This window comes from Rhipicephalus sanguineus, chromosome 6 (assembly GCF_013339695.2).
Source record: "Rhipicephalus sanguineus isolate Rsan-2018 chromosome 6, BIME_Rsan_1.4, whole genome shotgun sequence".
NCBI lineage: Eukaryota > Metazoa > Arthropoda > Arachnida > Ixodida > Ixodidae > Rhipicephalus > Rhipicephalus sanguineus.
In genome coordinates this window covers 53,812,050-53,956,228 of record NC_051181.1, presented here as the reverse complement: position 1 = coordinate 53,956,228, position 144,179 = coordinate 53,812,050, and the positions used below count along the sequence as shown (strand labels likewise).

At 47.7% G+C, this 144,179-nt stretch overlaps 1 long non-coding RNA gene and 1 pseudogene across 1 annotated transcript; both read left to right on the top strand.

Annotated features, from left to right (window-relative positions):
• The first annotated feature begins 28,408 nt into the window (after positions 1 to 28,408).
• LOC119395789 (uncharacterized) lies at positions 28,409 to 107,218 on the top strand. Its single transcript, XR_005184323.2, has 4 exons — positions 28,409 to 28,509; positions 30,442 to 30,545; positions 37,927 to 38,088; positions 106,563 to 107,218. It is a non-coding gene; the product is annotated as an uncharacterized LOC119395789 (long non-coding RNA).
• A 21,720-nt stretch (positions 107,219 to 128,938) lies between these two features.
• On the top strand, positions 128,939 to 130,027 carry LOC125758847 (uncharacterized; annotated as a pseudogene).
• The last annotated feature ends 14,152 nt before the right edge of the window (positions 130,028 to 144,179 follow it).

Below are 144,179 nucleotides of genomic sequence, written 5' to 3'. Positions count from 1 at the left end.
AGAAAGGTGAATATCCGGTAGTTCGTTGGACAGCGGTGTTGTGTGCAAACGTCACGAACGGTAAGATTGTGTCCCAGTTATCGTGGTGTGGTCCGGTGTACATTGATATCATGTCGGTTAGCGTACGATGGAATCGCTCCGTTAGGCCATTTGTTTGAGGGTGGTAGGCTGATGTCGTCTTATGAACTGTGCCACACGTTTTCAGCACTTCTTCAAGAATTGTCGACAAAAAGTCTTGCCGCGGTCACTCAACAGCACGCGAGGTGCACCATGACGCAACACTATGGCTTCCAAAAAGAAGGCGGCCACGTCGGATGCAGAACTAGCGCATATATATATATATATATATATATAATATATATATATATATATATATATATATATATATATATATATATATATATATATATATATATATATATATATATATATTAACAGCACTAACAATGGGCCAGATCACGGTTGTTCCCATGAGAAGATTTCGGTCTTTTATTCTAGGTTGACACATACGGTACATTTCATTTATATTCCTTGGTATTACGTGCCAAAACCACGATATGATTACGAGGCACGCCGTAGTGGCACCGGATTAATTTCGACCACCTTGAGTTCTCTAACGTGCACCTAAAGATAAGTATATAGACGGGTGTTCTTGCATTTCGCCCCCATCAAATTGCGGCCGCCGTGGCCGCGGGAATCGCACCCACGTCCTCTAGGACTTAACAGCGAAACAGATTAACCGCTGAGCTACCACCGCAGGCAAAGCAACATTTCGATGCATGTACACACGGGATTTTCCGTCCGATCGCCCGCTACGAAGCGCACGGCATTATTAATAATCATCATCAACAACTAATATCCTCTAGCGGGCCCGGGTCGGGTCTGGTCATGAACAAGCGCGCCCTGGATTAGTTTAGTAATGAACGCCCGGGCCCGGGCCCGGGCTTGGAACGATGGGCCGGGCCGGGCTCGGGCTAGGTACGGTCAAGTACGCCCGGGCGCGGAATCACGGGCCGGGGCCGGGCTCGGGCTGGGTTCGGTCATGTACGCCCGGGCCCGGGGCGGGCCCGCGCTTGGAACCACGGGTCCGGGCTGGGCTCGGGCTTCATAAAGCGGGCCCGGGCCGGGCCCGGGCAGTAAAATCCTGCCCGTGCAGTGCTCTAGTATAAACTGCACAATTAGGTATGATTGCCTGCGATCGCGCTTTTAAAAGTACAATGCACATTGAAACACTCGTAAAAATAAGAACATAGACGCGGTGTTGAATGTCACATGCTTCCTTTCATGGCTTCCCGATGAGGCGTTAAGAGTCCTTCCAAAAGCGTTATTTCCTGCGCCTAAACATTTCTTTAATGATCATATATGGTGTGGAAGTAGTTATCTGCAGCTGAGCTAACATTTCATTTGAAACCAACTGGTGAGTGTGCTTGAAATGCGAGCTCACGCCATAAGTAATATTATTATATTATTTTATTTTACCCTCAGTGTACACAGTAAGTTACTGAGGGGAGGGGCTATCGTACATGAATATGTGAGTGTATTAATAGGCAATAGATAATTGAGAACTTAAGATGGGTTACACAACATAGCAGCAATACGTAGCCTAATAAGGACATAAGTAGTTCACATACACAGTAAATATATAACCCTACTCGCAATAGCAACAAAGAGATAAAGTTACACAATGGCTCAATATGGGTGAATAATTAGCTAACAAGGCATTTGTAAAATGTGTATGGCCATGGATGCTTGTTATTGACCCAGGAAGCTGATTCCACTCTCTAGCCTTCTTGGGTAAAAATGGCAATGAATGGGTAATTTTGTTGCTCTTGGGAACCTGAACTTTCCGACGATGTTCGAGACGCGCTGATATGGAAGGTGCGTCATGTATCAACAATGGAGATATATATGGGTTACAGGGGCGTAGCCAGGGGGGGCGGGGCTTATGGGTCTTCAGCCCCCCCTCCCCCCCCCCCCCCCCCCGAAACTTTTCGTGCTCTCATACACCACCAGCCAGCGGCGTCACCCGGGTGGTGGGATTTATTGGGCTTCAGCCTGATTATCATTTATTTATTATTTATCTTTTTCTGACCCTCAAAATGCTAGCAGAAGCAAGTTTGATATCGGGCTCTACACAGATGGCTCAAAAGTGGATGATGACACAAAACATCAACTGCTAGCTTCTCCTTGGATTCCTCCGCTATGCTATATGTTAAAGTCTATGAACGATTTTAAGCAGAAACGAAGGTTTACGTGGCTTGGCTGGACAGGTAACGATGGCTTAGCTACTCAGCGCTTCAAGAGGGTGCGTTTTGCCGAGTGTGTGTCCTTTTTAGCAGAAGTGAGATTGGCAAGGGCCAACACGCGCACTAAGGCCCTCGTATCCAAGCCATTTCAAAAGTGGAAGCACGCCCTCGAAGTCTTCGGTGCACATGAAGTCACTAAATATCACACTGACGCTCATCTGGTAGCCGATAGTTTTCTTCAAACCTCTCAGGATGTGTGCCCAGTCTTGTTGATCAACTGGACCATGGCAGGCAAATTCAAATAAGAGAGACCCGAAGGAAGTTACAGCCTATTGTTCAGACAGTTCTCTTTGTGGGCGGCAAGGTGTGCTCTCCGTGGACATAGAGACAGTGGTCCCATGGATTCGACACAGCCTCCTCTACAAATACAGGCAACTTCAGAGCGCTGCTTCGCATGCGCGCGGATTGTGGCGACACAGATCTAAAAAAGCATTTGGAAAATTGCCCAAGTAAGGCCTCATATTTTAGCCCAGATGTACAACACCACGTTATAGAAATCTCTGCTGCAATCATCAAGGAAAGCCTAGTCGCAAAAGTAAACGCTGCAGGCTGCTTCTCCGTACTTGCTGATGAAACGACGGATGTTGTTGGTATCGAGCAGCTTACTGTTTGTGCAAGGTACCTTAATAAGGATGCGAACGGAATCGAAGAAGTGTTCTTATAGGCTTTGTGCCAATTCACGACCAAATAGCCGGGCTCTCGCCGACACCATCATAAGGCTCCTTATAGGAATGGGAATTAACATGCAGCATCTCTGTGGTCAAGGCTACGATGGTGCAAGTTCGATGGCCTGCAAAACGAATGGTGTTCAAGCTGCTGTTCGTGAGAAATATCCAGCCGCACTCTATGTACTCACTGCGCGTGTCACTCCCTTAATCTAGTTGTCTGTGCGGCATGCTCCATCACAGACATGCGAAACTGTTTTGGGACTCTGAAGGCGACATCAGTCTTTTTCCGTAAATCTTCCAGCCGCTCACACGTTTTGCGAAAAATGATAAGTTTGAGCTGTCCTGAGTCTACAAGGCAGCGCCTTTTGGGACTACGCGAAACACGCTGGGCCGCGAAGCACGATGCAGTGCTTTCATTTGTGAGCCTCTTTGAGCCGTTGATCGCAGCACTAGAGGAGATTAAGTTTAACAGAAATGGCGAAAGTGCTGTGCAGGCAAACAGTCCAATGTTGGCACTCTTTTCACCAGCGTTCCTTATAAGCCTGCATGTGACGGAGCACGTGTTAGCACTGACTTTGCCATTGTCAAAGAAGCTGCAGACGAGGAGTATCGACATGAGCGCTGCCATTGACGACATAGAAGTGGTACAGCAGACAATTGAAAGTGACCGCAAGAACACGAATGCTTCATTCTCAAAAATGTTTGCACAACTGCAGACATTGGCAGAAAAACTTAATGTGGAGATCACCAGCCATCGAGCCGGTGTCCGGAAGCAAAACCTTGTCAGCAATGCATTCGAAAGCGCGGAAGAATATTTTCGCAGACCCCGGTTCATTCCATTCATGGACCACGTACTAGCCCAGTTAAACCAACGGTTCGAAAAGCACAGGGCGCTTCTAAAGGACTTTTCAATAATTGCACCATCCGCAATACCACCAATGCAAGAGGATCGGGAGAAAGGAGCAGAAAATCTCCTGACCGTTTTTGCGCATGACGTCGAAACGAGGGCTGGTTTTGGAGAACTGGGACTATGGTGGACAAAGTGGGCGAACAAAGCAGCAAACCAGCGCCCCGGTACTGGAACTGATGCCCTCTCTCATTGCAACAGCAGGTTCTATGCGAATGTGTACAAGCTACTCCGGATTCTAGTCAGCCTTTCAGTGACCACTGCCAGCGCAGAGAGAACGTTTTCAAGCATGATGTTACTTAAGCACTACTTACGCTCCACGATGTCTGAGGAACGCATGGTTGGCCAGGCACTTCTGCACGCCCACAGAAATGTCGACATCAGCGTGTCGGAAGTCATTGACCGCTTCGCTAAGCTTCCTCGCCGGGTCAACGTTGTCCTTTGATACCGAGCAGGACAAAAATCAGCGCAAACGAAAGGAAAAGACACTGCTGTCATGGGCGTCCGGAGGGAGGTGCAAGGGGGGGCAGCTGCCCCCAGCTGCCCCTCCCTGGAATTTCGGATATTTTTCTGTGCGGTAGCAATGGGTTACACAGCTTGATTTGCATACTCAGGTCCCGGCCTTCTCCATTTCTAACCAATTTCACACGTTGCACACTACTGACTATTCTTGCAGGTAATGTCACGGCAGTGAAAGCTGTCAGTTCTGGATCTCTCCCTCCACCCCCCCCTCGCACCCCCCTGCAATAAGTTCTGCGGACGCCCTTGACTGCTGTTCCAGAGTTCAGGTCAATGAGCCCGTAATTCTGATGCAATATTTTTGTTCACCACCTTTTAAAGCCGTGAGGTTTTTGTACCTTTTAGCAGTTAACACCTGATGCCTGTATTCTTATAAACATAAGAATACAGGCATCAGGTGGACATTACCAGCCAATCGACAGCCTCACCTTGTTCACTGAGAGGTCGGCATAGGCGGCGTTACCAAACAAATTCAACTATTGCGAAGCCGTACTAGCAGCATTGTTTGTTACTCTCATTTGTCGTTTTTGTTCTTCATTGCTTTTTGAACTAGAAGCGGCAACCTTCCTTTTATATTGAGTGCACAATAGTGGTTCGCACTTTTAAAACAGTTTTGAAATAGTTTCTTTCGTTATTTCTGCGCTCTTCCTTTATAGTTCTGTCCACATGGTGCGTCCGAGACAGCAGCCTGGCCCAAGGACATATCAGTTGGGCATTATGTATAGTGATCATTGCTTAGTTCCGTTTATTGATTGCATATTTAAATGTACATTTGTGAAGTTTTGCGTAAGCATACTGCGCACTGTTTCCGGTCACATGTTTTGCCCGTATTCGAGGCGTACTTTCCCATTCTTTCTTTTCCCTGGCCGCATCATTTGTGCAAAAAGACGAACATTTTGCGTAAACAATCTACATTAAAATATTTGATCTTGTCCTGGTTATTTTGTGGACTTCATTTTTTTTTTGTTATCAGGCGCTTCTTCAGTTCAAAACTGATGCAGTTCCGAAGTTTACGTGATATTTGCCGTACCTGTTACACACACACACACACACACACACACACACACACACACACACACACACACACACACACACACACACACACACACACACACACACACACACGCACACACACACACACGCACACAAATATTGAAAATATTGAAGACAGTTATTCCTGGAAAGATTTTGTGGCCATGCCAACATTATATTTTTACGAAAAAAACACATTTCTTATCGTTCTTAACAGAGGGCAGCATTCAAGAAGTGATCTGCAACATCTAATACAAATTGTCACTGGTATAACATGTTAATGGTAATACCAGTGACAATGTATGTACGTGGTAATACATGTACATACTCACACGCCTTTTTGGGAAAATTATGAAACCGGACGACAAAACCGCAGTCTCTCTTTGTGACACTTCTGGATCCCCCGTTGCCGATTGCGACGTTCCATCCGTCAACTCTGCATTTTGTTCCGTCTTTACTAACGAACCTAACAACGAACTTCCTGATTTTCCGCATTTTGCTTTTCCGACAATGCCAAAGATTGCATTCATTTCAGAGGGAATTGTAAAAGTTATTAACCAATTAAAGAACTCTTCGTCATGCGGTATAGATGGCATAAACGCCAAAATTCTGAAAAATACTAATCATGTATGCAGTTCCATATTGTCAATCATTTTTCAGCAGTCACTCGACACAGGTGAAGTCCCATTAGACTGGAGAGTTTGGAAGGTCATTCCGGTCTTCAAGAAAGGTGACCGCTCATTTGCAGGTAATTACCGACCAATCTCGCTCAATAGTGTTTGTTCAAAGATCATGGAACACGTCATCTTTTCTCATGTTGCGACATTTTTATCATCCGTAAACTTCTTTCACCGAAACCAACACGGCTTTCGTAAAGATCACTCATGCGAGACCCAACTAACATTTTCCTGCACGACATTCACCTTCATATGGACCGTAACATCCCAATGGACACACTGTTCTTAGATTTTGAAAAAACCTTCGATAAGGTACCTCACTCCCGTCTCCTTCTAAAAACCTCGCGTCTAAACCTTCATCGGCATGTTTTTAACTGTATTGAAGCATTCCCAACAAACCGTAAACAATTCGTGCATGTTAATGATCAGTCCTCCGACCTCTCCCATGTCTTGTCCGGCGTGCCCCAGGGTACCGTCCTAGGGCGTCTTATATTCCTAATATACATTAACGATATTCCGCTTTCCGTTGAATCTAACATCCGTCTTTTTGCTGATGATTTTGTCCTCTACCACCCTATAAATAACCCCACCGATGTCGCCCCTCTACAGCATGACCTCTCACGTATTCAGCAGTGGTGTGCCACCTGGTTGATGTCCCTTAATGCGAAAAAGACATTACTAATTTCTTTCCATCGTCGCCGAAACCACACGCCGGCTACTTACACAATCAACAACTGTCATATAGCTGCTACTGACTCGATTGAATACCTGGGTGTCCATCTTTCGAGTGGCCTATCTTGGGGTGACCATATAAATCACATAATTCACTCCGCTAACCGCGCTCTCGGGTACATATGCCGTAACATTTCCATGGCACCACCTTCCGTTAAACTACTCGCTTATAAAACCATTGTCAGACCAAAACTTGAGTATGCATCTGCTGTCTTTGACCCCCACCAAACTAATCATATCGAAATACTTCAGTCAGTACAGAACCGAGCAACCAGATTCATTGTTTCAGATTATTCCCGCTACTCGAGCGTCTCCGCCCTCAAATCCCAGTTAAATCTTTCTACCCTCGCTCTTCGTGGTCGTATTGCACGTCTCTGCCTTTTTCACAGATTCTTTTATTCAACCCCACGTGACAACCACCTCATTCAGCCGGTCCATCGAGGTCATCGCACAAGTCATCAAAATGCTGCGATTCCGCCACGTGCCCACACCACCTCATTTCAGCAGTCCTTCTTTTTGCGCACCGCCCGAGACTGGAATGACCTTCCGAGCGAAGCAGCAGTCATCCGCGATTTTGCGCGCTTCGAAAATGTCATCCAGGAAGCAGACTCAACCACATCCTAACATACACCTTGATCGATACCGCCATTTTATGACGTCCACCCCTCATGTAAAGTCCCATACGGGACCTTTGAGGATATAATAAATAAATGAACAAATAAATAAATAAATAAATAAATAAATAAATAAATAAATAAATCTATAAATTAATTGTTTAAATAATTAATTAGTAATTAATTAATTAATTAATTAATTGTCGTTATTCATATACTTAGTCGTTCTAAAAATTCAATGAGGAGGTCGCGCTGCAACGTGAGCCCCCCCCCCCCCCGAACAAAATTCCTGGCTACGCCACTGATGTGTTATGATAGTAAATCTTGAGATAAATACTTAGACGAGAATATTTCCTGCGAACAGCAAGTAAATGAAGTTGTGACGATGCTTTCATGGAGGTTACGCTGGATGCCATGTGACAATTAGATAACATAAAACGGGCAGCGCGGTTTTGTATTGCCTCAATGTTTTGAATTAAAGCAATACGGTGGGGGTTCCACAACGCTGACGCATACTCAGGTGTGCGCAGGGTTTCCAGTTAGGGGGGAGGGGCAAAGCTTCATCGCAGCCCCCCCCCCCCTTTCCCTCCTGCATCATTTGTCGAGTCCAAAGGACAAACTGTTGCACAACCGATGAAAAAAAAAGATCGGCCAATCCCACTGTACCGTGGGAATCGGTGGTATGCGAAGCATGCGCGGAATGGTGACCGTGGCGTAATTTTTCACATTGAGCGAAACGTTACGGAATGGCGCTAGAGAAATGTGCAGGTGGTATACACATAATCATACGTTGAAGAGTCGCATATGAATTATATAACCACTTGTTTACAGTTACGAAACGATGCCAACAGCAACATGGGTGTTACGAACACCGGACTCGGAAAGCTGCTATGAAGTGCTTATATTCTTCAACACTGGATAGCGCGAATCCGAACAACACAAAGATGAAACACGTATGCACGGGACAGGCGTTACTCGTAACGAACCTTCATTCACGAAAGTTTTCCTGGATATACACACAGCCGAGTGGCACGCGCAGGCGCACTGCACGTACGTTACAGTCACAGTTGCAGTTCTTACAGGCGTTACAGTTGTTAACTTGTCCGAACGCATGCACGTTTAACGAACCCGCGTGTATGTGTAGAAGGGGTTCTGGACAGTTCTTGAACAAGGTCATCATCACCGTGATCAGTGAGCACCAGCAGCTGGACCGGACTTCTTAATCGGATCCGTTTGTGACCGCGGCTACGTGGGTCTAAGCGCAGTGAAGTGCGAGGTATAGCACAGCTGGTGGAAATCCTGGATGCCTCTTACGATGAAATGATCTATGCCTCCTGTCCTGGACGTGGCAGCAAGGTTTGGTGATGATCTGTCCACATGCAAGCGGTCTTTCACGCAGTATAAAGACCAGGCGTTGTTTGGTCTTGATAAATCAGCGTTGAAGTCACCGGTAATGATGAGAGGCCTGGTTCTCTCGGCAGATTCATTGTAGGAAGGATTGACCCCTGTTTTTGCGTAACCAACGTGGTCCACGTTGTAGACCACGTGAACGAGTGCATGATAGTTGAGCGTCTTCCAGAGTTGTTATGTCTTCAGGTTCCTCACTTTCCTTGCGTCCGCCGCGGTGGTGTAGCGGTTACGGTGCTCGGCTGCTGACCTGAAGGTCGTGGGTTCGATCCCGGCCGCGACGGTCGTATTTCGATGGAGGCAAAATGCTAGATGCCCGTGTACTGTGTGATCTCGGTGCACGTTATAGAATACCAGATAGGCAAAACTTCCGGAGCCCTTCGTCACGGCGTCTCTCATAATCATATCGTGGTTTTGGGACACAAAAACCCAAAAATTATTATTATCACTTTCCTTGCATGTCAACGTGTGTGTTCGCGGTTACTGTCTTGGTTGAGACTTTGTATCACCTGTGGCCCATACCCGCATAACATGAACTCTGGTATGCGGGTATGTGCCACACGTGACTGAGAGAAAGGGTTTCATGACGTACGCGACAGGTATTTTGCGTTGTTCATGTCATGACCAGTGAATCGTGTTCGTCATACACTGATCCCCTGCTGTGCCAATTTTGGTACATTACAAGTTATGGAGACGACCAGGAGAGCGCCCAGACGTAGGCGGCTAGATAGATGGATAGATAGATAGATAGATAGATAGATAGATAGATAGATAGATAGATAGATAGATAGATAGATACGTAGATAGAAACGCCCAAATTGCCTGAGGTTCGCTAAGAAATGCTTCGCATTTAAAATTAAATGAAGCAATGGCGCTCTTCTCACAATGGCCTGCCTTTGGTCCCTGGCATTCCTAACGTAAAGATGGGAAGTAAACACTTGTTGGAATGCTACATCAGTGGTCTTCAGCCGCCGTTATCGTCAAAAACCTTTTTGGTCGTAACTGAGTAAACGTATGGAGCAGACTTTGCGCCCCCTTCCTACGTGATTTTAAGGGGGGGGGGGGGCTGCCCCCCTCGTGTACATGGCTCGTGTGCAAGCTGAATATTAAACCAAGGAGCTGAGGTGGTACTGCATACACGCCGTAAGGGAATATAACGAATAATATTTTCCTGAATTTTGTCCTTAAATATGCACCAGCTCTTTTCAGCGGTGCGTTCGAAATAGTGAGATAAGAAATCTTCCATGAAAATAAGTAGTTCGGCGTTTAGAGCTGAGTAGTTGTCTTTCTTATCATCTCTGATGATTTTAGAGCTTTTACGTTGGAAACGTCGAGTTATTCTTAGCGTGGAGTGCAAGGTGTCATGATCACCTAAACCCGGTAAGTGCGTTATCGACGAAGTGATGTCAACTGATGATGTTAGTACTAGGTCTAGAAGCGATGAATTATTATGAGTTACACGTGTTGGTAAAGCAACTGCCTGGAAGAGACCAAAGTTTAAACATAAGCTGATAAAGTGTTAGGATCGTGCGCGAGAGGGCTGTGGAAATGGAGATGCGCAAGTCCAGGTAACTTGCGGTGAGTTGAAATCACCCATTATTATGATTTCTGCTTCGGGAACACGAATTTTAATTTGGTTCAAACAATCTTGCAGGCTGTCACAGAACAAATTCGGGCAAGTAAGAGAACGGTAACACCGATAGTCAGTTTCTTGTGGTGGATAGTAATGCAACACAACAACAATTCTAAATTTGTAATTAGAGGAACACAAAATGAATTTATATTTTAATATAATGGAAACAACGCACTGCCGCTAGTTCTGCTTGTTCGATCATTGCGGTAAATAATATATTTGCGATTAGAATAAATAAGCTCCGAGTTACCTATTTTGTTTGTTTACCACGTCTCAGTTAGTGCAGTTCGCGTTTGTATCGCTATCACGCCACTCATTTCATCTCTCTTTAGTACAACGCTACGCATGTTGGCGTATGGAATCGAGACGGTTGATGTGTGGCCACTACTCCTCTCGTTTACCTATTTCTTTGCCATGGGACGAATGCGACCTGCGCGCAGTGAACGAGGCAAGAGGCTTCGTTCTCTAATTGCGCTCGTTGACGGAAGAACTCCATAAACACTGTCTTCAACCTCGCTATATTGGTAGCATTTCCCGTCGACCAGCTATACCTCTGTTTGAATGGTTTCTTCAGGTTCTTGCCAAAGTCATTCATTTTTTCCGTAAGTGCGATGGAGAGCCAATGCATGGTGAGAAGGGACCATCATAAATCGAAACAAATCTTTGGCAGAGCTATAGAGCACAAGAGAACACACGAAACTAAAAGGAAGTTACTCACGCTACAAGCGCTACTAACGAGTCACCGGAACTAAATGCGAGTGAATGCGAGCCAGTTGGTGCGTATCTATAGTTAAAAACAGCGCGAAGTAAGTACGGTCAAGAAAGTACACAGGACAAGAAAGTAGCGCTAGTCCTGTGTACTTTCTTGACCGTGTCTACTTTGCGCTGTTTTACAGCGAAAGCTGTTATGAGATAACAACAAGGGCCGTTTTTGGCGCCGTAATTGTCCGCCGCCGCCGCCGGTGTCCGTAACCACTATCGCTCGAAATAAGAAAAAAAATCGAGTATGAAAAAATTTCCAGGATGGAACGAGGTTCGATCCTGGGCCCTCTGGCGTGGGAGCCCAGTATTCTACCTCAGAGCAATGTCGGTTTTTTTTTTTTCTTTAATTCCAGGCATTAGGAAACACTTTCGCACCGCAGCGCTTTTAGCATGCGGTTGAGATTACAAAACTTCCATTTTGACCAGAGCATCCATAAACACCAACACTTCTTCGCCATATTCCAATTTTCGAAACACTTCGCGTAGTCTGCTCACCAACTCGGTAAAGTAGGAATTCACCGGTCTCGCATTTATGTCACAGTGCCTTACAGCCATGCGGTTTCTCCAAATACTGTGAAGACCGAGTAGAAAAAACATGTCATAGGGCACAGTGTCTTGAACTGTAGCTAAATAACGAATATCGTGTGGCGTGAGCGGCAATTCTTTTTTAAGGGTTCCTTGCATAATATCCCAAAAGAAGACCGCACACCAACAGTCTACGAATACATGTTCTATAGATTCAGGTTTCCTACAAAGTAAACAATCGGTACCCCATGATAAATACTCCCCTTTTTCTTCTAGCCAAGTTAGAAAGGGCAAGGTATTAGCATGCAGTTTAAAAAAGAATGTTTTCACTCCTCCTGGCACCATCATTCGTTTCACACGTTTTAGAACAAGTCCTTAGCTGCTCCAGGTTTAACTTCAAGAAATTTCATAGAGTATTTTCTGTTTTTGTGTGGCAGTCAAAATATGAGAGGACAAGCAGAAACAACTTGTTTCGCAAGTTAAGTCGGGGGGATTAAAACTGCCGAACTTATTCTTAAGGCAACTCCTCTTTAGATTTTTGTTCTTGCGTGACACGACAAATCCTTTCTTGAGAACAGTTATCCAACTACGACTAAGCCATGTCTTGCCCAACTTTGTTGTCTCGATGAGGGAGCGTGGGTGTTACGCAACGAGTACATTTTTACGCGAAGTAGTTGTGGCATTTAGATTTTTAAACTACCACTTTTCCATCGAATATTTGGGTACTGTAACACGCAAGCGTTTGAACTCGGATTTGATAAATATTATGTTCCGAGAACTTTTGTACCGAATATTGTGCAGCGAAGGCCAGGGCAAAGATGTTCTAAAACCTCAGAGCAATGCCGGTGCTTGAGACTGCTTTGCAAAGAGACCCAATACAGGCTTCATGTCGAGAAGGAACCACTTTAAAATATGTAATGTAGCGTGGTTGCAGAGTAAAATAGCAACCAAGTGTCACACAACGCGAAATCTGTAATCAGGCGTCACACAATGCGAATTGCGCAACGAGTTGGTTGTTGAATGCTTCCAGCCCATTACAAAGGGCTCTGCCATAATTCGTCATCGTCATTAGCCACAGCATCAACAAAGTGCACATAATGCCTTACAGGTGTTTAGCAGGTACCACGGTTCTGCGCATGGATGGATGGAAGAACTTTATTGTTTGTCCGGCAGATTAATGGCCCAGGCTCAGGTCTCCCATGTCGGGTCGTCAAGGCCTTGCCTCTCCGCCGCTTCACGGGCCTGCTGGTCTTCCCTACTTCACAAAAATTATGATTTATAGCGTAGTGGGTTCCTCGCAAGTGCACTTCTATTGGTTGCAAAGGAAGCCCATAAGGCTTCCTTGTCTCAGTAAAGTTACTTCCCTCTCTCTATCTCTTTCTCACGTTAGCGTATGTTATAAAGCGTGGTGGGAGAGTGAAATGACGACCGGGTGTCACACAGTGCGAATTACGTAACTAGTGGGTCCTTTAAAGCTTCCAACCCATTACAAGAGGCTCAGTCATAATTCTTCATCGTCATCAGCCGTCGCATCAAGAAACTGCACATAATGCCTTACAGATGGTACCTCGCTTCTCCGCATAATGACGAGTAATGTCGTGGTGGGTGCTTTCCAAGTTCACAAAAATTCTGATTTGCGGCTTAGTGGGTACGTTGCTAGTGTAGTTGTATTAGTAGCCACAAGATAGTTCATAACGGGGTCTAGAAATGCCGCTCTTCGAGCTTTCGCTGTGACTGTGCTGCGCTTTCCGCGCAGGCCGAGTGTTCTTTTTTTTACTACGGAACTAAATATTCAATTTGTGAGTTTTTGCTTGAAATAATACTTGCAATGTTCTTACAGAACATTTGCTGATTCTCCTTGCCAATCGAATGAGGTTAAGTTATTTGTAGGGGTGTGCGAGTAGTGAAATTTCATCTGAAATCGAATTCGAATCGAATAGTGCCAAATAGTGACCAAAAATATCGAATATCGAATAGTATATTTACACGAAACGTGTACCGCCATTTACGGCAAGACAAAGGAAAAATCACTGACGCTACGGCGTGGCGGCAGCTGTAACGCGCTTGTTCGAGAGTTTTTTTTTTTTTTTTCTTCTTCAGCTTTTGTAGGCGCGCAAGTATACGTTTATAGAGGAGGCGCCATCCCAGTAAGCAGCGCCAATCCTAACCTCCTAACGGCTAAGAAAAGGGGGTACGGTCGCTAGTTATTTTTTTTTCCCTATGGTAGCGTAATACGGCTTATCTTGCAGTAGTGATGTTGTGCTCCATCGCAATGGGTGCTGTGGGCCTAAAAATCTTCGGGCGCCAATTTGCAGCAGCGTTTTAATTGAGCGCAAGAATGATGGGAGTTTCTGAATGAGCGGTGCGGTGCGGCAGTGGCGACTGCACAGCGTGAACAAATTTTCACATGTGAAGCCAATCAGCAAGGGTTTTGCGGGCTAAAGTCCTGACGTATTACGGTTCTTGCGGCATACGCCACCGAACTGCGCAAGAAGCCCGTGGATTAGTTTCGGAAGCGAAGTTGTGAAGTGCTTGACTCATGTGTTCTTTTTTTGTCTTTTTAACGTACGAAAATGCGATAATCTGCTTTAATATAAACATGCGGTCGCTTTTGACCCGGATATTGATGCAAGTTTTAACAAAAGGCCTACTGCCACGACGTTAGCGTTAGTTGTAGCCACCCCACCATAACCCTAATTATTCGAAACTTTTAATATCTGGGGTTTAACGTCCCAAAACCACCATATGATTATAAGAGACGCCGTAGTGGAAGGCTCCGGAAATTTCGACCACCTGGGGTTCTTTAACGTGCACCTAAATCTAAGTACACGGTCCTCAAACATTTTCGCCTCCATCGAAAATGCAGCCGCCGCGGCCGGGATTCGATCCCGCGACCTTCGGGTCAGCAGTCGAGCGCCATAACCACTAGACTTAAGAGTATACGTTGTTGGGCTAGTTGGTTCATAAAAATCGACAAGGACTAAGAAGGAACACTGATGTACAGGACAGGCGCTACTCGCAACTAAACTTTATTCAGAAACGTCTTCCTACATATATACACAGCCGAGTGGCGCGCGCAGGCGCAATGCACATGACAGTCGACATGCTAATCAGGACCGGGATACCAAAACATATTCGCATTATAACCAAGTGTCTAAGAACAGTCTTTCCTTACTGCGCAGAACAACAGAAGTGTCACTGATACATTCACGGTCTTTCTTTTTAATATGATAAGCCTCCATTAGTTCTCTGGCCAGCGCATTCCCACTTCTGCCCAGAATTCGAATGCTAGACAGCACTGGCTCACAGGCACAGGTCCTACAATGCGTAGGCAGATGAAAAGTCAAATTATTCTTAACAGAGCGCTCGTGTTCCCGTGCTCGATCGTTGACGCAACGACCAGTTTGTCCGATATAAACCTTGCCACAAGTGAGTGGGATTTCGTACACGACGCCTACGGCGCAAGTGACGTAGGGCCGGACGTGCTTTTTTCCGCACGTCGGTTTTTTAAGTGGTCCCGAAATGCGAGGGCATAGCCCAGCCAGTTTATGCGGCGCTGAAAAAACTATAGGTACATTGTACCTATTTGCCACATTTTTTAAATTGTGTGCCACTTTGTGCACATACGGGACCACTTCCGGCCTTTATTCTGCACGAGCAGAGCCAGGCCTCTTCTTCCCCTTCAGTTTCTGAAGGAGGGTTTCGGACACAGCAGTCAAGTTCGAGCAGGGGAACCCAGCCGCCTGTAGGCGCTCAATCTGGCTATTAAAACTATCCTGAGCCAAGTGAACGCAGGACTTTGCCAGCACCGATTCAAGGCATTGTGAGGCAATAGCTCGTTTTACAATTTAGCTCGCACACAATTTAAAAAATGTGGCAAATAGGTACAATGTACCTATAGTTTTTTCAGCGCCGCATAAACTGGCTGGGCTATGCCGTCGCATTTCGGGACCACTTAAAAAACCGACGTGCGGAAAAAAGCACGTCCGGCCCTACGTCACTTGCGCCGTAGGCGTCGTGTACGAAATCCCACTCACTTGTGGCAAGGTTTATATCGGACAAACTGGTCGTTGCGTCAACGATCGAGCACGGGAACACGAGCGCTCTGTTAAGAATAATTTGACTTTTCATCTGCCTACGCATTGTAGGACCTGTGCCTATGAGCCAGTGCTGTCTAGCATTCGAATTCTGGGCAGAAGTGGGAATGCGCTGGCCAGAGAACTAATGGAGGCTTATCATATTAAAAAGAAAGACCGTGAATGTATCAGTGACACTTCTGTTGTTCTGCGCAGTAAGGAAAGACTGTTCTTAGACACTTGGTTATAATGCGAATATGTTTTGGTATCCCGGTCCTGATTAGCATGTCGACTGTCATGTGCATTGCGCCTGCGCGCGCCACTCGGCTGTGTATATATGTAGGAAGACGTTTCTGAATAAAGTTTAGTTGCGAGTAGCGCCTGTCCTGTACATCAGTGTTCCTTCTTAGTCCTTGTCGATTTTCGCGCCAGCCAATTTTGAAGATAACCACTAGACCACCGTGGCGGGGCAATTATTCGAAACTTCGAACACTAGCTATTCAAAAGTCAAATCGAATTATTCGGTTAGCTATTATTCGATTCGAATTCGAAACTCGAATATTCGCACACCCCTAGTTATTTGCACAAACGCTTGAAATCCTTCTTACCGCGTGTTGATTTGACACTGATTTCCCTGAAGTGCTGACGAATGAGTTCTGAGGCCTTATTTTTAAACTCAATGCTGGTAAAGAAACCTTTGCCATATATATTAGTAAATGGCGCTATTCATTACTGCCCAGAAAGGTTGTATGAAAATTTTAAAGGACGCTTCAGCTTCACCTTCAAGAGTAGAACGCCATAGCGTAATCTGGCCCCGTTCACATCGCCTTCCCAATCGTTACCCTGGCTTCGCTTCTCGGGAGACACCTCAACCGTTCCGCAAGGAAAGAAATGCCTGAGTGCGTAACGTTGGCCGTTTCAAGCTATCCCAGAATGCCTCCTGCAAGCACAGTTGTGAAGTGTCCGCATACGTTAAGACTCATCCACTACATGACACTCGCATAGGGTTTTTTTCCGAAACATTTTCACGAGACATCTTCCAGGAACAAGTAATTAAAATACACGGGACATATGAACGTTCCAATGACACTCTGGACTGGCTTCCTGTGTTAGATTTGTGTTTAAATATGTCTGATTGTTAATACGACGCAGCGAGCGATGGAAAGGAAAATTATAGGTGTAACCTTAAGAGACAGGAAGAGAGCAGAGTGGGTCAGGGAACAAACGGGGGTTAAGGACATCATAGTTGAAATCAAGAAGAAGAAATGGATATGGGCCGGGCACGTAGCACGTCGGCAGGATAACCGGTGGTCATTAAGGGTAACTGACTGGATTCCAAGAGATGGCAAACGCGTGAGGGGGAGACAGAAAATTAGGTGGGTAGATGAGATTAAGAAGTTTGCAGGTACAACGTGGCAGCAGAAAGCACAGGACCGGGTTGATTGGCGGAACATGGGAGAGGCCTTTGCCCTGCAGTGGGCGTAGACAGGCTGATAATGATGATGATGATGATGATTGTTAATATTTGAAATGTCAATCTAAGTGCCATATGGTTTCCTTCCGTGTAATAGAGAAAAAATTCTGGCGTATCTCTGTAGTAGAACACTTGCTTGCCACGCAGAAGGCCTGTGTTCGACTCCGACTCGAACCGTAGATCTTTGTCAATTTCATTATTTGCAACTGTCTCGATTTTTCGCTCACAACCAACGACACCAACACTGACGCCCGCGCCGACACCGGAATTTCTGCGAAACGAGCTCCTTAACGCTATTCCGTTAAAATTACATCTCACCTAAAGGTAAAGGCAAGGAAAAACTTCGGCGTAGCCCCGTTCACTGCTCCATTCAACTGCACCGTGGCATTTCCGTGTACTTACTGCCGTTCTTGAGCAGCTTGATGCCACCAGGTCTGCCACGTCACACTCTCGCTCGCCGCTTTTATCTTCGCCGTATTCTGCCCTGATTCACAAGAAATTGTTGCATCTGCGCGGGCTTTCTGTGCAGTTGGATTCTGTATGCACGCTGCTCACTTCAACGGGACACACTGATCATGAGAAGGCAAGGGCCGTATACAGGGTAGCAGTATGATCTTTAACGCATCTGATATTTAACGTCGGTTCAGTGGACTTCTGTAGAGATTCTTCGGGCACCACACGTTTTGTGTGCACTTTTATCGAACGAAGAAAGACCTTTGGCTGTTATTTTGTTCAGTGCAAGTATATAGAAGTCGTTGGCCTGGCTTTACATGAAATCTGCACTCCATATATACTGTCTAGAGCTAATGCGATACTGGTTTGATTACGAGGTGGGCCGCTTTTTGATAGCTGGCTTTCTGGCGTTGGCTGTTGTTGCTCTGAGCAAGTGCCTCTTGGAAAGGGTGCATACTTGTGCACAAACATAGAGGATGTTGGTTGTGGTGCCTATTATCATGACAAATACCCTGAAGAAGTAGCACGCCAAGCACGGTCAACACAGACAGAGAAGACATTACCGCATACGAATTTTCTATAACTTTAAAGAAAACGAGACATGATCAGTGTCCTTTCAGTAAATCTTTCAGTGGCATTATTTATTCAGCACACATAAAGCGCGCAAGGGTCACCACTAGCTGGCCAGGTGCATTCTATGTGTCTTAAGCCAGAATTACAACTCAAATATCGAAACTAATAACATCTGTTCCCAAGCGACTGCTCATATTACTACTGTACATCAAGCCACCGATGGATAAGCGAGGCTTCAGATCTATATGCTAAAACGAACATCTAAAGTGAACAACTTTATTTGTCAAGGTACCCACAACCCCTGTCTGGCATTGCAATGAGAGACAGGGGGAGTATAAGACATCGCAAATGAGGTACAATGCTCGATCAGTAAATAAAAACGAAAAGGAAAATGTTGCAGTGGCTTAGCTCGGCTATGCCAGGATATACGTAGCGTTAGCAAAGGTTCAGGTGATTATTCTTGGCTTTCCGTGTCTTAGCAGCACGTTTAGCCTTCTTCTGTTCATTCTTCCTACGCTGAACCGCTAATTGCCAGGCAACTACTTCGGGATCCGATGAGTTAAGCTTCTCCGCTCTTCTGCGCCGTTGAGCAGCATTCGCACTCTCCTTCTCCATGGCTATACCACACTGGCAAGCACCAGTCAGAGGCGCTATCAAGCGGCTCCAGCGCAGTGTCAGACGGCGACTGCACAGCGAAGGCGAAAAGCTGCGCGCGCGTCGGCGCCAGTGCGTTTGCCACGGCTACGACCTAACTGTCCCTAGAATGCGCAGACCGGCGGCGGCGGCGGAGTGCGCGGAAGATGCCGGCTCCGGTGCGCCAGCTGCGTGACATCACTGATCCTCGCGCATGCGCAGCACTGCTCTTGAGGAGGCGCGCGAAACTGGCTCGGCTAGGCCAGTGTTGCTAACGCTACAAAAGAATGTAGCATGTCCAATGCAACCAAAAATATTAGGTGGCAAAAGTATTCCTAAAAATTAATTAACTCCTTCCTCCTTACTTTTCTAGAATGTTTAATGTAAATATATTGCATTCAAATTACAGCTGGTAACAGCTAATCACAATACCTTACTAATACTTTTCAAATATAATGAAATTACTTTGAAATTACATTAACAAATGTTTACTATTCATGCACTAATTCATGTACTTACACCTTATTTATGGAGCATATGCTATAAAATCTGAGATCTCTGTTGCATCGCAGAATGAGCTGGGGCTCAGAAGCCCAAAGGTGTTGTTATTAAGTACAGAAAGAGGCACGAAAGGAAAGATGCACAGGTAGAGCAGTAGAGCTAGTATAGCGGAAGCTTTGTCTCCTTCGTTTCCGTAGATTTCAAGGCCGAGAGAGAGAGAGAGAGAGAAGCGGGCGTTCTTGTCTTGTCCACTAGAGTCATGGCCATGACTCATGAGAAGTTCTGTCACGTTCCAAATTAGTGACTGTGACTGGAGTCTGACCTACGCGATTAGAGCCCTTGTTCGCGTCTTTCCAGGGGTTGCCAAGCGCCTTGCATCCTGGTCATTTTCTCTATTCGCCCCAAATACTCTCTTGGATGTCATATAGCCCCAACAGAGACTTTGCACAATTCTTCGATTAGCGGGGCAGAAGCACCCGCCGTCATCACCTAAAGGGGGTGCCATGTCTGCCCCATACTTTTACTCAGTTCTGCCCTGTCATTTATTAAAGTGCAGAGTTAGGCCATGCAGGTTTCAGACGATAATGGCGGCTTAGGGCCCCTGATGTTGCATTCCAAAAACTGCTTACTTCCTGCCTTTACACCCCGCAAAACCAGGCACCGAAGTCGGGCCATTGATAGAAGCGTGTTATGGATGCATTTCCACCGTTTTAGGGGCTTAGGGCCGAGGCTTGTCCGTCCATCCGCGTCCGAGTAGGATGGGCGTTTGCGCAGCCCAAACCTACAGGACCAAATCCTGGCTGTCCAGTGCGCCCGCGACAGGGCCGTTAGGCTAGACCTGCCGGTCCCAACGTGGGAGAAACCGGGTGGCGCGGGGCAACCTCTGCGTCTGCACTGGACTCTTAAAAGTTGTACTCTCTCTCTCTCTCTCACGCTACACGAAACCGAAACCGACAGCGCTCGCGCCAAGGAGAAGTCTTCTTCGTCTTGCTCTTCGAGCGCCTTGATGATGATAAGTGAGCGTGCGCTCGCGCAATGGAGAAGTCTTCTTCCTCTTGTTGGCCGAGGCTTGTCCATCCATCCCCGTCCGGCCGTCACGGTACACGAAACTGAAACCGACAGCGCTCGCGCCAAAGAGAAGTCTTCTTCCTCTTGCTCTTCGAGCGTCTGGATGATGATAAGTGAGCACGCGCTCGCGCCATAGAGAAGTCTTCTTCCTCTTGTTGGCCGAGGCTTGTCCATCGATCCGCGTCCGGCCGTCACGGTGCACGAAACTGAAACCGACAGCACCGTGTACAATCGAAACGGAAAACATCTGCAAAAAAGGTTAACAGCCCTGTGTGCAATAGAAACCGAAAACATTTGTGAATAAAGCTTAACAAAAGGTGAACAAGCACAAAAGTAAAATGACAAGATACTGTAAAAACAAAACATCTAAAGGGTAACAAAAGGTGAATAAGCACAAATATAAAATGACAAAACACCGTTAAAACACCAGCATTAAGCGCCCATCAATCAATCATGTGACAGCACAATGCACGCTGCAGTGAAAAACACACGAGAGTCACGGGTTGTTTACGGTAACACCGAACGATCCCCACGTGTTTCGCCCACTCATCATCATTCACTTCGTCGAGATGCGCTGATTTTTTTTTTATCCATTCTGAAGCTGTTTTTCTGTCGGACTCACCAATTTGGGGTAGGCTTCCGATACCAAAAGTTCCCATTGTGGGTCGCTGTAGTCGGGGCACAGGGTGGTTTGTCTGCTCGAACCAATTTATAACTCCCTTATTTTCGCCGTTATCGCTTTCTCAGCGATATCGTCACAATAAGCAGTACAAAAAGATCGATGAAAGCGAGATGTTTAATTTGTGCCGCAGGGCCAAATTGACGACAAGGCACAAGAATAAATTGCCTGTTCCTTCGCTCGCGAAGTGCATATGAGCGCCTGTTCTTATATTTATGCGCCACCCTATGGAAATATCAAAATGTCAGCAACTGACATTATCTCTCATCAAACATTTTCAAAGGGCGATCACCTCGGCATCTGCAAAGAGACCAAAAGGTGTGTGATGAGTAGCAAACCTATCTCAATTAGCAAAATATGATGACCTCAATAGAATCGCGTAAAAGAAAAGTGGTGGAAAAAAGAATCATCCTGCCAGTTTGCTCTGCAGACGAGAAGTGTGACATATGCAGAAACGGCGTGCATTTTCTTCATCTCCAAGCGCGAGTCATTGGTGCCCGACTTTCTCTGTTCGATGCTGTTTTATTCAAGGCAATGTATACGCTTATAAGATCCCCAAGCATCGCTTAGTGGTGCTGCTGCTCTTGACAGGCAGAGCCATCTCTGGCATAAAAATACAAACTGGGTGCAAGCAACGCGCGTTTTCCCTTCTCTCCAACGCGCTGCCGCTCGCTTCCGTGCACGTGCAGAGCCCTCGCGGTGCACTCGCGGCGCCTCACAATGTACCGCTTGCAGTGCGGATTCAAAAGGATCTTCAAGCTTGACTGGCACTTCCGTAGAGAGAACTTGATCAAAGGAGAAAGGCTCGTCAATCACGTCTACTGTGATTAATGAGAACTAACAGACAATAACGCCAAGGAAAGTATAGGGGGTGTTATCTAGTATTTAGAATATAAACGTGAAGAAAGTAAAGTGGACTGAAAGATAAATTGCCGCCGGCTGCAAGTTATCTTTTCGCCCACTTTACTTTCTTCACATTTATATTTATACTTTCCTTGGCGTTATTGTCGATTAGTTCTCAATAATACTGTGTCTAACAAAGAAAAATGAGCCCTTAAGAGTCACCTCCTTTCTTACGTTTACGGCGAAGAGCAGACGATCGACGACAATGACACCCGACTCAAAGCGAAATGCATTTCCCAAGTCGTGATTACACCGTGTAGGACGTATACACCTCAAGGTAAGTCTCATTATGTCGTGTTAAAGATGGATAATGGTCTACATGCACTCCGAAATGAAGCCGTACACGCTATCGATGTTCTGAGGTGTGGACTCCGAATCATATGATTGTTTTGATATGGCATGCTTACACTAGCAACAAACGTTGCTAGTGTCCTCTGAGCGTAGTTTGGCGCCCAAGCGGAGCTCATCCGCAGTCGAAGTGGCACTCATATAATATGAGTGCCCGCAGCATCGAGCGGCCGCTGCTGCGGGCTTCTCAAGCGGCTGATCGCAAGGCAAAGCTTGCTGAACCATGACACCTGGCTGCGCATTTGCTGGTGTGGAGCTGCTGATTTGTGATTATGTCACGTACAAGTATTTTTAGCAACTTATGTCCGAGTTTCAGCCCATAACGAACGACGCGGCCGCTAGGCTGGCATGGTCACATTCGACGCACTATAACTTGTTAGCAACCAAAATAATGCAATGTTTTTTTTTTTTCTGCAGAACGGTAGATGACGTCCTTGACTTCAAACAGAGGGATTTAAAAAAAAATTAAAAATGGCCTTTTTGAGAAAACCATTTTCAAAGTTCGGCGTTTTTGGTAAATCACTAACGTTTCAGCCCGCTTATCGAGTAAAACGGAGCGCGATAAAACCACGCAAATTAATTTAAAAGAGAGCGAAAGTATCAAAGTTAATATGTACCGTTTTTTATTATCCTCACTTTAACTTGCTTGCAGCAATAAATTCCCGAAATACAGGTATTTTGTGCGATTTGCCAGGTTTGTGATTTTTTTCTTCAAAAGTGCTTCGACAAGTAAGGGAAATAAAAGATTCATAAGATTGTATTTCACTTGTTCTTTAAGGGGGATAAATATTGTGACGAAGAAGTGCACCGTTTTTTCCCTAGGTGCGCTCAAAATTCAGAAATCGCGAAATTGGCGGAAAAGTGTTTCTGCGGCCAGAATTTGTATTTTTTTTTTCAGGCGAACAAAATTTTTTTTCGCAAAACTAACTGCGAAACCATTGTTCCGGGTGTAATGCCTAGACCTACAGTAAATTTCATCAAAATCGGGAATGGTCACCGGGACCTCGTGTTCGATCTTATCTGGACACACCCTTCTGCTAACAAAACATGTGCAAATTTTATAGCGAAAAAGAAATTCTTAAATGGTTAGTTAAAGAAAAAAATATTTCAGCACATAAAATAATTTTCCTTCAGCCCGTAAAATTCCCGCGAACAATTGAGTGTTTACATGAGTGTTTAAGGTCAGTCTAGCTTGCTCAGGAACTCAATAACCGCAAAAGGATCCCCACATTTGCCATTTTAGCACATCTCAAAGACGCTGTGTGCAGTAAAAGACCTGCTGAGAGTGTTGTGCAATTAGTACTAAAGATGTTTCAGCAACAGTATTGTTTACTCTCAAACACACCTCATATGTTAAAGGGGCCCTGAAACACTTTTCCAAACAGCCATGGAACGGTTTCACTAAGGAAGCTGATCGCCTCACAAATCAACCGCCGCAAAAATTAAAATTTGTCGCACGCTCTATTTGCTTTCTCTCTTTCCTCGACGCGACGAAAGCGATGGAAGCTAAGCAGGGAGGGATGGCACGGGGGAAGGAAGTACGTCATGCGCGCCTTGAGCACTTTTCCTTTTTTTTTTTTTCGAACGCGTGGCTCTCCATTGCGTTCAAGCACGCGCGCGCTCGGACACGTCGCGGCTCTTGTGGCGGCTGCAGTAAACAAAAAGGGCGCCATGCTCAAATGAGCCAATGATGGAACTGTGAATAACCACGCAATAACTTGCGGACTACATCAGTTGGCGAGAGAAGAGTGAGCGATTTTCAGCTGGCTTTGAGAATTTATTGTAAATTCCAGGCCACGTGCTTCGCTATATTTGGCACGCGTGTTCTCGGAAGCCTCGACTACCGATCGAAAGCGCTTTTTGACCATGCTGAAAAAGTGTTGCAGGGCCCCTTTAAAGCCTAGCTTTCTCCTGAGTCCATTTGTAGAAAAAATTTGCACCCAGTCACAATATGAAATATTTCCAAACAAACTGTTTTATTGAAAAGTTCTGGCACGCTTGTAAATATGAATAAATGTTTGTGATCACAGCATGGCATAGTTTTTTTTTAATGTTTGGCACAACATTGCAATTGTGTCCGAGACTAGTATAAACAATTGAATGTGCTACATGCACGAAGCAGAGGTAGTCCAGCCAGTTTCAGATTTCAAGCAAAAGGGCTAAATTTTGCAGCAGACAAAAGAGGGTTTGGTTTTCCTTGCAGCGATAAAATAGTGCCTCCAACATTTCATTGCATATTCCAACTAATGTGTGAACAAGACGTGCTGCTGTAACGTAAACAGGTGACAAGACCAACAATTAAAAGAGCAGCCATCAATCGCAAGGCACTACACGCGAAAGAATATCATATGCTGGCTTCACAGAAACATGTCCACTGAGGTGAAGCATTGACAACACAGCAAGCATTGCTAAATGGTTCTTAAATGTGAAGCATTTTTTTGCTAACTGTAGGTACGTATCTATCAAGCAACCTACTTCTGGGTGCTCTCGTGATCGCCTCTTTTAGCTTAGTGTAGACCACAACTGGTAGGAGAGGGTTTGAGGAATATGACTGTCTGGTCACGACATGAATAACGTGAATATCCTGTCGCATACGTCGTCAAACCCTTTCCACCAGACACGTGTGGCACACCCTGGGCCGTGGTATGCTCCACACGTGTTTTACACCTTATATCAACCCAGGAACGGCGAGGACAGACATTAGCAACTAAATGTGACAGCATTAACAGAAAGTGACATCATCAGCATTTACCCGACTAATGCAAATAAAAAAAAACAGGATCTCAGCAGGAATCGAACCCAAGCGTTCTGCGTGGTAAGGACAAGCACTGTCAACACAGAGGGATGAAGAGATACTCATGGAAAGAAGCCCGCTTGACTAGAAATATAACTTAAATAGCTGCCTTAACAAAGTCGTTGGTTATGCATACTTAAGATAAACAGCTAAAAAACGGACGGCCACGGAAAGGAAACACAAAGGACCAGCGCTTGTCCTGTGTTTCCTTTCCATGGCCGTCCGTTTTTTACGCGGTTAATCTTAAGTATGCTTAACGAACTAGCCCAGTCAGCTACTTTGAGAGAGCTGTTGAAACATCATTCAAAGCAGAAAAATTTACCTAACAAGAAAATTTGCAACTAACTCACTTTGGCAAAGAAAAAAAAAACACAGCCATGAATGAAAACGCAACCTGACTGTTCGAACAGACAAGACAATTTACAGAAAGTAAAGTATTATCACACATTGTAGATCGATGCTATCGGTGTTCTTGCCTTATGAGTGCACCGATGACTTCTTGCAGGATTCACAAAACCACTTTACACTTTTTGGCGCTTTCTTTAGACCAACACATTTGAAGTGAAACCACGTTATGGCACAATTGGGAGCATCACAGGCAATCATGTTACCCAGGGGCGTAGCCAAGGGGGGGGGGGGGTTCAATCCCCCCCCCCTAAAATTTTCAGTTTTGCTTGCGTATATATACACGCACACATGCAAACGCACACACGAACATACACAAAGTATGGCTGAACCCCCCCCCCCACCCTCCGAAAAAAATTTCTGGCTACGCCCCTGATGTTACCTTCTTCTGGACCTTTGCAGATACAGCACTTGATATCAGTATTGTCTGCAGAGCTTGTGATCTTTTTGGTACACTGGCCTGCTAGTTGAGACATGTTCAATGCAACACCTTGGCCACCAACTGGAGGCTGGTTGCTACTTGGATGGCTTGTGGCATTTGATGACGTACATTGGCCAGCTTGTGGAAGTGTTGACGCAGCAGCATTTGAAGTCTGGGGTTGATTTTCCTTGTTCATGCTGAACCAGTGGCCGACAAGTTCAGGCATCAAAACTCTACAGAAAAAAGTCTTGGCAATTTGTGTTAAAGGATAAATGAACTTCTCATCTGCTCTTATTCTCTCTACATTAATTTCGTTGTAGTTCCACAACACAAAGTCGCAGTATTCTCGCTGCCAGACGAACAGCTGCAGCTGTATTTGGTAGTAGTAGCGGTGAGTAGTTTACAGTTGAAGGTCACCGTTGTGCTCGACTACGTAACTATCAGATTTGCTCAGGAGGTCGGCCAGGCTTCCATCTTTTACTGTCCACGCTCTCGATCAAATAGCCGCGAAAGACACATGCCTTCGAAATGGGCTGGTTGCCCAGAACGACAAGTGCTTCATGATTCCAGTTTACACGTCTTCATTATACTTTAAGCAACGCGAATACAGCCGAAAACTGAACCATACAGCAGCTTCAAATGCAGCCACGGCATTCGTTTCCGCGAGCGACGACGCGACGGCTGGCCTACTACGGTGGCGGCGCCCAGCGGCTAAAAGCCGCACTAACGCCGACGGTCGGTTCCCATTGCGCTCCGCTCCTTCGCCCAGGCACAGAAAAATAGAGGAGGCACTGTGCCTCATCACGAAATTTCAAGCGTGAACCTGGTAGCATGTACAAAAGCGGCAACACAGCGGTAAATGACACCATAGGCTGAGAGTCACAGAAACGCAGACCACATAACGTACCAGATAACCGCCGCACCTGACGCGAGGCGGCACTAACCTGCGATATCGAAATAAATCTTCCCCTCACAACATCACGGTAACATCCCTAGCTCGTGCTCAGAACACACGATAAATTACGTAAACGCAACACATCACGCTTGACACTTATAGCGTGATCGCTGAAAATTTTCAGTCTGCAATGTGAAAAGAGGCACCAGAAGTTTGTTGAATGCAGCGGGGGGGGGGGGGGGGGGGGGGGGGCGCTGTGTGAATGAGCGCCTTAAAGGGGTCATGAACCACTTTTCCAAGTAATGATCTAATGGCCTCAGTATCGGAGTGTACTGCCTCCAGAATCGATTGCCGCAAAAATTTCTCGAATCCGTCAAGAATCAGCGGAGTTACGGGGGTTTGGCGCACGCTCCCAGCGCTTTCTCTCTTTTCTCGTGCCGGCGAGCGCACTGGAAGCTAGACAGGGAGGGATGGCATGGGGGAAAGAAGTTACGCCAGCGCGCGTCATGAAACGCGATCGCTCTCCCGCTGTGATTCGCTTGCGCGAGTGCGGCTACCGTGTACTGAGGAGTGCGGCGCCGGCAAGTGGCGGCACCCCGCGGCAAGAAGCGCATCTGATCCGAACGCCGCTCTCGATTTACGTCGGCTATCGGCCAATAAGCATGCTATGTCTCTTGCGACGTACAGCGGACAGACGCCCCGCCCACCGACGAGAGTGAGAACCGGCCTCTGTTTGAAAAGAGGGTGTCTGGGGAAACGGCAACTTCGCGCTCCGCTTGTGGCCATTACGCGGCGCGCAGGACTGTAATATTTGGCAGAGCAGTTCATAGCCGTGTCAGCTTTCCGCAGGATGTGTTTTTTCAATCAGCCCAAGGGGTGCTTCATGACCCCTTTAAAGAACATGCGAGCGATCCCTGCCGACTGGTACAGGCTCCTATTTAGCTCAACACTGCAAAAAGTGCAATTGTCAAGCTTTGTTTAGACTGACTACTATCGTAAAGAAGAGTCGTGACACCACCGCCCGAGAATTATCAGAAGCGTTTTACATTCAGTCATTGGGTTCGCAGTGCATTAGAGTGCCTTCCATAACATTGTTTACCACTGAATTTTGTTCTTTGGATTCGCTGTCATATGAGTGCGCTCAGGAGACCAAGTTGAGGTTGTTTTGCGCTTAGGGTGCACGACGCATGTCCTACCGGTACCAGGTTGGTATAAAAAGTGCAGTGACGCAATAAACCATGTCAGTTGAGAGTAGCGCTGTGTTGTGTCTTCTTTCTTGTGGTGTCGTTTTTTGCGCTAAAATACGACTTCGAAACCAGCGCTTTCATTAAATGGCAGCAGAGCCATCAACATCACGTGAATACACGAAGCCATTAGTAGCCACAGGCAGTGCCAAGCCGGAATTTTTTTTTTGCTTTTTGTCTTTTGCCGCGCACAAACCCGTTCGAGTATGGTTCGAGCCCTGTCCATGCACAGCTAGTGAGAGCCTATTCCCTTTTGTGAGGTAAGCGTCAACATTCCTTCGAAGACAATGCTTTCTTGCTCCTGTGGTACAAGAATACTACGAGGACTGCAAAGCTCGCGTGCACGTTTTCTTCTTTTGCTAAATGAGGCGATGTAATGTTGTTTGACAACAATAACGTCACGTTCAGCTGCACGGTCTTGTGCTGTGTGTACAGTAGTGTCACGTCTCACTAATAATAATAATGAAAAAGAAAGAAACTGAACATCACGCGCGTACCTTTTTTTCGGCTTTAAATTGAGGAAATTCTGGTACAGTGAGCCTGTCGCAAGCAGTGACGGAAAAGCCTATCGAGACATAGCTTTCTTTCTTTGTGTTGACAACACTTTTGGTACACCAGTTTGGGCCCTTTAAAAGGTAACTCGCTGCACGTTACAGGAATTTCCGCGTAGTGAATATCGGAAGCAGAAAGCATTGTGCCTCGCAGCCGCTTTTCTTTAAATAGCCTTGTTTTTCGTCGACTACATTTTACTGCGCCGGCTGAAAGCCACGTGCATTGTTCGCCGCTGTTCTAGTTTCAGGGATTCGCGAATATGAAAACCAATTACGTAACGTGTCTTGTATTCTTCTTTTTTTTCCGGCGTCGCTCGGTCTGATCCGCAAGAAGGAAGGTAATGCGCAGTTGTAGCTCAACAGCCGCGCCAGTATGAGCAGCAGCTACGATGAGAGAGACTGCAGGGGGGCGATGGCACCCCTGAAAGAACCGCGATGGGTGGAGGCGACGCGGGGGCAGGTTAAAATTTCTGCGGAGCAGCTGCCTTTCTACTTCATGCACCGCCCCTGAGCCGCAGTGGGAGGCAAGTGATTTGAATGCGATTTGCAGGTGGCTGCAGGTTATTCATTGCAGCGGGCTCCTGGCAGTGGCAACACCATTTAGCGAGATTAAGTGGTATGCTTGGCTGAAAAAATGCATGACACAAAGCCAATTTGACCTCAGTCACGCGGCAGTAGATGGAAGTGTATGGTTCTGCTATGCTTTAGGTAGGTTTTCTTTGCAAAGGCGAATTTGCAGAGGTTGAGGAAAAACCGCAAAGTAAGATATGATCTTCAAAAGGTCAGACTGATGGACTTGTTAGCAGTGCATAATTCAGAGCAGTAGTGCAAAAAATAACATGGGCAGCGACACATCGAGACAGATAGTGCTGTGACCGGTATTTATCTGTCGCAGTCCGTGTGATTCTTTGCACTACGGTTCTGAATTAGGATATGATGATGTCGGAGAGTTTTAGTTGCACAATTAGGTGAGAACAAATACATAAGGAAAAACCCATGGAGGCCAAGATTGTAAAAAAATTGCACCAAATTACGGCTATCAAGTATTGTGTGATAACTGTGAGCTGGCAAGCAGTGTAGTGAACATATAGTAGCAGTGTCACTTGCATGAGGGAGTCGTGCAGAGCTTGGAGTCTCGGGTATATGACTTAACATTTAACCGCAGAAAAAAAAAAAAACACCAAAGACCACACATGTTAGAAAGTAATCAAGGAGATGAACTTTACAATGCCACACAAGATCAGTCAGGGTAAACATCAGGAATGCAGGAGAGGCTGTTGACTCCCCAAAGAGTGATGCACCTGCAATCACTGTCTCTGCAAATTGGAAAGTAGTGCCCCTGCACTTGCAGGCAGAGTGAGAAACACAGTCCCAATGTTCTCTTTGTTGTTGGCATCGCCCCTGTGACGTATATGATATAAGTGTCAGCCTTCTCAGAAACTGGTGTCATGATAATCACTAAACCACTTGCATAAAGTTTCGTGTGCATGAAACAGGAAGTCCAAGTTGAATATGTTGTTACATAACAGCTTCATAATGTTTCAATAGCATTTAAAGCCGCAGGGGATATCATGCGTAAGGGATCTTATTGGTACTGAAATGTGTAGTGGGTAAAAACTAACTATACTGATCTTTTCACAGGCATCAGCATACCGGTCTTCATGAAAGCAAAGCTCGTCCAGTGAGGCGCAAGAAGTTGACGACGGTATAGAAGATGATAAAGGAAAAGTTATTTGCTGGCTTTGGTATGTTTCCTTTTGGGGCCTCTACTTCGATGTGTGAATGACTGTCATATTAATGTCAGGCCGGTGCTTGGTACGCACTAATGTGATTGCTGTACCGAATTCCTCCAGTCTGCACCAAGAGGCAAGACCTGCTACATTTGGGCAAAAATTGCATAGTAATTGGCACCTAGCCTGCATGAAAATTTTCTTTTTAGGATAATTCGAAGAAATGCTGAATTCCATTGGCGGATTCGGAGTGGCCGACGAACTCTGCGCCGGAGCACTCCACTCTGGCGGAGAGCAACTGAGCGAAATCTGCCAATGGAACATAAACGCCCTCGCCAGAGCAAATGGTAGAGGGCGCTAGCGTACAGGGTCATCCACTCTTGGTACGAACACGGCGCCGCGTGGCTGGGCTCCGCGGGGCGCCAGCGCTAACGGTGCGGCCGCGCATCGAAGCTGATCGGCACAGGCGCACAAGAGCTTGGAGGCGGGGTTTCGTTTCGATTGAAAAGCGCGGGAGCGCGTCGTGCATGTTTTGCCGTGAAGCAAACTTAAAGCACCTGAGGAACCACGACGCGTTGCAGGAAAGCGCGCTTCGCTCAGAGCAACGTGTTATGTAGTCACGGTATTTGAGAATTGAGCGGCCCCTCTTTTTAGGAGGGAAGCTCCTTATTCTCTCACGATGTCCGTTGTCGCCGTCGTCGGCGTACGTCCCTGTCGGACCGAAACACAGGTGTTACCAGGCCCGAAGACAAGGGGGGGGGGGGGCAGGGGCCCGGGCACCCCCCCCCCCCCCGCAATTTTGGTGAAGTAGGTGTTTTTACCGTAAATAATGAGAATATGTGTTTTTCTGAAATAGTCAACGTTTTCAGCAAGTGCCCCCCCCCCCCAAAAAAAATTCCTGGCTACGGGCCTGGGTGTTACATATACCGTAGATAGAGCATTCATAGCGCGAATATGGCTTAAAAATAAACCGTACTATGTCCGTCCATCTGTCCGTCCGACTGTCCGCGCATCTGTCCGTCCGTTCGTCAATCTGTCCATCCGTGCTTCGATGTATACATTAAAATGGTACTATGGTATTGAAAAAAGAGGGACCACTCAATTCTCAAATACCGTAACTACACAACACGTTGCGCTGAGCGAAGCGGGCTTTCCTGCAACGCTTCGTGGTTTCTCAGGCGCTTTCAGTTTCCTTCACGACAAAACATGCATGGCGTGCTCCCGCGCTTTTCAATCGAAACGAAGCCCTGCCTCCAAGCTCTTGTGTGCCTGTGCCGATCAGCTTCGATGCGCGGCCGCACCGTTAGCGCTGGCGCCCTGCGGAGCCCAGCCACGCGGCGCCGTGTTCGTACCAAGAGTGGACGACCCTGTACATCTGTTTCGCAAGCGCCCAGCATTCCTTGCGTTTCACGTCGTTTTCGCCTTCACGGGCGCGAGCGGAGAGAATGGGCGCGATGGCACAGCACATTGCATCGCGCACACGGTACGCCACACTCTGTGCACGCACAGGAACTCGCGACTTCCAGTTGAATCCGCCGCTTTTCGCAGAGTAGAGAGAGCTGCTCCGTGGAGTGAATCTGGCGGCGGAGCTGCTCCATATCTGCCAATGAAACATACAGGGAGCATTCTCAATCCGCAAATGGAACAGAATTGTTCCGAATGGAGCAGAAAACTGCTGCCAGAAGTGCTCTGAATCTGCTAATGGAATTCACCAAAAGAGAGGACGGCAGTTGTTTGAAATCAGTCATCAAATCTTGTACAACTACACTGAAACCTCGATGTAACGAATTGTAAAGTAGTAAATGAAGAATAGTCTTTTCACAAATACAGTGTTACAAATATATGTTTATAACAAATTTTTGGATATAATGAACTTATTTTCGTGTCAGATGCGACTTTGTTTGGAGGTTTGAGTGTATAGCACTATTATTGAATGGCCGGGGCCCGGGAGAGCAAACAGGCGAGTGCTATGGAGCTTAAAGAAAGGTATAAAGCCCAGTAACTACGCACCACACAGATATTTTTGGATTACTAGCTCAATGGCAATGAGCAAGTAAGCTGCTGTTGTCGCTGGCAATCAGTTGTAAAAGCAGGTAGAGTTCCTCACACAATTACCACACCTAGCTCACACTAAAGGCATGAAAATTATCACTGCTGTTTTTCTTTTTTATAGTTAAAATGCCTCAAATAATTAAGCTGTATTTTTAGTGTTAAACCGTACGCCTCACCTTGCATCTTGTCTCACATTGCAACTAAAGCATTAGCAAAAGCTTTTTTTGATTAATGTGTCAATGTGAAGTTTATTGGGAAAATGATTTATACAGTAAAAGCTCGTTAATTCGACACCCGTTAATTCGGAAATTCGGATAATTCGGACGGTTCTATTAGTCCCGACCAAAGTGCATGTTAATCTATGGGACCAAACCTTCGTTAATTCGTCAGAATTGGGCTCCGCACCGCTTAATTCGGACAAATTCTGACAGCTGCCGCTACACAAATGTGTGGTAAAGCAGCGCTGGCACCACTGGGGCGAAAACGAAACTTGAGTGACATCGCCATCGTCATCAACTAGTGGGGGCGATCGCAGCGTCACCGAACGTCGGCGTCATCTTTCTTCGCTCCACTCCGACGCCATTTTCCCTTGTGTTGAGTCGGCACCATCTCTTCTTGCGGAGTTCTTGTTTTTTCCTGTTGTGACCGTGTTTACATGTGAGGCCCGAGCATGCGGCAGTAGCTGACGGTGGCATCGACGAGGTGTCAGCCGAGTCCACCGACGGTGACTGCCCGACCTTCGATGCTGTCCTTCCCACAGATATGACCCTTCAGGACTACATCGCGATTGACGATTGTGTCGCCACGACTGGTCTCCTGCCCGATCAAAAAATTATTAATGATGTCGCGACCTCATCGCACCTCATGGGAAGTCTCGGAGGCGCTTTTGATATTAGAGGGCGTTTGCCTGAGCACTTCCGACAGTTTGCGTGCTGCTGGCCATTTGGAAAAGTTAAGAAAAATTGTAATATAAGCCGAAATCTGCGTGAAAACGCAGACGACCATTACAAAATACTTCAGCAAATAAAGGTATGCTTCTCCAACTTGATTTTAATGTTGTTTTTCCTGTTCATTCGTTAATTCGGCATTCAATTAATTCGGACATTTTTTCCGGTCCCGTGAAATCCGAATTAACGAGCTTTTACTGTACTGCAAAAGGACTAACTTGGGGCCCTCCATAGGAAAGCAAAGACCAATAAGTGACTTTCATTATTATAGCAAGTTCTAAAGAAGCGTATGCAGGCATGTGTGAATGTATCGATTTTCGTTAAACAGCATCACATCAACAGCAAGGCTTAAATGAGTGCTGACACAATTTTGAAGGCAAGTTAACTTGTAAGATGGATTTATGTAGACACAGAATCATCTACAAATTATCAACGACCAGTGTAGCCTAGAACATATTTAAACTCAATTTTAAAGTGTGTGCTGCACAGCTGCATGCGAAATGGAGCACCTCGTGACATTGACATCAACTTAGCTTGAACGTAAACAACCAACAGTGAGCTACATCAAGTTTGGGTTGGCTGCCATGCTCCTTGTGTGCGCTGTCCTCCACAGCTGTCAAAACAGTGTTCACGGCCCCGCCGCGGTGGTCTAGTGGTTATGGCGCTATGCTTCCTAAAAAAAATCTCGCTGGGGCCCACCTCTTGGCGCTCTCTGAAACTGAAACTGCATTCTACGAAATCATCTACAAATAATTAACCCCCATGCACTTGAGTGAACAAGGTTTCCAGTCGTGATAATCGGGTCGTTGGCTACTGATTGCAACAGAAAAAAAAGAAACAGGATGTAAAATTGTGTCAATACTCCTTCAAGTATATATGTGTTTGTGTATACTATACACACGGTGCTTCTTTTTTCTTTTTTTTTTAGACAATACAGGTTTTTTATAAATATCCTATGACAGTAAGGCTCCTGCCGCTTTCGCACACGAACTCCACGTTGAGGCGAAAATACTTTGCCGCAGTTAAAATGACACTGTTGCAACTAATTAACAAAAACTTTTAATTAACTTTCTAATTATTGACTTGAGGGCAGGTGTTTGTTTTACATAGTTATAGTGCGTGCCAATTTATGGCATACCTATTTTTTAGAAATCACGAAAGTTGCACGTAGTTCGAGATGTTTATAATCGAATTTCAAGGTCGAAATCGAAACTGATCGCGCCCGGCCCACACGAAGCGTGACTGTTCTGCTACGTCAAACCGGAACTACCCGTCACATGGGAGTGACGAAATTTGAATGACAGTGCGCCACCATCATGTTTCCATGAAACGCTGCTAGTCATCTCACTTGTGCCCGTGCATTGCCTTTCTTTTGCACTTAGTGTTTGGTGCTTATCTCTTTCTTTCGAACTGTGCACAAGAAAACCGCAAGATCAACCTTTCCTTTCTCTGGAAAGCATAAAACTTGGAAGTGGCCACTGTGGCGCTTCTTCTTGCAGACAGGCAAAATAGTTTTTCGCGCCTCTTTATAGTTGAAGAAAGAAACAGACATGCACCACTCATCGCACGCAAACATTAAGCTGTCTACTGTAGTCGGATACAGGAGAGGCCCCGTACAGACGACCGAAGCGCGGCAGCCGATCGCCTCCGCGACTAAACAAACTGTCCCGCTCGTGCACACGTCGATGTTCTCCGAAGGCGGAGCCACCGCCCATCCCGCTCATGACGTTAGTCCCGAGTGCGCGCCCATTGGTGCAGGCTTGTGTTCATCCGCCTTTGAGGAGGAAATGCCGCTGCCTTCTAAAGTTGTATCCCACTATAGTGCATTTCAGAATGCTTGCCAATTTTTCTGACCAGATTTTGCTTTGGCGCGCCTTCACTCAAATTTCATCAGTTCCCTGTCACGTGTCATTCCGGTGTTCCAACGTGCTTTGTGCGTGCCGGGCGCGATCAGTTTCGATTTCGTCCTTGAAATTCGATGATGAATATCTCGAACTATGTGCAGCATTGCGATTTCTAAAAAAAATAGGTATGCCACAATTTGGCACGCACCACAACTTTGTAATACAAACACCTGCCCTCAAGTCAATAATTAGAAAGTTAATTGAAAAAAATTTGATAATTAGTTGCAACAGTGTCATTTTAACTGCGGCAAAGTATTTCCGCCTCGATGTGGAGTTGGTGTGTGAAAGCAGCAGGAGCCTTACTGTCATGTGATTTTTATAAAAAATCTGTATTGTCTAAAAAAAAAAACTTCCTGTATGTGCATGTATGATTGGCAACTGGTCTGTTGTAAAGTTTTGTACCTAAAGCTGTCCTTACATCGTCTGGGCCAGTCACATTACTAGATTAATGCTAGCATCAATCCAACATGGAATAGAGCAGTCGATGGATGCCTGGTTTCTTCCCACATGACCTTGTGGACCAACTTTGAAGCACATCCATGCAGCACTCCTTTTCAATACTGTACATACAGTAACTACTATTCTTCAGGTATGGAAGTGCAGCACTGAGCCCATTTGGTTGTAATGAGATTGTTGCTGTTCGGCGTCTGAAATTATGTGAAGAAATGGCCACAAAGTATCTTTCTTCTTATCCGTGACAGGCTTTGTTCTTCTGTAATGGAAGTATTGGCATTCACTTGCCACTTTTGGTGGAACTTGCTTGAGTCGGAACTTTTGCTCATTGTGCAGAGTGTTCTTGGCCTGAGTGCCAGAGTTCTTTGTTTCTGTTCTGCTTCGTTCTGTGTAGCAAAAATTGTTATGCTGTCTACGTCCGAGTACCTGAATCTCAAGTGCTCTCGGGAGTGCTTAAATCAGATGAATTGAAGCACTACCCTAGCCCAAATTAACATTGAAGCCTAATCTGTCACGTTGAAGCATCCATTAAAACGGTAACTCTAATTCCACAACATATTTAGAGCAAGAAAAGATGGCGTGAGCTTACGTAACGCTGCCCAAACACATTGTAAACCATTGTGTTGCTTCTACCTTTGCATATTCTGAATTGGAGGAACAAAATATATGACGTTATGTAAGAGATCAATGTCAGCTAGCAGCTGATGGCCAAGAGGCAGGTCAAACAAAGGTGTTATAAAAGACGGTTGATGCAGTATCTTGCAAGAACACTAGTTATAAACTCTGGTTATTAGATGCGAAGTATCTTAAGGTGGAGCTCAATCCGGTGGTGGTGGTGGTGTGCGGCGTGACCGCCCTTACTGCGCATGTGCATACCCTCTCCACTCACCCTCTCCCCTTCCCCTCTCCCATACCCCTCTCCACTTCCCCCTCTCCACTCCCCCTTTCCACTTTTCCTCTGAAACGCGGGCTAGACATGCCGAAATTCTCTCCTGCGCAACGCCGCGATGAGCTCGAGCGCGTCCCCGCCCCTTCTCTCTCTCCTCTCCTACGCTGCCCCCCTCTCGCCCGCCTGTCGACCGCGTTCCCCGCTCGCCCTGTGAGAATTAACGGCCAGGCTAGATGGAAGATACGACGCGTGTAGCGTCCCTCTTCGCATTCCACGCCACGAGGTCGGTAGCATGCCCAATGAACGCCAACGGAACGCGATTGTGCAAGTGCTCCGGCTTCACATCACCTCATGGTCCCCTTTAGCGGGAGATGGTGTAATTTTTTAACTGTGACACCAAGAAAAAGAAATCTCCTTCGCTTACTTTAAGGATCTCTTGCATTGAAATTCGATCCCGAAGCTGGTGCCCCTACACGAAAATCGATGCCCTGTGGCCTCCTCTACCTTGAGATAAGCGAGAGGTCAGTAGATCCACTGCCTGCTCTCTGAGCTGGAACATGTTCATTTGATTTTTTCACCCTCTGGGGTGGTTGTTTGAACTTGAGTTTCTACAGCCTGGGGACACCTCCAGCAATAACAATGGCGATGAGTCCACCCCAGCGTTATGGCTTTCTGGGCAGCAGAAACAGATCTCAAAGGCCATAATTTTTCTGGCAGTGCCGTGAAGCACATCATGCTTATCTCTTCATGCGGCTTATCGTTTTGCAAAGCCAGGACAAGCCGCACTAAAAGTTGGCATGGCTGGTCTTTTCCATGGCTTCAGGAGTCTTCTCGCAGTGCCAGTTTGTGATGTATCGTGTGGGAACGGTTCAACAGTCTTGAGATAACGGCAGAGTTCCCAATGCCTTTGATCTAACCATTGGGAGCAGTCGGGACTGGCTGAAAACAAAGATGTAGCAGCTGGGAAGACGCAGCATGTGGGAACGTGGCAGCATGTTTCTACTGTATTTGCTTGGAGGCAATGTATATGACAGGAGGACAGTTGTGTAGGCAGTCATTCTGGTCTGTGCACAACTTTGTAGACCATTCTTGTGCATTTTGGTGACCACAGAGATACCACTGTGACAACCCAGTTTCTTCGAATGTTGCAGCGGCTGCGTAAGGTGGGAGGTTATTGACTGTGCCAGGCCTGCAGCTGTGGTCGCCGACAGAACGGCTGCTGGAAATCTGCAACATCGTCTAAAGCTTGCCTGACCAGAGCTCGACATCGCACTCCAGGGAAAGAGCAGTGACGCGTGGCTGACTCGAAAAATGTAGGTTTGTTTTCATTGCCCAATGTTTCTGTGCATCTTGCTCTCTCGCATTTGGTACAAGCAAGCAGTGTTGCATAAGCAAACCTGTTTGTGCAAGAACCCTTAATGTAGCTGAAAAAAATGTTGATACTGAAGGGTAATGAGCAACATCATCAGGAAACAGTGAAATATATGACGTGAGTGATTGACACTATAATTGATGCTCCGACACACTCGGAGGTCGTAATGTAATGGTTTCTATAATGAAGTAATGAATATAGTAGTTATTTATTACACTTTCACCTAATATATGTATAGGCATCTATGAAAGTAAGCTCGTCCGGCCGATAAGTATAACAACGTAGAAACCGAAAAAATACCCAAGCATTGTGTGCTAAGGAAGTCTCCACAACGTTCAGCACTCTTTTGGTGCTGCCAATCAAGACTCTTGCAACATATGCGCCTTTAATGGTGTATCCACACGACAGTCTACTCCGTGCCAGACTGCTCTTCGGATGCATAATTCCGCCACCCGTTCATCACGAGCTTCACTCAGACGATGGACAAGGCAAGGACACGACCAGTCTGGAACAGTGGACATGACGGCACCGCCCACAGTGACTGCCATCTGCTTGAATTTATCAAGTCATTGGAGTGCACTCGCTTGCCCCTAAATTCTGCCTGATGCTTGTATTTACTTTAGATTTGCATCCTGGAGTTCTGGCAGCAAGGTGTTCGATACAATTGGGCACCGTTCTCAAGGAGCCACACTCAAAATATAGGATTATCGAGAGTGGCTGTATGGAAGGGGGGGGGGGGGGGGCTTGAAAGCTGTGTTCTTTGACCGTTTAAAGTTGTACACTTTTTGGTAATTTATTACTGTAGAGGGCAGTAACAAACAGAATGGAAGTAAGTTCTGATTCCCCTTTGACTTCAGTATAGTAAGGTTTGAGTGTATTGCTTTGTTGCTCTGTCAGTATGAATTACAACAGTGTTAGAAGAAAAAACTTGAGCTAATTCCACACCTGCATTGCGATCATGACACTGCCAAAGTAATGCATTTGTGTGGACGTTGTTGCCCTACGGTGTTGCCCGATGTCACTTATGGCATAGTGCTGACATTTTCTTTTACCTTCAGATCTTCCAAGATCTGCCAAGGTTTGGCAGTGTGCTTTTGTTTACACCAGATTTATTGAAGGTTACCTGCAAGCCTTACCACTCGTGTGTCGCTAGGTGTGATTTGTTGATGACAGAGTGCGTAGTGTGTGACTTGCATTGTATTCCTGGTGTACACATTGTGAGCGCTTCATTTTGTGTGACTCATGCTTTAATGCTTCATTTTTATTTCTGTAGAGTATTCACTGTGTGCGTGAAATGTCGGATGTGAGACATCCACGTGAGCTCGCTGCAGTGTATTGAATGCATACTACAGAACTACCAAGCAAATTTGGTAGAGTAGTCACTGATCGAATTTTTGGATCTGGTGGGGACTGAAAGAGAGTATGAAAAATGAAACTGTCCAAAACATTTGTTGGCCCTGAAAATCAAGTTTATTAGGCTTTCAGCGGCTTAAAAATGTCAGGCCCTGTGTCATGCTCCGCTTGGAAGCGAGCAAATTTGCATGTGCAGTAGAATCTCGATGATACGAATTCGTAGGGAGCATGCAAAATATTCGTATCATGCTGAATTCGTACAGGCCATAACAAGTTAAAGCTGATCATGAAGATGAACAAGAACTTTATGGGGGTCAACTACTTCTTGCTGAAAAAGTCCATGATGTTCTTTTGAACTTCTCTGCCTTTGCTGTCTCTCAAGAAAGTTGCCTGAAAGGAATAAAATCGTGCCGCGGTTTCCTCACTCGCGCTGCCGGCCCTTACGGTGTGCACAGGACATCGAGGGCGTGGTGCTTTTCCGACGTCAACCGCAGGAGGTCACACACGTCGGCGTCTTCACCATCACTGTAGGACTCGGTCTCCTTTGCCTCGTCAACCAAGTGCTCAATAGATCTCGGCCCACAGGTCGCGACGTTGTTGTCTGCGGCGACAAAGTCTCGAGTTGAAGCTTGATTACCAAGGTTCTCCCTGCCCTCAATCTTTCTTCCGTCGGAGCCGCGTGCTGTCCCGCGAAAAATCCACACTTGCGAAAACAGTTCGCGATCGTGTCCTGGGTCACATTGTCCTAGGACATGGCCAGGAAATGTAACACATCAAGTAGACTAACCCGCAAGTTTTCATCCTTGCGCTCAATTTTCGCTAGGAGACGCCGTACAAGCAATCCTTTGAAACGATGCTTTACATTTCGAATTATCCCTGCGTCTAGCATCTGTAGTCTGTTCGTAGTGTTTGCGGGCAAGAACCTCACGGCGACATTTTGGAAGTCTGTCTTTCGGATGGGCCAAACACTGGTTGACGAAGACCAAAATTTTTTTGTTTTTTGCTGCCAGTTTCCAGTCTAAATTCGTAAGCAACTCATGGAAAAAAATCTGCGGTCATCCATGCTTTTTTGTTTCCTTTGTACAAACAAGGCAAACGTCCTGCCAATCTGAAACACCTCGGTTCTTTTGACTTACCTATGATGGTAAGCTGAATTTTCTCGGAAGCCAGCAGCATTTGCGCAAAAAAGTAGGGATGGGTGAATATTCAGGCATTTCGAATATTCGAACGAATATTACAGTATTCGAATTCGCTTCGATACGAATTTAGATTACAGTATAACCTCATTACAACAGACCTTCAGAGTGAAAATGATTTTGGTCTGTTGTAAAATGAGTATGTAAAATACAAGTACTGTTACAACAGACTTTTATGTAAACACGTACAGTCTACTCTTGTTACAACGGACCATCATAATCTGGCAAAATGAGTCCGTTTTATTCGAAGTCCGTAGTATCCAAACTTCGGGGGGGGGGGGGGGGGGGATTGCGTTGTCGTGTGACGATGGTTCCTATTTCGCTTAGCAGTATGGGGCAGGTTCTGCTGGTGAACGCTGAATGCATTCGCCAGCATGTTTACAAAAGACTTAGTCATTAGTAGCGGTTATTAACAAAATTGCAGTGCAGTGCTGTTACAGTAGATGCAGGGATGCCATGTGGCTCCTGCACAGCAGCAAAGCTTAGCCCGATAATAAAACGTTTCTAGTAGGCTTTTTCATACGCTCCTGTTGATCGGCTTTGAATAAATTCTTTGTGAGGACGGGAAGGCATATCTGCTGAAGTGGGGCCAGGTATTGCCGAGAGCGCAGCCCCCCCCCCCCCGTTTCCAAGGATCGCCGGACGGCCCCAAGTTCGTCTGAGAGTTCTGAACTGAGCTGCACCAAGGCACCTCTCACATTAATATTCTAATTTGATAGCAGAACTCACCTGCTCGAAGCACTGGAACGTCTTGCTTTCAAAACATAGGTCGCGATGTCTAACAGCGTTACTGCAATGAGTGACGAACATCTAATACAAAACACAAACTTTTTATTTACAGTTACTTTGAAAAGAAATTAGTGAGCAGCGGTTGGCGAGCACCCTTGAGCGATGCTGTTATCACTTTGCGCCACATTTCACTCAGCTGCAACACTTCAACACTGCAGTTGTCTTGCTGCAGCTGGAAGTATTCCTTCACTTCATCAATGTGGTCAATCACCTGCTGTGAAGTCAGCCTGACTGCAGGGAACTCGTCTTCGTGCTCGCTGTCTGATGACAGCTCAGAACGGCCTTCGATTGTAGCTCCCGCCTCCTCGTCAGTCAGCTCCTAATTATCGACGACGCCGTTGTCAAATGTGACGAAGTCGGGGAAGCTGCCCCAAAAGCCTCCCTGACTTGAGGCCACACAGACGGGTCTGATGTTTCGTCATCTGGGACGGACGACTCTTCGTTGGAACTGCCATCATTTTGCTAAAAACCAGCTTTCCTGAAGCAATATTTAATTACTTCCCCTTTCACTTGCTGCCAAACGCTCGCCAACACTTTGACAGGAAATGTGACATCTATACAGTAAAACCTCGATAATTCGAAGGCCGCCGGACCACGAAAATTCTTCGAATTAAGTGAATTTTCAAACTAACCGAAATGAAGAAAAAGAATTCACTGCCATATCCACGAAGTGAATGATGTTAGAGGAGCTTGCTCGGAGATGATAGGGTAACCCGCGAATGCTCCGTGCACATTCCTCTACCATCATATATAGACGTGACAGCGTTGTTATACGTACATTACATCCACGCTGTTTATTAATGTAAGGCTGGATGCACTATATACATTTTGATGAAGTATATATACATTTCGATGAACTATAAACATTATATGCAGTCGAACCCGGGTATATCGAACTCGCCAAAAAACGTTTATTAGTTCGATATATGGCATAATTCGATATAGGCGCGCTATAGGATTTTGACACAAAGGCACATAACAATAAGAAAAGTACTTTATTAATATGGTGGCTTACTTGCGTGCCCTACTTTGGAACAAAATAGTCCTGGATTTTCTTCTGTGTCAACGACTTCGCTGCCTGCGACAGCACACACACCTCTACGTGGTCCAACGAGTCGGAGCAGCTGAGGCCGCAACCTTCCACATTCACGCAATAGCGCTGGACCAACGCAAGTGCACTAATCACTTCGGAGGATGTAGGCAATGGGCCATCGTCAATTTCCTTATTGCTGTCGCCTTGGCTCGTGGTCGGCACGACGTCTGCAACGTAGTCCTCCTCATGTAGCTCACCCATGATGGCGACATCATCGTCCGCACTGACGAACTCGTCGAACGTCGATAGCTCCCGGGAACTCTGCCAGCTCGCTCCAAACTTCGGCGGAAACACCTGCGGTGTCTTCAGTGCTGTCATCGGAATTTGGGGTGTCATCACCAGGCATGCGGAAGCCGGCATGCCTAAAGCAGTTCTGGATCGTCTCCTTCGTGACATCTGCCCACGATCTACTCAACATAGAAAGAGCTCCGAGCAAGTCGATCTTAAGCTCCCTGCCGACACGAAGGTTCTGCAGCAGCCTCTCCACCAGGCGCTTCCGATAGCCGGCTTTCAGTGCGCGTATAACGCCTTGATCCAGTGGTTGCAGTACAGACGTAGTGTTTGGGGGCAAAAAACGCAGCTCGATGTTGCTGAAGGTCGTACTGCAGTGGTGCGATGAACAATTGTCCACGAGCAGGCACACCTTGCGATTTTCGCCTACCAAATCATCATTCCACGACGATAGCCACCTGCCGAAAAGCTCCCCGGTCATCCACGCTTTTGAGTTTGCTCGGTAAGTGACTGGAAGCGACAGCGCATTTCGAAAACACCGCGGTGCCGTGCTTTTCCCGATAACCAGAGGTCGAAGCTTTTTCGATCCGTCTAAATTAGCTGCCGACAGCACGGACACATGAACTTTGTTTGCCTTGCCGTCGCAAGTCTTGTCGCCACGACACGCAAGTGTCTTGTTTGGCAACATTTGCCAAAATAGAGCGGCTTCATCCGCATTGAAGATATCTTGGGCTTGATATCTTGCTGCGATATCTCGCCAGTTTTCCTCGAGCCATTTGTCTACGCTGTCCAGGTCCGCCGCTCTGCTTTCACCTGTAACAGCTTTGCCAACGATGTCGTGTCGTTCTTTGAACCGTTGGAGCCAGGCTGAACCGCCTTGGAAATCGTTCCTGCCAAGCAGGAAAGCAAGGTCCTTGGCTTTCTGCTCGATCATAGGGCTGGACACCGGGATGTTTCGCGACCGAACGTCCACAAACCATTTGTAAACGGCCGCTTCAACATCTTCGTACACAGCAGTGCGCACACGTCGGGCGCCACGGGCACCTGGCCTTTTGTCCGACTTGGCCCTGATGTCTGCCTTGTTCTTCAGGATAGTACTCAAGGTGCTCCTTGGAATTTTGTACGCGGCGGCGACGTCGGACTTCTTTTCACCGCGCTCGACCCGATTAATGATTTCGAGTTTCGCGGCGAACGGCAAATTCTGCCTCTTTGCACAAGCCATGACGACAGCGCGCCAATAAAGTTCACAGAGCACTAACAGGCAACACCACCAGCACGGACCACGCTGAATGAGGACTCGAGGAAAACAGGCAGCAGCAGGCACACAAGCATAAAGAAAGAAAAAACGGCGCTCACTTCTACCGCCTCCGCGCCTCGGAGAAAGCATGACGGCCTCTGATTGGCTGTAAGCGCTGCGAGCGGGTCAGGATCATTTCTTGCAGGGGGGTGTTCGCCCATGCACAACCGGGTCTAAACCACTTTTTCTGGGGTGGCGCCGGCAGTTTTCCCCGACACCGCGAGGGAAAGCCAACTTGCTGGGGCACTTTTGAGGCACATGGAGTTTGATATATCGGTTGTCATTGCTATTTTCGTTCGATGTAACAGTAACTTTTGCTATATATTCTCAATGTAAATTTACCGTGTTTAGAAATTGTTCGATATACGGGATAATTTGATATAAACGGGTTCGATATAGTCGGGCTCGACTGTATACACAAGAGATGTTCTTTTACCAAGTTCAGGAAAAGGCGTTCCTCGATGAGTTCGCGGACTGGTTTCCCTTTAAAGATGATTGCTTTAAGGTCAGTAAAGTATGTTGCCAAGGGATCATCGATGATGGGACGCACTGGAAAGTTCGAGAAGGCAACATCGATACAGGTGCCCCTGATGGTGTTGGGACGTTTTCAGTCGTACGATACGCATCGGAGAGCGTAACGTGACATCATGTGTTGGCTGGTTATTGGCAAGGCGAGATCTTCCCGAGCTGCTGCTGCGTTGCGAGCCTGTCGCACTGCTGCCGTTCATGCTGCGGAGCGGCAACGAAAAGCGTTCACTTAGTGAGTCCCTGGCGAAGAGAAAGGAAGTGAGCCAAACGAGAGGTGCGGCTCTCAAGCAGTCACCTAACTAGCGCTTGGGCCGAGCGTGGTGTGTGCCGCCTTGAGCGGCGGCGCCATCTAGTGAGCATTCTTGAAATCACCGGAGAGAGCGCAGCTGCGCCAAGCGTGGTGTGTGCTGCCGACGGTCACGCGTGTGAGGACAAGGCGCGAGCATAAGAAGCTTGGCGAGCAAGCTCCTAAAAGCAAACAAGCGCTACAAGATGAAATCACATTTATTTTCTTTGCGAGAAAAAGGTTATTTGAAATAATTGGTGATATTGGACTGCTTGTTGCGGTAGTTCGCCGCCCCAAGTGCCATGTTCTCAAACCTGCTCACAATACTCAGCATTTCACTGTCACCACCGCTGCACTCGACAAAGCTCCGGAAGGTGTTCACAGCATCGACAACTGAAACCAAAGCGGGCGCGCGGGCGGGCTCGTTATCGTCACCATCATCGCCGTCTAGCCCAGTGTCGACGACGTCCTTGTGTACATCAGCGTACGATGTTTGGACCCCCGCCTCAACACTGGAATACTCCACGAAGCCTAGTCCTTCGCCGTCGCCGGAGTCGGTGATCCGGGCGCACATCGAGTCTCCCTCGTCGTCTAGGCCGGACGAGCTGCAATCTTCATCAAGATCTTCGCCACCTTGTTTGTGGAACCCGGCATGTTCAAAGCAGCGCCTGATCACCTTTGACTCCAACTCCTTCCAGGCAAAGGCAATTAAACAGATCGCACCAAGCAGATCGATGTGGTATTGCTTTCCACTGTCGTAGCAAAGCAGAACCCGCTTCATCAGGTGGTGGCGGTAAACCTTCCTCGTTTGCAGGATCACCCCTTGGTCAATCGGCTGCGATATGGCCGTAGTATTTGCAGGGAGGAAGACGATCTTGACGTCTTCCAGGTTTCTGATGTCCCCGTGGGCCGGACAATTATCGATAACAAAGAGCACTTTCCACCCTTTGGCGGCAAACTTCCGGTCAAGGAACCGCACATATTCCTCGAATATCGCCGCCGTCATCCAGGCCTTCTTGTTGTGTCTGTACATGACGACATCCCTCGGAGGAAGGCGCGCATTCTTAAAGCACCTAGGCTTACCCGCTCGGCCGATTACGAGCAGTGGAAGCTTGTCGTTCCTGGACATGTTCGCGCCGAACAAAATGGATATTCTCTCCTTGGGCTGCTTTCTCCCCGAGACAGTGGTGTCCTTGGCAGCAAATGTTTTCGTGGGAAGCATCTTGTAGAACAAGGCTGCCTCATCCAAGTTGTAGACGTCGTCCTCTCCAAACTCCTGAAGCAGCGGTGCCAGCGTACGCATCTGCCAGTCGTCAACGACGTTCGTGTCGGCGCTACCGCTTTCCCCGCACACGGTCAAGTATGTAAGGTTATTTCGCTCTTTAAATCGGGCGAACCAACCATTACTGCACTTGAAGCCTTCGTGGCCAAGGCGCAGTGCCAGGGCATCGGCCTTCTCTCGAATGATGGTGCCGTTCATGGGAAGATGAGCTGCGTTTGCATGCTGCAGCCACTTCATCAATGCGACCTCAACGTCCGGGTACGTTGGGAAGCAAATCCTTGATCTCTTTGACGAATGCGTTTTCCCATATGCCTCGAGCAACTTTTCTTTGTTCTTCAAGATGGTCGAGAGCGTCGACAGGGGCATCTTGTGCTCTTCGGCGAGTTGGGTCTTAGTGCACGTCGACTTCTCAGCCTCCTCGATTAAGGACACCTTCTCCCGCAGCGTCAGCGTCTTGTACTTCGGCATCGTGAGTCCAACAAGCGGTCAGGACTTCGCACTCGGCAAATGCAGGCGTAGGTGGCGAAGTAAACAAGACTAATGCAAGACGGCGAATGGTCCAAGCACGCGAGCTACGTGAAAAACGCGAAACGGAATGCGTGAAAAACGGGAAAACGCGAACGTGGAAAACGCGAAACGGAAAACGCATTTTAACCCGTTTCCGGTACTCCAACTACTATGACCTCCGAGATAAGCGTCGCCGGAAGGCTGTTTCACGTCCGTTGCTGCCGGCGGGAATTACGAATTATCCGGATGAAACCCCGCGGGCTGTTCAAATAATCCGGTAAAATTTGCATTGAAAAGCACGAGACCGCAGAAGTTCTTCGAATTAACCAAAATTTCTAATTATCTGAGTTTGAATTAGCGAGGTTTTACTGTATTTGATGCCCGATTATTTTGCATGTCGAAGAGCAGGCGTTCGACAAGGCGGGTACGGTAGGCAGCCTTCACGGAATGTCTCCTTGGTCAATCGGCTGCAGTACCGAGGTCGCATTTGGTGGAAAGTATGCCAGCTCAATTGCTGCGAGCTGGGGTGGCTTCATGTGGCTGGAGCAGTTATCCAGGAAGAGTAGCACCTTCCTCTTCTGCTTTATCATCTCCCGGTCGAACTGCAATAACCAGGCGTTGAAGATGTCCTTTGTCATTCATGCCTTTGTATTCACAGTCCATTCGACTGGCATGTTCTTTATGGGTCGCAAGGCGCGTGCTGTTTGGCTTTCCCAATCACCAACAGTTTTCATTTCTTGGTGCCACTCATGTTGCAACAAAATAACATGGACAAACGCTCCTTGGAGCGCTTACCACTATGACACTGGCTGCCGGAAACTGTGTACGTCCTATTCGGCTTGGCCTTATAAAATAAACCACTTTCGTCGGCATTAAATACGTCCTTCTCGTTGTACCTTGCAAGAAGCGCTGGCGGCTCATTGGTCTGCCATTCGGTGACGGCGTCGACACTCACGCTGTTGCATTCACCGCAAACTTGCATGAATGTGACGCCGTGCCTTGCCTTGAAGCGCCCCAGCCATCCTTCGCTGAAAGTGACGCCGTCGTCATGTCCGAGGACCAGAGCTAGCTGCTCAGCCCGCTTCCTCAGCAATAGTCCGTTGACCGGAATATCACGAAATCGCGAATCACGCAGCCACATTAAAAGTGCGGACTCAACGTCCGGATACGTCGCCTCGCGGAGTCTGAAGCGCTTGGGATTTATTTCCCCCGCAACTTGCTTGCCAGTGATACTCTTGTTGTTCACAATTGAATTCACGGTCTGCTTGGACAGCCCCATTGCTTTTGCGATGTCCGCTTGCTTCTCACCATGAGCGACTGCGTTCACTATCTTGAGCTTCTCGCTCATCGAAATTTGCTTCCGCTTTCTGGAGGCCAATTCCTCAAAATTTGCGAACAGACAGAAAGTCAAGCACGGGAACACGACAAAATGGCGTCAACTAGCTACGTCCGTGCATGACCAACGTCGCCAATGTGCTGTCGGACTGGCTTGGCTGGAGGCAGGCTTGACCGGAAGCCACCAACGTTGCCAGCTGCCATTTAAAATTACCGTGGCTTTAGCTCGCAGTGAGCGGCATGGTGAAGTCTGTTATCGGCCCGCACCAACACGGCAAAAGTCCGCATTATGCGCCCAATTTTGACAAAAAGTGCTGCTAATTTTGTCCACTGTAGCCGTTGTATCGCGGTCCGTTAAAACCGAACTTCGCTCCATTAATTTAATACACAGACCAAACTTAGGCTGAATAATGGTCCGTTGTATCCGATAGTCCGTTGTATGCGGGTCCGTTATAACGATCGTAGACTGTAATGGGTCTTGATTAAAGTAGGTACTCCGACTTAACACAACAAAATATAACAAAAACTACACAGTCGTTTCGCCACCTATGCGGGTGGCATCTTCAGTATGAACTGGCACCGAATGAGCGAAGGCAACCCAGTCTATTTCTAGTCTCATATGTCTCTGTACACATCCGGTAGGGGGCCACGGTTGCTGTTGCACGCCGACCTGTCACGGCGGATGAACCGGATGTGTACAGAGACATACGAGACTAGAAATAGACTGGGTTGCCTTCGCTCATTCGGTGCCAGTTCATACTGAAGATGCCACCCGCATAGGTGGCGAAACATCTGTGTAGTTTTTGTTATATTTTGTTGTGTTAAGTCGGAGTACCTATTTTAATCATGAACTCTCCGGTTTTTGGAACATTTTTGCATTTTTGTAATGGGTCTGTTATAACAGGAGAGAATTGCAAGTCACAAACACGGTCGAAGAACGGATTTATTCTTAAATATTTTGAAAAAAGCTTGTCTGCTTCGCCTGCACTGTGTGGCAGACAGCTTTAGGCACTATACGTGTCTCCATCGTCACAAGCGTGTTCATTTCATCTGCAGCTGTGGCCTGTTGTTCAAAATAGTTTTTCAGGCCTTGAATGTAATTCAAGGCCTGAGAAGTTGTCGCTGTCTCGGTTGCAATCCCTGCGTTGCCTTCTTCATTTTCATCGTCTGCTTGTTGTTCTTCATTGGGCACTTTGCGATGCGAATTTAGGCGACAATCTCTTCATCTGTCAGCTGCTCTGCACTGACAAGGTCATTGTCCACAGTTACATAATCAGAAAACTGCTGGCTTCCAAAGGCCTCCTTGACAGCTGACCAGACACCGGGATCTATTTGGTCTTCCATTGGCAAGGGGTCTGTGTAGTTGCTATCACCGACTGGAAAGCCAGCTTTCCTGAAGCAGTTTTCTATTATTCTTCACCGAGTGCACGATACCTTGATCGATAGGTGGCGCTTTTGATGTTGTGCCCAATGGAAAATACACGACTTTTGTGGCATGAAGCTGGGGAAGGTGCATGTGGCTCGAGCAATTGTCGAGGAAAAGTAGCACATTCCTTTTCTTTTTATGCATATTGCTGTTCAAGTCCAACAACCATCTGTTGAAAATATCCTTTGTCATCCAGGCACCTTTGTTTGCGTTCCACCCCACGGGAACGTGCATATTGCGCATGCACCGTGCTCTTTTAGACTTACCTATAACCAGGAGTTTTGTTTTCTCGCTCCCGTCCATATTGCAACAGAATAGAACGCTAACGCGCTCCTTCTATTTCTTGCCGCCATGGCACGCGTCTTCGGCAAAACAAAAGGTCTTTCCTGGTTTCAGCTTGTAAAATATACCGCTTTCATCGGCATTGAAAACATCCCGCGGTGCGTAGCCTTCAAGGTGCAGAGGCAGAACATCTTTCCATTCGGCTACAGCAGTGCCGTCGACGCTGGCCGACTCTCCGGAAAAGCACTTAAAGGTGATTCCATGCCTCCATATCGGTTGAGCCAACCTTCACTGCACTGAAACTGTTCTTGGTTAAGAACAACGGCAAATTGCTCCGCGTGTTTTCGTAGCAGCAGTCCATTAATGGGGATATTTTGCGAACGGGCATCACGGAGCCACATCAGCAGGGCCTCTTCAATGTCAGGGTATAGAGCTTCGCGGAGTCGAAACCTCTTGGGCTGCAAGTCACCTGAGACTTTCTTTGCCAAGATCGCCTCCTTGGCATTGATGATTGTGTTAACCGTCTGCTTCGACAAGTCGTAGGCCACGGCAATGTCCGCCTGCTTCTTTCCCTTCTCAACTTGCTCGATGATATCCAGCTTGTCTTTAAGGGGGAGGTGGGGATTGAAGCTGAAATTTTTTATTTTTTTAGTAGAACAATGAAATTTGGCATGCTTATTGGGAAGTGCACTGAATGACTATTTACAAAGTTTCGTTAAGATATCTCCAGCAGTTTGGACATTATAAATTTTTACTTGCATCATTTTTGTACCAAACTTGGAGAAAGCCTGGCGTGACAACAAAACACGGTAAAAGCCCAAAGTACCCCTTATATTTTAGCCATAGGAATGGTTCATGCTATGACATTCTCCAAATGTTTTTATTTCCCAGATTTTTTTTACACGGAACATTACATCTATGTTTGCATAATGCATTCGTTATCGTCATGTCAAATTAGCTAAAGAGTAAAAAACATGGCTGATCCCTCTGTCATAGGAATCGGTATAACACGAAAGTGAAAAGTGTCTTCACAGACGTAGTTGAGCGTTTGTTGTGCATTCTTTTGCCCCAAGCGCAAAGGAATGAATGCTACAGCATCAAATTGTAATGTTACGCAAAGAACGGCAAGCCGCTCAAAACTTGCAATGCGCTGCTCAAGCAGAAAGGATGCGTGAAACGAACATACACAGGATGAGCGCGAACTGTCACAGGATGAGTGCTTATTTCCCCGCGAAGTGCTCGGCCGCAGGTTTAGGGAAGTCTGTGCCCAATATGCTGGGTGGCGGCATTTGGTGGCGATGCGCAATATGCCTAGCCGCGGCGATGAAACATTGGCGTGCAATATGCTTGGCCTCGCATTTTGGGGCGCCGACGCTCGAAATTTTCGCGGTGCTTCGAGCGATCGCTGTGCAACGAACTTGGGGAGATCGAGCGGCCGTGGCCGTGGGGTCCGCGGCGCAGCTGCCGATGCGTCAGATGCCGATCAGCAATTCCGAGCTGCCAGAGGGCAATATCATTAGTTGCTTGCAACAAAGCGCATTGCGGATTGTTTGCTTTCGCATGTCTGCTAGCACGATGTTCTTCTCCGCAAAGTTCGAATTCGTCGGCGCCTAGCCTTGACTCCGAGCAGTAAGCATGGTCGTGGTGTGCGCCGCCGCGATGCCCGATGTTTCGAAGTTAGTCATGTTCGATCACGAGCTCAAAAAGTCGTCCCACAGCGGTCTTCGTCACGAGGTCCGAGATGCTGACGGGCAGAACTTCTAACCGCGGGTCCCATGAGTGAATGCAATACAGGTCCGAGACGTGCTTCTGTGATGTTCGCGAAGAGTGCGTCCGCTATCGCAGTCTGATGCACGGTCTGATGAATGAGCTTCCGGGTGCAGCTGCTAACGCGTAATTATCGTCGACCAGCGAACAAAACTAGTGCAGTGGCGTACCAACTCTTTCGCGAGGGGGGGGGGCTCATGTACATAATATATATTTGTGTATATGCCTGTGGGAGGTGCAGTCGCTATAAAATGCGGGTGTTCATCAATCACACAGTGTGAATCACCACAGACATGTAAATTAAGCGGCTTAATCCAGACTTGTCTCCTCTCCCACGATGTTAACGTAGCCAAGTTATTTTTGTCTTTTTCAGGACAGATATACTGTTACAAGTAACTTGCTATCGCAAGGAATAGATCCCGGTGTTATCCTGTTCTTTAAACAAAAAGCATATGACTCCAAGAGTCACCCAGTCGCTTCACCACACATGTCGTCGGGCCGCATCTCCCTTGTAGGTGGTTTATAAAGCCAGTGCTATCTCTCCCATTTATGGAGAATAAGCCAACAAACTTTGTTTTCTGTTCCCTCAGGAATCACAACAACACAGCTTAGGTTATAAGTCCGTTTATTCGTCGCTTAGAATGCTACTTGAACAAAACAAGTGCACAACAGTATATATATCTTGCCCACGGGGCGTTGCAGCCATTCTTAAGCTTTTTGAACCAGCTCGGCATTTGAGGAATTATCTTGTCTGTATGTTCAGGATTTCAAAGGTTGCCAAAAGTTAGTTTTCTTTCAGCTTTCCTAGACACGAACGCCTTCATGACTTGGTCCAAATCAAGCGCAGCAGTTCTCTCCCGATGAACATGAAGAAGAAGAAGAATGGGTTAGCCTAGACTGGGACATTGTGCATCTTAGGTATGTCTTCAGGCGCCGAAGACCACTAAAAGACCTTTCTAAACTGGCTGCAGACGCTGGCACCATGAGAATTAGGATGATAAGTCTGACCACTTGATTCATGGGGTCACGTACAACTGAGGATTCCACGCTAATTCGCCTGGCTATGGACTGCGCGTTGCACGGTTGAAGGTCTCCTGCAATAGATGACAGCATCAGAAGCTGCGCATGAAGCCGGTCGACGTCAAAATCTGAAGCATGAACACCTAATGGCTTTCAAATTCGCCCATAATGGTGGACTTCCTGCTGCTGAAGTGCTCAGTATCACTTCGAGTCTGATCAGCGTGTCAAAGCCGCCCTGCGTAAACCTCCTCTGCACTTAATTGATCAACCGGTCTATTATTACGTAAAAATCCTGCCTGAGTTTTTCGTCAGAGGTAAGCTGGGCTGGAGCTGCGGCATTATCAGTTGCCTCGAACCTGCGAGGTGGTTTCCTCACTCTCTCTGGCGGGCCCGACATTTCAATATGCATTCCCTGGACGCAACATTCGGTCTCTTTGAGAATCCGATCGAAAGAGTCCTGCGTCCGGAGGTCTGAAAGGGTCTTCTCCAACATTTGTGCAGCCTTTTTGGCACTTCCTGCACTGTACTGTGGGCTTTGTAATGCCCTTGCCAGCAGCTCACATGGTCCAAACACTTTAATCGCGGCATTAAGAAAAAAACACTGTGTCGGACCTTTTCATGCGCTTGGCAAAACCGCTCAAAGCCGCTCGCCTGCTGTCAGCGAAAGCGCCTGTTGTTCCTAGAATATCTTCCAAGATTCTATACATGCGCTCATAATTTTCCCGGAAGCGCGAAGACTTCACCTTTACTGCCCAGCGCGTCGGACAGAGTGGTAGTAAGCGCTGAACCTTCGGGTTTGACCCGCCATCACAATGCTCGAGCACGATGTCCATGTACATGCCTTTTCTCTTGGCTGACTCTAAGATGGCATTGACGCATCCTTCACTATAGTCAGCACCTCACACATAGCGTCCGGTTTTTGACATACTTCCTGGAGAGCGAGATCCAAAGCATGGTTGTTGCAGTGAATGTAACTGCTTTTAGGTTGTTCATTGCGCAGTATTTTTTGCGCACCATGCATGCGGCCAGACGTGTTAGTGGCGCTGTCAAAACAGTGCCCGCAAAGGTCTTGCAAGGTAAGCGTTAGCCTGTGCAACACATCCTTGATACAAGTAGCCAACGTTGCTGCTGTAGAGTCCTGTGGGCTGTACGCACCGATGAAAAACTCCTCCACAGACAATGATTCTGGTTTCACAATACAGACACAAACAGCTAACTGTTCGGTGCCAGCCATGTCAGTAGTCGAATCAGCAATTATTGCATAGAACAGGGATCTTTTGATTTCTGCAACAATGCCTCGTTGTACCATATGTGCCTGTATCTCCAGGATTTCATTTTGCATAGATGGCGCTAACCAACTGTCTCGACGCTACAGCCACGATTTTAACTCAGAAACATCATTAGCCCTCTCTTCCAGCAATGACATAAGGTTCCCATCATCTGCATCGTGACCACGTACAGTGGAACTTCGATTATACGTCCCCCGGTCCTGCGACGACCCGCGTTTTACGACGAATTGGCTTGGTCCCGGCAAAACCCCCATAGAAATAATGTATTAAAAACCTCAATTGTACGACGCAATTTTACGCCGGCCCCGCCTCGTACGACGCTTCGCTGGACTGTCCGAGAAAAAAAAAGACCTACGATGACGCGGGCTGGCACGCAAACACACTGCGGCCGGGCGAAAAAAGTCGGGAAACCGAGGAACAGAGTTCTTATCCGCGCTGCCACCACAGGGCCTCTTCAATTTTTCGACACGCGGTCGGCCATAGCTAGCCAGAGCCAACGTTGGCTGGAGCCAGCCGGAGCACATTCGTTTTGTCGCATTGCACTGCGCACTTCCGTTGTCGCCTTTTTTTTTCCCTCTCTCTCTTCTTTTGGGTGGTTTTGTAGTGACCGTTGTGAGCAAATAACATGGCAGATAATTTCGAGCTCGCTTTCTAGTATGCGATAACTTTCACTAGATTTCGTGTCGTTATACCGGACGTGTTGAACGGCGATTGTTGAGCCAATGTTTGCGACAGCCGCGGGAACCGGAACTCGCCGCTGTCTAGCTACCAGAGGGCTGGGGCGTTTTAGCCGCTCGCGATTGGTCGAAGCTTGCAAATCGAATAGGCCTACTGCCGTGCTGCCATTCGGCCATTCCTTCACATGTTTGCCTCATCGGTTGGTTGTGCTGCGCCGCAGCTGCTGTGTCCACGTGCAAAATTTTCTGTGTTCGGACATCGGTGTGCGAGGAAGCTTTCGAATTCTTGGTTGCGAGTGCTGCGTCTCGCAATGTCGCGGAACTGAAAACCGCTGACGCTCGGAGGAAAAGCTTCGCATAATCGATAATCGAGGAGGCGGAGAAGCGGAACGGAGCAACAAAGGCCAGCATTGCCCGCGACCTGAACATTCCGAGTCGTCGCTGAAAACGATCCTCGCGAAGAAGGACAGCATCCTACTAAATGCGGCAAAGTTCAGCCTGAACAGGAAGGCCGCGAAAGATGGCAAATATGCTGCCATGGAGAAGGCCCTCGTTGAGTGGTTCCGTCAGGCCCGCAGTTCAGGAATTGCCGGTGGATGGCGCAATTTTGAAGGAGAAGGCTGAGACAGTTGCATTGCGCTGCGGCATTGACGACTTTAAAGCCTCAATGGCTGGTTGGATTGCTTTAAAAACACAGTGGAGTTGTGTACAGCCGCTGCTGTGGATGAGAGCGCGTCAGTCAGCTCCGACACTGTAGAAAAGTGGACTGCATTGCTGCCGGAATTGATAGGGAAATACAAGCCGTCCGACGTGTTCAACGCGGACGAAACTTGGATTATTTTATAATATGCAGCCAGAACAGACATTGGCATTCAAAGGAGAGAGCTGTCATGGGGGTGATGCGAAGCAAAGAGCGTCCTTACCGTATTGCTTTGCGCTAATGAAGACGGCTCTGAAAAGCTTCCTGCCCTCGTGATCGGCAAGTTTGAGAAGCCGCGATGCTTCAAGAATTTGAAAAGGCTGCCGTGCCAGTACACGTTCAACCGGAAAGCCTGGATGACTGCTGCTATGTTTTCTACATATCTGCAGCAGCTGGACTCCAAAATGGGGGCTAAGAACAGAAAGATTCTTCTTCTGCTTGACAATGCGCCATGCCATCCATCAGGATATGTCGCATTTGAGAAATGTGAAAGTTGTATTTCTGCCCTCCAATTGCACTAGCCAGCTGCAGCCACTTGACGCTGGCGTGATCAAGTGCATGAAACAGAAATATCGGAAGTTTCTGGTGCAGCGTCAGCTGGCGGGCATGGAACGCAAGCAGTTGGATAAGAAGCTTTCTGTGCTTGATGCAATGCACTACATTGCTAGTGCATGGGCGCAGTCACGCCAGAAACCATCGCCAACTCCTTCAGGCACTGCGGCTTTAATAGAAGTGGTGCTTGTTCTACCAGTGAAGCTGCAGTGCCTGTTGACAACGAACCAGAGTTCGGCAGCCTGGAGCTGCCTGGATCTTTTTGCGGACTATGTTGGTGCCGACGACGACGTTGCAGTGTGCAGTGAAGGTGTCGCTGGATGACATTATCGAAACTGTGCGTCCCGACACTGCAGGAATTTCCGACGAGGGAAGAGATGGACGACGCTGCAGAGGCTAGCGCGTCCGTTCCGACTTACGTGGACGTGTTGTGCTACGTCGACCACATTTGGCGGTTTGCTTGCGCATGCGACGAGATCGGCGACTTGCTGCCAGATGTTTGCAGCTATCGAAAGAAAGCTGATGCGTCGTGGCTGGGCAAACTCTCAGAAGAAATCGCAGATTTTTTTAAAGGTGAGAAATGAAGGTTCGTTCACACCTCCGATACAATGCGTGGTTGTCATTTTTTTCAATTAATTTAATCTATGGTTCCTCGGAGCAGTGTAGGTTTGTGCCGCGGACTTTCTTAGGCATTATGTGCCCGCTGTTGTGGGGCAACAATGACCGTCACTGCCTATATTCTCGGTTTTTTGATTATATGACGCCCGGATTATACGATGATTTTGCGCGGTCCCCTGAAAGTCGTATAATCGAAGTTCCACTGTATGCCATTACCTGTACACGCCAGATACCTTAGAGAACTCAAGATTACTGATAGAGCTGCCCGGCTTTTTTTCTGTTGTGCTATATTATGCTCAACCAATTGCGAACTGACGGGATTGTTTTGCTGCCGTTCGATAATTATTTCTGTTGACCTCCAGTGAAAGTCACTCTTCTGATGAGATCCTCATGAGATCTAAACTTCTCAAGCGCTTTTTTCCATTTACGAAACCCTCTGGTTAAAAAAGCCATTTCCTGGCACTCGAGGGACCGACCTTTTGCCATATTGACTGCACTTATGCAGTGAAAGCAGAGTACACAGTCACGTTCCTGGTCGTAATGTAGCCAGCTGAAAGTGTTGAACCAGTCGTACTGGCAACTTCGGCCATTGGTCTGCGGAAACTTTGTCGTCTCAGCTGGTCGATGTTGCTCAATTAAAGGAATATCTTGGCGTCCTTTAGAATTCGGTGGCCCGGCCGATGCAGTAATTCCTTGAACTGCGGCACTGCCTGGAGAGGTCCAATCAAACAACACGCTAATTTATGTAATCGGTGTTGCGATTTTCATAAGAGCCCGTTCGTGCACGAGCGTGAAAAGCAACTATAACTAATGGAACAAACGATGATTTTTGTAGATTCAGTCGCCAAAGTCGCTGCGAAGCGCCAATATTTCACGTAGTTATTCTTTAAGCGTGCAGTCAACGTGAAAGCTCGCCATCGTTAAAGTTGTGTGATGAACAGCGCATACAAAGCTGATCAAACAAATGGTGTTCCTCCAACCATCATCTCTGAAACCAAGGTAACGCGACATCTAGTACTTGCCACTCGGGTAAGCAAAGCATATGAAGCCATCGTTAGTTCGCTTAGCTTTTGCAACCACCACAGATACCTGCCATATAAGTTTCGCTTATCACCTCTTATTTAGCCCGGCTAGACTGACTAGAAATGCAGACGCACGTACACCTGCCCCTGTCATCCTATGCACGCGTTCGAATAACGAAAGCGGTGGAGGATATTACATGCACAAAAAGTAAATATACATAGCGAAAATTAACGAAAATTAGCTTGATAGCTTTTAACTCTTCACTTTGTCGTAAAGTACCGTATTTTACCTTGCGTCATTAACGCCCACTTTTTTTTTCCGGAAAACCAGAGCAAAGTTGGCGGGTGCGTTTATTATGCGAGGGTAAATTTTCTTAAACACATTTTTGGGTGTGAGCCGAAAATACGATAATGCAAAAAAAAGTTGGGTTAGCCTTACCTTTTACAATGAACATTGGCGTGCTACACTATTTGAAAACAGCCCATTTTTATTGCACTTCAATTGCTTCAATCTTACGTCAATCGCTGGTACCGTCGTCCAGGTCACTGGCCACTTCAATTGTCTTGGTCCCACACGTGGTCGTCTTCGCTGCCGTCCCAGCGCATTTGCGATTCCCTGTCTTCTTTTTAAACTCTTTGTTATCAGATCACCTGGCAGCGAGCCCCATGAGTCCAAGATCAGGAGCACACAGCTCGACGGACGGCCTCTTAATCTTGCCAGTCGGCGTCAGGGCGTGCCCTCATGGGCAACCATTCCGTTGTACAAGCGGCGCACACAGTCTTTGAAAGGTTTATTGATGCAAACATCAAGGGGGCTGAAGCACGAAGTGAGTCCACCCGGAATGATGGCGATCTCGGTGCGCAGCTCCTTGAGTTTCCGACGTACTCTCCCAGGTGGCCGCGAAAACTATCGAGAACAAGGAGAGACGGGAGAAGCAGGGCGCCAGGGCGTCGTCCCAGACAGTCTGCACCCAGTCGACCATCAGATCGGCCGACCATCCACCCTTTCTCCTGAGCCCGCACGTGTATTCCGGCTGGGAAGTTGGCCTTCGGCACGGTTTTTCGCTTGAAATAACGTACGGTGGCAACTTCCGGCCGTCGCCGTGACAGCCAGCATGACCCGTTGAAGCGCTGCTTTTCGGCGCCTGTCGTTTTAACGAGCACGCTACGTGCTCCCCTGTCATTGACAGTCCTACTCATCGGCATGTCGAAATTGATGGGTGTTTGGTCGGCCGTTCCCGATTTGTGAGAGAACGAATTCTCGGTCCCGCCGCAGGCGTATAACGAACTTGTGAAAATCCACTACCCTATTTTCGTAGCAAGGAGGAAGCGCTGGCAAAGTGATGTGCGCCTCCTCAAGCACAGTCCGTTGCGCCGCATAAAGCGCGTCGTCCACCCATTGCTCGCTTTAAACGCCGGGGGAGCGATGCCATGCTTCCTGGCTGTGGCTCGCGCTTGCGTGTGGATCATTTCGTGCGAAACGACACAGCGGTCGTTTCGTAGGTCCCGGACATATTTTAAGACCTCCTCTTCCACAGCAGGAAACTTCCCGGTCTTTGGTCCCCTGAAGGAACGTCGCTCCCTATTTGTAGCGCGGAGCTTGTCATGCTGCTTCCGCCAGTAGCGCACACATACTTCATCAATTCCGAAATGCCTACCGCAGCACGATTCCCGTGTTCAAGTGCGTACTCCACAGCCTGTAGATTGAAACCGGCCGTGTAGCTCACATTTCGGGCCCATCGTCCACGACAAAACGCAACACAGGCTTAGAAAGAACTTCCAACGAGGTGAGAATGGGCAAGTGGGCAGCATGGCATGACTTCTGAGGCGAAAAAAAAAGTAGGGCTATGATGCTATGATGACAACCATGACAACAATGCTAAAACTCGCGTCACCGTCTTGCATCGTTTTGATTGGCTGTCCTACCCGGCCTCGGAAATTCCGCCGCTTCGGTGGTAGATGGCGTATCTTCTGCAAGCTGCAAGGCTTGCGACCACCCGATGCAAAAGGGAAAGCCACAGTTTCACCATCATCATCATCATATCCCCGCGCGCTCCCGCACCGCCGCATTAGACATTTAGATGCCGCTGGCTCCGCAAAGCTTCGTATTTGTGTGACCGTGGGATGGCTTCGTGGCAGTTTTTGCTGTTAGGTAGGCCTACACGACCGGTCGTGTAGGCTCCCTACGCTGTGTGCTTGTGAGCCGCGATGTCTCTACACTCGAACCGTTCGTGAATACTTCTGCGGCGTGCGGGATACTACTTCAAAAACAATACAAAAAAGAGAGGGACCGCGCCGCGCACAGATAGAAAAACTAACAAAACGGTGCACTACCGGGGCGGAAGGAGGGGGGAAGCAAACCGAGTGGGGTCGGCGTAATAAAGGAAAAAAAAGGAAGGAAGAAAGATAGGATCAACGGACGAGGAAGCGCAGCGCGTTGGTTCGTGGGACTGCAGTGGATGAAAGTTAGGGGTGCGTTTATACGCGGGGAAAAAAAAAATCCCAATTTTGACGACTAAAGTTGAGGGTGCGTTATATTATGCGAGTGCATTCATTACGCGAGTAAATACGGTATTAGATTTAAAGGAGCACTGACACCAAAATTTTGCATCTTGTTTTTTCTGTTGCGATAAGTAGTAATGACCCACTTATCATGGCTGGAAAGCTCGTTTTGCTCGATGCGCGCAGCCGTTAATTATCTGGAGACTGTTTTATAGCACCCAGTCGCAGTTTCGGTTTCAGAGAGCGCCGAGGGAGGCAGGACCCAGAGTGGGGGCTACAAAAACATAGCTGGCTACGTGAGCACACAAAACCGCGTGCACACGAGCACCGGGTCAACTCTTTTCAACGAAGACTTCCTGGGTGCTGCTAGAATGCCCTCTGAGGCGTTGTAAATATATGCGTGACCCCCCCCCCCTAGATGCACTGCCGAGGCGAGGGCATCAGCCTTTGTACTCCCGTGCAAGTCTCCCCTTCTTTCCGTTGAAAAGGTCAGCTAGGAGACAGCGGGAGAGAGAGCGCCCGCACCAATCGTGGCAACCAACACAAACTCGTGACGCAGCTGGCAGTTGGTTGTTTACAAGGACACCCAAGGCGCGTTTCACGTGGAGTGGCGCGACGCGCACTTTAAACGTGATTTTAAATATGTTCTAGGCTATATTTCGTAGATGATGCGTGTGTGTCCACACAAATCCATCACACGGGTGATCTCGCCTTTGAAATTTTGTGTCAGTGCCTCCTTTAACGAATGGTAGTCTATGGCCACGGCCGTCGCATTTCGATGGAGGTGAAATGCTAGGGGCCCGTGTACTGTGCGATGTCAGTGCACGTCAAGGAACACCAGATGGTCGAAATTTCCGGAGGCTTCCACTACGGCGTCTCTCATAATGATATCTAGGCTAGGGGCCCGTGTACTGTGCGATGTCAGTGCACGTCAAGGAACACCAGATGGTCGAAATTTCCGGAGGCTTCCACTACGGCGTCTCTCATAATGATATCGTGGTTTTGGGACGTTAAACCCCAGATATTATTTAAATTCTAGTGTACGAGTTCGCAAGTCATGTCAGCTGGTAATAAAATCTGAGCGTAGCGCTGCGTTTGATATGGGTCACCAATGTTACACTAAAGGTCTACTATGTTCTCTTACTGGTTTAACGAGGCGCCGTTTTGTGCAATTTGTGTATAAAGCACTAAGTAACTGGGACGCCCACGTGTTTCGTCGCACGCAGCATACATGAATATATCGACAGTAACTTTGACATCACACTGAAAATTCTCTCAAAGGAGATACGTGCTGAGAACTCACGGCTTCAACTGAAGACTTGTGATAAGCACCGTAAGTGATTCGTGTAAATTTAGGCAGTATTCCTTCGTAAATTAGCTGTTTAGGTATTTGGATCTCTCGAGCAGGTGATGTCCACCACTTGGAAAGAGCTGAAAACTACAATTACGATATCCATGACAGGAAATATTCAACAATTCTGTACTGTCTAATATATGCCCCAGTACAGTAGCACATATCAATGCGCACAAATCCAGTAGTGAAACACAACATACTTATCCGTAAGGAAAGAATTGTATTGCAGCGCAAAGCTACAAAGTAAACCATCTTATTGAAGAAATCTCATCAACGAAACATCGTACCCTTGAGAAATCTTTAACTGGAACGTTTCTTTGTTTTGGCTACACCCGCATGGGTTTCCTCCGTAGTTTTCTTCTAAAAACGGGCGAATGAACTTTTTTTCTTTTCATGAATGCCGTTGTCGGCGTTTGCGTAAATGATTGGCATATACGTACATGCCATGGGGACAGGTGTTGCAGCGAAAGGCACTGTAGCACAAGCAACAGCGTTGACGGTGCTATAGCAACAGACATCCGCGGCCTCTTCACCACAAATTTATCCACTTTAACCTGCGGAAAAGGAAATGTAGCTGACTTGTGTGACCTTGCAGAATTGCGTTTAAAGTGAAGCTATTTCTTTGTAAGCGTTAGCATTATTAGTTCTAGGTGTCCGTGATTTCTAGAGCATTTCGTGCGACGGACATGGCAGGAATCAGTGACACATGGATTACCGCGTGAAATGTAACATGCGATTTACGTCACGTACTGCTGCTAGCACAAAGGCATATTTTTAACCACTTGAAGTGTCACAATGCCACAGCCGGATGAACTTCCTGTTGGCGTCGCTTGTGCTGTAGGGCTGCATCCTGACTAGCTTTTGGTCGGTGAGCTCGATGCATGTTCGACGTGTGTGCACAGACCCAAGTCGCCATTAGGGTGGGTGAAGACATTAATGTTGTTCAGCAGAGACGGCTTCATTTTCGTTTGACTCTCCATGAAACCTTCAGGAACAGGTTTATGGTGAATCAACTGGGCGATTTCTTCCGCTGATGGTAGTGGGGGCACTTCAAATGTCACTGTTGTCTTCGCATCAATGCTCCACACACTTCGATGACGTCCGTTGAGTGAACTTCTGGTTGGCTGGAAATTTCTTTCGAAGTACTGATGCTTTCGTTCTTTGCGAGGTTGTCTGTGCTCAGGAGTTCTGTCACGAAGTTGGACAGAGACGGTTGTGTGTCCGAGGCTGTGTTTGTTGACGCACACACGTCTTTTTCAGCTTCGGTATCTACTTGATAGTGTGAATGCCGTTATTGTAGCGTTCAATATAGTCAAACGGAATGGCTTGTCTCCAGTCAAGGCCTACCATGACTTCGTATGGAAGGTTCTTGATCACTTTAGCTTCCACTGTAGCACAAGCATCACCAATAATGATCCTCACTTGAGTCACACCGGTTGGTTTGCACAAGTTGCCAAACGGACCACCCAATAAACAGTCCACATCTGTAGCAACCTCGAGATTGTGCTTTCGTGCAAACTGCTCGTCAGCGAGCGTTACTGCAGAGCCTGTGTCCCAAAGTGCATGTGACGTGATGTCGTTTACACTGGCCTAGTATTATCTTTCGCCCACTTGTCTCTGCAATGGGAACCTTGTTGATGCCTTGTGGTGAGCTTTTCGCTTGGCGACGTCGTGCAGCTGCTGCTTTTTCATCTTCCGTACGTGTGTCTGGATCAGTGCAGTCTATCGCTTTGTGTCCTTTCCTTTTGCAACATGCACACGTGTCAGCCGGTAAGCGTGCTTACTTTGGTGCTGTTGTGGCCATTCATTCAGCTGCATTTCTCTCGCTCGGCTTTTAAGTTTTGCTGACTGCCGGAGGTCTTTTATCGTCTTTCAGTCCCACATCTCGTCAATCCAGCTGTTGCGCATAATGCAGGAACTCGATGATGGTTCCGCGTCGCAGATCGTGAAAAGCTGCTAACATTGCCTTTACACTTGGCGAATGTACTCTCTGTAGAGCCAGTCGACTACATCGTCGTCGGACAGTTTATACGAAGCACGTCTGATGCGTTGGAGGCGTGCGTACATGTAGTCGGTCATACTTTCGTTGTCTCGTTGAGCTCTTACGTCGACGTAGGCGACCCATTGGCAAAATAGGAGAGGCTTGTCAACTTCCGTTTTCAAGGCCGTCACCCATGATGTCCAGTCGATGTGCTGGTTGCCGGTAGTTTGGTGCCAAGCAGCTGCGCGGCCCCTAAGTCGTGAGATGCCTGCGTTCAGCGTTGCTGCCTCCGTCCATGCGCAACGCTCGCGCATTGATTCTATGGCAGTTTTCCACTAAGCGAAATTGTCCGATTCAGTTCCCGAGTAGGTTGGCAGTGTTCCCGTTAAATCTGGTGTTGTAGTGATCTGGAGCGGAGCACTGGTACCGTTGCCGATCGATGTGCCTGTCGGTGTTCCCAACTGCCTTTCGAGAAGTCGCTCCATCTTCTGCAACGTAGTGGTGAGCATCGCGAGCTCCGTTGTTCCGTTTGCGTTTTCGTTCAGCGTAGTTCAGTTTTCGATGGCGTTCGTGCGTGTCAAGCGAGTTGGAGAGCTGCTGTCTTCGAAAATACCTTGAGGCGTTGTAAGCTGCAGCTTGTTCGTGCCGAAAGCCGCTTCGTCCGCGATCAGCATGGAGTTTTGCACTTCGGTGTGGTCGGTCGCCATGCTGGTCGTTGTTGCTGGCTGCACTCGCTGCTGCTAAGCCTCGGCGTGGACAGCGTTACGTTCTCGCTTCATCTTGTGTTCTACATCGGCCGTAGGTTTGTTGCTAAGTCCTCGTCGCCATGTAAGGGGTTGATGCGCATGATGACACGACTGATTGAATGGAAAACAACAGGTTTAATAAGGATTCAAACAGATTTACATGACTGGTTCTTCGTGAGCGCGGCGTCCCTCCTCGAACGCTCGACGTTCTCTCCTGTCGCCTCCTTGCGGCCGCTGTCATGAACCGCTAATAGTTCCACAACATCACGATAGGTGGCGCTAGCTGTCCGCAGTGGATGTAATTGCCTAACAATACAAAGATTCAAGGAGCGGCACGGCATTTTCTACAAGAACGTGGTGGGAGAAGCGGCCTCTCTCGATTCAGAGGCGAAGCAGCAGTGGGTCCAGACCAACCTGCCTGTATTGATGGACCGCTTCACATTCACAACTGTGATGAGACTGCCCTTTTCTTTTAAATGACACCATCGAAGACACGTGCTTTGAAACGCGATCTATGTCCCGGCGGTAAGCACTCCAAGGTTAGGGTAACCGTGTTACTTTGTGTGAATATGGACGGGAGCCATCAGCTCAAGCCCTTCGTGATCAGGCGATCCAAGAAGCCTGTGTGCTTTAGGAATCAAGACATCCCTGTCCGCTATAGGAGCAACAAGAAGGCCTGGATGACTCGTGTCTTGTTCGAGGAGTGGCTGCTCAAGATGGACAGTGTCATCGAAAGTCAGGGGCGGAAGGTGGTGTTGCTGCTGGATAACTGTAGCGCACTCAACGTGAGCCTGAAGCTGACATCAATCGAATTGATGTTCCTGCCGCCGAATACGACGGCAGGCTTGCAACCGCTAGATGCCGGCGTGATTGCTAAAAAAAGCGTTATACTGGCGACGCATGCTCGAGTGGCTCGTGTTGACGATTGACCGCTCGGCTCCCGGTACGTCGGGGAATGCAGACGGGCCCTCTGATGCTCCTGATCTGAAGATTAGCCTTCTAAAGGCCGTGCGCTTCGTTTACGGCGCGTGGTACGAGGTGAGGCAGACCACCATTCAAAACTGCTTCAGGAAGGCAGGCTTTGTGCGCCAGGACCAGCCTCCCTCGCCTAGTGGCAGCGAGACCGGCACGGAAACTGCGGATCTGACGGAGCTCTGGGAGCACGTTGCTACTGGTGACGCAAATAGCGGGTGTGTCGCGTCGGTTGAGGACTTCCTGACGGCAGACAGTGCTGCTTCGTTCTGTGATGAACTCACCGACAAGGCAATCGTCGCGGATGTGTTGTCGCGACAGAAGGTGGCATTGTGCGACGGCAGCGACAGTAGTAATGAGGCGGTTGACAGCGCCTCTACGACCCCGTCGATTACGACGCAAGGTGCACTGACGTCTATCGACTCGCTGATTGACTTCATGCACATCAAAGGAATGCCGCCAGAGTTTTCGCAGCAGCTGGAAGCTATGCGCACTGCGGTTGTGAAGCTCAAGCTTCCGCGGAAGCATCTGCATATTTCGGACTACTTCAGCGTGCGGAATCTGTGATGCGCTCTTCGGAGGAAGAATAAAGTCTTGTTTTTGACATCCTACTATCTACAATATTTATTCATTGGTGCAAATAGTGAGTTCAAGCCTGGAGCTACAAAAGGTATGTCCGGCGACGACTTTTTGGCGGCAGTCCAGATATAACGATCACCGGTTATAACGATCAAATTTTAAGTTTTCTCGATATCGTTATAAGTGGACTGCACTGTAAATGCATAACCCCAATGCTGAAGATTTGCTGTAAGGGGTGATGCTATTTTTTTTCCACTTGAAGCTATTTTATAGGCAAGAAAATGGGCAAACACTTCTAATGAATATTTTACTCTAATTTCCTCTCATTATCTTGAATTGTAATTCTTAAAGTGGTTCTAGAGAAATGGAAATAGCATCACCCCCTGGATCATTTGAAGGCAAATAAAATGATACCAACTTTGTCACTCACTCAAGTATAACATAGGAAAAACCCCCGTAAGGCTGAGTGAAAATGTACAAAAGCAACGAACTGAGCAAAATACATTTGGAGTTTCCAGCAACTGTAACTTTTGCTAAAGTGAAGCTAAGGCAATATAAATGACACCGTTTTGTAGCTCTGTATTATATTATAATGGCCATGCTGACTGTGTGACTGTAGCCTCCCAAAATATTTGTCACAGCTTGTTCCAAAACTCTGACATGGTCATTGACGCAGCAGGAGAAGAATATTTTTTTACTTGTTGGTCGGTCTAGTGAGTTGCAAGTGAAAGGAATGCACAAAAATTCAACAATAATGTTGCCCTTGCATATACAATAATACACCTGCACATTGTTCAGGTTGAAAACGCACAACATTTATTTTACAACAAATTGTCACCGTCTGCATGAGGACAGTTCTACAGCAGACCGGGGCTGTAAGCAGGGTCCCCTGCTGGCCTGTGACGCTGCGCAAGTCTTGTCTTGGTTGTGTTGCTGTCGAGATGCTCTCTCTGCGATTTTTGCAGCCTGTTTTAGTCTTTTTTTGGGGCTGCAACAAACCAGGTTGTAGCCCGCTCTATAGCCCAGCTTCTCGGCAATTTCTACATTGCTCTTCGTTATGCCTTGGTTGAAGCGGTTAATGGCTTCTGCAAAAGCCTCCTCAATGCTCTGCAAGGATGCATGGTGGGTGGCCTGCTGCCAAATCAGAGTGCATGCTTTCACTTTGGTTCTGAGTGGTCCCATCACTGCACCTTTCCAGGAGCGCTGTGTCACTCGGCCACCTGAACACGGGCTCCAGTGCCTCGCTCACAAAGTCAGGCAAGCTGTCCTTGCGTGGTGGGGGCTTCTCATTCTTTGCCACAGCTCTCTTCTACTTGCACCATGAGTCTGGGCCTTCCGGGCAAAGGTCATATTTCGGTGCTTTATCAGTAGATGACATGTGCTTCAGAGTTTGCAAGCACAGCTCTCTGCAGGCCTGGAACGTCGTTCCTGTGGCTTCTCGAAGCGTAATTGTAGTAAGAATTGATCTTCTTGATTTTTTGTTGTGTGAGCCTGCCCATACCACCTAGCGAGCCACCTTGAGCTTTTTTTCTTTTCTACAAGTGTACATAAGGCAGCTCCCATACGCTTCTGCACATGATTAATGCAGTCCGTTCTGGCTACCTTGGCGTAACCGTAGACTTCATTTTCTGTAAGTGCATGAAATGTTCTGCTGTCACCATCCGACAGCATGGTCGTGTATCGAAGCTTATGCTTCTCAAGTGACCGCCCAAACAGGCGTAGCGCTGCCTCCACTTCCATCTGGCCAGCGTTGCAGTCGACATTCTTCTGGCACACAGGGGCGTGCTGGACGAGCCAGGCAGAACGTCCTGCCTCTCCTTCCTTCGGTCCGGTGGTGCAAGCCAGGCAAGAGTTCGACAGTACGATATGGTCTATAACGAGTCCACTGTACATTTCAATAATGCAGCCAACGCATATATGTGACCTATGTCCGCACGTGAGCCAAGTGCCATCATATATAACATGCTGGGCGCGTTGCAGAACTCCGCATAGAGCTCTTTGACGTGAGCAACGCTCGCTACTTCGCACTCGGCAGCTGTCGCACTGCAGGCTTCCTTCATTAACGTCACGTGGCTTTGATAGGTCTTGTGGTGGAGCCCTCGATGCTAAATGTTCATCACGGCGAAGAAGTCCGACAGAACTGTTGCCGCCTTGCCGATGCTATTGATGGCTTTCATGGCACGCAGATTCACTTCGAATGGCCTTATTTTGGTGTCGGTCTCGTCGGCTACACGTGGGGACGAAAACCGCTCTTCACGAAAGTCGCAACTGCTGCACGTGACAACAAGCTTCGGACACAGCCCGTACTCTTTCTTGGCCTTTGAAAAAGTAATGCTTTTTTCACCGCACTCGGGGCAGTCGACAAGCTGAATTAATGAGTCTATCACCGCCAGGTCAACAATGACAAATTCTGTGCCGTTTTCTTTTCCGTCATCCTCCAGATAGATCAACATATAGCAGCTTGAACTTGCGTTCCGTCGCACACTGCAATGCGAGGAATGCCTTCAAGCTCGCAACATTCCTGGCGCACTGAGCAGACTTATCCATGGAATCAAATGCCGTGTCCGTGCGGCCTTGGATGTTGCTGGAAGTGCCAGATGATCCGACGACATCACAATCCGAGGAGGTGCTGCAGCTGAGCTCCGGAGAGTGCACAGTTTCAGACGCAACAGGTGCCCCCGGCTGCGCGCCGTTGTCGGAATGCATCGCTTCGGCCGCATAGGGCAAACTCAGCTGCACGTCCGCTTTCTTCTGCGGCGCGTCTCTTCTTTAGACGAGCGTCTCCAGTCATGCGGGTTTATCACTTTGTGGTTGGCCATCTGTTCTCATCAGGCCGGCCTTCTTCCAGCAGTTTTGAATGGTGATGGATGTGACGCTCCACCATGCGCCTGTAAGCATTTCCGCAGCCTCTGGCCCCCCCTGGCTACGGGTCTGCTCTGCTCTAACATGACTGCCACTGTTACGTCAGACAATAAGCTACCTTTTACATAACAGTGTATTCGCCACACCTGTTGAGCCCATATGTGCACACAACTATTCAGTTTGCACAAAAATGTCTATACACCCTGTAACGCTTGGCTCGGCATTGGCTGCTACTAACTGATTGCTTCAAATGAAATTGAATCCAACAATTCCTGGATATTCACATTTGAGTGCCCGGATTGTCTCATCCCAATAATGCTGCTGGATGTTGGCTAAGCTCACTAATGGCAGGAGCTAAAAGCATTTTATGCTTGATACCAACTCGACTGAATGAAATTTTAGGACTTCAACAGAGCATACCTTGCGGTTAATTCTTACGCAATCGGCGGTCTACTAACGGCTCATTGAGGAAGTTATATGTAAGACCACAAGTTTTCCACACGGCATTCAGCTGCCTTGACATGGTGTTAGAAAAAACCTGTCTTAACATCCTAAATGTCTTAAGCTGGCCAATCACACGTTCAACGTGGATTCGTACTTTCACAATTTTCTTAGTTTCCTGCTCTTCTGACAAGGATAGCTGAGATTTTCCTCTTAGAAAAGGTGGAATATTAAGAGAGACTCCTATTTTCGCAAGATCTTCTTCAATCAAGAAACCGCGGTCCGCCATTACCGAATCCCCTTCTTCAAGCAGTTTGTACAGGCTACTGCGCCGTGTAATTTCTTTGTTAGACAGCCTTCCTGGTGCAAGGTCAGCGACAAATGTGACCATTCCATTTGGCGATATGCCAATCAGCGCCTTTGCAGTATTGTGGCTTTTGTACGATGAGTATGTCGGACTTTGCACAGCATAGTCGCTTGGCATTCCTATGTATATCTCTGTGCAGTCTAGGATGACCCTGGTCCTCGGGTATATGTCTTTAAATACCTGTGGCATAAAATTGTTTACCCTTTTCCGTGTGGGCCAGCATGGAATTTGATCTAAGCAGGCCGCCATGTAGTCAATCCAGAACATGCAAATGCGGCTAACACTGCTCAAACTGATTTGAAATCTGTGGGCCAGATCCTGCTCAAGGAGACCGAGCCTCAATCTCCTCAGGACCATTATTATTTGATCCTGCATGTGCATCACGTTTCGCATGCTCTTCTCAGTTGCTTCTAGGTGTGGGCGTATACCTGCATCTAAAAGTCTGAAGAACAAGATATGCCTCTGGGCATTCTGAAAACCCGTATAAAAGCGTAATGTTTTTGCATTTTCCAAAATCTGCAGTGTTTTTCTCTCGTCACTCGGCTGTGGTTTCAAACTTTGAGCTTGTGGGCAAGCATCTTCTCAAGCTTCTTGACTCTGTCTTTAAGATATTTGCTGTCTTCCTGAAGCTTTTCAGCGTTCACTTGCAATTGGCTGCTTGACTCCTGAAGAACTGCAACAACGTGCTTTTGGTGTGATACAGCTTTGTGGGGACTTGTTTTTTCAATGCAGTATGGTTGATCTGCATGGTAATAACAAGCAAATGGTTACTCATCTTAATTCCAGTTAATTCATGCATAACATATGGCAATTACCCCCAAGAAATGAGGATTGTGATTTTCAATGGCAAACAATTTTAATGGCAACCACTGCACGTTAGCTTGTACTGCAGCAACCAAATAAGCACGGAGAAGGCGCCAAAAGAAATTAGATAAAAAAAGGTGTAGGGGAAATGGCTCTATTGAGGGATCAAGAATGGCAAACAGCAGCTCAGCTCACAAGTAAAGAGTAGAATGTCCTGCTAGACACATCTGGCAATTTTTATCTTGCAGCAATGCAACAAGATTTAAGAGCACTTCTAGTGGTTTGGTACACTTGCATTGAACATTTTATACATTTCTGTACCCACAGCCTTCTGGCAGGGTGACAAAACATGACAAAAGATTAATGATCAAGAAAGAAGACATAAAAAGGCAGGGATATTATTAACCAGAGACAATTTGTGGGATCAATGTCCGTAATAGATGCATGCTTTTGCACCTTCGCTGCCACTCAGATGTAGTGTCAGTATGACTACAACCTTTCCATTTTGTGTGAACCTACAACCTTTCCATTTTGTGTGATGTCAAGTTCGACGCAAAATAGACATTCCCCTAAACATTCGGCCCACCTGTTACTCGGCGAGCACTGCACGCGCTGTACTCGGCCAAGGGCCTGACAAGATCAGTGCACTTTCATCCGCGATCGAGCATTGCGAGGTCTAATTTCTCGGTCGCGTGTCACACCTTGGCGCAGGCAGCGAAGGGGAGCCGATCCCTACCTCTAAATACGATGCTGGTCTGGTTCAATCGGAATCGAAAGCACGCTCATATGGCCGAAACGTATCGCTGTCGTCGCCTCGATTGCAGAGAGCGGACGGGACAATATAAACGTTTGAGTGGCAGGTGGAGCTACAGCAATCATGCGGTGAAATGTAACGTCAGTACGGTTACACGTATTGCGTTTATACGCTAGGAAGGCCGGGCGTCATCAGTCGTGGACGTCTAAGCAAATCAAACCAATGCCCACTGTTCAAGCGTGCAGCAAAACCGAGCAGAAACGCTAAAGTAGACACAGTCAACACAGTGAACGATTGGCTCATACCTTTGGCAGCAGAGGACTCCGCTGAGAACAAGTCTTGCCACGGCTTTTGTCGGAAAACAGCGTCCCGAACACGCACATGATCACAAATCTCCTGCAGACAGAAGGGGCGCACGTGGCAATGGCAAGCGCACGGCACCGTACCAAAATTCCCATGAGCACTTTCGCGCCCGCTTGTGGCGCTGCAGTGCTTGAAAAAGGTCTATTGTAGTGAACTGCCAAGCCTTCTCCTGCAGCATTGGGCCTGACACAGGCACATTCTGTGCTCGCATGTCTTTAAACGAAGTGAGCACTGCTGCGTCAATATTCTGAACATCGCCGAGCCGCAGTCGCTTCCTTGATGGGGCAAGCTGAGATTCGTGCTGGTGCTTGAAGATCTTCTCTTTATCTTTGAGAATCGTGGCGATCGTCGACCATGCCACTCCACATTCTTTAGCTACGACGGCTTGTTTCTTCCTGTCTTCTATTTCATGAGGAATGTCTAGTTTCTCACTCAAAGAAAACTAGTACTTCTGCTTCTTCGCTGTAGGAAGGGTTGTTGAGCTCATGGCAACACGAACACCGACACGCGCTTCCAGCACAATAAAATATGCAGAAGAAAAAATGGAGAGGCCTGATATGGGTGACAGCACGCGAACAACTGATAAAGCAAGCAAGAAAACCGCGATGCGTTGTCGTCGCCTCCACAACAGGAAAAAAGAAAAGGCTCACTTCAGCGTTGGCTATTACCGTATAAACCGGACTATAGGTCGGACCGCAATATAGGACGACCCCCCAAACTTCGAATCGTAAAAAAAGAAATAAAAAAAAATCGCAAAGTATCGCGGCACGCCCTCACCTTGATAAAAACGCAACGCAACTAGCTGCACTCTGGTGACATTTATTTTTATTTACACACTGTCACGAAGTTACTCGGACTCATCCGAACTCGAGTCGGATGATGTTTGTTTTTCACTAGCGACGTCCCAGAGTGCATCATCCTCTGAGCCATCTAACGCGTTGCTGATGCAACATTTGCGGAAGGATTTGCGAACCATCTCTTCCGGGAGGGATTTCCAGGCTGAGGACACCCAGCCACAAACGGTTGCGAGCGGTGGACGCCGTAGGCGGCCAGCGGGGGTCTTGAGATTGTCTCCCAGCATCCACTCACTGTAGAGCTCGCGCACGCTATCTTTAAACGGCTTGTTTAGCACAACATCCAGTGGCTGGAGTATAGAGGTCAGTCCCCCGGGGATGACAACAAGATCCGTTTTGCCATCGGACAGCGATCGCTTGACATCGGCCGTGAGGTGACCTCGAAAAGAGTCGAGCACCAGCATACTCGGTCGTTGAAAAAGGGCACCCGGTCGCCGGTTCCACACGAGCCGGATCCATTCCAGCATGAGGGATTCGTTCATGAACCCCTTCTCACTTGCCCTCACGATTACATCCCGAGGAAAATTTCCTTTTAAAATAATATAAGGGCGCAGCTTCTTTCCGTCTGCTGTACACGCGAGCATCACAGTAAACCGCGAATGCTCGTTGCCCGTTGTCAATAGCTTGACTTGCTTCGCTCCTTTCTCGGTCACAGTCGTGTTCGATGGCATATCGAACCAGACCGGAGTTTCGTCAGCATTGCCTATGTGGCCCATCATGTAGCAACGCTGTCGACGAAGCTCAATGACGAAGCGCTGATACTCCACGAGCTTGTGCTCGAACTCTGCTGGTAGTTTTTGAAACACTGAAGTACGCCGCCGCAGAACAGGGCCCTTCCACTTCATGAATCGGCGCACCCACGATGGCGAGCCCTTGAATTGCGCCCTCGTGAGCCCCGAGTCGCGCGCAATCTCGAGCGCTTTCACGCGGACGCACTCCGTTGTCACGGGTAGCGACCTTGCGCGCAGCTCCCGGACGAACTCGGCGAGTATCGTTTCCAGTTCGGGGAGAACTGCAGTCCGTCCACGAAACGAAGTTTTCTTCTGGTTGCTGCAACTTATGATGCACTGTTTCTGGCTCCTCCAGTATCGGACGCTCTTCTCCGTCGGACCGAATTCTCGTTGTGCCGCCAGGTTGCCGTGGGCTTCTGCATACTCGATGACTTTTTTCTTGAAGCACATTGTAAACTGCCGTCGGCTGCCACTCATATTGAAGGAGATAGCCTCAGATAGGGATAATTAAAACAGCGCAAAACCAACGCAGCCACCCTTGCTTCGCAGTCGCCACCCTTGCTTCGCAGCCACCCTTGCGGAGAGCTGCCAGGAGAGTTCCATTGCTTCTCTCGACTAAGCTATTGCCCTCAGTACGATAGGCAGTTGTGAAATGGAGCTCCACTGAATGAAGACTCTTGAAGCACTTGAACTCATTGGATTCGAAGGCTGAGCCATGGTCCGAGAGGCAGTGGTCTGGCGTGCCGTAAGTGTAGAACACATTGTGCAAGTGCTTGATAACGTCGCCTGTAGACGTGGACGAAACTGCTGAAATCAACGACGTTGGGAATGTAGCACTTTGAGTTGATGGGAGGCATGCTTACATGGTCAATTGCTATGCTGGAAAATGGAATGTCAGGATGAATGTGCACGAGCGCCTTGTCGGAAGCGAGGAAGTTTGACACTAGAGGAGCGCTACTTGAGGGCAACGTTTGGGCTGCAAACGCTTGCCATGGTGGCTGCTCTGGCAGCGGCAATGGATCACGTTGTAGGCAGTCTTTGGAACTGGGCCTGGTTTCAGGAAAAAGGATGGACCTTGTTGGGACCAATGGGATGATCATGCTTGCAGGCACACGAGCTTTAGAGATTAACGTCACCTTGGACCCAGAGTCAGGAAACGCTTCACACTCACAGACTCCACCGAGAGTTGCGTTGAAGAAGGGGGCGTTGCTGCTGTGAGCCGTCAAGCGTAGCGGGTGCACTGTGCAGTGCTGGAGGCTGCTGTGTCTTGGGTATGGTTGGAGGCACTGATGATGATAAGCGGCTGGTGCGTGTAAGGCACTTGGATGCCAGATGACCCAAGGCATGACATTGGTAGCAGACAGCTTGAGACAGGTCTTGACTACTACGAAAAGCTGGAGCGCCGTACTGTGCCGAAATACCGTATTTACTCGATTCTACCGCGCCCTCGATTGTAACGCGCACCCGTTTTCCGCGACAAAAAAAAAAAAAAGTAATACATCGATTGTAACGCGCACCCATTTTTGGTGAGAGAAAAGAACAAAAAAAGACCGTAGGAGTCAAACTTCGCACATTCAGAAGAACAAGTATTTGGGTTTTAAAGAACTAAAGTTTCAAAAAAGTAAAACACAGTCAAAAAGCGGGCCTTGCCGCTAAAACTGTCACCACTACGGCGGCGTTACGAGTCGCGTAATGGATCAATCCTCGTCGCTGTCGGGCAACTCCTTGTCGCTGTCAATACTCTTCGATTTCGGGAAACCGGCCCTGCTTTTGTCCACAGAAATTTTTTCGTGAAGCTTTGCTGTAAAACATCTTCTGCTTCTGTTTGCGCCAGTCTCGCATGCACGTTTCGGGAACTCCGAACGACCGCGATGCGGCCCGATTTCCGTCCGTCTCTCTGCACATGTAATAACTATTCTTTTAAATGCGGCATCGTGGTACACTAGTCGAGTATTTGGAGTCGGCACTTCCATGCCGTCGATGCGAACGCAGAACGGGATGACAATCTCCTCAGCACACGTACGAACTGAAAAAATGGCAGAAATGGCCAAGGCGCTACAGTGTACTAGAAGGGGAAGTGTGTCGTGCGGCGCCGGAAAGAGGGTCCTTCTTGCGATGACCGCTCCGCGCGCCACCAGAGGGGGCTACTGGCCACAGGAGCGCTACGCTCGCCGCGGTGATACCTCTGCGAGTGGTTTGCGTGGCTGATTTTTGTATCGTTCCGAGTTGTCGCCGCGCAAGTGCGGCTGTTTATGCGATTAATAACCACTGCAACGCCACCTCATCAGGAAATCTAGCCCTTCCACACAGGCAGCAGCAGTTTTATCGCTAAAACGAGCGTGTACAAAAAGCACCCGATCACAATTCAGTGCTGTCGTTCTCGTCAGTCGAGCCTGTCTTTTTCTTTTTTTTCAGGAATACTATCAAGTAGTGACAAACCTTCAAGTGTTGGATGAATTTTAATGCATTAACTCATAGAGCTTAAACATCTCTATTTAATGCATATGACTGTGTTCGGTCATGCATGTTTTATATCTTTTACATTGCTTTGCATGCTAAACAGCTGGGAAGCTTCAAGCGAATGCATCTGCGTGTTGCTTCTATTTTTGCGACTGGTCGCGCGCAAGGAAAGACACCGACAGACAAACATAATTCTGAACTTTATTTCTGATTCAAAAATTTTTTCAGTCCAGCTGCTCCTTTCGATTAAACAAAAATATCTTCACGAGACACAAACTTATCGAAAGAATAATATCGTGGTTTCCCACGTAGAAACCCAGAAATTATCAATTACTACTAACCCCACCTGTCAAGAAAGCTGCTCAATTACATCGCCTCAGCTTCAGGTGTTTCGCCTGTTGTCTCTTAGAGCTGCGCTCCTTGTTCAATGACTTAGCATAGAATCGAAAACGAAGAAGTACATAAAATTTCGCTATACTTAGTGTCAGCTCTTTGTGATGTGTGTCACACCCTGGCTTTGGCAGGTCAACACTTGGGAGGAACATGGCAAAGTCTTGCATGCTTTCTGCGTTCATTTTCTTTGAACTGAAGAAAACGGTAAATGACTCTTCAATTGCACTGTCTCGGCCAACATCGTTCGACCGTCTTTGACATTCCTGTTCAGGAATATTATCGACTGAACAGTCTCGGTCAACGTCGTTAGACGCAACTTCTGACAACGTGTTACTCTCTCGTCTTCGCTTCGGTTTGGGGAGAACCTGATCGCTGAGGTTGCGATCCTTCCGTTTTTTCGGCAGCGACATTGAAAAATACTTGGGAGCATCCGGGAAAATAGTTGGAATGGCATCCTTTATAAGAGTGGTCGATCTCGGGGGATCTCAATGATCTTACCGTTGATTGTCGTCTGAAACGTTCGCTGTATGAACCTTGTCTCGAAGTGTCCCTCACAAACAACGCTGCTCTCGTCGAGGACTCGATCACCTCTCTTGATCTTCCGTGACCATTCTTCCCGGCGATCAGCTTCAAGCGGCACCCGAAACAAGGAGCGCGCCTCCTTACACGAGCGATAGCCGCTGTTACAATTTGGCACAAAACAGAAGCTGTCTCGCTTGTCCCGCCGTCTCCCTGTCATTTTTTTTTTTTTTCATTCCCGTAGACAAGCGCAGACACCACCGCCACTTCTTCACTCAACTACAGCACAATGTGGCAAGAAGTACGGGCGACGGGGTACTGGACACGCGTAAACAGCACAAACTGGCAATGCAACACGTGCTAACACACACGCTCCTCTGGCTCGCAGCGCCCCTAGCGTCCCCAAGCTGTACCAAAACTGCTTCATCGCTGCGAGGGCCCCCTCACCTCCATTGTAACGCGCCGCGCACGGCACACTTCCCCTTCTAGTACACTGTAAAGGCGCGTAGGAGGCGGCCATTTTGAAATGTCGATGGCAATACGATAACCGTGTTTCTTTTTTTTTTTTTTTTTCGGTACTCGATTCTAACGCGCATGCGATTTTTGGACTCGTTTTCCCGGAAAAAAGGTGCGCGTTAGATTCGAATAAATACAAGTAGCTTCTTGTTGCTTGACGAGCAGCTCTGAAATGCGCATTTTTGGTGTGGCCCTTCGGGAGTACTGTGGTGTCGATTGTTCTGAGCGAGGCTGCTGTCGCTCTGCGGGCTTAGCGGCACGAAAGGGTTGCGACGGTGGCAACACTGAATCGGCAAATGGTGACGGGCTTGCTTTGGCGTGCAGTTGTTGCGCACTCTTGTCGAGGCTAGTGCAGGTAGAAATAAACTCTGCTACCGTGGGCGGCCGGTTGGCTGCAATGGCGGCGAGGATGTGTTGTTCCCATAAACCATGCAGCGGGTAGGCAATCTTTTGGGCCTCCGAGAGGTTAACGGGGCAATGCTCAATGATCTTCAACTTGGTAAAGGCATATTGGTGCAAGCTTTCGGATGGGGCCTGGGTTACCCTCATGACCTGCTCTTGCCACTCGATGAGGGACAATTCTGTACAAAATGTGGCCTTCAGGGCGGCGCTCCATGTAGCCCAGGTGCTGTACTGGTTCCCAAACGCGAAATGCCAGTCTCGCACCGTGCCTTTCAGCTTGCTAGCTGCGATCAGGCGTGTGGTGACATCGTCCCACGAGGCGAGCTGCTGTACTCGTTGCACGTCGTCAAGCCACGTATTGACACTGTGGCTGTGCAAACCAGCGAATTGTGGGTTGGACGATGACAGGTCTCGCAGTGTCGTCACCGTTGTTGCAGGGTGAGGTAGCTGCTGGAACAGCATGACGAGGCTCTGTAGAGTGGCTGGGTCCAGCGTCAAAAGCGCCGCAGCGGTCGAGGCGGATTCATTCGTTTCAACTGAGGGGGTAGCTTCACGCTGCTGCTGAATGTCGGCTTGCAAACGCTGAAAGAGCCTCTTTCGAACCTGGGATGTCCAGCTGTCGAAGGGCCAATTCTTCGCGTATGAGGTCGACGCCGAGGCGCGACATGATCACTGGGTCGAGATTCTGCCACACAATTCCCGGCATGGCGTTGCTCCGAGCCAGCTACACGCTGACGTTTACACACGAAACACACTCAGTGAGTCCACCAGCAAGCGCATGCAGGCGCGCACATGGAAGCGAGCGGACGGCGGGAAAGTTCTGGCGGTGACAAAGACAGGAATGGCGGAACGTCTGTCGCGGGGCGAGGGCGAAGGCTGGCTTGCTTACTGATGCGCTGGCATTCTTGCGTGGCTGAGTGGCTGCACAAAGGCTCGGGCGTCGACTGCGCCAGATGTGAGGGTTGGGCGTGATGGCTGAGGCGTTAAGGTTGAGGCGAGAGTAACAGGGTAACGAACTATTTATTAGAGAGCATAGTGGGGCGCGCCAAAACCGTGATCGTCCGTCGCGGCGGCGCTGGCGAACTAACGTGACCCCTCCCTCGCTTGGGCTTGGTATTGAGTTGGCGTAACGGCGCTGTAGGTGGTGCTAGTGATGAGATAGGCGGCACATGCGGGTGCTCACATAACGTAAATTTACATAACGATTTACACGCATTTGACATTTACATCACGTAAATGTCGTCAAATGTTTTGTTTGGCTAGCTGGTATGGATTCATTCTGTTTATCGCATACCACAAGAGGTGAAGTGAACATGTAGGTGCTTTCACATTCACTTCATTGAAAGGAAAATGTAACGTACTGCTCTACAGATTGGTTGAGAAGCTAAAAAAGTTCAAATTATTTGTATTCACTCGTTCCACCAATATACCGCTTGCAGCCTGATCGAGCACACTGGTATCCACGTACAAGGTAGATGTGCAATAATTTTTTTGACCTTGAATTGGTCCAGGTGAAACATATGCATAAAATAATAAATACAATTGAGGTGGAAGCTTGGGCAAGTCTGTGCAGAGACAGAGACAGTGCAGAGACACGAGCGAGTAAAGAAACTTGATCACCTTGCCTGTGTTTCTTTACTCATACCTGACATTGCAGTGTTCCGAATAAAGAATCAATGCCAACACTACTTCACAGTAGCGGAATGTCGACTTGCAATGACACTCATAGTTCATATCCCTAACGTGAACACGTTGACGAAATTGCAAGCAGGTTTACAAAACAGCAGAACTGCTCCAGTCCCTACACTAACTGGCTCACAGTTAGATGTGGGAAGATTTGTCTAGAGCACTGGAGCGGTGTACTGCGGTAGAGACAAAATAAAATATAAAATCTTTTGCTTAGTTGAGGGGCTCTCTGCTCGGGATTCTCTTGTTCAAATGTGGACGCGGCTTTGCTGGAGTGTGAGCACCATCATTGCAACCCAGTACTTCCTAGAATATGTTTAGCCTTTCACTTCATACAGGACCGTATGAACGCTTTAGATAAGCCTGTTCACCCCTTACTCAAAGGGCAAGCAGTTACGATATGCAGACGATGCACTTACCCAGCCATGCAGGTGCTGTGAGCAATGACAGTGGTTCTGTAGTCATTAACGATGCACCAAAGATGATATATTTTAGAGAGGGCTCGGCTGGCCTCTACGGTTTTCGCAGCGAGTCGTTTGACCCTACCACACAGAAACTCATTGTAGGCATCGGTTACCCTATGTATCTTGAATTGTTCTTTTGTGTAGAAACACACCCGCCATGAGATAAAAGAAAATGTCCAGTGTACAAGCCGGGGGAAGTTTTTGGGGCCATACGAAGAATCGCACGACCTCATGGTTCGGTGTTCGGGCAGCTCACCGGCTCTAAACATCAGCTTTTGCCAATACCACTTCTTTGCGTCGTTGCCAAGTGCTTAAAATTAGTCGCTCAACATCTCAGTAATATTAATGATGCAGAATCAACTCGCCACAGATACCGCTAAGCAGTGCAAACATCAACACGCCATGTCGCACTTGCCTTCAAACAACGTAGCCGGAAGTGCTGCTAGCTTTCCTGCCTGAAGTTTCATTGGGGCAACCAGTGAGCGGCTAGTGCCATTCGTTCGTAAACACTAAACCTGTCTATGGGTCTGATGGACCTTCATTGCACCTTCAGTCTCATTATTATGCCTGCTGATGCAGCAGCAGGGTGTGTGTGCTTGCGGCGCAGCTTCCCATAGGACTTCTGATGCAGCCCTTGATGTGAAAAGTCCATATGGGAAAAAATGTAATCTAGTGCAGTGTGTATTTTGCCCACACCTGGCAATGCACAAACTTTGTCTTTCTTGAAAAGATGTGATCTGCTGAGGGCCGGCATGTCGTCGGAATGATCACTCTTTGCTTACCCCCCCACAGTGGTCACACTACAGTTCCACTTTTGCCACTAGCCTGAAACAGTATTCAGTTAATACACGAACTTTGTGCTTCTGGCACTGGTGGCAGCTTAATGCAGACAAATTGTTCAATGTTGGTTCATTTGCAACAAAATAACGATTCCTCGGGAACCACGTTGTCATTTTCTTTAGCTTTCAAAAACTGAAATTTCTGCTTCGTTGTTGAGGTAGATGATAGCGCATTCAAAGTGGGCACTCTTCTCTCCTCTCACTGCACAATCTCGTCTTGGTAATAGCCGGATTCAAGATATGCTGCTGAGTAACTGATGTGCAAACATTTGAACTTGCTGATGTCATGTTGACGTCGCCTTGCCGGCAGAAGTGCGGTTACCACTGCACATAGACTCACGCGTCAGCACCGCCCGGAATAGTGTTGTAACCAGCGCATGTAGGTGCGCTGTCACCTTCATGCATGGACTAGCTTTCCCCGTCCACTTGCACCAGTCTTGCCTCTTCTGGATAGCATTCTGTATAACCGCCCAGTTCATTGTCTTTCTTTGAGCTCAAACATGTGCCATGAAATGGAGGCCTTTTCTGGAACCATGCTTTGGTAATTGTAGGTCAGTGTGAATTCTCCTTTGAACTGACAACGTCCACAGATGCTTCCATACTCCACTTGATAATGTACTGATTCTCAATGCCAAGATTTGCAGTGATCCCACTCCTGCGCCAACTGCGCCAACGTGCGCCAAATTGTATTTGTTGCGCCATCCTGATAATATCGACGAAATTTGCGCCAAACTGCGCCAAAGTCTCGGGTTTGGGGGCGTCTATCACCGGCTGGCGCGCCAGCACGGCTGTCGCACTGCTGGCGCGCCAGAACATGTCCAGCTCGATCTTGGGGCTGCCAATAAAGTCACAATCATGGACCAAGAATTATTCCGCTGAATAAATAGCGCTCGCGCGTGCGTTCCGAGTAAGCCACGATGCCATGCACGGTGCTGATGCAGCTTCTGTTCTGCAAGTCGGCTCGACAGCGAAACGCACTCTCCGCAGAGGCTCGTGACGTCTAGGCCTATCGGTAGCGAGAAAGTGCGACGGCGATTCATCGGCGGACGTCGTCTGTTCCAGAAACGCTGCTGATAGCTCGTTTCAAGTGTCGCACGGCACGTAAGGAAAGCAATGTTCAGTAATAACTACATGAGTGCTGCTAAAATGTCTGTCACTTCTGTTTCCGGACATCGCGGAATGAAATCTGGGATCGCTCGCAGTAGATATATGGGACAATATTGAATTTTCCTTGCTTCGCGTTTATGGAAGAGCATGCGAACGGTGGAAACGCGTTGACACTTTTCCTCAGATATACTTTATCCATGGATCTTCATCCAGAACAGCTTTTTCATAATTCCTTCCGCCAGCACGTCTGAGTTTGTAATCACTCTGCGGTAAATACCCCCTAAAAGGCCCTGCCCTTTCGAGCTCACGTGCTAGGGTTCCAATTCGAATTTTTTGCTTGCTTTTTTTAAAATGTCATCTCATTAGTAAAATCATATCTCCTGGTCGGAGCAGCCGCAAATGCGCAGCTGTCAGTAGCGGGCCCGTCGCTGACGGCCTACAGTGAAGCGGCTATGCCATGTTACACGTCCGCCCCTCGCTATCGGGGGTCAATAGCTAACGGTTAAAAAAACTATTTCGCTTAAGAGCGAAGCAATGAATGCGATACCAAAAAATTGTATTGTGAAACGAAGTAAGAAAGACTAGCAGCTAACTCTTTTGGATCCGATCTCGCGTAACTCAACAAAACGCTGGTTTAAAGGAATATGGCCCCTCCAGGAACCGAAGCTTTTTCTTGCTCTGAGTTTTCTAAAGGCGAAGTAAGCGTTGAGAGCACAGCAAGTTTACGAGCCGTCTCCTGATGCCTCGAGATAGCGCGCGCGCAAGCGACTGCACCCTTCGAACAATGCCCCCCCCCCCCTTCCGCTCCCCTGGCGTCCCTTCATGCTTCTTACGAAAGACGGGCGGGGCGTTTCCTCTCTGTTTGATGAGCAATCGACAGCAGGCCCGCATGCGGGAAGATGTTATCTTATGCGCTGTTCGTGCGGCGGAGACAGACGGCCGGCTAGTTTAATCTACGCTTCAGCCGCGTTCGTCGCCAGCGCTCGCGAGCTTTTACCCGCAGCTAGAATGCGCGTAGTGATGTTATTAATTTGGACTTTATACGGAAAGTTACGGCAACGGCGACGGCAAAAATCCGCCGAGAGTGTCCATATAATTGCTATCGCAAGGGTCAATGTACGGGGCAGATTTTGCGCCCCCCCCCCCCCTCTTAGGTGATTGGGGGGGCGCCCCCCCCCCCCCCCCCCCTGTGCGCACGCCTATGCTCCTGAGATGATTTTTTCCATGAGATTTGCAATGAATCGAAATATTTCTAGCCTTCATAAGTGCCCCATAATAATACTCAGGTGCTTGAATGTTAATGCAATATGCTTCTGTCTTGCACTCCAGGATATAAAATTCGCTGCTCCAAAGTGCTCCCAGATGCAAAATTATCTGCTCCTAAGTGCTCCAAGATGAAAATTTTGCTGCTCCAAAGTGCTCCAAAACGGAAATTTTGCCGCTCCAAAAATTGCTCCAAATCAGAAGTCCTCGGTCGCATCACTGGATTCGTGATGCTGCTGTTTCACAATATCATGGCATTGAGCAAAAGCCTGCCTGATATCTTGGGTGCAGTGAAGCCCAGCATGGCCACTTTGAAGACACTTGTTTTGTGGGTAATTTGCCAAGTGTTTAGCCAAGTAGAGCGTAGTGATTCTTCCTATCACACGTATACTCGAATTGGTTATCTGATCATCCTTATTTAGGAATATAAAGCTAACTTTTCTTGTACCTGGGTCGGGAAGTCCTGTAGCATCAGCCACCTATATGACACATGGCGAATAAACGAGCCTCTTAAGGTTACACCCATCATTTCTCATTCCATGCTCCCTCAGTCGTCCTCAATTTAAGTTGGACCTTTGGAGTTCAACTTAAATTTGCGAAAACCAATAAAAAAACACATAGTTAGCGATCCTAGCAATAGTGTTGGCGCTAGCCTGGCACCCAGTGAGAGCACTTGTGGAGACTGTGCTTATGATGTTCCCAAATGAAGGTAGCTGATCATTCAAAAGGAAACATTGACCAGAAATGAGGGGAATCTTTCCATAATGTTAGCTTAGGATAGTTTAGTGAGAGCAGCATTTTTGGCAACTCATTAGTTCATAATTTCCGAACGACTGCAGAGCGAAAAAACACGGACTACAATGAAGACACACCCAGCGCTGGGTGGGTCTTCTTTGTCGTATGTGTTTTTTCGTTGCGCGGTCGTTCGGAAGTTACCGTGGGTCTCGGAAGTTACCGTGGGTCTCGGAAGTTACCGTGGTTCGGAAGTTACCGTGGGCGCTGGGTGGGTCTTCTTTGTCATCTGCGTTTTTTCGTTGTGCAGTCGTTCGGAAGTTACAGCCTCAAAATTTCCTCCATTGTTTTTATAAATTTGCCCTGAAGCAACTCAAAGTTCTGAATCTCAGTCTGGGGAGAAGCTGTGTCGTGTTAATGACTCGATTGTCGCCTTGTGCCAAGACTGACACCTTTGTGTTGTGAACTTTGTCTTCATGGAGAATAATCCGTAAATTCACCAGGGTACAATCTTTTTGTTTCGGGTCTTCAATGCTTCCCTCCTTCCTTTCCAGAAAAAGTGGTGGTTGAGGGAATAGGGAGTCCCATCAGGGCTCAAAGTGATTGCATCTTCTCTGTTGGGGAAGTAAATCCAGGAGTGCTCAAAGAATTCTTGTGGTCGGCAAAAATTTGAGTGACACATGCATTTACCCATCATCCCAAACTTGGAGTCAGTGGCGGACCAGTGTCGGTGATTATCCTACAATGAATCGGCAAGGTGGTTTGAATAATGCACCTTCATATAGTCGGCCAGACCCTGGCCTGAGGATGAAAACAGAACCTTCTTCACAACTGTGATGTAATCATTGGTCATGGTTGAGCCTGTGAAGAATGGCAGGAACAATTTCTTGATCAGGAATTCGGTGATGACGAAGTATTCTCGAAGTCGCCATGGCATAAGGGTGAAAAAATGTGCCTCCGTTTTCCCCTCTCTTTCTTATGGTTTAAGTCCTATTATAACATGATCTTCAGCAACACCTTTATCGTTAACCTTTTGCAAGAACTCTCTCACATTCATTGGAGGCTGCTCAAGGGGCGTCTGGATCTGGACAGCTTCTTGAGATGGAACGGGGTCTTGTGGGGTGTCAGCGGGGATTTACGAACTCCGACCGAGTAGGGCAATGACTCTTGGCCGAATACAAAAGACTGGGGTCAGTTAAATAAGGAATTTTATAACATAAGAGACAATTCATGCTGCCGCCTCCACGTTTTTTTATCAGTGCACAGCATTGGTGTCGCATCGCCATGCTGGACACACTAAATGGTGGCATTCAAATCGTGCATCTGTCCAGACTTTTTCTTATTGGGTATAACACCACAAAGACAATTGCATTGTTTTAATTAGCTTCATCTAACGTAGATCTTTTTCAACATGGCGGACCCTTCCTCCGAATGGAAACCAACAGACCAAGTATGCGACTCCAACAAGAGCTTTTTTTGTCACGTATGCTGTGAATTCCCATCCAGGTTTACTTGAAGGGACAATGAAGATATGTTCATCTGGACAAAAAGTGTCCAGCTATGCTTGAAAGGTGAAGCGCTGATTAAATCTATTAAATAGCTATACTAAATAAGCATAGCAGCTTTATTGGCCATAAAAACTTGTGAACATTTGCTTACCTACAAATTTTAAAACATGGTGTTATGCATGTGCAACTTAACATGGACACATCTCTCTCTGTGACTGCCGACGCACTGTCAAAACGATGGCATTTAAAAGGAGTGACAGAAGCAGCAATCGGTTTGCTTTTCGTGCTGCTTCTCGCTTCTGCACGAATTAAGTAGCCAGATCATGGGGCACAAGAAGCCACCAGCCCTAGGTGCAACTAGACCCTGTACCCACAGTGAGCATCGTCAAAATTGGCTCATGTGACCAGACCACACATAGCTGCCGCCGGCCTTCACAGTATGGTCAAGGGCAGCTGTTATGGCCCTGGTGTCTAGTTGGTCGTTGCCACTGCACATTTGTAAAGTTCTTCCTTGAAGTATCTTAATAGGATCACTACTTAATTTCCTTGTAAGCAACAACTGGCTCCTTTCTCCAAGAGGCAGCGTGTTATTTGCACAGTCGACTGTGTTGTAAAAAGCATGGCTTTCAGAGTTTCTCCTTTGAGAATGCCTTTGCTCAAGGCAACTGAATGTGCCCACAAATTATGTAACCAGCAAAATCATTCTCAGGCTGCAAAAAGCAATAATCATGCATATCATGGATGTGTGCCTTGTAGCCATTTCCACTGTAGGACGTATAATGGATGTCAAACCATTGCTTGTATGTTTTCATGAAACGTATGGGAGCACCTGCTTTCTTGAAAACTTTGGTCACTGCCTCCATGAGAATGCACCTGCATATGTTCTTGCGCTGTGGAAATCTGGGGAAAGAACACTTGAATGGCACACGGCATATTCTGCTTTTCTTAGTTGAAGGGTGCACATGTTTTCTTGGTAAAGTTTTCAGCTATTTTCACATTCAGCTGCTTCAGATATTCATACAGTTTCTGCACAGATGTCCCAGTAATGACATTGAAGCCATCCATGTGGTGCCTTTCCGGGAACTGACTTTGGATGTTTTTCATTCCCTGACAGGGGTCAGAACTGGGAAGACTACCTGATTTAAGTCATGCAGATGGGTCATAACTGTATACAAGCAGCAGCTGCCCGTGTACCTGAACATTGGGGTGTTCGCAGGGTAGTTGTCAGTCACAGTCCAAGTGATAACGAGCCGCACAACTGGACTGCAGCAATAATTTGCTTCGTCCATTGGAAAAGCTCTTTTCCACTCATTTTTGTGAAATAATAGAGCCGGGTATCTTATTTTGGCTGTTTGTTTCCTGGAAAACGAAGCACAAAACTCTGGACACTACAATCTCGTTCCACATGCTGCCATTAGGTTTGTCCAATTGCTTTCCTGTCATCAATGCAACTCAGCCTTATGCTCACTTCATCAATAATCAGCTATGATGCACATTGCATGCTGCTCATATCTGAAGCGTCATGAGCAAAACTCATCACTATGCTCATTCCATGAATGGTTTGAGATTGACACATAATTTTCCAGAGAGTGCAGTTTGCTTTCAAGTTTAGAAGGCCAGATGTTCAAGCATGATCATATCGCCTTTATGAGAGAAATCGCCTTATGACACATTCTCGAATGACCTCTCCAAGGTGCAACAGATACTGCTTTCTGCCTTACACTGTTTGGCACTGCAAAAACATGGCTTTTTTGCCTGCATTCAGTTAGTCAGTAGGGATTCTTTCCACTAAAACGGGACGTTTCTTTTTACAGTAGGAATCAATGTGTTGTTCTTCTTCCACTGTCAGTCTTGGCCGCACCTTCTGGCTCCTTACACTGACACATAAACACCGCCCGCAGTTGCATCATAAACAGTGCACGTGCATGTGTCAGTATCACACGCTGACTAGCTCTTCTGATCCACGTGTGCCAGTCTTGCCTCGTCTGGATAACCACCCAGTTCTTGCTGTTTTTATTGCGCTCGAATGTGCTCGCTGACACTAGGGCGAAGTTTTTGTCATCAACATGGGAGAGCCATGAGAAAAAGGTCTGGATAATCTTGCCTGAAGACAATGTCTGCAAGAGCTTCTGTGCTCTGTTTGCCAATGCACTGTTTCTCAATGCCAAGAGTTGTGAGGCCGCTTTTTTGCATTGTGGCATCGACCAAAAATCTGCCAGATTTCCTCGTAGCTGTGAAGGTCAGTGTGGCTGATTTGAGGGCATTGGTGTTTTGTGGATAATTTGCGAAGAGTTTAACAAAGAAGGGTTTCATGATGCTTCCTATCACATGATACTCAAATTTAAGTGATCATCCTTATTTAGGAGATCCTTATATAGGAAAACACTGAAGCTAACTGCTCTCGTACACAGGTCAGAGAGTCCTGTAGTGTCAGCCACCTACTTGAGACATGGCGAATAAACGATTGACATCTTTTTCTTAAACTCTGCTCCTCTTGTTCCCGGCCCCAAAAACTTCTTGAATTTGGGGCCACACACTTGGCACACATGGATCTTGTGGTGCAGTGCCGAGTGCGTTATTCACTCGGCACAAGCCTGCCTTCCCGATGCAGTTACGAATGACATCGCTTTTTAGCTGTGCCCAAACTGCTGGAAGAACTTCCACAGGAAACTTGACATCAATTTTCGTTTCCCTCTTCTCCTGCATATCAAAAAGCAGGCGCTCGTAAGACAGGTCCGGTACGCATCCTCAACGGATTGGACCACACGATTGGTCGATTGGTTGCAGTGGCGACATCGCATTAGGCGGAAAGTAGCCAGTTCTGTTGCCTCAAGTGATGGGGGTTGCATGTGTGACGAACAGTTATCTAGAAAGAGAAATACTTTAAATTTTCTTTTCTCTTTTGCCATCTTTCTATCAAACATGAGCAGCCAAGCGTTAAACAAAGCCTTCGTCATCCATGCTTTTTTATTAGCCTCCCATTTGACCGAGAGGCTTTGCTGGTGAACGTAAGGCATGAGGCCTTTTTGACTTTCCGATGAGCAGAAGTCTCACCTTTTCTGAGCCATCCATATTGTAGCAAAAAAGGACAGATAAGCACTCTTTCGAGCTTTTCTCACCGTGACACTTTTCGTCGGAGAACGTGTATTTCTTGCTCGGCCTGGCTTTCTACACAAGTCCGCTCTCGTCCGCATTAAAGATGTTTCTGTCCTCATATTTCACGAGAAGTGCAGGCAGCTGATTTGTCTGCCAATCCGAGACAACGCTCTCATTGACGCTATTGTGATCTCCACACATTGCACTGAACACTACACCATGCCATGCCTTAAACCGGCTAAGCCAGCCCTCGCTGAAGGTCGCCATGTCGCACAATCAGAGTGAGTTGCTCAGCTCTGCTCCTGAGCAAAAGTCTATTAACTGGAATTCCACAAGCATGCAGGTCCCGTAGCCACATCAGAAGAGTAGACTCGACGTCCGGGTGCGCCTCTTTGCGCATTCGAAAGCGCTTTTCCTCGATCTCACCAGAGTCAAGCTTTTCGGCGACGTCTTTGTTTTTTGAGATAGAGTCAACTGTCTGCTTAGACAGGCTCATTCTTCTGGCGACGTCCGCCTATTTTTCGCCATTATCAACAGCATGAATTATGCTTAGTTTTTCTGACAGTGAAATCTGCTTCCTCTTGGGTCCAGGCATTTCAGACGAGCGCAGCCGTCGCACAAACACAAAGAAGAAAATGGACGCAGCGAGCTGCTTTTAAGCTTCACTGGATTGGCTTGGCTGCGCCAGCGACCCGTTGACGCCGCCAGTGTTGCCGCCAGACATATTAGTTGTTTCCTGGTTTAGTGGGGAAAAAAATGCATATTGGGTGTCGGCCCCACATAACTCCGCTATATACGCTTAGTCCAAAGAATTTTCGCCTTAAATTTAGTCTGTTCTAGCCAATAGTCTGCTATAGCAGGGTTCGTTGTGAGCAGAGTGGATGCCATTTAAAATATGTGGTGACCAAATAAACCTATGGGTATCGTCTGTTGAACCGGAAGTCTGTTGTACCCGGATTCATTGTAACGAGCGTAGACTGTACCTCGTTTCTTCACAAGCAAGGTGGAGCTCAGCAAGCACACCACAACTTTCCGCAACACATGGAGAATGCGTCCATACAGCCCGTGCAACTGCAGCGCCGCCACATACATTCAGGACCCATCTACGCTCCTGGCTTCATAGCAGCGTGTGGCGCACTTCGCCATCTGAGCACACTGTTTCTATTCTGATACACTGTAACCAAGTGGCTGCAATGATACGCACTCTATGTGACTCCAGGGTCATCGTCCTGCTAAAACACCACCACCTTCTCCGACTCTGTTGTGATTTTCTCCCATTTTCAACTTGCAATAAACGGTCGCACTGTGATCAAGCAGGCAGTGGCACCTCCAGTATATCGAAGGAACATACAGCTTCACAAAATCATCCTGTTCAGGCGTTTCGCTGTCTACTTCCGTAGACACGCTAACCACAGTGTTATTCGCGCAGCTCGCTTCCTGGTCAGAGACAGAATCTTAAAGGGAAGGTCGTTTCTCTTCAACGGGGCAAATACTTGTGCTTTTTCTCTTCCTAGGGGGCCTATGAAGCATTCCTTTCTTGGACAGGTGGAATTGCACAGCGGAATACAGGACGAAACCAGTTTGATAATCGGTCATTCTTTTCGCAATTTCTCTGGTGCTCTTGTAATCTAACATTTGCGCACCTTTTGCTCGTAATCATTTTCTTTGCGAATGTGTCGTATGCAATAAACCTCAGTTGAGAGTCGGCGTTGTCCGTTCGTGCTTATTTAAGTGTTTCGTCCTGTATTCCGTGCTGTGCATTTCCATTCATTATGAATTGCGTAATAGCTCCGGCTTTCCCTGAGGGATGCGGACCTCTTCGCCATTAGTGGTGTGCACAGAGTCTCTTGCAATGCATGACAGCTCAAAATGCAACTCTCAGACGAAGCAGGTTTCGTCTTTTGCTTTGTCCTTTCGGTGTAGATTTCATTCCCATTGTTTGCGGAGGCTTTCATCCTTTGGCACCACGAAGAGTGATGGGTGCACTCCTTCCGTCCATTGATAACCCATTTTATACCAGAAGCAATGGTGTTGATTCTACAGCCAGGCGTTGTACTGTATTTACTCGCATAATGATCACACTTTTTTTTTTTAAATTGACAAATTTCAAGGTGTAATCATTACACGGGGTAAATTTTCCGCGAAATAATATTTTGAGCACTGAAAACACAAACAGGTCACGTATCAGAATTCTTATGATAGCTATCATGAACCTAACCAGAAATAAAAGTAGAGTAAAGCCGTGTTCAGACTACGTGCGCAACGTACGGATCGTCGGTAAGGATCGCGACCGTAAACGTAATCAACGTAATGAGCTTGTTCAGACGTTGTTGTATTTAGCGTAAAGTACGTAACCTTTCGGGCGTAAATGTTGGCGGGTCCGCGACTTTTACGACCACTACTGATGCGACCGTTACGGCACGACCAATGGGTAAAGCAGTTTCGGTTTTCACTTTCCGCTCACGGGGCTTCCGGTCTCCCAGATTCCGCGTCTTCATGCGCGTCATGGCATGCAGCAGCGTGTCTGTGGAGCTGGTTTGCCCGTGTTCGTCGTTTTGTGTTCTCGCGGCAAGTTCCACGACGAATGCGGAAGGGCCTTCATTGTGCAGACATGAGTTCCTCGTCGATGAAGTGCGTCAAAGACCCATTCTCTACCACCAACAGCGCCATGGTGGAAAATCAGAGCGGTGATTGGCCCGTCGTAAAAAACGTATATTACCGAAGAGCTCAATGTGAACACTCGTGGTCGCTAGCAACGTAAACAGACGTTACAGCAGTTACGCGATACGACACTTATGACAGATGCGACTGCAGTCTGAACGCGGCTTAAGACTTATCTTTGTAATAGATGCACACATTACGCAGGAACCACATGCATTGCATATTGCCCTTTAATTTTTTTCATTCACTTACCCCCTAACTTTCATTCAGAGTCTGAAGCGTCACTGGCATCGGTGTCGTCGCTGCACGATTCCCTATCGGAGCCGGCAGCGTCATCTTTGCAGTCCCACAGAAGGTTATCTTCCGTTCCATCGATTCGTTGAGCGCGTTCGATATGCCTGTCTTCTTGAAGCTGTCGGCGACCACCTCGTCGGAGATTCTACTCCACACTGCGACAATCCATGAGCAAAGGACTTCTACGAACAGTCTCCTGATTTTCCCGCTTGGCATGACATCATGGTCGCCCACCGCCATCCACTCTGCGTACAGCCTCCAAATGTCCTTGGAACAGTTTGTTCAGTTCTACGTCCAGAGGCTGTACCAGCGACGTTAGATCCCCGGGGACCACTGCAAGTTCCGTACGCCGCTCCCTAAAGGGACACTAAAGAGAAACAACGAATCAGTTTAGATGATAAATTGTTCTCTGAGAACTTAATGTCGTTAATTTCGCCATCATAGGTTTATTAATGGAGGAAAAAATCAAGTTCAAAGTCTTATTTGTAAATGTCGCACCGAAATCTCCCCGCATGACGTCATGGATTTCAAAGTGTATTTATCGTATCTTAGCGCCACTGGGTCAACAACCTTACCCCAAACATGGTATGTTAAGTCTATGGCCCCCCTCAGAGGAGAATGTACTTCATTTTTACCAATTAGGAACTATGTAATCCCTAGTAGGCACCGTTAAAACATGTGACGTCACGGCAAATGGTGCGGAAACTGCAAGGTGGCGTTGCCACCCACGTTTTGTTTTTGCACGTTTTCTCGCTTACTGAGCGTTTTCTCGCAGCAAGCGTGGTGTTTTTGGTATCATGAAAGAGTACTTTACTAATCAGAGAAAAATCGTGTGTCCCCTTAAAGGCGTACTGACACAAACATCTTGGCCTCGCGTTTTTTATTTTTGCTGCAATGTGTTGCTGGGGGCCTGTTAGTCATAACACGGCACATTGTTGGCTGCAGCACGCGACAGATAATACAAGCTCCTCATTATTGACCAGTGTCAGTTTCGGTTTCAAAAACGACAAGCCTCCGCGTGCAACTATCACCACCTAGCGGGTGCAACGCTCGATCCCGTCAGCACACAGAACTGTGACGCACTTCCACACGGTTCACGAGCAGCCACCCAGAAGTAGGCTGCTAGAGCGAATGTGGGAAAAAAAAAAAATGGCGGTTATGATGTCATCATAACTTGTTGCAGCGTGGTCACATGAGGGAAGTAGGGGGTCACGAAGGGTCACCTTTGAGGGTGTCAATAGCCCGAGGGTCTCGATTGCTCAGACAAGCTTCAAAATTCATTTAAAATACCTTCCAAGCTGTATTCACTGTTGATATTTTGCAGATGATATATGCACATTCACGGGAATCGATCCCGCAGGCTATCTCGGCCGCAAAATTTTGTGTCAGTACCCCTTTAAGCTCAGCACAGACACTGTTGACGAGATGGCCTCGAAAGCTATGCAGCACAAGAAGTGAAGGAAGCAGAAGCACTCCTGGTCTTCGTCCCTAGACCGTCCTGATCCAGTCTACCATGAGCTCTGCAGTCTTCCACCCTTTTGCTTGAGCGCGGATGTGGATCCCACGTGGAAAGTTCCCTCCGGAATAGTTTTACCTTTAGAATAACATATGGCACCCCGCCACGGTGGTCTAGCGGTTATGGCGCTCGACTGCTGACCCGAAGGTCGCGGGATCGAATCCCGGCCGCGGCGGCTGCATTTTCGATGGAGGCGAAAATGTTTGAGGCCCGTGTACTTAGATTTAGGTGCACGTTGAAGAAATTAAATTTTGACAACAAAATTTAGGGGTGTGATCATTATGCGAGTGCGGTCATTAGGCGAGTAAGTACGGTATTTCTCATATTCCACAGTGAAGAACAATGCCGGTTGCTTAGTTCTGCAAGCGAGGCCATGGAGCACAACAGCACGACACAGCGATGCAAATAATGCAGCAAAAGCAAGCCGCTGCCACCGTAGCAGAAATGCCGCGCTATCACAGCGCCACTGCATACCTCCTGGACCTGTCAACACTCGCTGCTTCATGCGATTGCTTGGTGCGCACCCTATCCTGAACCTGCTACCCAGTATATTTTAGCACACTGTAGATATGCTTTTGTTCGCGGTAACCAAAAGTATGTTAGGCATGTTAAATGTAAACATTTCGACAGGTATCTGTCTGGCTGGGTTGAAAATATTAAGCTGAAATGGCTGCAGCTACAGTTTGAAAAGAGTTCGACGTTTCGGGATCAACTCGAACCCTTCCTCAGAGGATGACTGCCTTGGTCGTGGAAGCGTCTCTACGTCTTATTCACACAGCACGGCTCTCGGTTTTGGCTTTCCCTTTCCATCACATCTCGGAGGCCGTGCACATAGACCAGGTGTGTTGTTCTGAGCAAGCGGTTGATGTCCACAGGTGTGCACTGAATATGCCAAGATTTGAGTAAGAGCCTTTTTCCAGATTCCTTTCCGTTTCTATAACAGAAGTGCCGTCAAAGTCAATTTTGTGGTCTCTCTTCTCACATTGCTCTGCAAGATTGCTACGTTGCACTTCCATCTTTCTAATGTGTTCCTGTGTTGTCGTATTCTTTCTGGGAAACACTTACTTTCACTTATGTAGCTGGCTAGCTAGACGCTCGGAACACAATACCTTGTAGACAACGCCTTGGTGTTGTTTCTTAGAAGGTCGATCTTTTGGCCGCAGCAGTAAGCGGGCTAGCGTCGATGCAGGTTTGTGGACTACCGTGACCTATGCTTTTTCCGAGGACCCTGGAAAGCTGTTCACTGATGCCCGGTACATATGGCATGACGTCGCGCTGGGCTGACTTCTTCAGTCCTATTGTTGCCGGCTGGGTGGCCAGGGAGGGAGTGGGGTGGCATGGTGTGCCGTTCACAGAGGCCTCTCTGCGGTGAGGTGGTTGCACTCTCAATACACGGCATGACACCCAGCGGATGAACGTTCCTGTATATCCATTTTTTCGTAGTTTTGCAATGATCCTCTCTTTCTCTCCCTTTCTGTCGTGCAGATTACTCTTGCGCGTGAAAGGAGTGCCAAAATCACGGAAGCTTTGTGTGCAGCTGGCTGACGAAGTGAAATGCAAATACCTGCGGGTGTGCGTTGGCTTTTTGTACACCAAGAAGGTCATGCGCTCGCCTTGTCGTCTGACTAAAACATTGAGAAACGGGAGCGCCCCCCGTTTTGCTCTCGTTCCACCGTGAACTGTATCGCTTGGTAAACGGAATTAAGATGGTCGAGGAGGCTGCCTACTGCCGATATTTTTATGATGCGGAAGCAATAATCCACATACCTGTTGCTTGTGTCACTCATGCGGCTAATTCTAGTCAAGCCAGGCCAAGCTGCCTGAAAAGTCAACATGGCCGCTGTCTCCCGTGGTTATTTAGCTATGTATCATACATGAATAGTCCCGCACTTGCAAGTTGCAGCATTACAGCGGAGTTCCCAATACTAGATAATATGGGAGCTATGCCGGGACCACAGAAAAACGGTGTAACAGTCGGGAAAACGCAGCGGTGAGGAACGTAACAGCGGGGTTGTACTGTAGCATGCCAATGCAACCCATTGTAGAACTTATTCACCATGCCACAATAACAAGCAAGTAAATCTTGCCCCTGTCAGCAACCCAAGCCTAAATCATTCCTGGGTCATGTCTCATCAACGGAGGCATATTTTGGTGAATGGAATAAAGTCTGCGGGAGCCTCCCTGTGGAACTTCTCGTGTGCGCAAAAGTCTACCAAGCTCTGAGGGCCAAGAGAACGAGGCTCGTTCCTCATTGCCCCATGCATTCTCGCCATTACATGGCGCTGCCCACAGGAACACTGTGCCAGCTTGCAAAACACATGAGTGTCATGAGGTTACAATGTTCTGTGAGGGGATGCGAGCATCCCTGCAATCAATAATACAGATACTAATACACGTGCTGCGAAACGTATCGCAATGTTGATGCAAGATACCTAGAGTATCCAAATAGTACATATACGATATCAGGGCCTTAGAAGTCGGTGCCTGAAGTCAAAAGACAGGGTGTGCATCTACTCCCCATCCACTTTTGCCTGGTTGATCACCGCGCTTATACCCTAACCTCACAAACACATACAAGCAGCCCATTTGGGCTGGAGCCTTTCTTGAGCAAAGAGCAACCTTAAGTCTAAGATACATGCTTCCTCAGCATTATGAGGGTAGTTTGGGCTTGTTGGCTATTCGTAGTTGATCGAGAAATTGTGTGAAGGACTGCGTTTGCAGCGTCTCTTGTCATTTTCTTTCGCACTACTTCTGGATTAACTCTTTAATATTGCCTAGTCGTGATGGCCAGTGCAAACTGAACTGTACGACAAACCGTCCTGTGGTGCCTGTCTCGCCTTTCCCTTTCCTTGTACTATGTTCCGTTTACATTGCCATTATGAGTATTTTCTTACTTGGCCAATTTGCTATCCTAATATTGCCTAGCTCTGCCAAGCGTACATGTCGGGGGGCTCTGGGCCTGGCTGGAGCCTACCTGCTCGTTCGTTCGGCTGCCCTTCCCACATGTCCTGAATCGTCATGTGCTGCATGCTAGAACATGTGGTGTCGCATGTAATATTGGACTCCGGATCACACCCTTCGGTGCTTTAACGATGCCTGGCTATCCTTTTCAAGTGGATGGCTGGTTTTACAATGAGAACTTCTGCAATGCAAACTTCACATTTTCACTGCAACACTACCACAACGGATATCGAACACAAAACTGCGGGACCTCTGCTATTCATGTTCGGTAGATACTGAGGGGCAGAAATGGCCATGAGCTACACTGCAGTGTTGTACATGACTTCATAACTTTTTCACTTGCTGTAATGGCCCAGTGTTTTGTCTACAGCACCAATTACATGAAATGAGGTAGTCAGCATTCACCAAGAATAAATGCAGCAGAAATATGTTGCAGCTGCATTGCTTCTTGTTCGTAGCATGTTTTACAGTGAAGCCGCTTGTTGCTAGGATCTGGGCAAAATTGTGTCTATGCGTCCATGGAGCCACGGTACAGAGGTGCATTCAGAGAGAGTGGAAGCACCCAGATTCTTTGTGGCAGCGCGAATGCATTCATGTACGCTCCCATTAGCCCTGAAATGACGTCATTGTTACCATTTAAGATGGTCATTGTCCATTGGTGCACTTCTTGGATTGCAGCTTGCAGAAGAAAGTTAAGTGTGTGCGCATAAGCATTGCAGACAAGGTGGCATTCATGGTCTGCATATGCAATGGAGCATCCACAGCTGAGCGGGGCTCCTGAAGAGTACCTTGAATGTCTCCTGTCTTGTGGCAAGGTCTTTTGGTGTGATGAACATTGGCGTCAAAGTGCAGCTCAAGAAGCATGGGTTCTGCATCAAAGTGGCACACTGCAAAGTGAATCTTATTGGAAGATTGTTAGCAAACCCTCAGTTAGTAGACTTTGGAACCTTTGAGGTAGTGTAGCATTTCTGTATAGAATGTGACACGACTGTGAGGGCCACTCTTCAGTTCCTGTGATTGCAGGGGCATCACATAAAAACTTAAGTGCATCCACAAACTCCACCACATCTCTCCACTCTGCAGAGTTAAAGGAGCGGTGACAAAAAACTTGTGAACCTCTGTTTCTTGCTCTTAGTGGCTACTGGCTCATTAATAGCGGCAATGAAACTCATATGCCCCAGCGCAAGACGAATGTTTAATATATATGCTTGTATGTTATGACCGGAGGCAGTTTCGATTTTGAAGAGCACACGGTGGCCCCTTGACGTAGTCGGCCTATACTCGTTAACAAATACTATCGGTGACCGTGAGAGCCTGTGACGTCACTGGCCAGCGTCTGCCATGTTGTCAGCGCTGTTGTTTCGTCTGCTGTGTTGAGCGTTGCGAGTGTTTGTTCCCTCGATCGTCGAACTATGTTGCTTATCTAGTGCGGCAATGAATGAAAGAGCTGGGAGGAGTGTGAAAATCAGTCGGAAAAGCTCGAGTCACATCGCGAATCTCGCCGGGGCTGCGATTCTGTACTTGTACATCGTCGTCCAACTCTGGCGACATTTTCTGTGAGGCTTGGGGGCAGCGGCAGCCGCAGCATTAGACGTCCTGAAACATTTTCGCTCCGATCATTTGTAAAGTACTAGGTTGAGAAGTGACGAAAGAAGCAGTGAAATCACAACATTGGCTATCTGTAACAGTGTTTATGTGTAACATGTAAGCGTCGTGATGTACTGACTCGTATTTAGATCGGGCAACTTTGCGTTCTCAAGGCATACCAGTGCATCATCATTAGGTGTCGCTACCAGCGTTGTCCGTCTCGTACTCACCTCCGGTAACTCTGCCAAAACTCGTGACGTACGTTGTTTACAAAACGGCCCCGCTCGATGACATCATCGCTTTTTGCTTCTATTTCTGATTCGGCAGGTTCACGAACTTGAGAACTCAATTAATACACTTTTTAGGCTGTATTTGTGGCTTATACTGTACAGATGGCACCTATGTATACCCATTAATGTGTGATGCAACAGTCAAATTTTGTCCGAATTTTTGTGTCTCCACTCTTTTAAGTACATTGTGTCACTTAAGGGTGTTTGTGTCCAAAGTGGCAAACTCAAGTGTGATGTTCCTTTTGAGTTCGAGAGGCCTTGAGAGAAATGGAGTGTTCAGTTTTTTGCCACCATCCTGCACATCATGGAGCATACGTCCAATCAACAGCCCCTGCCAGTTGTCCAGTATTTTTGTTGCCCTAGCGCTAAGATTGTATTGTCCTATGGTTGATTCTCTCCTTTTTGTTCCGAGTATGTTGGTTGCCAGCTGCAGTGTGAAGCAGGCTTGCTGGATTCATGGCTGTCTCCTGGCATCCTCTCAGATATTGCAGCCATTTTCTGTCCGGATGTACTCTGTCTAAGAAGTTTAAATCGTCCAGCCGGCTCATAGCTGCTCCAGTCATCAGCAGTGCCCATGGCCATGTGACCCTCTGGCATATGTCGCATGTTCAAAGTTAACTTTTCATCTAGAATGTCGCCTTACCAAACAACACGCGAGGCTTATAAGCCCTCGTTACCATGTGATGTCCAAGTGCTGTGTATGCAGTTGTGATGTGCTCGGGTAGATGGCACTGCCACCTTGGGAGAATGTTGTGCGCGTTCCGGCAGGTGGGGGCACGGTCGCGTCTCGAACACTCGGAGCCGGAGGCGAAGCTATGCACGGTCTCTCCGTGGCTTTCCACGATGTTAATAAGCAGTAATAAACCTTGTTATGTTGATACACAACACCAAGCATAGCTTGTAAATGTGACAGTGACTTCCTCCACAATAATTGCATGTTCGCATCGCTTTCCTTGCTGCTGGCTGTCTTTCTTTGTTGACTTCCGCCGCTGAGGTGCGGCGTTTATTTTCCGTGAGTGTGGCTGTCTCTTTGAGAGCTTTCATCTGTTGCTTTGTTGCTTCGTGTGTGAGGCACACTTTGTTCTGCAGACAATTTGGTCGCGTATCATCTTCTCCTTTTTCTGACCCAAAGTTGCAGTCTCTGGTCTTCAACTTGAGATCCGTGAAGAAACTGTCGAAGCTATCATTGGTACGTTATACTCTGGCGTGTAATATGTAGCGGGAGTAGACTTCGTTTTCCTTGGGCGAGAAATGGGCGTCAAGAGGTTCTACCACATGGTTTAAGTCAAATTGTGGGTGTGGCTGTGCTGGAGTTGGTTCTCCGAAGCTGGAGTGTATTGTATACATCAAGCAGATTTGGCCCTCCAATCGTGAGAAGAAGAGCAACTTGCCTTTCTGAGGATGCGTCGACGGCATCGGTCGCTTTCGGGTTGAGCACGAAGGCTCGCTTGAATGTGCACTATTGTTCTGCCGCGTTGCTGCCTGCTTCGAATTTCGGTGGCAGCGGTAGCCTGTTCATATTGTTGCGGTCACCGGGCATGTCAATGGTTTAAGTATCCTGCTTGTGACACCATGTCGATTTTCCGCATGGGAACAGAAGAACAACGAAACACGTTTATTGACACGACATTGCTGCGTGCGTCTAGCTTCGAGGAGCTGCCTCGCTGCTCTGGGAGAATGAGAGGGCAAACGTGAGGGTGCCGGGAGAAGGCATACTTTGCGTTTCAGCACTCCGTGGTGTGGTGGTGTCATCTAGTGACTGCTCATGTAACAATAGGGAAAGCGAACAATGCACCTAAAGACTGAAATAAAGAAAAACGAGTGAGCTGAAGCACGTTACCTAACTGAAGCAATAGGTGTTCCAACTGCTTCATTAATATTTGAAGTCTTGTGCTTGTTAGTAACTTAATGTGATCAAGATTGGAAGTTGCCCATCTCATTCTTTTTCATTTCTGTTGCAATAAAACTATCTTTAGTGTTTTGGTACATTGTTATAGCTAAAGGTTCCTGCTTTAGATGGTGCTATACATTCTTGAAAAACTACTGATAGGGCCTTGCAAGTTGTTGAAGACCCTTGAATTTTGGCCTTAGAAACCTGTGCAGACCCTGTGTGCGATGGTTGGCACTCGTCTGCTTGTATCATGGTTTGATACTTCCCACCAAAGAAAATTAAAGCCCCATTTTTTTGTTGATTCTGGAGGTGTAGCCGCAGGAAAAAAGAATTGCAAAACGCACAGCCACGATTTTAATTTCATCCAAGAAATACTCGAAAGAAAGGTAACAATAGAAGATGTAGTACACATGATATTAGGTAGCACTTTCATTGTGAAAGGAGATGCAATGTTAATTACGAATTAAGGAAATTGTCGTTGTATACTGTAGTTTGTGTGCTTGTATGTTATGAGTTTTACTGTCTAATTGAGCGATAAGGGAACTGTCTATCAGGCCGTAGCCAGAGGTTGCCCCCCCCCCCCCTCCCCCGAAATTTTGGTGACACATGGTGTTTTATCGAAAATAAAGAAAATAGGCGTTTTGCTCAAATAGTCAAGGTTTTCAGCAAGTGCCACATCCCAAAACTTCATGGCTACGGGCCTGCCTTCTATGTATTATGATTTGTGTACAGCACTAATGTTCATGTAGATTACGACTTGTACTCTGTGATACCTTTGATGCTTTGCTATGTTCAGTGAACTTGGCCACATGTCCTTGTTGTTTTCCATGTACCAGGGAGGCTCAGGTTCTCTCCAAGTAACAAGTGTCTCCTTTCTCCTTTGTTTACCTTCATTGTTAACAAGAGATACATTCAAAATGAAGAGAGGACGTGATCTTTTTAATTTTGTCTCTCATTTCTATCTTGCACTTGCAAACGTTAATTGCCTCGCACAATTTGCACACTTGAACACTTCCACGGTCAGGCATATGTTGGCCGGTCATGGTATCTTGCATATTACTCTGTAGAATTTATTATCACCATGATTGGTAGCTTGATCGAGTTTGCTTACACGCAGATGTTGAAGTGATCCACTTTTTTTTAATGCATCCAAATTTGTGCACTGCCATTTTGATGTAATTAACTACTCCTACTGTGCAGCATAGCTTTACTAAACTTGTTTTCTTGAACACTCAAGCTGTGCATGCAATGTTTTTTGTTGGTTTCAAGTTGCGGTTGTGAAAAACTTTTGTGGGTCGATCACTGGACTTGTTGAGCTAATGCTTTTGGTGCAACATGTTACTATATACTATGCTTGTTACAAAGTGATAATCAATGCTCCTGAATAAAACTTTTGTCAGCATTGTTATCCAATGTGTATATGTCGTTTATTTTGCAGTACCACTTGCCATGGTGTTCAGCTTTGCTGGCATATCATGTCAGCAAGGATGAGTGACATTAAAGGAGTGGTGACAGAAAGTTTGTGAACCTCTGTTATTTGCTCTTAATCAGTGGCTACTGACTCGTTAATAGCGGCAACGAAACTTCACTTGCCCCAGCGTAAGACGAATATTTAATTATATGCTCATATGTTACGACCGAAGGCAGCTTAGATTTCGAAGAGCACTCGGGGGGTAGGGGGGCTGTGACGTAGTTGGCCTACTCGTTATAACAAATGCTATCAGGTGACCGCGAGAGCCAGTGACGTCACTGCCCAGCTTCTGCTGTTTTTCAGCGCTGCTGTTTCGTCTGCTGTGTTGAGTGCTATGAGTGATTGTTCCCTCAATCGCCAAACTACGTTGCTTATCTAGTGCAGCGATGGACGAAGGAGCTAGGAGGAGTGTAATAATCAGTCGTAAAAGCTCGATTCACTTCGCGACTCTCGCCAGTGGCTACGATTTTGTTCTTGCCATCGCCGGCCAACTGAAGCGACATTTTCCGTGAAGCTTGGAACAGCCACAGCATTAGGCGTGCTGAAACATTTTTGCTACGATCATCTGTAAAGCAGCAGGTTGAGAAGTGACGAAGAAAGCGGTGAAGCTCTGCTGCTGACCCTAAGGTCGCAGGTTTGATCCTGGTCGCAGCGATCACATTTCGATGGAGGTGAAAGGGTAGGGGCCCGTGTACTGTGCGATGTCAGTGCATGTTAAAGAACACCAGATGATAGAAATTTCCGGAGCCCTCCGCTACAGTGTCTCTCATAATCATATCTTTTTTTTTTGGGGGGGGGGACGTAAAATCGCAGATATTATTGGAAGGAATCAGTGAAATCACAACATTGACGCTCTGTAACAGTATGTATGTGTAACATGTAAGTGGCGTGATGTACGCTTCACTGACTCGTATTAGATCAAGCAACACTGCGTTCTAAAGGCATACCATTACCACGTACGCACGTCGGAGCGCTGAAGCGTTATCTGTCCACTATGCAGTAAGATTCTGGCAGTAGAAAGCTTCAGTTTGTCGGTAGACTTCCTAACGTTTGCGGATGCCCGGTTTACCTGGTTACCGGAGCTGTTGACGGCTGCTGCAGCAGCAGCAGAGGGATAGGTAGTGGCATCTCGCGGCATTTTGTCCAACTACAATTTCTTTTTCTGTTTTCTCAGTTGCGCCACTGTTGCCCCGCCACGGTGGTCTAGTGGTTATGGCGCTCGACTGCTGACCCGAAGGTCGCGGGATCGAATCCCGGCCGCGGCGGCTGCATTTTCGATGGAGGCGAAAATGTTTGAGGCCCGTGTACTTAGATTTAGGTGCATGTTAAAGAAGCCTAGGTGGTCGAAATTTCTGGAGCCCTCCACTATGGCGTCTCTCATAATCATATCGTGGTTTTGGGATGTTAAACCCCAAATATTATTATTATTAGTTGTGCCGCCCTTCTTGTCAAAAAAAAAAAGCAATGCGAATGCTGTGAGTTGATAATTATCTCACTGCCAATGCTTTACACAGTCAGTAAGCAGGTAAGTTGGTGCAGTGTTGTGGATTTCAGGTTAGGCTCTGCATCATCAGGTGTCACTACCAGCGTTGTCCATCTCGTACATGCCTCCGGTAACCCCGCCAGAACTCGTGACGTACGCTGTTTACAAAAGGTCTCAGCTCGATGGCCTCGTCACTTTTTGCTTCGGATCCATTTTCGATTTGGGACTTTCACGACCTTCACAGCTCAATTAACATACCTTTTAGGCTGTATTTGTAGCTCATATTGTAGAGGTGGCACCTCTATGTTCCCATAAGTGTGATGTAACGGTCAAATTCTGTTCGAACTTTTGTGTCACCACTACTTTAAATATTCTTTTAACCACAAGCATAAAAAGAAACCTGTATGATTCCGTACTTCGCTGGGTGAAAGAGCAGGAGGCGGCTGCCATAAATAGCATAAAGTGCAGAAACTCCAGATGCTCACTCTTGAATTCCAGTGCATACTTTTAATGTGGAGCAGCAAATGTGTGATCAGGAATTACCCAGTTGATATACAGGCAAATAGTAGTCTTCAGATAGAAACGCAGCAATGACACGTGAAACACTTTGTTATGCAGTGCACGGTTGATTGTAGACTCATTTCACTGCATCTAGCCCTTTGAGTGGGAATTTGTGCAGGATGTTACCAAATGGTGCAACGTATCAGTGCAAGGTGAGCATTTGTGCTTGATGACATGTACATACTTGTCAAGACTTCATGACTATCATAATGAAATCAAACACGATGGAATGGAAACATTGGAACAGAAATGGCGACGCTTGCACTAAGTCACCCAAGGCTTCAAACAGCAAAACTGGATGATTCTGAAGTCTGATCTGGTTGCTACTATGTTGTTGCTAGGCTTTAGCTAGGTTAGTCACGGCACGGATGTCCAAACTCGAGAACTGAGTGTTCGCACCTCTAATATATCTATGGGCACATCTATCTATGGCGTAGGGCTTCCATCGCTTCGGGCTCTTCTCGCAGCCGCCGTTGCCTTTCCAGTTCCCTAGGAAGTGCGTAGCTGGGTGCTCTTCTTTGTTTCTCATTCTTTCTTGCTCTCTCTTTTTTTTGTTTCTTGTATTTTGTATCTGTTTCTATTTCTTCCTCTCTGCTTTTCTCTTTCTTTCTCTTTATTTCTCTCTTGATCTTTCTTTTTTTTTAACGCGATAGCCTTAAAGAGCTCGTTTCGCAAAAATTCAGGTGTCAGTGTTGTCAGTGTTGGTTGTGAGTGAAAAATCATCTTCTCGAAAGATGCAAGTAAAATAAATATTAAAAAACCTGGGTTCAGGTGAGAATCTAACCCAAAACATGTGTGGCAAGCGGGTGTTCTACCACCGAGCTATGCCATTGCTAGAAACTGCTTCGGGAAAAAGTGCCCTATGAATGTCGTGTAGTGAAAGGAGTCTCCTTAACACATGTAATGTTGCGTGGCAGAAACGTAAAATCGTGCCAGGTGTAAAAACATGTGAATTGCACAAGTGTTTTAAAGGCCCACCAATTGCAAAGCGCTCAGACATATTTAATCATCATCAGCTGCAAAAGCATCAACAAAGTGAACAGCTGCGTAGGTTCGCGTGTTGCCTTACGGACGCATGGGGGGGGGGGGGGCCTTCGCTGATTTGCAAAAAGAATTATGGCATAGTGGGCACTTAACAACTTGCAGTAGGCATTCTAGGATAGTTTGAAACGGCCAATGTTACACGCACAGTCGTTCGTTTCCTTATGGCATGGTTGAGGCCCCATTGATGCCCCATTGATGATAGTTTTCTGACAGGCCACAAGCACAAATTACGACTAGTTTAAACAGCCTTCGCTGATTTGCAAAAAGAATTATGGCATAGTGGGCGCTTAACAACTTGCAGTAGGCATTCTAGGATAGTTTGAAACGGCCAATGTTACACGCACAGTCGTTCGTTTCCTTATGGCATGGTTGAGGCCCCATTGATGCCCCATTGATGATAGTTTTCTGACAGGCCACAAGCACAAATTACGACTAGTTTAAACAGCTTCACTCTTAATCAAAGTGACATAGCACTAAGAAAAAACAAACACTGCAGCTGATCCGTAATTAAGGCGAGACATGCACCTACAGTTTGCTGGGATGACTTGTCTGGTAGGGAGTTCTCACTTGACTAAATGCTTCTAGTAAACATGTAATTGCAGCAGAAATTAAGAGGTGTCTATTGTCACTGTCAGTGCAAATGCACGCCTTGTCTTTTTAAAAAAGCACGAGCACAACAACTCAACACCCCTTCAGCATACAGTGATTCCACTCCTGCGCCACATTGCGCCAAAAGGGATTTACTGCGCCGTCCTGATAAAATTGGCGTAAATTGCGCCAGAGTCTCGGATTTGATGGCACCTATCACTAGCAACTGCCCTGCCGGCAGGTCAAAATGTGTGAAACCCTATCATGGAGCCACTGCAGTCGCACAACATCCACAGCCCAAGAATTATTCAGGTGACAAAACAGCGATCATTCATGCATCTCAATTAAGCTACAACCGATGCAGCTTCTCTTGTGCAAGTTTGCTCAACCGCAAAACGCACTTCTCCGCAGAGAGACTTCAAGGGAAATTGGTGGCGATCAAGCAGCATGGATTCATGGGCTGACATCGTCTGCTCCGAAAACGCTACTGGTAGCTCGTTTCAAGCGCAGTAGGGATATATAATTACGCCAATATTCAGTAATAACTGTGTGTGTGCCACCAAAATGTCTCACTTCTGTCTGTGGACATTGCTGAAAATAATCTCGGAAAACTTATATGAAACATCAAGCGTTGTATGCGTCACGTCCGTAGAAGCGCATGTCAACGGAGGGAACGCTCTCATACCCTTCGAATGTCCTTTTTTATTCATCCCGAAGCACCTTTTGGTGATGCCTTCCACTGACACATCCAGGTATCTTTCACTTGTGGCGTCGTCGCTTGTGGTAAGGCCATGGTCCGTTATAGCTCATGGTGTGAGAATCTCTCTTAATTTTTTTTTCTTGCTTTTTAAGAAATGCCACATTAAAGAGAAAAGCACAGTTTCGCCGCAAGGGTGAAGCAATGAATGTGATAGCAATAAATTGTAATGATATACAAAGAACGGCTAGCAGTTACTCCTTCAGCATCCAATTTTGTGTAACTCAACGGAACGCTGGCTGAAGGAAACGCTGCAGCGAGCAAAGCGTCTATCGGGCTGTCTAACGTTTCAGCAAAGACTAAACGATCAGAACACAGGACGTCCAAAGGTATGAGCCGTGGGCTGGTCCCTGGCAAGATAGGGCGACCGCGCCCGGCAGTTCAAGTACGCAGTGCTGCTTGAGTAACGCAGCCCCCCCTCGGGACAACCACCTTCCTTTGAATAGGCCTTTCACGCTGGCTGAAGCGAATACGGCCACTCCAGAGAGCGAAGCGGTTTTCGTGCTGTTTGTCGTCTCAGTGCGAAGTGAGCGTTGAGTATACGAGCACTCTTGATGTCTGTCAAGATAGGGCGCGCGCCAGCACTCACGTCGGCGTCCTTGTGAGCAAAGTCAGCGCCCTCTATTTTTCTAGGTGGCATTGGCAAAGTTCACTGTTTGCTGCTTGAGCGACACAGCCACCCCCTTCCCCTTACCGGCGCCCGTTCACGCTCTTTGCCCAACGAAAGACGGGGGGAGGGGGGGTCCTCTCTGCTGCTTTAGCAAACGCGTCTGCTGCAGCGAGCGAATAGTTCTCTCTCCCTAACCTTTACTCTTCCTGCATCCTGCGATTTTTGCTGTTCCTGTCTCAGCTGCTAAAGCTACACAGTTATAGCGGTCATGATTACTTCTTCCTCCCCCCCCCCTTTTTTTTGTAAGTACTTCCCCTGATAAACAACCACTGACTACTTTCGCGGTCACAGGGTTCAGGGTGGGAGCGCGGAGCTCGTTAATCAGTCCTCTTCCCATGGTCATCTCGGTGTACATATATTTTAAATCCACTTCAACCATTTATTATTTCAGAAATTGAAGACGGAACGATTCTGCAAAAATAACCAATTTAGTTATTATTACTGACGCATTTTGTTTAATTTGGTGATTCGTGGAACATTTTTTTTTCTGCGGTAATAAATTGTATTTCACGGTGGTATTTAACGTTAACTGGTATTCATAAAAAAGGCACTTTATAAATGTTACATAAAAGCGAGTGAATGCGAGCCAGTTGGTAAGAATCCATGGTTAAAAACAGCGCGAAGAAGACGCGGACAAGAAAGAACACAGGACTAGCGCTGTTTTTTCATGGTTTGTTGTTAAAACGCGTTAAAGTTTGCTTCGTTTGGTAAATTGAACAAGAGCATTATATAATGAGTAATACACTTATTTCTAAAATATGCAACTTTTATTTTGCGTTTGTTCCATTCGCACATTGCTGCCCGGTTGTGATCAGTGAGACTGCTTCAAACTACAGTTACCCTAGGAACAAAAAATTATCCTGCTTCAAGTGAACATTTCTGCGCCATACTCATATTCGTCCTGCTCCAAAAGCTTCTCCAAAACACCAAGAGCCACTTATAATAATGTGTTGTGTGCAAAGCCGGTGCGATACTAAATTGGTGTGCAAGAAGATGCTCAATTTTTATCGGCTGTTGTGAGTTTGTGTGAGTGAGTGCGATCTTGACTGCTTCTACATGCATTTTTGGTAATACAAACCACTTTTTTTTTCTGCAGGATCGTCACTGGATCACAGAAGCACCTTCATACACACTGTGTCTGTCTGCAAGCATAAGGCGGCATTCTTTCTCGGCACGCTTTTTTGCCATGACTGGGCTAGGTGGCATCATTATTGTGTAGTTGGGCTAGCCAAGTTGTGCGACTAACACAAGATGACGAATTCAAGGTATCAAAGACTGTGCACTGTAACGCCGCCCCTCAGACGCTCTGCCAGAATCAGCTGTGCGCGTGCTGCAGGTTTGGGCACCTGCATCACGCATTCCACCGACGACGAAGCCGACTCAGCGTCCCTATCAACGATGATGGCGTCAATGAAATTGACGATGCCATATCTGTGGCCACGAAGGTGCCGCGTTTGCAAGAAGACATTGTCCGGCAGAGGGGCACTCGTCAAGCACATGCGCTCACACACGGGGGAAAAGCCGTTTTCCTGTTCCTCGTGTCCGGCCGCCTTTAGTTCTCAATCCCTGCTTAGGTTACACCTCCGAACGCACTCTGGTGAGAGGCCTTACAAGTGCGACATTTGCGAAAGCTCCTTCACTCAGCGAACTCCACTGATCCACCACCGACGTACTCACACGGGCGAGAGGCCGTATGAATGCTCTCTCTGTCCAGCAACATTTGCAAAGCTTGACACACTACACAGCACAAGCGAACGCACACGGGTGAGAAGCTGTATCAGTGCGACGTGTGTCACCGCAGGTTCACACAATGTCGTCGCTTGTAGGACACTCGCGCGTACACACGGGCGAGAAGTTGTTTGCATGTCCCGCTTGCCCAGCAGTGTTCACTCATCGTAAGACTCTAGACAATCACCAGAGGACGCACACGGGAGAGAAACCGTACAGGTGTCACGTGTGTGGCCACCGGTTCTCGCAACAGGGAAACCTGAAGCGCCACGTGCAGCTTCACGCAGTCGAGAAGCGACACAAGTGCAGCCTGTGTGCCGCAGTGTTTGCCTTAAAAGAATCGCTGGAGGCCCACGAGTTGTCGCACAAATCTGAGCGTCCTTTTAAGTGCCGCACGTGCCCGGCTTCTTTTGTCCACGAACAAAACCGGGATGTCCACGAACGGGTGCATACAGGTGAAGTGTCATTCGCGTGTTCCGTGTGTGACAAGAATTTCTCTGCACTGCGGCGACTCCAAAGGCACCTCCTCACTCACACAGGTGAGAAAACGGTCGAGTGCAGCATTTGCAAGAAGCATTTCACACGAACCTGCAGCTTAACACGCCACATGCGGATACACGCTAAGAAAAACGAAGCCTAGGTGCTGCAAAAAACGTCTTTTTTTTTTTGCCGTATTTACACGATTATAATGCAAGGGGGGATTCAGAAAGAAAGAAAATTAGTGCTATGATTATAGCACAAGCTAGAGACTTAAGAGCAGCCACAGTAGAGTACGTATAAGAGGAGACTGCGCAAGAAATTTGCAACGTGAGGTACCTATGTGTACTCAGCGTTGCTACTCCATTCGTTATAACAGAGTCATTCAATTCTCTTTATGGTCACGAAACTGCGCCGTCACGCTATGGGCGAGCTTCATACGCTGCTCGAAAATGCCGCAACGCGCCGCCGCTGCGCCACAGAGGCGATCGTCTGCGCCGTCTGCGTATTGAAATACTCGCGCAGTGCGAGACAAGCTGCTGGATATGATATGTTTTAAGTTAGCGGAAACGTTGTCTCAGCACTAGGATGGCTAACAGATGTTGCGTGCCGGGGTGCCGTTCCGGCTACGAGGGAACCACAAAGGTGTCTTTGTTTTCTTTACCATTAGATAAGCAGCAGCGCAAGAACTGGAAGAGGGCCATACCACGGCAGGAAAGTGGCGATTTTTAACTTTGAGTCGAAGTATACACTTGTGTGTGCGAACTATTTCGACGCCTCGGACATTGTCACTGCGCATGACTTTAACATCAACGGCGACTCCGTGTCCCTGAAACGCGACGAACCAACGCTGAAGGCTGACGCCGTTCCAACGATTTTTGAAGGACTTCCTTCGTATCTCATGAAGTGCAAACCTCGATCTCACTCATCGACAATGCGACCACCCTGCAAACGACCACGCGAATCGTCCTCTGAAGAGCTCCGAGCATCGCCGACGCCCTGTTTAGACCGCACCGTAGTCACACGAATGAGCGTGAACCAGCTCGCATTTTTGCATATGTTTACAACTGGCACCGCTGGCACTTTGCTGCGAATGCACGGAACTTGACGGAAATGTTAAAAGCTGTGCCTATCGTAGTGTGGTACTGTTGAGACGAAAGGAGCTTACAGCGGCCGCATTTCGATGGGGGCGAAATGCAACAGCTCCAGTGCGCCGAGAATTAGGTATACCTAAAAGGACCCTAGGTGCAAAAATCAAAGTCCCCCGCTACGGCGTTCGTAATTATACCTTGGTATTCTGTCATTAATCCCCGAATATTCGTATTTTTTCGGCTGATTCCACCGCGAGCTGCATGTTTTGTGCTCGTTTTTTCGAATGTATTTATGCATGCCGAGTGCTTCAAGTAAAAGCGCGAAAGCAAAGCGACCGTTGCGGAAGTTTAGAAAGTTAAAACACCGAGGCTGTCCCACACACAGCCCCAGCGATAGCAGCGTTCGCATCGCCTCTCAAGCACAGCTGCGCCTCTGGCGGCGGCCGCTGGCTCCATATGAAACTGACGCGGCAGTTTCGTTACCATAAGAAGCATTAAATGACTCTGGTTATACTCTGTCTGCAAGCATATTTTATTGCATGTAGTCATTGCTGTTTGACAGGCAGCACTGTAGTCATGTGCAACACAGTGGAATGTGGAAATTTCTTCCATGCTTTCACGATCCCCTTCGTGGCCATGTAGGCTAACACCCTTCTTGTACCCTGCTGGTACGACTTGGCTGTTTTCGGAGTGCCTGTCTTCGTACTCCCCTGAGACAAAGTCCTTAAAAGGCTTATTTATACAGACGTTGAGCAGCTGAAGTTCGATCCCAGCGTTAGAATTGCACAGTACCTGACCCCAGCCTGCATTTCTTCTGTCAGGTGTATTCTGAACATGTAGAACTCCAGTATCGAGGAGACAGGTCTACACCTGGCTGCTTGGCCTACATGACTCATAGCCAGTCCAGCTTCATTGCTGAATCCTTCGTCCTTTTCTATGCATCGAATAACAGTCCGGCTGGAGAAGACGTGATTCCTCAGAATTGTTTTCTGTTTGAATAAAATTAGTAACAGCGGGTTTGTGTTCATCAGTCTTGCTTGTTAGCACACATATTTTTGCTACTGCATGGTCCTGTGACGACGGTACATGCCGACGGTAGTTTGGCGGCACATGCTGAAGGATTGGCGCTTTCTTGGCATTGCCGATTTGTCTCGCGAGGTAGGTCCGGTACCTGCACTAGTCAGTGGCACAGGAGTGAGAACTTCGTCCTTTTACTGTAGTGGTAGCTCCTGGCAAACTAATGTCCTGTAACGATGCAAAATTTGAGTGTGCTGCACTAATTTGCGCACCTGTGCATGACGTGCTTTAAAAGCTTCTCATGGCATGCCAGCTTCACTGAAAGTTCTTTAGCCTTCAGTTAAGGTGAGCATATATTGGAGCACAGCATCCATGTGCAAGCTCTGACAGCTTCTCTCCTAACAAGTAGCGATGATCTTGCATAGTGACCAACCAGGAAAGGTCTCTCATATATGCGCCACTGAGATTTGTGCCACCCATGAATCGTAGACTTATGTCTGCCTAAGGGCCATGCCGCCACGAGGTTTCCAAGTTCCCCAGACAGTTTCAGTCAAGTCCAGCACAGTCGCCTCTCGGCGTTCGGCCGTACTAAGTCGTGGACTACTTTAGACGAGTCGAGTCCCGCAGTCTTGCTTGGCAGCGCGTCGCGATTCCTCGCAAGCAGTTTCCTCATGGGCAGTGCGAACCTCCTTTGGTCTCTCAATGTCTGCGTCTGGCACCGCGCGCCGGTTTTGTACAGAACGAAAGAGCGCATGCGCAGTTGGCCGTGACGACATGTTGGCGAGACCGAGTCGTTGCGCGCAATCTCGAGGCAGGTGGGCTGGTGGCGGAGCAGTGTATGAGCTAGCGAAGCATGCGCGCAGGTGTGCCACCGGTTGTTAGGCAACGCGTTGTGACGTCAACGTAGCGCAAAGTTTTTGTTCACGTTGAACAGTTTATGGGCGGCTTAAACAGCTCCACTGTTAAAAACATAATTGTGTAAATATGGTAACTCACGACACCGCTCCTCAGTGACAAACATGACCATTTCACATGACAAGAGAAGATTTTGTACTTTTCTGCCGTTATAAAAAGATGGCCCTGCTTCCATTTTTGTGCAGCAAAGGTAAAACATACACTTTTCACTTGAAACACACCATGCAAATGCAGTGCTGATGGTTTATGATCTGCTTTCCGTGTGGTCAATTAATACATGGACCGTGTGGCTGTAAAGATGCAACGTTAGTAATCATGTTTTTTGCTGTTGAATATGTATGTTCGCTCGACGTGCTGCTGAAAGGCAGTGGAATTCAGTTCCATATTCAGGAATATGTCCTGACAGCAGCGTGGTGACATCAGCCTGCATGCCATCTGTGGTATAGTTTTCTCGCGAAGTTTTTACCTTTTAGCGCAAGCTGCAGCGCACTGATGGTCTCTTTTGGGCACATATGCTTTGCTGTAGTGACTGGCATGCAATGGTTGCACTTTCCTGAACACCTTTCTCTCTTTTTTATTTATTGTTTAGCCCCCTTATAAAAATTGAAGCCTCATATTTTTTTTGTACCAGTTGTGTAATGAAGACTGGTTGGTTTACAGCTGACTTTTCAAACATTTAGCTTTGAGGTTGTTCTTTTGCAGCCATTTAATCATTAAGACTCTCGCTCAGAGCTTTTTTGCAATGTTCAATTTAGTTATTAACCTAAGGGGGGTAACGTGCTTGGCACACCTTCAATACTTTGTGTGTGGAGTCTTGTCCAGTAAAAAGTGTTCTTTCAGTCTTGATCTGTTGGCATGTGCTCAAGGCACGTGTGGCTTGTTTTGCCACAAATTGTTTTTGGTGATGTCTGTTTATTTAAAAGTGGAGTAGGAAGCTGTGCAGTACAAGTGCTGAGGTGCTTAAGCATTGCTGTGCAAAACTCAGCTGCACAAACTTGTACAATCTGTTGACGCCTTTTGCCCGTGATCAATCTTGTAACGCTATATTGTGCACGACCATTCCTAAATAAAGCTGATGTCATTTTGAAGCCTTTCGTACAGTTTATTTATTTAAAAATACTTGTTCGGTGTCTAGCTTATTCAAAGTAATGTACCATCTGGCCCAGCAACGAGTTCTGCTAACACAGATAGTTATATTGAGTTGAGTGCATGATCACCGAGTCCTCTGTGGTACATAAAGGTGCAGGCAGTATGCTTTTAATTTGACTTTGAAGTTTTCGTCGCTGATCATCTGCAAGCCAGCCCCACTACAATGGACATTATCCCGACGAGTCAAGACAGTTCCCCCGAGTTTGCGAGTTCTGCGTCCTGCATGCAGCCTAAATCGCAGAAATCACTGTCAGGGTCACTGGACGACAGTTCACTCATCGTTGTTTATGTGCACCACGAGCAGATGACGGATTTGCCGATAGTACGTCGCGAGTTTCTGTATCCCCGTGACGTCATACTGATATGAAACGTCACTGAGAAGCCGCCCCCTCGATATCGAAACCGAAAGTGTCTTTTTAAGGTAGCGGTAATTAAAATATATACGATGCATTGCCAGGCACCACAATACTCGTTTTAGCTTTCTCGACACCAGTAGTTTTATTTAGAGCAACAATCCGAATATTTTTTAAATTCATGTCAGTACTCCTTTAAAGGAATAATTTTACATCTATAGGTACTCAGCTTCATCGGCCGCCAAAGTTTTCTGCAACATTACATGTAAATGCTTGCCCAGTTAGCATTTCTCGCAGTTTACCAACTGTTCGAATGGCTGACGCATCTGCACAGTAATAAGAAAGCGAAAGTACGATCAGATACGTCTAAGCATTGCCATGTACTGCGCCGTTTCTGCTATGCAGATATGTCGTGCGGTTTGTTCCCATGAGCTTGCAGCTCTCGCATAATTACTAGCTGTAAGCAACCCAGCTTCTGTGACCAAAGTTGTTTGTGTCTTGGCGGAGCGCAAGTTTTATTGTGCTTTCGTTTAAGGACCAGCTACATTCACATACTACATGCTGGCTTCAGCGTCAGCTCGCATCTCATTCTGGCACACGTGGTTTAGAGGTGCTGGACCAAATCATTTTGTACAGTAGAATAGTTTTTACTCCTACTCTGGTGCTGCAACTCGCGAGGGGAGATGCACAAACGGTGTCTGAATCTGCTTGCTAGGCGACGGGATGAGCGCTCCCTTTCTTGCTTATGTCCCTTCTATTCTCTGCTTGCCACATGTCAACATTAAACACACAAGGTTCGGAGATACGTGGACAAGTTTTGCATTTATATTGTCGCGACGTCAAGGCAGAGGTCGTTACGCACAAATCGAGATAGCGGCAGCAAGTGCATCTTTTTAATACCGCGCGCCAGCAAGTTCACTTTCTTTCTGCCTTCTGTACACAGCATATGCACAATTGCGTTGTCGTCTTTCTCGAAGTACGCACGTGGTATCAAAAGTGCCTCTGCAATGGCTCATAACAAATCTGGGAGGAGGAGGAATAAAAGTTCATTGCACGAAACGGTGTCGCGGTGCTAGTCCCGCGTCTACCCTAGGTGGGAGGTCTCCTCATTCCAAGAACCCTCTGGCCTTCGCTGCCTCTTTGGCCCTGGCGACAAGACGTCGTTGTTGGTCCAGGTCTTCTGAGGCGAGCTTGGCCTCCCACGTTTCGAGAAGGTCCTCGTTTTCTTGAGCGGCGTTACAGGCATTCGGCGAAGGCGTTGTGTCTGTCTGTATACTGCACGGGCACGCGAGGATCATGTGGGCCAAGGTGTCAGGTACGCCGCAAATTGGGCAGACGTAGTCATGCAACGTTGGGTACACTGTGCATCAGTATAACGTGGGTGTAAGTGTTGCTCTGCAGTCTTCTGAGTATGGCGCTGTCCTCTTTGTTGAGCTTTGAAGAGCATAAAATTTTCGGACATCTATATTTGTTGAGTCGCCGTTGAATACACTGTCCGGCGTGGACAAAGGGCGCTTAGCGCTGGAGCGCACATAAGAGACGTCAAGCCAGGCCGCAAGCTGGAAGGGGACTTCGATTTAGATTTATTTACAGAGTATAGTGTTTGAGGCATGGCCTTTGGAGGAGCACTGTGACATTCGATACGACACCAAAATTGCTTCAGTCAACAAACTCCAAGATTAGCAGCACTTGAAATTCGCACCACTAGCCACAGTGGCTTGTGGGCGCAATGGTACAATAGCCGATCCTGCTGGCGTGCACTCGTAACCAGAGGTTGAAATTTTAGCGGCCGGAACGGGGGCCTTGAAGGAGTACTGACACGATTTTGAAGTGCCGCAAAACGGACGTTTTCGGTTTCCTTGGCATGTAGTGTTAACGCTCTCGCCACACCGCATCCGGTAAACACGTATAAGCATTTAAGTTTGATTTTAAAGTTTTCATCTCCCAGCATCTGCAAGGCAGCTTCACCGCATGGAGAGCCCTATGACGTTTCAAGTCAGCTCACTTGGTTTGCGAAATCTGGGTTCTGTATGCAGCCTAAATCACATAAATCGCTGTCGGAGGCACTGGACGACAGTTCACTCATCATGAACCACGTTCGACTGACAGCAAAGGATGGCAGGTGCATATTTCGTGGGTTGCAGTCTGCCCGTGACGTCACGGACAGACTTAACACGTCACTATGAAGCCGCCCTCTCGAAACCGAAACTGTTGGTTGAAAGAAGCGGTATTAAAAATATATGCAATGCATCCCCAGGCACCACGACACTCTTTTTAGGGTTCTCGACACCCGTGCTTTCATTTAGAGCAACAACCCGAAAAATTTTTAAATTCATGTCATTACTCCTTTAAAGGCCAACTCCGGCGATTTTTTGGCCATGTCAAAGTAATCGTGCTTTTATGTTCCCGAGACGCTCCTGTTACGGGCCCGATAGCAGAAATACTCGGCAAATTGGAGAATAATTTTAAATAAGCAAAAAAGCGCAACAGCGAAACCGAAACCCAACCGAGTGTACTGTCTACGTATGACGTAGACGTTGTTACGACCGAACCGGAAGTCGGGCAAGGCATGCCGGTCACGCCGGCGCGGAGTATGAAAACTGTGACAGCCGGGACGACCAGCGAAACGCCGGACAAACCAACGCTGTCTGTCGCCCTGTGCACAGCAGACGCTCGCTGTATCGGCCTAAGCGTGAAGTTAGCGGTGCCCTCGGCTGCGTCACTTCCGCCGCCTTGCCAATACTGACGTCACAGACGCAATGTTGCCAATAATTGTGGGAAGCCAGGAGGACGTTTGCAGACAATCTTTAAAATTCATTTGCAAACAATCTGCGCATGTCTCAAGCCTGTAATTTGGCATAAATGACGGAAACGTGCAAAGGAACGTACCCAGCGAATTTCACTGAGATCCATCGACCTCGAAAAATCGCCGGAGTTGGCTTAAGGGCCTAACAGGTGCATAACAATTTTCTTACAAAAAGGTCTGAAATGGGCACCTGTGGCCACAGGTCGGCAAACTCACTCATGAGTCGACTCACTCAGCCTCAGATCGGGCCGCGAGTCTGAGTCTGAGTGAGCCGGGTGAGTAATATTTGGTGAGTTTGAGTCCGAGTGAGTCCGTTTCAACAAAATTTTAGTGAGTCTGAGTGAGTCCAGTTGAGGAAAATATTGGTGAGTCTGAGTCCGAGTGAATGCCAAGCTCGAGATATATTTCTTGAGTGAGTCCGAGTGAGCTCCACCTTCTTTTGCCGACTAATGGTCCTATTCAGGGGCGTAGCCACGTTAGGGCACACCGGGCCCGTGCCCCCCCCCCCCCCCCCCCGAAATTTGTTTTTTGCCATAGCATACAGAGCAGAAAATGACACTCGACCACATCTGCCTGCTCGTCCCCACTACAGATCAAAGAGGTGCCCCCCCCCCCCGAAAAAAATTTCTGCCTACGCCCCTGGTCCTATCTACTCATCTTCAGCATTACTATCAGTCTTATATCGGCTTGCGTTTGTACTAGAGATTATTCACACATATCAGCACATTCGCATACATGAGCCAGCTCAATATTTATTGATCAGTGGCGTGAGTTCGGGGAAGGGGTGCTAGACCTCCCCAGCAAACTCTTTCATGGGAAGTTCTTGATAAAAAAATATCTCGTGCGAGTCGTGTATTTCATAAAAATGTCCGTAATGGATTCAAAACCACTGAAAACTCGTATTTAAGGTACAAGATCAAAAGGCGCATCGTATCACACCGATTATGTCAGATATTGGCGTTAAAGAGGATTGACACCATGACCGAAAATGCTAATTTTACTCCAACGGACTCATGAGTCGGCTCATTCAGGCTCAGGTCAAGCCGCGAGTCTGAGTCTGAGTGAGTCCGGCTGAGTAATATGTTGGTGAGTCTGGTTGTGGAAAATTTTGGTGAGTCTGAGTCCGAGTGAGCCCTCAGAGCAAAATATATTTGTTGAGTGAGTCTGAGTGAGCTCTAATTTTTTGCCGACCTATGCCTGCGGCAAACCACGACCTGTTTTAAGTACGGTTATGACGTGATAGGTGTGCGAATATGCCAAGACGTGCAAGCTACTGCTCTTGTGGAAATTTGCATAATATTCACGGAGTGTGTGCTAAGACGTTTGTGTGTTTCAGACGAATGAGTTTAGGGGAAAGAAAACTGCAAATGCTCAAAATCGATTCCTCTCTATGACGTAGTTCCTACTGCAAAGATGCACCGTACCCTAGTATCAAGTCTTGATTACCACTTGTGATGCAGTGCTGAAAGGCATTGTTCTCCTCCCGCTCAAATGCTTGGCCAAGCGTCTTGTGGAGCAAGAGAGTGCGGAATATGTACTCCTGTATAAAAGACTCGCATTTTGTTGACGTATTTCTGTCACGGAAATACATCAGCAAAATCAAATGGCGAAGAAAAAGTTCCTACGACAGGATTCGAACCCAAGACCTCTCGGTACGATGGCTTCCAGGCGTTTAGCCCACTGAGCTACCGCCAAACACATAACGGAAGCTACACGAACGCGCCTTTTATCTTTCACACTTCCCTCTCAGCGCTCTTGGCTTGATGGATGGATGCTATGAGCGTCCCCTTCATAACCGGGCGGTGACGTGTGCCACCTGGCTCGAAAAAAAAAAAAAGAACGAAAAACCGCGCCGTTGCTACGACCGTCCGATTCGGCGCGTTTCCAATGAAATGCAATTTTGTCAATGGTTTAACACACCGCGATGTGGTCGCTTTAGCACAAGCCTCACTCATAGCATCTATCCATATCAAGAAATAGCTCTCTGACGCTCGCCTGGCTGTCGCACCGCGTTCCCCGCTCGCCCTTTGAGAATTAACGGCCAGGCTAGAGGGAAGGCACGACGCGCGTAGCGTTTCTCTTCGCGTTTCACGACGCTTTGAAGGAGTGCATATCGAGTATCAGTGTTCACTATGCGCTTGTTGATACCATATTTGCGCGGGGTGAAGAACTTCAACTTCTGCAAGGGTTAAACCATGATCATGGGCGTTAGTCGTCGGTATGGAGATGTGCCACTAGGCGTCCACGTAAGTGCGTCCACCATCAAGTGGTGCTATATCTGCCAAACAACAGTAGACATTGTACAAGCTCTCATACACCCATGATCTATGGGCACACTGCGTTTGCATAGGCGGCTCCACCAGCGCGGCGGCGTTCATCGCCAACGCGGCCGTTTCCGCGTCCCTGGGGTGATAGCGTTCCCTCCCAGACCACACGCGCGGCTGCTTGTGCAAGCGTGGTGTCGTCTGCGTGCGTTCCTTTGAAACTGCTGGCTGATTTTCAGACCGTCGAAGGCTTCGATAAATTTTTCAGGGTAGTAAACATTGATAAAGGCAAGTTTCTGTACGAGGCAGGTCATGTACCTAATGTTAAAGAACTTGTCTCTGCGGACGGAAGCGTGGTGACAGGTCGGTTTGTGTCCCAAACACTCATCAACGCTCCGTCGAAGACCATGAAGTTGACAATAAGTAAGCATTTTTATTCAGTGGTATCGTTTTATGTTATTCTGTTTTCTTGTTTTGAAGCTCTCTCGAAACAGATGCCTCATTGACACGACCTGCGACTGCAGAGCAGCCATAGCCGGCTGGAGCAAGCACGCAGCGGCAGGAGCCGTGTACCTGCAGATGCACAGAAAACTGATTATAGCACGAAGTTTTTCTTTTGATATTTAAAGCTCACAATAATGACATACGACCATGAAAAGCGCTAAACAGGTACACCAGCCCTAAAGAATAAACTGTGAGTCGAATACGTCTAGAAAGAAAGAAATATTCATCGCTGTCGAGCCCAAAGAACATGAAAAACACGCCTAAATGTTACCGCACCTTTTGCAACGTTCACATGAGCGACCTGTTCCAGCCTTATTGTAATGGGATGGAAAAATCCTTGGGAAGTAGGCTGGGTGCTCCTGTTCACTGGCCTTAGCATTGCCCACGAAATGTCTGCTGAATATTCTGCTATTTTCTGTGGGCTCCCAGTCTGTTCCATCAACGCTGCGCAAGAAGAGCTGGAATGAAACAATAAGCAGTTTTAGAATAGCGTACGCAAATCTTTGCGTTGGCCTTTCGCGCAACTGCGCATGCGTCGTACGCTAACCGCTTGCGGGCTCCCGTTATGTGACGGAAATAGCGGGCCGCAAACGCTAACTCTGCGTACGCTATTCTAAAACTGCCTAATGTCTTCGCCATACCGATTCAGCGTGAACAAAAATACATCGCCACTTGGAGACCATGATTAATGGGTGTATCACAATTAAGGCAGGTCTGACACAATGTTTCATTCCGTGGGCGTCTCTCTCATGGAAGTAACGTCACACGCTGCTCCGAATAAAATAACAAAACTTCTTACTTGTCACGGCGAACAAGTATCCAGCGTTGGCGTCTCTCCTTCTCCTAGTTAGCCTTGGCAAAGCGGTAAAACTTTGTTCCAGGTGAACTGCTGTAGGTATTGTGGCAGCCCACAACACAACAAACATTCTTGCTGCGTCACTGAGCCATGGAACGACCGCCAAAAAAGAAACGCTTCGCAAAACTGCTGAAAAACACGAAGGAAGTGGCACGAACACTGCCACCGCCCGCGGCGTGCGATAGCTTCCATCACCCCACGGACGCGCGCGCCGCCGCTAGAGGCGTTCTCGTCAGCGGAGAGTTACAAGTGCAGTGTGCCCATAAACAATCAACTACTTCTGTGACGACACGTTTCACTTTCGTGTTATACCGATTCATCTTCAAAAGGGCGCTTAATGAACATAGACACAAACGAAAAAGTACAGGACGTAAGGCAACGAGCGCAACTTATAGCTATCCACAATTATACCGATTCCTATGAAAGAGGGATCAGCCACCTTTTTTACTAATAACTACACGCGTCACGCGTGCCGCCAGGATATCTGTCACTTCTATTTCTGGACATCGCCAAATGAAATCTGGGAACGCCATAGCATAGATATATGGAACAATATCGAATTTTTCGTGCTTCGCGTTCATGAAAGTGCACGTGAACGGTGTGAACGCGTTGACACTTTTCCTCAAATATACTTTAATCGTGTATCTTCATCCAGAAGAGCTTTTTCGTAATTCCTTCCACCAGCACACCCTGGCTTATAATCGCTCTTGCGGTAAATACCCCCTAAAACGCCCTGCCCTTTCGAGCTCGTGAGTGCTAGAGTCCCAATTCCAATTTCTCGCTTGCTTTTTAAAAACGTCATCTCTATAATAAAAATTACACCATTTCCCGCTAAAGGGGACCATGAGGCGATGCGAAGCCGGAGCACTTGCACGATCGCGTTCCGTTGGCGTTCGTTGGGCATGCTACCGACCTCGCGTCGTGGAACGCGAAGAGGAACGCTACGCGCGTCTTGTCTTCCCTCTAGCCTGGCCGTTAATTCTCACAGGGCGAGCGGGGAACGCGGTCGACAGGCGCGCGGGAGGGTGGCAGCGTATGAGAGTAGAGAGAGGGGGAGGGGACGTGCATGCGCTGGTGCTCATCGCGGCGTTGCGCAGGAGAGAATTTCGGCATGTCTAGCCCGCGTTTCAGAGGAAGAGTGGAGAGGGTAAGTGGAGAGGGGAGACGGGGGAGGGGACAGGGGAAGTGGAGAGGATGTGTGTGGAGAGGGTATGCGCATGCGCAGTAAGGGTGGTCACGCTGCACACCACCACCACCGGTTTGAACACCGCTATAAGATGCTTCGCATCTAAAAAGCATGCCTCCTGGTCGGAGCAGCCGCAATTTTGCTCTAAGTGCAGCTGTCATAGCTAGCCCGTCGTTGACGGCCCCGGAAGGCCCGCCGTGAAGAGGCTACGCCATGTTACACGTCCGCCCCTCGCTTTCCAGGGTCAATAGCTGACAGTTAAAAAATCAGTTTCGCTTAGCAATGTTTCGCTTAGCAATCAGTTTCGCGGAGCAATGAATGCGATACCAACAAATTGTATTGTACGAAGTAAGGCTTGCAGCTAACTCTTTTGGATTCGATCTCGCGTAACTCAGCGAAACGCTGGTTTAAGAGAATGTGGCCGCTTCAGTGACCGAAGCGGTTTTCATGCTGTCAGTTGTCTAAACGCGAAGTAAGCGTTGAAGAGCACAGCAAGTTTACGAGCCGTCTCCTGATGCCTCGAGATAGCGCGCACGTCAGCGACTGCGCCCTTCTAGCGACACAGTTCCACGCCCCCTTCATGCTCCTTACGAAAGGCGGCCGGGGCGTCTGCTCTCTCTTTGATGAGCAATCGACGGCAGGCCTCGCACGATGATGTTATCGCATGCGCCCTCCGTGCGACGGAGACGGCCGGCTCGTTTCATCTCCGCTTCAGACGCATTCGTCGCTAGCGCTCCCGAGCTTTTACTCGCGGGTAGAGCAAACGATGCACGGAGAAATATTATCAATTTGGACATTATACGGAAAATGACAGCAACGGCGACGGCAAAAACCCGTCGATAGTGTCTATATAATTGCTATCGCAATAAAAAGAAAAAAAATTGAGCCATTTCATTCTGTGAGGTGGATGATCAGCGAAGCTGCATAGCGCACGGGACAGAGGTGACCTAGTGGAGACCAGTTTAGTATGTAAGGCCGGGTTGTTAATGGCCAGGCTGTTAAAGGAACATTAAAGAGAAAACCGATTTTTCTCATATTAGTAAATTACTGTCTTGCAGTGCCAAAATCGCCACGCTTACCGCGAGAAGACGCTTGTTAAGTGAAAAAACGCGCAAAAAGAAACTGCGGGTGGCGACGCTACCTTGAAGTTCCCGCACTAATCGCCATGACGTCATAGATTTTGACGGCGTCTACTAGGACCTCTATGGATCCTAATCGGTAAAAATAAAATACATTGTACTCTGAGGAGCCCGAGACTGACACCAGGTTTCAGGACATTTCTTTGGGCCAATGTCGCCAAAATACGAAAAATGCACTTTGCAATCCGTGATGTCACGCGCGGAGTCTTCAGCGAGAAATTTAAAAATTATACCGACCTTGATTTTCTCCTCTGTTATTAAAGCTATGATGGTGAATTAATGACATTAAACTTTTCATACACTTTATCTATCTAAACCTGTTCATTGTTTCACTTTAGTGTCCCTTTAACGTTCAATACTCAATATTAGTGCGAAAGCCCTACATGCCTCATCAAACACGAAAATTTACCGGCGGCGTCAACAGAGTGATGCACAAAATCATCACGTGACGACATCAGCATGACTTCATACATCGCCAAAACTTGTGACGTCATCATGGCGTCATACACCGTGACGACATCACATTACCGCGTCACTTTGCACTACCTCCGTGGCCGGTGCGCCGATCGTGGAGGGAGTCAACACCAGGTGAGGTGCAGAAAGCTTGCAATGCCTCCGATCCTGGAGGCTGTGCAGAACCACATTAGGTGCAGAAAATTTTCAGAGGGGTGCGTAGGAGGATCAGTGCATCGAGGGCGAAGAAAAAGATGGATGTCGCTTTCGAGTCGTCTTAGGCGAATGTGTAAGGTACCCTGTGAGGCTTTTTTTTTTTGGCACTGCGTGCTAGAGGGCACTAGGGTGTTTTCGGTGTACAAACGTAATGTCCTAGCCATTATTTTTCCGGAAAATGTACCGTTGGCGGAGTAAGTATTCGTTACTCAGATATTCATACAAGGCGCAATATTGTAATTAAAAAAAATGTAAACATGGAACATTTTGGCAAAATTCAGGCAGAAAAATTGCACGAATATTATTGAGCTTTGAACATCTTACACAAACACTGTTGTTTCATATGTAAACCAAATGTGGTATTGAAACAAGAAACGATACTCCTAGAATATATTTCCTACAAACAACGCCCAGCCTACATTCTGGGAAATTTGGAAGGCACCCATGTGACCAAAATTTTTTTTTCTCTCCGAATTATTCTAGCAATTCACTGTTTTCAATGTAATAAATCAGCACGATTTTTTTCGAATGGTCGCTTCAAATGGTCGCCAGAATGGCTGGAACGTTTGGCATGGAATGACCCATAATCGTGTGCAATTTGAGTGCTTCTGAGATAATTTTCTCCACGAGATTCGCAATGAATCGAAACATTTCTAGCTCTTCATAAGAGCCCCATAATAATTTTTCAGGTGCTTGAATGTAAATGCAAATTGCATCTCCAGTGTACTGTCCAGGATGTGATATTAGCTGCTCCCGAGTGCTCTCAGATGCAAAATCACCTGCTCCGAAGTGCTCAAGATGGAAATTCTTGCTGCTCCAAGAATTGCTCCAAATCAGCAGTCATCGATAGCATCACTGTGAAGGGTGATCATGGCGAGAGAAACAAGTTATGCGTATACCGGGTGTTCAAAGTTAAGCTTTATCATTTTGTTAAAATTCAGCACTGGGAAGAACGTGACAACCACCTTTGCAGATAAGTTATGCATCCAGGGAGACCAAAGTGACATAATTATCGCTGTCAGCCGCCCACACGGTTAACTAAGGTTCAATATTGAATTTTTAATGAGTGCAACAAGCGCGCATGTTTGTATTGAAAAGTTGGAGGCGCTCGCATTTATACACAGTTCCACTTGGAAGAATTCTTCTAGCATGTCTGTGCCCCGAGATATCGCGCTGCAAAGTTTAATTGTGGTTTGCATGATTACGCATGCAAGACGGTGAGAATCGGCGCAGTTTTCCTCCCTGATGTGACGAGCAGTCATTGCTTGCTATCGCCAGCCGGTAGCAAAAGGGTAACCGTTATCATCTTCGCCTATGCCTTCGACCCATTGCCAGATCAAACGCCGCACGCAACTGCCGCGGCACGTCGGGCAGGAGCTTTGCACCAGTGTTCACTGTCTTGCATGCGTAATCATGCGAACTGCAATTAAACTTTGCAGTGGGATATCTGGGGGTACAGACATGCTAAAAATTCTTCCAAATGGAACTGTATAGAAACGCGACTGCCTCCAACTTTTCAATACAAACATGCCCGCATGCTGCACTCATTAAAAGTTCATTATTCAATCTTAGTTAATTGGTCGGCTGACAGCGATAATTATTGTCTCACTTTGTGTCTCCCTGGATAAAAAGCTTATCTGCAAAGGTGGTTTCCACGTACCTCCCAGTGCTGAATTTTAAGAAAACCATAAAGCTGAATTTTGAACACCCTGTACACAATCACCACGTAACATAGTGGTTTCGCTAGAGTCTGGTGTCCAGGTATCTATAATCTATAACAGCCCTGATAGCAGTTGTCGATTTTGTCTGATCGCACTTTACGGACAAAATGCCACTTAACGTTGCCACACCGATTCCTGTCAGCATTGAAGAATGCGTTTTTCGTTGCGACACGTAGAGTGGGCAATCACAAAATAGATGCGCTGTTGTTTCACACACTTGACAGCCTTCACGGTTCGGGCTGTCCGCACGGCGGATGAGGTGTGCGTAGCGGCGAATGAATGCAACACCCAGGCGAATATGGTGTAGCTAACTGGAGTTGCTTCGGTTCAAAAGTCATTCCAGGATCAGTTTCCCGCAGACGCCTGTATTTGTGGTCTGGCTGCGACCAATAAGTCGTTGTGCACTCTCGAATGAGCGATCTCAGCAAAGAGTTAACGTCACTTCTGGACTACAGCTCTTTCACGCCAATGGGGGCGTTATACACAGCTGATCTTTCTTCAGCATCAGCAAGCTTGTTGCCTGCCAATCCGCAGTGTCCAGGGATCCATTGCAATGTGATTGAGTGACCACTCCTCTGCGTAAGGTGGAATGCTTGAATGATTTCTATAGAGCTAAAGTAAAATCTTGTCCTGTTCTTGAGCAAGGGTGAATGGCTTGCAACGCGGATTTTGCGTCAGATAGTATAGTCCATTTACGTGGTGTTTGGCCGGACACAAATTGGGTGGCTTCCCATATTGCAACAATTTCTGCAGCTGTTGAAGACGACTTCCAGTCTTACTTGTACTTCCCGGAGGTACCCAAATGAGGGATCATAAAATCCGCAGTCGAAGCGCATGGAGTCACAGATCCATCGGAGTATATGTGCAGAGAGTCGTCGTACCGTTGAACCAAATGTACCAAGGCGAGTTGTTTGAGGGCACCATAAGGAACACGACACTTCTTCGTAATCCCAGGTATTTGAAGGGACACCAATGGTCTGTGCAATGTCTACGGTGGCACTTCGGGGATGATGACAGGCGCAAAGTCTGAAGGAATGGCGTGCCTGTGTGTATCTAGGCATCGTGAGTAGGTGCAGCCTGGTCGGCCTGTCTGTAGCGAAGACAAGGGATGGTTTGCGTGTCGGGTCAGCAGTCGAAAGTGGGCTCGAAGAGGCTCACAAGATAAGTAAACCTCTACAGGGTATGTACGTGACTCCTCTATGGTGCGAGAGGTTGATGTACACCTTAGCAGCCCTAGGCACATTCGCAGAGCTCGCGCTTGAAGGCTCTCCAAAGTACGAATGCATGTTGCAGGCATAATCAAAAGCACAGATAAGCTGTACCGTAGAGATGCAACGAACAATGCCTGATACAACTGCAGGAGGCTTTTCTCAAAGGGGCCCCATCTTAGTCCTGCTACAACTCGAAGAATGTCTACGAAAACTTGGAGGACGCTTGAGTTTCGCCTTCAAGAGTAGAACGCGATAGAATCGGGTCCCGTGCGCATCGCCTTCTCAAATGCTAGCCTGGCTTCGGTTCTCGGTGCATGGCTCAACCGTGCCGTGAGGAAACGTACGACTGTACGCGTAACATTGGCCGTTTTAAGCAATCCTAGAATGCCTACTGCAAGTTAAGTTGTTAAATTCCCACTACGCCATAATTATTCCCTTTGCGAATCAGCGAGGGCCCACTACGCACCCGCAAGGCAACAAGCGATCCTACGTAGCTGTTCACTTTGTTGATGCTTTTGCGGATGATGATGATTAACTTTGTAAGTTTTCCTATATTTCTGATACGATGACGTAAAAACCGGCTGTGGTATATTGATATCAACTACAAAGAAATAGTATAAAACATATTTCATCAAAATCAATCCAGTAGTTTACTGAAAAAAAGTGGGGCATATACAGGGTGTTTCAAGAAATGTGTCCAGTATATTTTTAAAATCACAGAAAGGAGGTATCTGCGTGCTACCTGCGGCGTTACCTTTACTGTGGGAGAGGGCATTTTGAGATGCGTACAAACATTAATTACGGCAGTAATTATAGAAATTAAGAAAATTAACTTTTTAAGCAGTGGAAATAAGTGGTCGAGTCAAATGGGCGAATGGAAGCCCTTCCTGAGCCGCTTTGAAATTTCTGAAAGGCGGCCACTGGTAATCACCGCGGAGCGATGCAATCTGGCTCATTTTGCCGGCGATACCGAAACCTATGCACCAAAAAGCGCGTCTGCCATTCACTGCGGAAACGCCCTCCGTGACGACACTGTTTCCCTCGCACGGGGAGGGGGAAGGAGGATAAGCGAGCGCCGTTATCATCGGTTGATCTAGATACTTCGTTTCGTGGCAACGCTTATCCTCCTCCATCCCCCCCCCTTCCCCGTGCGAGGGAAACAGTGTCGTCACTGAGGGCGTTTCCGCAGTGAATGGCAGACGCGCTTTTTGGTGCGTAGGTTTCGGTATCGCCAGCAAAATGAGCCAGATTCCATCGCTCCGAGGTGATTACCAGTGGCCGCCTTTCAAAAATTTCAAAGCGACTATAGGCTATTTTCAGGATGTGCTTCCATTCGCCCATTTGACTGGACCACTTATTTCCACTGGTTAAAAATTTAGTTTTCCTAATTTCTATAATTACTGCCGCAATTAATGTTTGTACGCATCTCAATATGCCCTCTCCCACAGTAAAGGTAACGCCGCAGGTAGCACGCAGATACCTCCTTTTTGTGATTTTTAAAAAATACTGGACACATTTCTTGAAACACCCTGTATGTCCCACTGACTCATGAGAGTGTTTTCGAAAAGTGGGAAACATTCTCCCACTGTCTCATGAAGGCCCGATCTCGCGTATTCATCAACGGGTATTTGGGATGTAAACGGCCGAAGCTAGTGGCACAGGGTATCACTTCCCAAGTTCTGTTAAGGAAAGTTGTGCGGACCTCATTTCGAGCAGTAGAACACCACCTGCACCTGCGCCTGTTGCGAGCCGTCATAGCACTGTGGTCTCTTCATGTAAAGCTTACTTCACCGCATGCACCATCCATTTTTTTGTCCATTTGCCGGTCCTTGCTTTGGCTGTCGAAAGTTTCGAGTACGGCTGTTGCCCCTGAATATGTGCCTACTTTTTAAGAGCTATATGATGTAAAGAAAAATGTTTCCACGCACCAAAATCCGTAATTACGCTGAAGGATGAGCGCGGCAATTTCGCAGGGGATTGTGTTTCGATGCTTTTATCGGTCAAGTTATTGCGCAAACATACAAAAACACGTAATGACTGGAAGCTGAAATGGCCTATCTGAAAAACCAGAAAAAGAGGAAATTATCCGGCATTTAGATTAGTAGGTTCTTTCTATCTGAAGAAGAGGAAAATTCTGAATCAGATCCTAGCATAAAAAAAAATTGGCCAAATTCAACGCCATTTTAACACTACTTCCACACTTTGAAAGCGTGATAAAAGAATTTTTCTCGGGATTACGAAGACTTGGGTAAGATATGTGTGACTTAGCGTTGCACTAATTGCAGCGGGTGATGTGGGAGATCATTTTTCCTGCGGACGGAAAAGTGGCACGTACCTGTCCCACTGTCGCACAAAGGGTTAAAGCTGTCACATAAGCCGTATCTAGTAAATTAGGGATATTAGAAGTCCACATACATCTACTGTTACTTATGAGTCCGTCATTTCATTCAGATACAATCCGTGGTGGCCCCGTACCCCCAGCAACCAATTTTTTTGTAAGTTACAGGTATTAGATAACGAAACGTACTCGGGAGTGTTGCATTCGTTGGCGTAGGAAGTACTGAACGTACCAAAACAGAATCGGTAACTATAGCAGCTGCTGGTTAATTTGGCGGGATAAAGTTGGCTAAAGGAATTGAAAGCCAATATTTTCTGGATTAAATAGAAGTGCATGATCGGGAAGTTGAATTGAAAAAGACCGCTCAAGAAAGCCAGAGCAGACGTCTGACCCAGCCCTCTCCTTTGATACTGATACATCAATCGTAATTGTATTCTTTATTGTCCGTTGAACAAAGCAATCTTGCACTGGTCATTTAATATCGAAATTGCACTTGTTTAGCATTAGGAGAAAAAAAAATATCATGAAATTCCATGTGAAGGATTGAACTGAGTTTATTTGTAGAGCCAATATGTTATATTTTTACATTCAGTAGTTCTATCGGCGCTTGTACGAATATAGTCTGAGGGGTGCGCACTCACGACCAATGTGCCTGAAAAATAAACTAGGTTATTTAATGAAGGCACTTAATGATCGTCTCTGGTGCGAATTGTATACCTTTAAAAACATTTGAACTGCTGGTATCTTGGATCTAATTAGCAAGCTATGGTAATCGCGCTTCTATATCTGACACGTTGTTCGCAATGAACAGCTGGAAGTCCAAGGTACAAGCGTAAATCATCCCTTTCTAAAAGTATTAGAGTTTCGTTCGTTAAGCTGCACTGCCAGAAAATAAAGTGCCGCCTATTCCGTGATAGGGCGCACATATATTTGTAAATCATTATCACTGTATCTCTTCGCAACGCAGTTCTTTGGTTTCCGAGTTTTCGTAGTAGCCAGGAACGAAGCACCAGCGTACAGTTATCTTCGTTTGATAGGCCATTATCACCACAGCTCACAAATGCATGACCGGAGTACTATATAGACAACGTAAATGGTGAAAAGAAAAAATAACGCCGCGTTTCTTTGCGGTAGGCTTCCAACGGGAAATCTGCGACAGCGGCGGCTGCACCCGCGCCCTAAAGGTACTGTAGGTAGCATACACAGTAACTCTACCGCGACCTAGATATAGTTACTGTATATACCATTAGATAGCAGAGTTGCGCCTTTGATAGAACTCGCCGCTCGCGCCCTCATTCGCCAAGCGTGCTCACGTGCGCAAAAAGCGTCCATTTGAGGGAAAGCCAACTTCGCGGCCGCGCGGGTGCTGGCGACCACCGCGCCACCACCGCTTCTCTACCGCCGTGCCACCGCCACCGCTGTAATAATAATATCGGGGGTTTAACGTGCCAAAACCACGATATGATTATGAAGGACGCCGTAGTGGAGGGCTCCGGAAATTTCGGCCACCTGGGGTTCTTTAACATGCACCTAAATGTAAGTACACCGGGACTCAAACATTTTCGCCTCCATCGCCATCGCTGTCCCAAGAAGTCAGGCGCGGCGATCCGGCTCAGTGCGGAATGTGTTTCGCTGGTGTTGTGTTGGTGTCTTGCGTTGTCCGTTTTAGATGCGAAGCACCTCTTGCGGGGGGTATGTCCCGCGGCCGGCTTGTCCGCACTCACACTACGCATGCGCAACTCTCCTCCTTCCCTCTCTCCAACAGCTACGCATTACTCTCTCCACTTCTCTCCCAGCAGCTGCTTGCGCATCTCCTGCGTTCTCGCTTCTGCTCTCGCGGCGCATGCACTACTCTCCTCCTCTAAGCGGGTAGTGCGCTGCGCGCGTTCAGTGCAGCGCTTACTTTGGTTGACTCCGCTTGACTCCGTTTATGCTTCCGATGAAGTGTGATGGAAGCAACAGTCCCGTCTGTGAGGGGGCTGACGCATGCACGCGTCAGCATCAGCCCAATTACGTCCACTCAAGACAAAGCTGCGAAGCGAAGGGCACGCGACGCTGAACGCAAACGCTTGAAGCGAGCGGCGGACCCTGAACTTCGTCAGCGCGAAGCATCTTCGCAGCGTCAACGTCAAACAGCGGATCCTGAGCTTCGAGCACGTAGAGCAGCGTTGGAACGTGAACGTCGAGCAGCAGAACCTTAGGTTCGGGACCGTGACGTTCAATGTAAACGTGCGAAGCGAGCGGCGGAAGCCGACCTTCGAAAATGGGGAGCCGCGTGTAAACGTCAACAACGAGAGGCTGCTCCGGATGCTGCACGCGAGCGCGCCGCGTAAGCGGCGGCGCGAGCCAAGCAGCACGCGCAGCCCGACGCTCGCTTCAAACGTGACTTCCTGGGCCGGAGCTTCGGTCACAGTTGCAAGGTGTGTGACAGACTTTGGTTCGACAACAACCTCACGCGGATTGGAAACATCCAGAACGAAACTCATCGGACCAAAGCGTTGCCAGTTCTTTGCAATGAGTTCGATGCCAGCAACGACTGCAAAAGCAAGACTGACTACAACGACTACGTTGTGTGTGCATCGTGTAAAGACTCGTTGATCGCGGATTGAGTTCCTGCGATGAGCGTGAGTTACGGCTACCGCTACCCACCTCGACTGGACCATCTACGCGAGTTGAACACGGTGGAAGAACGGCTCATCGCTCCTCGACTCCCGTTCATGAGCATACGACGCTTGACGCATTGCAACAGACTGTACAGAATCAAAGGCCAGGTCGTGAACGTTCCCATCGAAGTTCCAACGCTCGTTCAGTGCCTGCCTCGCAACGTTCCCGACGACGCGGCGATGGACGTTCACATCAAGAGAAGACTGGTGAGCAAGGCGTCGTACAAGCGCGGTCTGGTCAAGCGCAGCAACATCCACGCTTGGCTCAAACACTTGGAGCAGACTCCTCTCTACAGATACGTGAACATGCAGATAGGCTGGCGTCGACTGGAACACTTTGACGGGGACGACGCCGAGTGCAACGACGACGAAATCGAAGCTCTACCCGAAATCACAGACTTGGACGATCCCATGCAAGCGGTGATTGCTCTGAACGCCGTTAGCCAAACGCTAGTGACGACGACGTCGGAGTGAGAAGCGAAGAGGACGTTCAGAAACTCGTGGACAACACTTACAGCTTGCACGTTGTTCCGGGAGAGAACAAGGTTCCGATCTCGCTCTTCTTCGACGAGTACGCCGAAGAGCTTGCGTTTCCCACCCTATACCTTGGGATTCCGCGAAGGATCACGGGACCTCGGCCAACGCCATTCGCCAAAGCTAGCAGCGAGATTATACGCACGGACTGACGCGGAGTGACGCCAGAACACGTGCTGTACATGGCCACGAAAGTGATGCGGTTCAACGTAGCCGAGAATACCATGACGTTCCGGACGAACGCAATCACAGACTCGTTTACCCGACAACAACTTGAGAGTGGCGGACGCGAGTTCCTAGACGAATTGCTGAACCGGGACTTGGCGTTCATGCGCGGAATTCCCAACACGGTTCAGTACTGGCAAGACCGACGTAAGGAGCTCTTTGCAATGATCCGACAGTTGGGCAGACCTCACGTCTTCCTGACGCCCTCCGCTTCGGAACTGCATTGGGATCGACTGCTCGAAACGCTTCAACGCCTGCGGGTGGGTCCGGAACGTCGTGCTCGCGTAATCGGAGAGCTGAGTGCATTGGAACGGGTGGACCTCGTTAACAACGACCCGGTTGCGTGCGCAATCTACACTCACCGGATCTTCGACGTGATCATGAACATCCTGAGAGACAAGCGCTGCTCTCCGCTCAGGCCGTACGTGGTCGTCGATTACTTCAAGCGAGCGGAGTTTCAACAACGCGGTAGCGCGCACATCTACACAATCCAGTGGCTTGACAACGCTCCAGAAGAAGAGCTTTGCGGCGACATGCCAAAGACGTTGGAGATAGTCGAAGCTCTGGTAACGTTGGACACTTCTCTGCTGAAACGCTCTCGAACGCAAACGCATGCGCACACGCATAGGTGCTACAAACGCGGACCAACCAAATGTAGGTTCGGCGCACTGTTCATGTCCACAGACACTACCAAGATCGTAGTGCCGTTTCCTCCGCTAGCAGACGACGCCGGCGATGCGGAGAAAGCAAAACGAGAAGGACTGAAGCGCAAGTACAACGAAATGCACGAGGCGTTGTCAGTGGGAGAGTTCGACTCTGTGGACGCGATCCTGCGCAAGTTCAACGTCGGGTCCGAAGCCGAGTACATGGCAATTCTACGCGCCGGACTCTCGAGACCTTGCGTCCTGCACAAACGAACACTAGCGCAGAAGTTTGTGAACGCGTTCAACCCGTGGATAGGCAAGGTACTCGACTCCAACATGGATCTGCAAGTCATACTAGACCACTACGCGTGCGCTATGTACGTCGTGGACTACGTGAATAAAGAGGATCGGGGTATGTCTAACCTTCACAAAGAGGTCGTGCAAATTCTGGGCGAGAATCCAGCCATGGATTACGAAGCCGTTCTACGCATGCTGGGAATCAACATGCTAAAGGGAGTAGAAATGTCTGCGCAAGAAGCTGCGTGGTACCTCCTGCGTCAAGACATGTCTCACAAGAGTCGATGCGTAGTGTACATTCCCACTTGCTTTCCCGAAGAACGCGTGAGAGTGCGCAAGACCAAGCAGGAGCTCGCAAAGCTGAGTGCCTCTTCGACGTTTGGAAACGCAATGTCATCCAGAAGTACGAGGCTCGAGAACAAGCCAACCTGAACGAGGTGTGCCTGGCCGACTTTGCAAGCAAGTACAAGCTGGGTCGCGACAACCGTTACGTTCTGCGAGATCGATCGGTCGTGATACGCTACCGCAACTACAATCCGTCCAACAACATCGACTCATACATGCACGAGCAAGTCTTGCTGTACGTGCCGTTTCGCAGCGAAGCCGTGGACGTGCTCGACAACGGCAGATACAAGCAACTGTACGAGGAGCACGCGCAACTCATTGTGACCAAACGCAAGGAATACATCCCTGCCGACGACGACGTCACCGTGGCGGAACTGATCGACGAGCACTACAAGGCGCTACAACAAGAACAACAACGCAATAAAGACCGCAGATCGGACCGCGTGGTGGTAGTCGACGTAGGCGAAGACGTCGACGCCGACTTACTGCCCGGCCACGACTTGACGTGGTTGTTGCAAAAGGCCAGTCCGTGTGCGGCGGTGGGCAAACGGCAAGACATTATGGACACCCACGAGTACTACGGTCTCATGCGCATGACCAACGCCGAGCAGTACGAACTGCTGCGCGAAATCATTCACAGGCAAACGATTCCGTCCAGCCCGCCGTTGTGCGTCTTCTTCACCGGTCCTGCGGGTTGCGCTAAGACGTTCGTTCTCCGCCTTGCCATGGACATACACAACCGTTACGGCAGTCGGGAAGACTCTGGCTACAACGCGTTCGTGATTTGCGCAAGCACCGGCAAGGCTGCTGTGGCAGTGAGTGGGACGACCGTGCACGCAGCGTTCAAACTGTCTCGCAGCCGAATTGGAACGACCGATGACGGCGGCCTGAATCCGAGCGAACTGAACACGTTTCGCGTTGCGTTCTAACGAGTGAAGTGCGTGATCATCGACGAGGTGATCATTATGTCTGCCGACCAACTGCGAGCCGTGGACTGCCGCCTCCGTCAAATCACACAACGACTACAAGAACCGTTCGGCGGGCTGGACGTGATCCTGTGCGGAGACTTGCGCCAACTGCCTCCCATGCGCGCTAGTGAAATTTACAAACGGTGCAGAAACACGGACGGCCTCTTTGGCGCCACGGTTACCTGGCACTACTTGGACTACTTCCCACTTGTTCGACTGGTTCGCCAGGCCGACTCTACGTTCTCCACCATCCTGACCAACATCGGTGACGGGAGAACGCTGGACGAAGAGGACGTGCGTGTGCTTGACAGTCGGTTAGTGAGCGCCGAAGAGGCCCTAGCGCGCGCGCCGTCGGCAGTCCGGATCTTCTACTCAAACGACGAGCGCTTCAGTGAACGTGTTGAGGCGCTTCAGTGCTTCAACGCGTTCGTTGCCAACCAACAGCAAGAGCAGCGAGAAGTCGTGTGCTTGCGTGCTTGCGACACGTTCCTCGGCTGCAAGACTCCACAAGTACTCTACAACGCCAAACGCAAGGTTGACAAAATGCCTACCAGCGAGTTTGCAAACCTTCCGCGGGAGATTCTGCTGGTGTTGTGGAAACCGTACATGATCACGTCCAACATCGACGTAGTGGATGGGCTCGTCAACGGCGCTGTCGGCACGTTCAAGCTTTGCGAGCGCCAGGCCGCCGGCGACGACGACGCCTATCCTAAACGCTTGTGGCTACAGTTTGACGTTCCCACCACCGGCAGGATCACTCGTGCGCGTTCCAAACGGGCGGTACAGGAAGCCACACGCAACGGGTACGTCGTTGAAAGGGCCCCTCACCAGGTGACATAGCGAATTTTGGTTATACAATGGAAGTTGTTGCGAGCCCAATAAAGAGCGTTATGCCACAAGAATTTTTCTAATCGATCCGTTAGAAGCTGAGAAAAACAATAATTCGTAGCGTCGCGAAACCATGATGCGAGGAGGCGAGCTGCAAACCCTTGCCGCTCGCCCCCTGTAGCCTACGCAAGCCAAATCCCTTCCCTGCCCTCTTCGGCACGCGAGCAGGAGGATCACATAACGCATACGCATGAACACGTCAATGTTACGAGCGCACGACGTGCCCGAACCAGCCTGAGCCCCCGAGACGCGAGCGGTGTTGTGGCGGCATTCTTTGCGCTCACGGAGCCCGTGTTTGCGCTTCATCTCTGCAAGTCATGCCGAATGCGCTCTCGCCGATCACTTGGCTTTTAACCTATTACTGTGCACGAAAGCTGCGACACTTGTACGCATAGAGTTTCCTAAAATGACCTTGAGGGAACTCTGGCGCTGCGATCGTTCAGGCACCATGGGAATGATGGGTAGTACACGGATTTGCCTAGTCTTCGTGCTTGTGGGCTTCGAACGCACTTGTGGCTTTGTTTATTGCTGTGTTTTGGTTTTCTTTCGGATAAAAGAATGGATCGTTGTGAACTTCGTGACCAGATTTGAATCGGTCAGCCTAAAGAAGTTAAAGTGGTGAAGTGAAACTGCTAATTTTTGCTGAACTTCGTTTTGCGACAAAGCGGATGCAGGCGACGCGGAGCCAAACGGAGCCGAAAGAACGAAGTTTAGACAAATCCGTGTACTACCCATGATTCCCATGCTGGCTGAAGCGCGATGCATTGCAGCTCCCATAGACACTAGCGCCAGAGTTCCCTCTAGTAAGTATTGTAGGAAACTCTATGCTTGTACGGACGCGAGATTAGCGGTGTGCCGCATGAACTTCTAGTTAGACGCGGAAGGATAAATGAGCCAATGAGCGCTGGAACGCGGTAGAAAATTATACTCGGGGTCGGGGACAACTTTCTGTGGCAATGCAGTCAAGGCTACAAAGCCGAACCAGGGGTGCAATCGCGGAACGATTCTATTCCCGATTCCAATGCCATATTCTATGCTATTCTTATCATCCACCACTCGCGGCTGGCTGATCGCGTTGATAACGCGGACGGACCGTCGTTCTGACCAATGGCCAAGTGCGAAAAGCACGAAAAGCATTGGAATAAAAAATAGAATCGTTCCGCGATAGCACCCCAGGCCGAACCGCGCCGTTTCGTCAGTGTCGCTGCCAACTGGAAGTAGTTCCACAAAACTTTTTGTGCGTAACCTAAATATTTACAAATGTGCAGTTATAATTTTTAGCTGCTAATTGATAATGCCAGAAAATTGTTAGTGATATTATGTGAAATAGCGTTACATTTTAGATTTTTCGGGGTTTTTTAGTTGCCGCGTTCCCCACTGGCGTCGCATTGGCTCTCTTCTGTAGCTCTCTTCCTTCACCATCACTACGGTCCCTAGAATTACTAGAATATTCTAGGGACCGTACTAGAGTGTACCGTACCATCACCCTTGAGAAAAAAAAATGGCCTCCGCGTCGTCTGTGCCTTCTTCCTCCGGTTGCTCGCCAATTGACTCGCCTCGGACGCATCCGCGATCTGCGGACAGCGTTTTTGCCGGTGCGCCAAGCCCCGCGCACGATTACAAAGACGCATGCAGTATTGAGTTTGGCAAAATATCTCGAAAGCGCTCGCCTGAGAATACCGCAGCAGTTGCTGCGTTTGTTTTTGCTGTGTACTCGCTCAATCATCATGTTGTTTAGCTCTACGTTTTCCTCGCAATAATTTCAGGGCTTCATTTCACTGAGGTTGAGGTTAATTGCGGAAACTTCTTATTGCTGTCAGATTGTGTCTTCGTGCAGCATCGCAGCAACGGCGCTGTTATACTTGTGTAAGTATGTCACTAATCCCGTTAATGGGGAAGGCAATCGCCGGGCGTATTCCAAGGACGGACGTATCGGCCCCCCGAAACGCACCACGAAAGCGCGGACAATTTACAGTTGATCCTTTTAGTGCGTCAGCGCACGCCCGTTGTGGTCCAAAGACCGAGTCAGAGCCAAGAGTCGATAACACAAACGAAAGATATTCTCAGTTAAGGCAGTACAACCATCACAAACACATGCACATTCGGCTGGTACCAGTTACAACGTCACAATATACTCAGATGGGGTTAACACAACGGGAACCAAACAAACAGATCACGCGCTACAAGTGCAATCTCATGCATTACAACTATTCAAGAACAGTTAAAGTCCTGAATATTCAACAGTGTATCCAGTCCACAATTCTTAGACGGTACTTGAATGCTTCTCTTCCAGGAAACACTCACGCAAACTCCAGCGCTGATCGTCGTTGTGTTCCTCCCGTCGACGTAACTTGTCACGGCTCACACGGCGTCATCATCCGATTCTTCCAGATCGACGATCGACTGACCGCACAACATCATAAACACGTTTTCTTTGGCTGGCGGAGCCATACAGCATAACTTCACCATCTCCGGACCGACTGACTCACTGGTCGTCGGTGCACGCTTTTATCCCTTCTCCCACGGGTTCCAGAAGCGTCGGGAGGGTTCTTCGGCGTGCAGCACAGCCAAAGCTAGGGAAAGGGCGAGATGTTTCTCGATAGTTCCAATCGCAGTGGCGTCACTCGGCGTCGCGTCATGCTTTCCCTCGAGATGGTTCTAGGCTTTGCCGGGTGTTTGATCTGGTTGTCTGCGTCTGGCTCGAGTGGGTGAGGGGGAGCGCCGCGCCGGCGTCTTTTAATACTTGTTTTTTCGTTGTTCGCGCTTTTTGGGCGAGCGGCTGGCGCCGTGCTATTCCGCTGCCGTTTGAAAGCGGCCGCGTGCGCGCTTTATTGACGCGCTCGTTTGTGACAAAATACTAGTTTAGATAGCCAGCCCGTAAATTAATTTTCCTTGCATTTGATATACCGCATTATGAGCATTATGGACCTTTATGCGAACATGACGTGCGAGACCATTAATTGACTCAATGAGTCGAAGGACGTTTAATTAATACGTGAGCCACTTCGCTGAGAGCGCCATCGAAACAGTTCAGAACGCTCATTTCGACTTTCAGGCGTTTGTTTTGCAGACGATTGCTATCAACTGTGCTTGAGAACCACAAGAATTTAACATTACCATTTGTGACCCTGCGGTCGATCGGACAAGCAGTTCATGCAAATCAGGGTATACGGCCACATAATCTCATACGAGGGTTGAGAAGAAATGTTTACATAATCCAAGAATATTAACATCTCAGCATTTCTGAAACCATTGTGTGTGTGGCAGTAATATTTTGTTTAATGTTCCGGATGTATTAACTGATTCTTTATGACAGACTGATTCGTCTAGTCTCCTGTAGCAGAAAGCGCAACTTTGTCAAGTCACCTAGATAATCTCTAGAGGCTGACATAGCTTGTACGATAAACCGCAATGTAGTGAGTGAATTGAAAACGTCCTAATTTCTTTTGTAATTCTTCGGTATGCGTGTTCTAACCGTGCAATCTACTCCAGATTGTGATGCAGTTAGAACCATTAGCATAAATTTTTTAACACCGATGTCTTGGAGTACGCGGTGAAAACACGCGGTGTAATGTCTTGCTCTCGTGCATCACCAATTTCAAATTGAATCTTCCGTTCGAACGGGAATTCGCCCACTATAAGCCATATTATCCAAACTTTCTACAGCTTACTTAACTTTCTCTAGTAGTGCAGACTTCCACCTTCTATCTTGGGAGATTTGCATCGCAAAAATGCGCAGTAATCACGACCGTATCGCGAAAGAGCGGGTACGCGGCGGGCGCAGAAAAAGGCGATCGTCGGCCGCGGAGCAAGCGAGTCCTTGCCGTGACGTCACAACGCCGCGACTGCCGCGCCGCCTGTGTTCGTTCTCGGGGCTAATACCTATTGTACGTGTCCGAACTGGAGCGAGCGATAGTGAAGTCTTCGCTTGGCTTCAGCCTGAAATTCAGCACCACCGGGATAGGCGAAAATCGCAAGATACCGAGCCTTGCTTTTGCGGATGACATCGTCCTAATGGCAGAAAATCCTCGAGACATGCAGGCACTGCTCAACATCTGTGCAGCAGAAATCGAAAAACTGGGGCTTCGCTATAACGCCAAGAAGACGACTGTAGTGCAGCCAGTGGGTGTGGCACCAGGTAATGAAGCCCTGCCACTGTCTGGAAATGCGCTGGAGGTTCACTCATCGTGCAAGTATACCTATAGGAGTGACGGATGGATGGATGGGTGCTAAGCGTCCCCTTTATAAACGGGGCGGTGTTAAGTGTGCCATCAGGCTCGACAAAAAAAAAATTCCCTTTACTCTTCTTTTTCTTAGTGTTGGCCTAGTGTCCCTGCTTCAATTAACTCTATCTTACTACAGGAAAAAAGACGTAAATTCTCAGGCCAGTTCTCTGCCCTTTACGGCAGAATTACCTTACCTTTTTTTCCCAATATTTACTTTTGTCCTTTCTGTCTAATTTTCTGCCACCAATACTCTAACCGTCTCTTACTCATTTCAATCGCGGGTGTGTTCAGCTTTCCATTGTCGTCTCTAAAATCCAAGGCTTCATGTAGGCTCGTGCCCAAACGTACACCTGGGTGGATATCTCCACATTCAATCAGAACATGCTCCTCAGTTTGCTTATCTTCCCCGCAGAATGTACATTGTTCTGTGGTAGAATGCCTGATTGCCACGCAGAATGCTTGGGTTCGATTCCTGCTGGGATCCTAATTTTCATTCGATCAATTATTCAATCTTTATTAGTCACGTTCTTTTACGTTTTATTCTTTCCATTCGTCGGGCCAACGCTGCCGATGTCGGTTTTTCTTAACGCTCTCTTATTTAAAGGGACACTAAAGGCAAATATTAAGTCGACGTTGATTGTTGAAATAGCGGTCCCGAAATCTCGTAGTGCTGCTTTTGTGCCAAGGAAGTGCTTATTTTGAAATAAAATCACGTTTTTAGTGGTCCGCATCGCGTTAGCGCGCTTCAAATCTCCCGCCTGAAAATACGACTTTCATACGTCACTGCTGCCGTGCCCAACGTTGCCCGCGTTTACTGCGCGGCCGCCGACACTAGTAGCAGCCGAGCGGAAGTAGCGGGACCCACCAACGGCGCTGCGGCAAAGACTTGCTCGGATGGGCACATTCAAAGCCTTCACCAAGTTGCGGTTGGTCTCGTAATCCTCAGTACGAAAGTGCAGCGAGCACACACGCAGAGGTTTTGACTGTTTAGCACACTGGCGCAATGGCATGACACTAAGCCACTTCGAGCGTAAGGGTTCATTCCGCGGCACCCAGTGAAAAGACACACCGGTTTCCTTGCCGCAGCACTGGTGTTGTGCACCATTCGAGCATCCGGCAATATCACACGCATGCGGCATTTTGTCGAACTTTCTGTCAGAGCGACTTTCACGAGCGCGCAAAACGCGCACGGCAGTACGCGATCCCGAAACTACCACTGAGACGGGCGAGGCGCAGTTCGGCGAAAACGGAACCTTTGAACCACGCGCGCCGTTCCCCATGGCAACGCCACGGAGGTTTTGTTTTCCATGAATCAAGTGGAAACGAACAAACAGCATTTTATTACGTCTTTTGAAGCTCGGAATGTTCTTTTTTTACTGCTGCTAGTTTGATTACTAGTGATTTATTGTAGGCCGACTTCCCTACGTCATCGGGATCACTTCGAAAATGTCCCACTCGTGGCGCTCATCATGTGATATATTTAGCTTAATTTCTCGGTAAGTAGGGCACTGCTGTTGATAATATTGCCGTTTTAGAAGTTGTCATACATTGGGCTTTCACTCTGACATAAATTGTTATTTGCCTTTAGTGTCCCTTTAAGTTACCAATGTCTGTTCTCGCCGTTGCTGGGTAGATATAAAACGTCAATAACCTGTGGTGCATACCCGTACTCCGCGGTCCGTAGTAAACGGCTATGTGCCACACGTGTCTGGAGGAAAGGGTTTGACGACGTACGCGACAGGATTTTCGTGTTATTCATGTCATGACCCGGCACTCATATTCATCAACTCCTCTTACCCTCCAATGCCAATTATGGTCTACACCAAGTTGAGGAGGCGATCATGAGGGCACCGAGACGTAGGCGGATAGATAGATAGATAGATAGATAGATAGATAGATAGATAGATAGATAGATAGATAGATAGATAGATAGATAGATAGATAGAAACGCTCAAAGTGCCAAAGGTTCGCTAAGAAATGCTTCGCATTTAAAAGGGAACAAAGGCAGCGCTCGTCTTTAATTAGATGCGAAGCAGCTTATGGCAGAGTTCAATACGGTTGTGGTGGTGTGCGGCGTGACCACCCTTACTGCGCATGCGCAAGCGCTCTCTCCCACTCCTCCTTTACGCAGGTGTTCGGTCGCCTTCTCTCCTCCCCCGCGCTGCAGCCGCGGCGTAGCCTCTCGCCCCACGTGATGTGCCAGCGCATGCGCGTTTCCTCCCCGTCTCTCTCCTCTCCTCCCCTCTCGCGTGCCTCATTCCCTCCTGCGACGAGTAAAGCCTCTTGATCTAGGACAGTAACGACACTCTCCTCCGCGCGCGCGTTTCCTCCTCGATTTACCTCGCCCGCCGCCGGCGCTCCCGCGGGCGCGCCGTAGAAATCAATGGAGGCACGTGATGGCGGGCCACTTTCGCGCCCCGGTGCTGTAGAAAACTTTGGAAAATAGTGATAACAAGATCGAGAACACTGAAATGAACGTTTATTAAAATATTAGTTTCTTTCGAAAGCCGTATAAAAGGGGTATGCTAATTTAAAAGGAGCTTTATGCAGCGTTCCATCATGGAGACGTTTTTTCTGGCACATGATAACATGCTTTACATTTGCATCTGATATAGATAGCTTGCGTCATATCCGCCTGTGTCTGGATTTTTTGTCTCTTTCCTGTGCGCGCATGTGCAACACAGGTACTTACAGCGTCGCATCTTGAAATGACTTCGTGGATAATACATTGTCCATCCATGTGTTATCTGACGTGAAAGTAGACTTGCGCGGTGGTCTCCAAACTGAACAATACGCTTGCTCAGTGTCAGAACGATCAAGCGGTGCCAACAGTAACTCATCTACCGCAATAACAGAAGCGCCGGAGAAAGATTTTTCAGAATAGTATTTTGGCGTTCGTGTCAAAGAAACTAGCACTCGGTTTAGCTGTGAGAGGAGACATTCCGTACCTCGAGGATACGTAAACGCCTCTAGTGATGTATTATGACAGTTCACGCACAAATTCCGTTAAAATATGTACGAGTAGTAGCAGAGTTGCAATTGTGATTTCGATTCGGCAAAAGAAAAATATCAGAGCCAAAATCAGAGAGCAATATCGTCACGACGTTTTATTATCATGCTCGCGCAACTCGTTGGTTGACACATAACTAAAAACAGCATTTTATAATATTCAGCATCAGAATCAATGCTAGTGCATAAAGTATGCTATGAAGTAGGAACATTCTCAGAAAAAATTGAGTATTTGGGGAGTATTTCTGCCACGCAACAATAATCGTCATCTGGCTTGCTCACGTTTCCTTCCTTGAAAACCCGGCTCTCGTCACTTTCCGATCGAGAATGCTATGTCACGCTCATAACGCGCGCGCCGTTCATGACCGGGAAGTGCCGAGACCGCGGCAATAACGCGAGGAAAGTACGCGAGATGGATGACGATTATACTTGCGTGGCAGAAATACTCCCCAAATACTCGATTTTTTCATAGAGTGAATTAAGTTCAGAAAAAGGCCTTCACTCACAGAAAAGATCGAGTAAAAAGGGCGTCTTTTTGTCCCACAACAATAATCGTCATGTGGCTTGCTTGCGTTTCCTTTCTTTAAAACTCGGCGCTGGCCACTTTACTAGCAAAAATGCCATGTCACGCTGATAGCGCACATGGCGTTCGTGACCAGAAACTGCCGGGTGCGCGGCGATAATGCAGGAAAGGAAGGCAAAATAAATTACGATTGTTGTTGTGAGACAAAAAGACGCCGTTTCTACTCGATCTTTTCTGTGAGTGTTGTCAAGAAAACAGAAAAGTGGTAACAGTATATATATCATTGCATATACACCGTGTTACACATGACACAGAAGTTTCACTGCGACAAAAGGTGGACGGAAAATGATATCTCGCACTAAGAGCTTGTCCTTACAAACAGCGGCTCTGTTTTCTTGGAAGTGACACTGCATGCGCTTCTTGCAACATATAAAAAAGAACCCAAATATTCGTTTAATTGAGATTTCGGCACGCATTTACAGTCAGGCCACTAATTTTATGAACTATACAGTCGGATGCAGCCCAAAAAGCATTTACAAAATAACACGCAGAGTGAGCAATGGTCAACGTGGTGTCATGTGGCGTAAACAAAGGCTGCCTTCAAAGGTCTGTTTAAAGTAAACAGCCTAATAGGCGCAACTAAAGTGCCTTAACGTTAAGCACAGGCACTCATCACCACCGCATTTCACGGCGGCACGCATGCCAATACTTTTGCTGGCACACTTTGAGGTTTCAACCGTGGAAAACCTTTTTGACGCTTCAGTTTTGATGAGAATGTCCATGCGAATTTTGCAAAATATTTGGACAATAATAGGAAGCACGTTGTGACAGGCGGGAAAGCACGTATGCGCGGAAATGCTGCCAAGGGTGCTTTCCTGCACCTATTTCACATTTACCGTGTTTCGCACTAGGGCCTCTTTATTGCTTCGAAAGTAATGCTCAGCAATTTTGATTACCTCAATCACTCCTTGCGACGGAGTACTCACGAACTGGCGGAGGTCCGAAAAATTTTTCAATTGTATCAACTTATGGGGGTGGGCCATTTTCAACTAGTGCATTGCGACAATTTTCACACTGCATTCGCCTCATCACCCGTGAAATTACGTAGCCCGCCAGGTACACCAGCGACTTCTCTACTTCAGGACTTAAATCTAGGAGGTCTTCTGGGTTTTGAATATTGTTTACCTTGACTTCTGTCTCAGTTGTGTCTGGCAAATTTATCAGTACATAGCCTTCCTCCTCAGCATAGCTGTCATGCTTGCTGGGTTTGAGGAATCGCGCTCGTGTTGCACTCCTCAAGCTGCATTTAAATTCACATAGTCGGGGTACAGGGGTCTTTGCACGCAGGATGGAGAAGAAATTTTCGAGGCCGTCCTGGCTTAACAGGAAAACGTGCTGAAAGTTGTACTTGCTGAGAAGTACATCTTGGACTTCTAGAACTGTTCTTGTTGCTAGAATGATGCCTGTCTGCACAGGCTTCCAAACGCCTTTGTTATCGCTGCCAATATGAACTTTTGAGAACAATTCGGCTGTCGCATTCAAAAAGGCAACACTGTCCTCATGAGCTTCCTCAACCACATGACTTAAAGCGAGGTTAGTTGCTCGAGACGTCATGAGACGAAACCACCTAAATACGGTTTCAACGAACCATGCAGTAGTCCGTGCGTTTACGGACATGTTTTTCTTCTCCTCAAGCAGACGCAAACCAGAAGCTGTGTCGTTATGAAAAAGAGAAAAGGCCGGGCCTACTTTCACTTTATCGTAATGATTTGGATCAATAATAGATGCGTTCAAGTGCGGTGCAAGCTTTATGTCATCCTTCTCGTCATGCCTCACAAAGGCCCTTATGAACTCGATTTTCACGCACTTTGTTGCCAAATCATGTCTCTCTACAGTTGCTTTGGGAAGGTAGATTTAGTTGACCTTTCACCAAATGATTTCTTAAATTTTTTAGCAAGTGAGGTACATAGGCCATAAACCAAAGCTTTCTTTGTGGGTCGCAGGGGTGAGGAGAACAAGTTTGCGTCCTGCTGTGCTTTCCGACGGTAATTCCAAAGAGCTTCCAAAGTGCCTGATTTGCACTGCCCATGTCAGAAACAACAACGTGGATACTGAGACCGATGGACTCACAGGACGTAATCAGATCAACTACTAGCTTTAAATCTAGCAGCATGAATAGAATTGCCAGTGAGATGATCTAGCCGATGGTTTGCTTCCATTTAGTAGAAAGACCTCCCAGCATGAATACCAAACCATGTGTTGCTAATAGTCATCAGGTAACGACCCATCAGATAAAGTCAGTGTGGGTGAGCCCAATACATCACAACACGAACGGTCATATACGAGACCAGACGTGACTTGCATCTCGTCTATCATCAGAACTGCATGGCGTTCCTCTGGCTTCATGAGGCTGACCTGCAGAACGTAAACTATATTAATGACTCAACGTGAACTCACAACAGTGTTAATGAAAGAGGTACGATGTAGATTAAAAACGTGCAGGCTGAACCATTCAATCAAAAAACTAACACAGCAAAACATGGATATAGGTCAATATCTGCAAATAGGCTTGGGGAATATCTTGAGGGGGTTCCATAATATCAGTAGGCAGCCCGGGTCGAAACTTTGAATGCTCGATACGCCTTTGCAGGGCGCGTTCTGAGGGCAATGGGTAACCGTATTCTCTGAGAAGATTGTAGCCCTGCGTTTCGCATGAGAGCCGTAGCCTCAGTGAGAGTCTAAGCTTCCCGTCGCATTCCCTGAGTAGGCAACCGCTCCAGCGACGACATCTGATCATCACTGAAAAGGCCTTTGATCTTCTTAAGCAGTGCCTTTTCCGCCTCGCTCTTCAAGTATCTTCTCTTTGCGGCTTGTAATTTCCTCTTGCCGTCATCTTGATCACGCTCCAATGCAGCTATGCGTTCCAAGAGTGCCTGATGGGATGCTGAAAAGGGGAGTTTTTAGTAT